Below are 144,179 nucleotides of genomic sequence, written 5' to 3' on the forward strand. Positions count from 1 at the left end.
TTTTTTGTGTTTTGTTTTTTAAGTAGTGGAATGGAGAAATTGAATAAGCTTGTACCAGTTGGTCTCAACCTTCATTAAAGTAAGTTGCTAGGCCATCTTCAAAAAATAAAAAGTGTCTTTTTGTGACTTTCTATTTTAAGTAAGAAGTTGTATGAGGTATCTGAAGTGGTAGAGTAGAGTGCTAATTGACAGGGGTTGGGGGGAGTGGGAAATGGGGAGTTGTTGCTGTTCAATCGGGTATAAAGTTACAGTATTATGAGATGATTACATTCTAGAGATCGGCTGTACAACATCGTGCCTACAGGTGCAGTACTGAATTATACACTTAAAATTTTGTTAAGAGGGTAGATCTCGTGTTGAGTTCTTACCACAATTACAAAAAACAAGTGGTACAGCTCCAGCTTAGAGGTAAAGCTTATGAACGCAAAGAGGAGTGATAGGAAGGATAGAAAAAAAGTAAGTAAAAGTAATGATGGTGTTGAGTAGATTTACTAGGAAGGAATACATGGGAGGTTAAAAATAGGAACACTGTATTCAGTGAAGTGTTTGGTGGACTGCTGGAGACACAATAGGAATACATGTTCTGTGCTTCGGAAGAAACAAGCCTAGCACTCTGGGTTTCAAGGATTTGGTAAAGAAAGAAAAGTAGTTCAAATTCTCTGAAGTATGGTCGGGAGAGGAACTAATATCAGGCAACTGATAGTAACAGAAGTAATCGCCTAATTTTTTTCTGTCTCTATAGTGTCCCTGGCTCACATAATAAACCATATTAAGAGCTAAGGCGTTACTTTAACTTTGTAACAATGCTTCATCTTGGAATTATCTGAGTGGTTTTCATTATAAACTTTTGATGCAAATTTTAATAGGTTGAATATGTAAAGCCTTAGGAAAGTTAATTTGTTTCTCAGGAGTTCTTTAATAGCTGTAACAAAAACTTAAAAATAAAAAAAAAAGACCTTGAAAAAAGAATTAAAATTGATTTATCTATGTTTCAGAAAATGCAAGCTAACTAAAAACATAAAATGCCTCAATGCATGGAAATTGTTGTCATAAAAATAAATTATCTCAGTGGATATGCATTCAGAAAGTAGTAAATAATGCTCCTCACTCATAAGAACACATTTTAAACGGGAAAAAAATTACAGATATCTCCTTCAAGAAAGATCGCCTCTTATGTTCTTGTAATATAGATACACTAAATGGTATAAAACCACAATGCAGTCGGCATGTCTGACAACTCATGAGGTCATGTCTTCATAATGGCAGCAGTAGATTCCAGGTTCAAAAATTACACTGTGCCCATGTTGCCACTTCTCATTCTATTACAAAATAATGTAACGAAACCAGATAAACCAATTTCATCTATGGTTTCCTGGAATCAGAAAAATTTGGTACATAATCACACTCACAAGGAGATGAGTGCAGCAGGATCACATATTCAGTTCCCCTGCAGTTCAGGGGAACAAAGAGTACACAGATCCTTTATTCTCTATCTGATCTGTTCTTGCTCAGAAGCCTCCATCCGCCTGGGCCGCTGAAAGAAACAAAACTAAATTTACCTCTTCCAGTAATCTTAGTTTGGATCAATAACGTTAAACCAGTCTAAGTAATTCATCTCTTTGGAATAAAATGTTTTTCTTTCAGATTTCTGTCTCTTCCGTTTTGAGAGAGGGCGGGACTTATGGTATTGCATGTTAGCAGAGGAGACTCAAGCTATGGACAGACATGGTGCCCTCCAGAATGTTGGCTATAGAGGGTTTTGGTCTGTCAGCTCTCTGATTTAGTGAAGTATGACTGACCATCTATCACTCCATGTGTGTCATGTATTGGCAGCTGGTTCTGGAGACTATGGCTACGGATATTCGTCCTAGGTTTCAAAGTTCCAATCCTCAGTAGCTCTGTCTTGAAACCGCAAATTTGACCGGCCACCTAGTGTCCCTCTTATCACATGTGCATCCCCTCACTGGGGATGCAGGAACTCTCAGAGCCTAAGTATAAGTAAGGGACTATAGGAACAAGAGTACTTCTTGAAGACTATCTATCTGCCTCTGGCCATCACCTCTGAGTCAATATGTTTATACCATCTTGGCAAAATGGATCCAGAGCATTTTCCCAGGGGCTTGCAGCCTCCCTCACGCAGTTCCCATGGAATCACGCCACTGGACACAATGTTTTTAAACTCTAACCTAGGAGTCCGGATGTTTCTCAAAACACGCACCTTAAAATTTGGAGACTTAGTGGGAAGAGAAGAAAAGAGCTGCAGACCTGAAACAATCTTTTCTACCTTAGACGAGCAATACTTGTGACTTAATTGCCATACACAAACAGAGAAAAGCTTAGATATTTAGATAATCTAGTTTTGCTTTGTTTTTTTTTACCAAAATACTGTTTTGAATATTATAAACTGTATAGAGCATTAACTTTTTCATTTTTCTTGTATTCCTGCTGCATCAATTCTTACTCCCTATGTATAAGCCCCAAGGGATGACTTGCTTCTAGCTGACGAGTGAGACAATCATGAAAACAGCACATAAAAAGAAAACAAAGTATATTAATATACCTCAAAATATTGGACTTAAGAAACTAAAATTAGGGTGGAATTGATTTGAACTTGAAATCTATTATCGACCAATGTCTCCTGGACTTTTCACTAACTTCTTTTAAATTAGGAGTACCAAGAAAGGGGGGCCAACATTTTATCATTTTCCTATTATTTACGCATTTCTCAGGCCAAATCTGGAATTGATTTCCTATGTAGCATCCGTTATCCTTAAGAACATGTAACTCTGGGATGATCTGCTAACTATATGATGAAAAAACAAAATCTTAATACTCAACTTTTTGAGTGTGGTCGAATTCTATTAATGTCTCTTCTCCAATAGTCTAATTTTCTTTGTTACTGTTCTCACAGAAATCTAGTCTCCTGTAGTCTCTCATGTGTCTTAATTTTCTCTTTGTCCATTACCCCCTCCCTAAATTTGGCCCTTATAACCTGTATTGGTCATACTTTTTTTTTTTTTTTTTTGTATCTTCAGCATCATTTTTGTATTACTTATCAATAACTGCATAACAAATTACCCCAGAATTAAATACTTAAAACAAACAAACAAACAAAAAAACATTAAGTATGTACTTTAATACTTAAAACACACCATTTCTGTGTATCAAGAATTGCGGGGGTGCATCTCATTAAATGGTTCTGGCTTAGAGTTTTTCATAAGATTACAATAAAATTTCAGCCCAGGCTGCAGTCAACCAAAGGCTTTGGTGGAGCTGAAGGATCTGCTTCCAAGCTCACTCACATGGCTACTGACAAGAGGCCTCAATTCCTCACCATAGGGACCTCTCCATATGGGCCATAGGAAAGATTTAATGTCCTTCTGACGTGGCGGGAGTGTGGGTGTGGGAGGGCAAGGAGAAGGCCTTTTATGACCTAGTCTCAGAACTGTGACTCTCTATCACTGTTTGGCAGAAGCAAGTTATTAAGTCTCACTCTTTAATCCTGGAGATATATCCACTCTTATCTGTCATAATCACCTTATGCTCTGTGCTCTCCCAAACCCATGTGTTTGTTTACCAGATTTTCTCTGCCTGAAATACATTTCTAAATAATTTCCCCCCTTACTATATCTTCTTTAATTTTTTCTGATACATATCTGAGTTCTACCTCAAATGCTACCTCATGTTTAAGTTTTCTGTATTAAGGATATCTACTCCCCACCCCCTCCCCCCTCCTCTTGTCCCCTTACATTCTCCCAGCCTACCCTTTTACTTCAGCCATTGCCAACCAGCTTCACACAGATACAGCCTAACAGATGTACCAATGATCTTTTACTTTCTATACCAAGCCTCTCTGACACAGGACACCTGTCAGAACCAATATGACTACTTACTTATGTGCAACCTGGAAATATGAGGGAGTTAATGTCCCAATGGGCAACTATTGATTGGTAGAGAGAGACTCTCAGCTATTAAGTTCTGATCTCTTTTGTCCCTCAGACAGGCAATTCTGGAATTTAACCTTCATGGCTCCACAGAAGGTTCAGGCAGAATCAAGCTAAGTTGACCTCAGTGGTGACCAATTCAAGAATGCACCCGGAGTTGGCTTTCCCTTCTTAACTGTTTCACTCTGCCTGGTCTGTTGCTCCTCTTCCTTGGCATTATTTCTGAAAATAAACTACTTGCCTACTAGCAACAGTCTCAGCTTCTGTTTCTAGGTGGATGCCTTCAGTATGACATTCTCCCTGATGAAAAGCAATCGCTTCTTTCTTCTCTATTACAGTAGGTCTTTTATGTGGCTCGTATAATGTCTTCTTGTACTTGGCTGTAAAATTATTTAAAGTAGAAACTCTGCTTTTTATCTTCATAGACATGAGGCCTACCCTAGTGTTTTCCACATCATAGGTTTCCAATCATTTCTTGAATGAAGACATAACTTTTAAATTCTGTAAATTAGATAATATAGCGAATACATATGCATGTTGTCTCCAAAACCAGATAAGTATCTGCCTTGTGAAATGTGCACCATAAACATTTGGTGTTACAAATCAAATTCAGATTGTGTAAAACTAAATTCTCAAAACAGATGCAAATTCTGCCAATCTGAATTTTGGGAAGCATCTCTTCTGGAAAATTATAGCCATAGATTTATAGGGAACTTTCAGGAATTTTATGGTTTTATGAAGCCCAGGCATCTTAGGAGGATCATATGAGGCTATGTCTATATCACATCAGGGAAAAGAAAATAAACAATAACCAGATTAATATATGAGGTCTGGCAATTAAGTTTGCAAACTCATCCTAGAAAAAGTGCTACATACCTCATTGCTGAATGTCACTAAGGTCACCTTCAAAGTACTTCCCTTGGGAAGCTATGCACTTTTGGAACTCTTTTTCTGGAATGGCCATCAGAGTTGTCATTGTATTATCTTTGATGTCCTGAATGTCATCAAAATGTCTTCCTTTCAATATTTTCTTTATCTTCAGGTAAAGAAAGAAATCATTGGGGGCCAGATCAGGCGAGTAGGGAGGGTGTTCCAATACAGTTATTTGTTTACTGGCTAAAAACTCCCTCACAGACAGTGCCGTGTGACCTGGTGCTTTGTTGTGATGCAAGAGCCATGAATTGTTGGTGAAAAGTTCTTGTCCTATAACTTTGTCACGCAGCCTTTTTAGCACTTCCAAATAGTAAACTTGGTTAACTGTTTGTCCAGTTGGTACAAGTTCATAATGAATAATCCCTTTGACATCAAAAAAAGGTTAGCAACATCAGTGCAACAAGTTTGTGAACTTAATTGTCAGGCATAAAAATGAAACGGGTTACATTAAGGAAGACACCAACCCCATCATTTTTCTTTGCCTTTATTTCATTAGGTTCTGCAGTAAAGAGGAAGACTTCCTAGCAAAAAATCCTGCTTATTTATTGGTTTGTCAGCTTTCCAAATCTCAACAGTTTTCATTTTAAGGAATTATGAGATATAACTGTCCTCCCTTTTCCCATTTGACTTTCTTGAAGTTAATTTTCCACACACAGCAGCCATGATATTTTTTTTTAATGAATATGTGATCATGTCATTACTATGCTTAAAACGGGATGTTGGAACAAATCCACCTCCTTACCCTGAACTACACAGCCCTTTATGATCTGACTGACTTGCCTAGCCCACCTCTCACACCCATTTTTGATTACTGTGCTAGGCACACAGTCCTGTGTTCTCTAACATTCCAACCCTCACTAACTTCAGGGTCCTCACCCCATTTCCATCTCTCTGGGGTGCTCTTCTACCTTTTTGCATGTCTGAGTCCATATTATCCTTCAGTATCTGCTCCATGTTACCTCCTTAAGATAATTCTTCCCCGACAGCCATATCTAATGAAACCATGCTTGACCATTTCTTTCATAGCACCTTTAATATTCTGACGTTAAATGATACGTTTACTTGTTGATTATCAGCTTTCCTTGTCTCTCTCTGCCCCATCAGGTCCATGAAAGCAGCGACCTTTTCTTTTGCATGCTTTGATATCTCCCTAATGATCTGCCCGTAGCAGGTGGTATTCAAAAAAACCTCCATTGAATAAATGAATGAGAAACAGTGCAGCATGGTAGGAAGAGCGTGGGCTTTTACAGTCAGAATGACTGCTTTTGAATATAACCCCACTGCCCACTAGCTGTATACTATGGGCCATTTACTTGACCTCACTGTGCCTCAGTAAAATGGAAGTGTTAAATGGCCAATCTCATAACTTTGTTGTGAAGATTAAATGACTAGAACAGAGCCCAGCATAATGAGCAGTCAGTGAGCATTAGTTATTATCAGGCAAGATGGTTAAAAAGAAAAAAAATGAAGAAAGGGCAACATAGTCTTTCTTAAAGAGCTGGGAGCTGCCTGTATCTTTACCAGTCTTTTTTAAAATTAGGGACGCTAGTATTGGGTGGCAGGACGGGGAGTGGTGATTAATAGTCTTTACTCCCTTCATGTCAAAATAGAAAATGTAAAATGACTCCTTCAGTATGGCTTCTGAAAAAACTGGCCATGATCATGTGGTGACTTAGAAATGGCTTAAAAAACATCCAGGAGACAGTGACTGACCTTCATGGAATAAAACACCATAATGGCATGCAAGATTCTCAGAAAGAAAGGGCAAGGTAGATAAATGCCAGAATTCCTAAGATTGCCTCATGAAAAGATTGGGTAGTCTCCCAAAAGAGGCTTTATATAGATGAAAAGCAATTTTAAACCAGAAGGAATGGATAAACTAAATTCAATTTTAAGGCTTTTTTTTTTAATTTGTTTCTTTTCCTGTCTTTCTAAATCGGGATTGGATAGCAAGATAAAATGAATAGAACAAAAACAACAACAAAAAGATTACAGAATGAATCTGAGTCATAGTGTATAAATTTTTAAATTACACGCACACACACACACACACACTCACATACTTATTTAAAATTGTTCTAAATAGGAATTTTAAAAGATACTATGAAGAAAATTCACCAATTATGCCATCTCTACCACCAAAAGAGAGGTCCTCAAACTTGAGTGGGTGAAAGAATAGCATCGTGATATTATACAATTAGAAATATGTCGTCTTTAACTCCACAGAGGCCGATTCAGTAGGATTGTGTAGGCCTGGGAATCTGCATTTTAAAAACTTGTTAGATGACCAGTCATATGGCAGGCTGTATGACTACTAAACTTAAGTAAAACTCTGTGTCTTAAAGATTTCTCAACCTGGTAGCTATGATAAATTAAGAAGGAGCTTTCACAGGACCATTCCACTGGAGCTTAAGATGCCTATAGATTTTACCTGTCTGGAAAGAGGGGAGTAAACCACTGAAAATATAAATGCTATCGGCTTATGATCTCAAAACCTAATAAGCAATACTTGTTGTGTTAACTGGTAACCAGAATAAGTTGAACTACTTTAGAAAAGGCAAAGTCTGTGCAATTAAAAAGTTTAGGGATAATGAATCTTACAAAGAAAATAAGACAAAATTTTATATATTCTTCCACTCTCCCTAATTAATTCATTTCCAAATAGCTTAAATTATATCTGAAGTCAAATACAAGACTGTGCCAACTGTTGACAAGAACCTTAATTTTATGCCTATGAATGCACATAATCAAGGGAAAATAAATATGTTCCCATAGGAACCTCAAGCAACTTGAGCCAATTTGTCATTTGAAAAAGGATCTTCTTCCCACTCTGTGAGTCCATCTTTATATTAAGTTCAGTGATAAGCAAAACTTGCTTATGTTAGAGGTCAGGATTGTGTTTGCCCTTGGGGGAGGGTTAGCAGTGCCTGAAGATGGGGTTCTAGGGAGGATGAGGGGACTTTGTCGATGTGGTAATGTCCTAATTCTTGATCTGGGAGCTGGATGTACAAAGGTTTAAATACATTGAGCTATACTTAGGACATGTACTTTGTTTAAAAAGAAATATTTTAGGATAGTTTTAGATTTACAGAAAGATTGTGAAGCTAGTAAAGAGGATTCTTATAAACCTCACACCCAGTTTCCCCATTACTAACATTTTACATTTGCCACAATTAATTTATTCAGATAGTCTTAGTTTTTACTGGTTACCCCTTTTCAGTTCCAGGATTCCACCCAGGATTCCATATTGCATTTAGGCATCATGTCTCCTTAGCTGTGACAATACCTCAGTGTTTCTTAATTTTGATGACTTTGACAGTTTTTAACAACACTGGTCAGGTATTTTGCAAAATGTCCCTCAATTAGCATTTGTCTCAGATTTTTCTCATGATTAGACTGGGGTTTTGGGTTTGGGGGAAGAAGTGCCCTTCCCATCACATCAAGAGTATATACTGTCAACATGACTCATCACTGTTATTGTTAACCTTCATCACCTGCCTAAGATGGTGATTATCAGGTTTCTCCACTATAAAGTGACTCTTTCTTTTCTCTCCCTTTCCATACTGTGATCGATGGAAGGAAGTCATTGTGTGCAGCTCAGATTTAGTGAGTAGAAAATTTTGCTCTACTTAACTTGAGGTTGCAATACCTACATAAATTATTTGGAATTCTGCCACAGAATTGTTTATTTTATTGTTTGTTTATTCTATCATTTAGCTATATCAATATGAACTTATAAATATTTATACTATACTTTAGATTGAATCCAATATTTATATTCTATCTTGCTCAAATTGTTCCAGCTTCCACCACTGGGAACTATTTAGTTGTTTTCTGTGCCCTTTTGACATACTCTCACACTGTGTCTTTGTTGTTTTTGTTTTATATGTTTGTTGTTTTGGTAAGCATTTCCTTCCTTTCTGAAATACAGAATATTCTAGGCTCATCTTATGTATTTCCTGCCCCAGGCCTAGCCATTGTTTCAAGAAGCAACTAGTTTTGTTGTTGTTGTTTTGTTTTGTTTTTTTTATTATTTTGTTTTATTTATTTATTTTTTTTGGAGAATGGTAGCCTTTTCAGACTGGTTTCTTTCCTTTATTAATATGCATTTAAGATCCATTCATGTGCTTGTGTGGTTTGATACTTTATTTCATTTCATTCCTCTATAGTAACCCATTGTATAAATGTAATATATATATTAAAGGACATCTTGGTTGTTTCCAGTTTTTGGTGACTATAAATGAAGCTGCTATAAAAATGTATGTGTGGATTTTTGTGTGGATTTATGTTTTTAAATCATTCTGGTAAATATCTAAGAGCTTGATTACTAAAATAAATGTTAAGATTATGTTCAGCTTTGTTAAGAAACTGCCAAACTGTGGTTTGTAAATATTTTCCCCCAGCCTGTGGCTTTTCTTTCATTTTTTTAATAGAATGTTTTACAGAAAAGTTTTCACTTTTATTAAAGACCAACTTATTGATTCTTTCCTTTTGTAGATTATGTGTTTAATGTTGCATCAAAAACTAATCACCAAACTCAAAGTAACATGGGTTTGATGCTAAAGAAAAGACAAAGTAACTTGACTTTATTATAAAAACTAAAATTACATTGTTCGTGTGCAAATCTCACTTCAGCAACTGATATCAGGAGGCCAGATTTACAGATAGCTCCTTGCAAAACCACAGCACAGTTATGGTTGACATTTTAAAAACTATATTTATTATACACCTAATTCAAAGGTTGAAGTACTCTCCTTGGGGTTGGAATTCAGTTTTTGTTAATGAAAAACCCATTTATCTAAATCGTATTAGGTTTTCCACAAATCTGAAATGTGAACACTTACAAGTGATATTGACATTCTAAAACCCAAGCTGCATAGAAATTGGCAAGTTATTTTTTATTGTCAGAAATGCCCTTGATCCAGATCTCTCTGTGAGGAAAATAAGTATTTAATGGAGAGAAAAAAAACAAAACAAAAAAATGAAGCCCCACATTGTCCTCTGAGAAGATGGATACTTTTTAGAGGCAAGGGGATGTCACTATATTGGTAAATCCTTATCCTGACTTATTTTGTAGTGGTTATTCAGAAGTTATAGAAGAGTATGGTAAAATGAAAGCTCTGATGCCAGACTACATGCACGTGGATCCCAGCTCCAAAAATGACTGGATAGTTGATCTTGCACAAGTTACTTAAGCTCAGTTTCCTGACATATATGTAATAGTAGCGGGTCTATGTTGTATGTGCTCAGAGGGGACTATCCTGCTGGTTTAATTTCGTGCTGATTTGGTCAGGGGTGAGGTTCTTCAGCTTTATTTTTATCAGGATGTCAAAATTTCATGCTGTCTCTTCAATGGGGAGCTTACATGCATCCGAACTGGGGAACATCAGGTGTTCACTACTGACAGCTTGATGGGGAAGCGGGGGAGGGAATTCATGACCCACCACCGTTTCATCTTGGTGGTGGATCCTAACAATCAGTCTCTCCTTTAGGTTTTAGACGTCACATCAGGTTTTCCCTCTCATTTCTGCCATCCTGTTTTATCTAAGGAAAGACTGTCTCTGAATAGAAAAATGTGTTTTCCAACCTTAGGTTGGCAGAGTTTTTTTGTTTTTTGTTTTCCCAATCTTTTTTTTCCCCTTTACTGTAAGATGAAAGGAGGGAAAATGTCCCTTGGGTTACAAGTGTGAGAGAAGAGGGGTGGGGAATTAGAGAATATAATTAGATTAATTAATCCTTCAGGATATAATTCCACAGTTCACTTCATACCCAAAGCCCAGTGCCTGACACTAGAAAGAGCCTAGTTACAGACTCACATTATTATAGAATCATAACCACCAGTATGATGAAGACTGTCTTGTTCGGGATGCTGTAACAAAATAGCACAGGTGAGGTGGCTTAGCAATAACAGAACTGTATTTGCAGAGTTCTGGAGGCGGGAAGTTTGAGAACAGAGTGCCATGTTCAGATGAGGGCTCTCTTCTAGGTCACAGATTTGTTGTGTACTCCCTCACGTGATACAAGGGACAAGGGAGCTCTCTGAGGACTCTTTCATAAGATCACTGTCCCATTCGTGAGGGCCCCACCCACATGACCTAAGGACCCCCCAAGGGCCCCATTTCCTAATATCATCATATTTGAGTATATGAATTTAGGTTGTGGGGGATGGAACACAAAACAATCAAACCATAGAAACTGCCAAGAACGTTTCCCTAATTTGGAGTTTGGAAAAGATTGTAAATAAGAATTCCTGGGTGGAGAGACAAGCAAACAAGCAAACAAAAACAAAGTGGGGGACTGTCCTGACCAGTTGAAATAGCAACCAACAATATAGGCTGAAAGGGAGAGTAAACGAATGGCTGAAAGGAAAACAATCTGAATTTTCCTGAATGCTTTCTTTGACTAGCTTGTATTTCATTCTAAAAAGCAACATCTTGATCTCAGACCCAGAAAAGAAAAAAATCAGTCCTACTCTGGCACCCACGTATATTTTATCAAGGGCCAATGAAAAGTTATTCAATGCACAGCAAGATAAGTAAGATACATCTATCTCACATCAATCTTAACTTTGGGTGTTGGTTTCAATGCTCCCGATGGTGCCAGGACAAGGGCTTACTACAGGAACCAGATCAGGTGACCTCTAACATGTTTCTTTTTCTTTTTAGCACAAATGATTTCCAAGTCACATGCAGTAAAGCAGATTTAATAAATAGATGGGAAATTCTCTCACACAATTAGCTGATATTCATTACATGGAAGAATAACATATTTAAAAGATTGATACCAACTTAAGGATTTAATCAATTTGAGAAGTCATTTTCTATTTCTTAAGCAATACTTGAGTCAATTTTGTATGTTGTATCCAGATGATAGAGTTATTCGTTTTACTAAAACACATCATTAATCCCATTCCTTTTTCTTCTATTCTGTGAACCTCTAGGATATTCTCTGAAGGTACTCTGAGGCTATGGGGGATGAATTAATCATAATTTTTTTGTTTTCACTAAACGTGCAGATTTTTAGCTCTGAAACTCAGCTTGATTTTCCATATAATAGTCTATTTGCATATGCTTTACATGTTAATTATTATACTGCCATTCTCTTTGCTACAATTAAAGTTAGCACTTTTTTGTAAAATCCTATTTCTAAGTTTTATAGCAAGACAGTAAATATTCCCTGAAGCTAATATTAACCTACACAGTTATTTGCATTTCTTTTTTATAAATTGAGATGTACGTCTGTGTGTATGTGTGTGTGTATTCCCCAAGTGTGAGGATGGTAAAAAGTTTAGAAAGTTTTGTATTTTTGCTTCCATTTCTTAGCCTCAAGTTGAATTTTATTCCAGTATTATGATTGAATATTTTCATTAACAGTTATTTTATCACTGCTACAAGTAGTTTGGGTTAGATGTATCTGAATCAACATTCTGTATCTGAAAATCTTTTCTGTTACATCACCCGTCCTATCTTATGATTTGCGTGGGTTCTGAATAATCCAACTATTTCTGAGTGGTCTTCTTGCGATGAAAATAGACCCGACCAGAACTTTGCTAAAGACTTACACCAGTATTGACTCATCCAGTCTTACTAAGTTTAGGAGCTCAAGGAGAACACCAAAACACAGATATCATTCACTTTGCATTTACTTTCTAAAACATAGACCATGTCTACTCTCTCTTCTAAATCCATCTTTGCTAACTGAAGAAAATATTCCAAAAAGCATTTGTAACAATATGGATTGTTTGTCAAAAAACCCAAGTTCTACCTGGCAGTCTGACCATATATAAGTCTCTTAACTTCTCTCATATTTGGTTTATAATTTGAAGATGTTGATGAGGTCATATCTAGGGCCTAGTGTTGCTTTAAAATTCTGAGCTGAAATTTCAATATCAAAAGACCTATATCCAAATCCCAAATCTACTCTGACAAAGTATTGATTTTCTAATCAACCTCCCTGAAGTTAGGTTTCTCATCTTTGAAAAGAGAGAGTACCGTGTTTCCCTGAAAATAAGACCTAGCCGGGCAATCAGCTCTAATGCGTTTTTTGGAGCAAAAATTAATATAAGAGCCAGTATTCTATTCTGTTCTATTCTATTCTATTCTATTCTATTCTATTCTATTCTATTCTATTCTATTCTATTCTATTCTATTCTATTCTATTCTATTCTATTCTATTCAAGACCTAGTCTTATAGTAAAATAACACTGGGTCTTATATTAATTTTTGCTCCAAAAGGCGCATTAGAGCTGATTGCCCAGCTAGGTCCTATTTTTGGGAAAACACGGTATGTGATCTCCATAGGCTTTCACAGGTATAACATTAAAGATTACAGATTATTACATGCATATATAGTAGCAACAAAATAGAGAATAAAACCACAAATGATGGCAGGTTCAATATATGCATTATGTTCTGCTCCTTCCTCTAAAATCCCATTAAATGACACCAAAAGAATGTTGATAAGGTAGAAAATGACAAGAACAATGAGAAAGAGAGAAGACACAATAGCAACAAAATTTAGAAGCTGGAAGGCAGACATGTGGAACTACTGACTTGGTACACCCAGGAAAACTGAGCCCTAAGCCAACAATGTGGAACGCAGAGAAAAACCTATTATATTTACAGTGTATGCCTTCAATAGGCTCCAGAATTCACTTTCATACTTACCTCTGGAAATCAGTCAGAAAGTAGGGCTAAAAGAGCTGACTGAAAAATCTCTTTAAGGTGTTGGACCTCCACATATCCTTGATACTCTTGCAACTGAGCAATGGTTCTTCCTTCATCTGGAGAGTGATTGAAGTGTCTGGATTGGGGCAGGCTGAGGACTGAACTGGGGAACAGCAGACCAAGTTGAAAGTTGGGGTCCATACATAAAAGAAGTAGTAAATAAAAGTGCATGTACTGATTGTTGAGTCCCCAAACTTTCTTCTTCATTTGCCCCCAGAATGCTAGCAGCCAGGCAGGAGACTGAAAGAATCTTCTCCATGTCATCTGGGTCAATCAAGAGAAAAGCCCTAATGATGCTGACAGGAAGTTGCTCGATAAATGCTTCAGATGAACACCCCCATTTAAACTATAGTCACTAAGTCCTTTCCCAACATTGCTACCAGCTCTTTATTGTCCACTCGGAAATATAAGTGGACAGCCAAGGGTAATCTGACATTTGAGGAATGTATTTACTATGACAGTCAAGGCCAAAAAAGGAAAACAAAAGCAGAACAAAAAAATAAACTGGAAGAAAGACTAGTCAATGACAAAAAAAATAAAATAAATAAATAAATAAATAATAATAATAATAATAAAATAACTTCAAAATGACTATTTTTAACTTCAACTTTTATAAACATTAAAAAAAAAAATAAAACCAAATTAAAGGGAAAAAAAAAAGCAAGATGACAGAGAATTACCAAAAAGATTTGGAAAGATGAGGGTTAAATGTAGGGATTGAGGAATGTAAAGACGGAGGGAGGAGAAGGAAGAGCCACTCTCTGGGTAACTGATATAAACTGAGCCAAATTTCAATCAAACAATGTTCCCAAAGAAAACTTTGTTAAGTTATTGACCAGTTCACTTCTTTTTAATATGAAGAAATCCAGAAACAAAATAACCAGGCAGGTAAATTTCAGACTTTAGGAATATTCAAAGCAACTCCTAAACTAAGAACTTACAATGAGCTTTTACTTAAAAGCCACTTTTGGTCATGGTTATTAGGATGCGTGGCCTCAATTTCACTAGCAGAATTCTGGCTGCAGTGACAGGAACATGCTGAATTCTTTCTTCTTTGCCTGTTTTGGAACTGACCCCCAAGGACAGCTCTAAATAATGCCTCATATCTCTAGAGGTCCTTTGGAGGAAGTGCAGGGGCAATTCTGGGTGCTAGAGCCATGCCCACATTGGGGGAACCACTGATTCCCTCCTTGTCCTCCCAGGATACTGTGGTGAGGACGTGTTGGAGGTGTGAGCTAGCAAGGATGGGGCCCGATTTGTCTGAGACAACGGTACAGTCACCAGATGGTGAGGAGAGGCTCACTCCATGGTTTGGGGCCCCAGTGGGGAGCACCTGACTCTGCTCATGAAAGGAACTCCCTGTGTACGTGGATCCATGTGTTGGATCTTCAGCCCTGTGGCGTCGTGCAGGGGGAAGCAGGAGCCCAAGCACAGCTCGTCTCTTACAGGGGCCTGCTTAGTGGGTGCTGTCCCCAGGCCCCGTTGCCCACTTTCTACTTGGTCAATGCCCAGTTTCCATATTTTAACCCATTCCTTTTCCAAGCCCAGGAGCCCTCAGTGGGGGTAGGAGGCTACGCTGTGTGAAGTAACCCCTCGGTTTTGTGAAGTAGACTTGAGAGCAGTGGAAGAGGCTGGAGGACAGAGCTGTTCTAATATATTTCATGGAAAAGAAAATCAATATACTTCCTGTGCTTGTTTCTCTGTCACTGCTTTTTCATTAGTATGCAGGAAGGTAACCATTCTTTCGTAAAACACCAATTTTTTAATTGATGGGTTTTTAACTCGTATTTTTAGGTGTGGAAATACTACTTAGCTATATAGTTTGTCCATGATTATCTCTCTTCTTGTTCTGATACTCCCTACTTACTTCACAGAGGTGGAAGAGATTGTCACACTTCAATAAATGATTCTTCCTAAACTGCAAGTGCTAGTTTGAGAAAGCTGACATTTAAGAAACCATGCTGTGTTTCCATGGAAACTACTTGCAGTTTTAAGAAAAACTCTTAGAACCAGATTTTAATCTCAAATGCAAGAAGCACAGTACTACACATTCTAAATGGAGAAGAGGAATGGAGTAATGGGAAAAAACATGCTAATTTGAAGGCAGAGAGTGATTGTTTTCTACATATTTAAAACCTCATCCTAAATTTATATTTGTTGTATGTATATAGTTTACCAAAAGTGCATTCAAGTATATTTTGTCAAAGGTCCAAGCACACTGAAAATGAAGCATTTTCTGTAAGAGACTCTCCATCTTCATTTTTAGTGGAAATTTGAGAAAGCCATTTAAAAGGAAAAGCACTTTGAAGAGACAATTTTCTGATTATGCACAATTGGTTTATAAAAGCTTGGCATAGACTCATCTCTGTGGAAACGTAATACCATTGTTAGGCATTAAATGACAAATGTGTTAAAAATGTAGACGATGGGCAGGTGTGGGAGAAGTATGTTAAACAAATAAAGATTCACAATAAGTGAGTAGGATTCTTTTGTAAAATTTGTAATGAAAAAGAGAAAAAGCAGAAGCTTTGTGACAGTCTCAAAAATAGACATACGTTGACACATTTAAAAAGTAAGTTGTAAGGAGGTAGGAGGTATTGCTAATTAGAACAAAGAAAACGTCTTTAAAAAGTTTTGAAAGAACTTTTTAATGTTTTTACCATCTGGGAAAGATCAAAGCTAACTAGAGGGTTACTGATTAGGTAATGAATCTGACAAAATGTCCTAACTAATTATTTTTCTTCAATGAAAGTCTTGGAGCAGGAAAGGATCTGTTGATGAAAATTTCTTAAAAGCCCAGATAATTACCACTATGATAGTTTACTGGGTTAAAAATAGGGTTATTTTATATAAATGAGGGTGGTCAGGGACAAGAATAATGGTGACAACATCCCCTATTTCCCAGATGAAAAAAGAATGAGCCTATCAGAAATGTGATAAGGTCATCAAAAGTACTTAAACACCTACAAATTAATTCTAGTACATGGGTGCTGGATCTATAGCATAACAGCACATTCTTCATCAAGATATATATATAAAAAAATAACAGAAAGCTGTCTTTTTTTGTACCTCAAGTTGTGATATTCTGCTGTTTCCATTTTCATGATTTTCTGTTCTGCTCATGATTCACCGACCCCTATGGACTTGTCTGCATTGTGATGCAGCAGTGAGTAAACAAAGGACCCACCAGGACACGGAGCTTGCTTTCCAGAAGGGATGGCAGGCCTTAAAAACAGCTCTATAATATTGTCTTCCAGTAAAAGAGTCTTGAAGAAAAGTGATGTAGTGCAAGGGAATAGAGAGGGATGTATCTGCTATTTTAAATAGTAAGGAGGGAATTTTGAGACTTTTAGGCGGAGACATAAATAAATGAGGGTAGCAGTGAGCCTTGTAAATATCTTGGAGAAGATCATTCCAGGAAGGGAAAAAGGAAGGAGGAACCTGATAAACACACCTGCAGAGAGTGCTGTGTAGACAGCAGAGAGGTCTGTGTGGCTGGGGGGAGGTGAGGGAGAGGGGACGCGTGAGCAAGGAAAGAATGGAGGAAACAAGGACAGAGCAGAAGCAAGGGCTTGATTAGGAGGCTTAGCTGCCTACTGAAATACTTTGGGTTTTATTCTTAGTGTTGAGGGGTCATTGGATGTTTTTAAGAAATGAAATATCATGATGTCACTTAACACATTAAAAAGGATCATTCAGCTACTAAAAGGAGGGTATGTGTCCAAAAAAATAGAAACAAGTTGAGAAGCTATAGCCAGGGTGGTGAGAATCAAAGTGGTCCTAGTGAATGGAGTGAGAAAGGTTCATATTGAGAACACATTTTGAAGTTATGACTGGTAGATTCTCAACAAAAGAATGGATGTTGGATATGAAATAGAGACCGGAATCAAGATTGACTCCAAAGATTTTGGCATGAGGAACAAAAAGTCTGTGGATGCCATGTTTGTGGGAAAGCAAATGTTTGTGGGATGCAGGAAATTAAGATTTCAATTTTGAAAAAGGGAAATTTGAGTTATTAATTAGAAATCCAAGTGCAGGTTAGATATACAAGCCTAGAGTTCAGATGACAAATCCGGGCTATAAATACAGTTTGGAAGTTATACACATATCTATGAGATTGAACACCGTGGAACTAAACAAGATTGCCTAGGAAAGGAATGTGGATAGGGAAGAGAAAAAGGTACAAGGATAGAGCCCAGATCACTGTAATCTGCACTGGTTAAGAAAGGCAGGAAGATGCAGCAAAGCAGACTGAAAAGGAGCAGTCCGTGTTAGAAGGAAAACTGGAAGTGGGCAACGTCACCAAAACTAAGGGAAGCTAGTGTTTCAGGAAGGAGGAAGTGATCAACTGTGTCACTGCTGAGAGTCTGAATAAGATGGAGCCTGAGAATTACCTTTTAAATTTAGCAATTCGTAGGTCATTAGGGACTCTAATAAGAGCCCTTTTAGTGCAGTGGTAGGAGAAACAGACTAATTGGATCCAAAAGAGAACAGCAGGAGAAATAGTAGGTATGAGAGTACAAACAACTCTCCTGACATATTCGCTATGTAAAGGAACTGAGGGATGTATCTGGTGGGAGGTAAAGTCAAAGGAAGGTTTTGTTGTTTTATAATGGGCATATTATACATGCTTTATGCAAATGAGAACTATCCAATAGATAGGGAATATTTGATGATGTTGAGGGAAGAAATAATTCTAGGAGCAACGTCTTTGGGATGGAGAGAGGAAATCGGATCAAATGCACAATTCAGAGGATGGCCTTAGGAGCATGGGAAGTTCATACACTAACAGGAGAGAGTTGAATAACTAAGACAGGAATACTTGCTGATGAATGTAGGGCCTCTCTTCTGATAGCCTCTATTTCATCAGTGAATTCCGGAGGGCACAGAGAGAGTTTGGGGAATTCAGGGGTATATGAGTTGCATGTTGCTGGGTAACAATAATAGCACAAATTTAGCAGCTTAAAACAATACAACGTTTTCATCTCCCAATTTCTTGGGGTCAGGAGTCTAAGCACAGTGAGTCTGGTCCTCTGAAAGCCTATTATCAAGGTGCCGGCCAAAGCTATGTTTCAAGACGTGACAAGGGAAGGATTCTCTTCCAAACTTGGGGTTGTTGGCAGGATTCAGGTACTTGCAGACTAGTGGACTGAGGATCCTAGTTTCTGGCTGGCTATTGGATGGCCGCACTCAGTTTTCTGTCATGTAGACCTTTCAAATAAGGCTGCTTGCTTCATCAAAACCATCAAGGAAGAGTCTTCCAACAAAACAGACATTACAATCTTATATGTCATAATCAGAGATGTGACATCTAGCCACCTATACTGTTGGTTAGAAGCAAATCACCCAGACTCAAAGGGAAGAGATTACACAAGAACTTGAGCACCAGGGTGTTGGGATAATGGGTTATTTTAGAGTCTGCAGGAAAGAATGGGAGCTTGAGTCAGATTAAGCAATATTCAGTGCCATATGGAACTAACTTAACATCAGTTGCATACTTTAGACTTCAGATTTCAGCAGTTGTTCTCTTAATGCCCTTTTACTATTCCAGGATACAGTCCCAGATACCATTTGCATTTAGTTATTATGACTCCTTTGTCTCTTCTTGTCTATGACAGTTTCTCAGTGTTCCCTTGTTTTATGACCTTGACAGTTTTGTGGAGTACTGGTTAGGTATTTTGCAGAATGCCTCTCAATTTGAGTTTGTCTGGTGATTTTTTCTCATGTCTAGACTGGGGTTATTTCTTTTTTTGAAAGAATACCAGAGAGAGAGCATGTTTTTTTGAAGTTAGAAGAAAACATCCTGTTTGCTGATGGGAATGATTCACTAGAAAAGGGGAGATTTGATGATGTGGGAGTGAGAACTATTGTCAGAGTTATGCCTTTGAGCAGACAAGAGGAAATTGGATTTAGAACCCAGGGGGAGAGACTGGCCTTAGATGAAAATAAGGACAGTTTATTCATAGTTAAAAGAAGGGCTGAGAGCTTAGGAACACAGGTGATACATTCAAAAGAGTACGTATGGTGGCAGAAGCTTACGTACATTTTCTTTTGATTGTGTGTTACTTTTCTATTGCTGTGTAATAAATTATCACAAAGTTAGCAGCTTAAAATAACATATATTTTATTATCTCAGTTTCCATGAGTCAGGATACCTGTCATGGCTTAACTCAACTCTCTGCTCAGGGTCTCACAGGGTTGTAATTAAGGTGTCAAGGGTCATTTCCCAGCTCACACAATTGTTGGGGGAATTCATTTTCTCGAAGCTGTAAACTCCTATGGTGGTTTCCTCCTTCAGGCCCGTATGAGAGGATCTCTAGTGTCTTGTCTCTAATCTCTGAACCTCTTTTAAGGGGCTCACCTTATTAGGTCAGTCCACTGAGGATTACCTACCTTTTGATTTAGTCAACTGATTAGGGATCTCAATTTTTACCTCAAAACCCCTTCATCTTTGCTATATACAAATCTCAGGAACGATAACCCATTAATTTGCCATACTCTATTAGAAGTAAATTATAATCCTGCCCACGCAGGGTGGAGATTACATGAGGGCTCAATGGGCATCATCTTCATTTGCTTCTACTTTCTTAATTAAGTAGGAAGCAAGATTATGTATTGTTTAAACAGAGGAGAAGTGGAGGTTTGAGAAAAATGGGAAAAAAAATGAACTATATCCAAGAATGAGTGTACCTTTTGACTCTAAACAATCTCTTCAAGATTTGTAGGGCTTCTCCAGCATGTGGTTTCCTAAGATAACTGGTTATCCAACCTAGTCCTCATATTTTAATCAATTACTAAATATTCTGAATGGTAATTGTGAGGTTTTTGTCATAAATAGTAAGAAATAATCGATTCTACTATCTTTTTAAAGATTTATTGATCTGTGAGGAATTATGAATAATGGAGAAATGAGGTTAATATTCAACACATTTTCTAAATCTTAATATTGCTTGAAAAGCATGTCAATATTTACATTTTAAAAATTTCTGATGCATGTTTTGTTTTAATAGCAGTACTAAATTTAGCAAAACATTTAATGGAAAGAGCACGGAGATTATGCAAATAGTTCAGGAGTTATGACTATCTCAAACATTGTACTTATTAGAGTAAATGACGGATTAAAAGTCTGTTTAACTGGGACACTTATAGAATTTCTGCCACTAATATGTTAAATCAACACCAATATACTTACTTTTAGGTAGTAATAAAGTTTTAGGTAATAAAGTTTTTTGTTTGTTTGCTTTATAGAACTTGCCTGAAATTGACTTTGTGTAAAGGGCTCATTAAAAAACAAAATGGGGTGGCCCATTAGCTCAGTTGGTTAGAGCGCAATGCTCTTAACACAGTTTGATCCCTACATGGGCCAGTGTGAACTGCGCCCTTCACAACTAGATTGAAACAACTACTTGGTTTGGTTGGAGCTGATGGATACTGGAAAAACACAATTAAAATAAATAAAAGTTAAAAAAAAAAACACCTTATGAAATAGAACTACAGTTTTATTTTTAATGTTTTAGTTAATGAAGGTAAAAGGAAATTACACACACACACACACACACACACACACATATATATATATATAATGTATTTATGTATATATGCCAATGTTATTTAGCTACAACCATCAAATCATTGAACAGATTTCAATCTTCTTTCAAGTAGCCGGAGAGGAATAGAATAACATCTAGAAATGTTCATGAACTTCTGTGTAACACTGTGTAACACAGTGTTTTGTATATGCAACTCTTCACATGAATGTATCATCAGTTCAATAAGCATTTAATTTGCACCTACCGTGTGCCAGGCACTGGCAATGTAAAGGTAGAAAAGACACACTCACTAATTGGGGCTAGACTTCAAAGCTACAGAAAATGCTATATTTCATTAAATTTAGTATTGAGTCCATGGCATTTTTTGAAAAAACTTATGTATATCTATTAGGTTCTTTTCTATGTATATTTTATATTCTTTAAAAAAGTGTAAACAAAGATATTCCTTACACTCAAGGTGCTTATAGTACAGAGAAAAGATACTCATGTATAAAAACTTATCCCAACACAAAGTATTAAGTTGGTGCAAAAGTAGTTGCGGTGTTTGCAATTATTTTTAACCTTTTAAACCACAATTACTTTTGCACCAACCTAATAGTAAGTGCTAGAATAGAAATGTATTCTGAGTGCCTAACTTTTGTGAGTGTAGGGACAGTGCGGGGGTGTAAGGAAATATGTCTAGATAAATGGACCCTGCAGTTAAATGGCAGTTTGTTCAGGTACATCTCTACTCAACTGTGGGACATTGGCAACTTCCATACTATAGTTTCCTTAACTGTATAACAAACAAAAGCTACTTCAGAATGTTGGATGCATATTACATAAAATAACATGTACAACATTTAATACAGTGTTTGATACACATTAGATACTTGTTAGAAATATTTCCCTTCCTCTATTTTTCTGTCCAACTCTTATCTTTGCAGTAAAAGGAAACAAAGTGAGGAACAATGGAAAATACATTACCAAAAAATAAAAATAAATAAAAAAGATCTCCACAGGGTTATGAAATAACAAGTTATTTGGTGATCCTTCTGAAGTAAAATATTATTGTAGCAGAAACTTTAAGAAACAAATAAAGAACTAGGCAATGAGGCTATCACCGTAGGCCTAGAACAGTAATGGGATATGTTGTGAAGAAGTTTGTGCTTTATTCTTTAGGCAATTAGGAGTCACTTAAAGGATTTGAAGCAAGAGAATGACCTTGACTCTGAATCTAGATAATGATTTGAAATAGTCAATATTGTAGGTATACAAACTAGTTGAGAAGATATAATAGGCCAAATAAAAAATAATTATGTCCTGGGTATAGTCAGGTAGTACAGATAGAGAATAGCATGAATCTTTAGGAGATATCTAGGGGAAAAAGAACCAGTACTTAATGTTTGATGGGATGTAGGGCATGAGTGAGACAAGGCAAAGAATGACCCCAGGTTTCTGGCTGTGTGGCATGAATGACAATGTCATGAATTGAGATAGGGAAGAGAGAATAAGGAGGGAAGAGGAGAGAAATTCTACTAGTGGAGGTGGAATTGTTCATATAGTAAAGATGTGCTTAACTTTCCAAGAAATTGCCAAACCGTTTTTGAAAAGTAAAATATTTTACACAGGAAATGTTTAAGATCTTTGGCATTGTTAGTCTTTTTGATTTTAGCCATTTGTATGAGTGTGTGGTAGTACCACACTGTAGGTTTTAAAAAATACTACTATACAGAAAATTCATATTTTTTTTTGTGTTGGGGGGTATACAGCTGTGAATTGGGCAATATAGTCCAGTAGTCAGTACTTCAATTAGGATACAAAGTAGTTTCCTCCTCTCCCCACAAATTATCTTGTGCTGCTCCTTTGTAACCAACCCCGCCCCAACTCCTAAAGCTTGGACCACTACTCTATTATAGTCTGTAGAGTTCTGCCTTTTCCAGAGTCATATAAATAGAATCATAAAGTAGATAATCCTTGGAGGCTTCTTTCGCTTAACAAAATGCATTTGAGATTCATCCACGTGGTTGCGTGTATTAGTGTTTCATTACTTTTTACTGCTGAGCAATATTCTATTGTATGAATGTACCAGAGTTCATTTATTCTTTCACCCACTCAAGGACATTTGGATTGCTCCCAATTTGAGTATAAAAACGACAGTAATGGCCAACATTTATTGAACATTACCATGTCTCAGGACTGTTTTAGGCACTTTATTTGTATTAACATATTTAATACCTACAATGTTATTTGAAAGGCAAAGATTAGAGTAATAAAATTCAGAGTGGATGACAAATGTTAATTTTAAGATTTGTATTTTATAAAATTACTACTTTTTCCCTGACCATTCTTGTGTCTTTATTATAGAAATGCAGAGTTTTTAATTTTTCTTGGTTTTGATGCTATTGATACCAGTGACATAATAGTTTTAGTGCTAAATAGCACTTTTAGCCAACCTACAGCCCAATCCTCTCTTTTTAAAGACATGGAAACTGAGCAGATTAGTTATTAGTAAACATTTTGTGTTTTTTTTTTTTTGTTAATGGTGAGCTATGGTTAACAGACTACCAATTCAGCAACTGTAAGCCCCTTCCTACATACCGTATGCCTGAAAATAAGACCTAACCAGACAATCAGCTTTTATGTATCTTTAGTAATATAAGGCCCGGTATTATATTATTATATTATATAAGACCCAGTCTTACAGTATAGTAAAAGAAGACGGGGTCTTACGTTAATTTTTGCTCCAAAAAGATGCATTAGAGCAGATTGTCTGGCTCGGTCTTATTTTCGGGGAAACATGGTGAAATTCTGAGTTAAGTACCTAATCTTATTCTCCCTTCTGGAACTAATATATATTTAATTAACTCAATTGCTTTTCATTTTTTCAATTATTTATGAGAAAGGTTCTGTCATGGTAGCCAATTAGACATAAGGAATAAAAAAATGTAAACGGCATCACGTAAAACATAATGCTTTATTAGTTAAAAAATAAAAACTAAGTATCTTGAGAGCAGAAGCTAGTGTCATAGTCATGTGTATATACCCTTTCCCACTACATGCTCTGGCAGAAATTCAAGATATAATTAACGAATACCCTCAAAAACTGTGGGAGAGCTGCTTGAAGGATAAATACATGGACCCTCCACTCTTTGGGATGGATATGAAATTTGGTCTTGATGCATTACAGGGAAGGTGCTGATATTGTTCATTGGGTTATAGTGTCCTCTTTATGAGAATCCCCAGAAGGAATTCATCTCTTAATACCATGGCCTATACTTTTCTTGAGAAATGTATTTGTATTTTACACTATGGACACTACACAGTATGTAGATTAGATGTCCTTTTTCATATTGGCTACTCAAAAGCTCGTTAAATTTGTGACCACTGGGATAGCAGTGTGTTTACAATATTAGTTTGCATTTTATGCTGGGCTCAATAAATAGGAATCAAGTGTATTCCTATTCTTGCTCTATTTTTATCTGAGACTATATTGTCACGTTATGTATTCTAACAAATCACTAGTATGCTTTTTTGAAATAAATCAGGTAAGAAAGATAGGTAAATTGAGAGTAAGACAGAAAGGCTGAATGGCAGACAGGCAGCAAAAGGGGAAAAAGTAGGTTGCAGAAGTGGGGGCTAGAATTAAACCCAGTTACTTATTATTACTTTTTCTGCCTACCTGGCAGGCTTCAAACATGGATCCAAATTTAATAAGCAACAGAATAAAAGCATTCCAGATCCCTCTTAGTAAATATAAAGAAATTCAAATCAGCTATTCAAAAGCTAAATTAGGAGGAATAACAGAGAAGATTGGCTAAGAGATATGCACCTAACTCATTTTTTTAGTTGCTTTAATTTCTGATCTTGCATCAGATAAGACCTGAGGAAGGCTATCACATCAGAGCCCTCATGGATTCACTTTCATTGACTTGTTTTTTATTGTTACATGCTTGGGATTTATCCAATAATCATCATGATGACTAGTCATATGAATTCCCCTTGAGTGTTACACAAAAGGTTGAGGACATTTTTCACAATAGTTTTACATTCTTTTCCTATCAGAGGCCACAAATCAGCGACCCGTGAAATAGATCCAATCAGCAAATCTTTTTAAAAACTTTGCAATATTTGCCATGTTATAATTAGAAAAATTACCACACACACACACACACACACACCCTCATTTTAATGACCCATAACTACAAAAGGCAACACGAACAGGAGCTGATTAGCAACTACTTTTAGGTGAGAGTTGTTCAGGCCCTAGGATCTCTAGGGTCTTCAACCTGATGCAGGTTTGTTTACAATACCTGATAGTTTCCTGTAGGTTTTGCATTTTGACCCTAGATATAATGCCTTTTTGATAAATTTATTTTAAAATGTATCAACAAAGTAAAGTTTGCCTCATACAGGAAGGAAAGGAGGTGCTGCTTTTCTGGCAATAACAACATAGTATCTTGCATTAGCTACTCAGAGCTCCGTACTAAATGTGTCGTCAACCATACGTGCTGTGCTACTGCTGTATGCACATTCTTTTTAAAATTCCATACTTCATTATATATTAATTTTGTAATTATTTTTTGTAGAAAAATACTTCAAATCCTTTTTGCAAAGTCACAATACACATTATAATAAGAGGAAACATTACCTAAACTCTATTTAAGGACAGACTCGAAAAAATGAAATGAGGAAATAATGTGCATTATCAGAATATTTTATTTGAGGATTAAATTTTTAGCTACAAACATTTAATACTCTTATGAGGAAAAATAAAACAGAATATGAGCTTGGCTACTGTTCATATCATTGTCACTAAATATTTTTCTTAAAAAATTATCTAAAAAGAGCATAATTTTCAAGAATGCACTATAATTAAATATAGCAACATAGCAAATTTTCAAGAATATAGCAACCAGATTTGCAGTTGACATTTTACATGTAGTCAGAGATTAGATTGCTCTATTTTAATATTAATGGTCTATTAATGGTCTTTAATATTAATAGTCTGCCATGTAACTAATATAAGTCTGAGTAATTAAAAAATGATATACAGAACAGCAGTATTCAATTAATATACATTTAATATATACAAACAATAACAAGTTGTGCCATGCTACTCTTAGGTGACTGTTCACAGATTTCTAGTTACTCCATGTATTACAATTGAATTTCTTCTAAATATTTTTCTCTTTTGCATTTGATATTTTCAAGATCAGGGTAAAGTCCACATTACATTAGACACAATTATCGAATTAACATGGTGATATAGTGGTTTGATAATGTCGTTTGTAAAAGTGACTCATAAATACTTTTATGCATAGCCGTAATTATTTTAAACGTGATTGAGTAGCTAATGTTTCGTCACTTTGAGTTGTTTATAATGATCTTTGTTCAGATTTTTAACAATTGTTTCAAAAAGTCAAAACCAAAAAAGGATGATACAATCACATACCACAAGTTGAACTCTATGTAGAATTGTATCACCATGGTACACAGTTTTGTCATGAAATAGTTATTTAAATGGGGTAGATTCCAAAAGGCTTTTTATCTTTATGTTTAAATTTATATTTTTTATATAAATTGAGAAACTTGAAATTCAGTATCTAAGATACTTTGAAATGAATTCTAGAACATCCAATAGAAAAAGTGCCACTATGACTTGACATTAGTAAATTTTATATATATGACTATTTGCTTAATAGGTCTCAACTTATCATAAATTAAACAGTAACTATATAACAACAACAAAGCTAATCACATTGAAAAATGCTTCTCCTTTTATTAATAACTGGAAAATAACAGCACTATGACTAGATTTTTTTTGGATTTGACTAAGAATGAACCTCTGTAATTAAGCCAAAGTAGTATCTGAATTCTCAAAAATATAACCTTACATTAAGCATGCAATAACATTTAACCATTATGGGGATTATAATAATGCTAGTATAAAATTTAATTTGGAATAGTTTTTAGAAAAGGACTATCTGAGCCAAAAGATGCTTTTGCTTGTGGTTAGGTCAATTTTTTTATTTTGAAATTGTATAAATTTGTAAAAATAACTGAAATTTTGCTGGTCATAAATAAAGTATACGGCTTCTGTACTATGGGACAGGAGAGTCCTGACTAAATTCAGATTTTATATATAGAATTTCAAGGACTATTTCTGTAGGCACTATAGAGTTTAAGAGCAGTCATCTTGTTTAAAATGAGTAACACATCAGTTTGAAAAAGCATAAGGTTCTGAACTTAGTAGGTTTTCAAGTTGCTTGTTACCTTTGCTGTTTAAGGGGAAGATCAACTTCCTAAATGATGTCAGAGCGAATATCTGATTAGGCCCAAAGAATAAAAGAATAACAAAACATCTCTCAAATTAAAAAAGAAAAACAACTGTATTCGTGTGTGTGTGTATAACAAATTCAGATTTTAAAACTATGTACAGTTAAAGATACTTCCTTTGTTAATGCTGCATATCTCAAACAGAAAATATACAGAGTGTGACTGAATACTACTTTTCATCTATTGATCAGAAATTAAATAAAACATTTCATAAATAGAATGTAGATTTTTATATCTAAGACACAATATATTTCATGAATGCTTTTATTAAAGTTAGCTACTCCGTATAACAAAATAGTCATCTTTTAGTTACATACCCTTAAAATGGAAATAAGTTAATATACAACTGATATAAACATTAATAACAGCAGTTTTTGACAATATTAGTCCTTAGGAGCAGTGAAGGAAAGATTTGGTTTCTTCAGGCAAAACAGATGGACTGATTGAACTGTAAAAGAATTCATTATGATTCACGCATTGCATATATATTACACTTTCTCTTTTAACAGTTATTTTAGCTTACTGAATTCAAACCTATAGTTTTTAAAATTAGAAAATCAATTCTTTGCTTTTATTGTGGTCATAATGATCAATTCTTTGCTCTTATTGTGGTCACTATGACTTGTGTTACAAGTCATAAGGCAGCTGTAATGAATATCTGAGGAAGATTTTGAAAGCATTCCTCTCTACGAATAACAAAACTATTAGAGATAATTCCTTCTAATAAATGTTTTTTAAAACAGGAGAAAAGAAACATGATAGTCATATAATTATAAATTAGTAAACAGTTATGTGATCAGATTCAGAACATTCTTCCCTTGATAACTTTCTGCAATGAAGACAGAATCTTGTATTTTACTTTGAAATCTGACTGATTGCTACTGGCTAGTTTGGGTAATATGTTGGGAACCACAACAAAGGTCAGCGGTAAACTGTGCTGTAGTAGATTATGTATGTCTACAATAGGAGCAAGATAGAAAGCGGCGGTATCCAGGTTCAGGATTTGCTCGCCGTGTCTTTGTACACTTTCCCTTCATCTTAGAGCTATTTCATAAAATTAATTTTCTGTCACGGTGGGTTCAAATATACAACATAAGCAATGACAAAAATTCCTCTGTAGTAGGTAGGTCTCTAACTAAACTTTAATAAGACATAGTACATACAAAATATTATAAGGTATGATATGGAGTTTATCCTTAAGATAGTGGCTAAATGGATATAAGACAAAATCCACAGGTTATATCTGTGTGAGTGTTCCTATGAAGATGTTTAGTTATATCAGTATAGTGATTTTATTCTAGTAATTTCCTGCAGAAAGTAGATTATTACTATTGTAGTGATTTCCCGTGGCCTGATCATTCTCTGAGAAATGGTAAATTCTTCACTTATAAATAAGTTTAACATTAATCATGCCCCTTTTCAAAAATAGTATTTTACTTCAAAACTACTGCTTAGAAATAAATTTCATCGTCTGATGAGCTATTTTATGATAAATCCCACTGCTAGTTTCTGTAAGAATGTCTTTATATTCTGAAGATTTATATGCATTATTGTTTAATATTACCCTATTGCTTTCTTTAATAAATATCTAAGAAGTAATATTCATGTAAGAGCATATATTTTTTACTATAATTCTAGCTAACTATAATAATAAAGTCTATCCTTTCTCTAGTTTTAAAGTAGAGATTCATTTTTAGCATACAGGTGATTAATTTGTCACAATATGACAAACAATTGATCACAAATATTTAACCTGATAGGAAACATAAAGTATGTTTTTATTAGAATACCATTATATACAATTTAAAATTACTGTCTTTTAAATGAAATATTATTTGTATCATTAAGTATTAAACTTAAGCAAATGTCAAACTTTAGGAATAAACAACATATAAAGGAATTTTCATTTCCATGTCCCTAAAATCTAAAAAAAGTGAAGCAAATGTTCTCTATTACTTTTCGTTAAAAAATAGCTTAAAATATTAAGACAATCCAAAAATAGTATCAACTTTTTTCTTATCTAACAGGTGGTCTCTGATTAACAGTAAATTGAAAAACATGAATAATAGAATAAGAAGTTAAACACTGACTCTAAAAATGGTTAACAGTGTGGATATTATACCTTCATAATTGTGAAACAACTAAGGTTTCTTAATAATTGAGAAGCAATCGTTAACTTTTATAAAATAACTTTCTATAGCTTCTAAAATCTGGAATTCGACATTGTAAAGCAGAAACATTAGACATGCAAAACACCTAGCATGCTATAGGTAATCAAAAATCTACAAATGATAGGTATCGAGCTGCAGAAAGCAGGACTTCCTACACACAATAGGGTTCACAGTAAGATTTAAGGTCTATGATTTTAAATTTTAAGAATTATTACTAGCGAGTTATCCAGAATCTAAACACTGATACAAACAATAACATTGATTGAATCATTGAAACTATCTTTTAGGTCTTTTTTCTTCAACAGATATACCAAATATACATACAATCCTTTTTCTTTGGGCCCAGAATACAAGTAGAACTCAACTGTGTTCTAACTACTTTATGTAACAAGCATTTATCTATTGTGAAATAAAAAATTAAATTGCCATGAAAGCAGGATTTCAATTTCAGTCAGAAATTTAGCAAATGACACAGGGAATGTTTTTTGCACAATTTTCTCTCAAGTATTTTCTCAGTGCAGCATTGTGAAGGGTGGCAATGAGAACATTACTACCTTTAAAAAAAGTACAAATTATTTTTACTAAAGATAATAGTAACAATGCATACTGATTTTGACAGTTTTCTTTCCATAACTAAAAACAAAAGGCATTGGTTGAAATTAGGTGATTTCTGTAATTATTAAACTTTAATCAATGCATTAAGAAACAGGCAGCTGGTGATCTAATGCGTAAGTTGCTCTTTCCTTACTGTATTTTTCAGACCACTTGCGAGTTAGCTCTAGATAAAGACTTGGTTTATGAGGCCGGTAATCCAGGTACACTGTATTACTGGTCCTTTTGGGAACAGCTTTTTCAATTTGAGTTCCTTCATGCCACTCATTAAAGGAGGTGATAGAAATTACACTGGGGTGGGCTTGGAGTGCAGCACTCAGAGCGGTTTCGTAGTACTTCCCATTGACACGGTTCCGAGTGTTCTGAGTGTTCCATGGGCGGATGCTGGTGTCTATGTATCCTGGGCCCACACTTGGGATAAATATTAGTTTGAAGTGATCACAAAATAATTTTAGCTTAGCCCAGTTCTCATATGATGAGCCATAAGTAAAGCCATTTGTGGCAAAATATGTGTAAATTCCATCAAAGCCACTTTGAAGGATATCATATTTATGTTTGTCTTCTACTAGAAGTGCAATAAACAATCCATCGTAAGGAGAATTGCGAATGCTCCGAGACCCTGAGATAGTTAACAGATTGGCCCATTGTTCAGGCTTTGTAATATAGGAATCATAGACATAAAACATAGGAAGAGCATTGCCGGTCTGAGTCTTGTACCTGTAAAAGGCTGGATGATTTCCATATCTAGAATACAAACATAGGTAAAAGTGCAATGAATATTCACAACTCATTTGCCATAGACAGTAATTGCTTATGTACTGAAAATGAAGCTAATCAGTACGGTTTAAGCACATTGTTCACCTTTGGGGAGTCAGTTATATAAGTGTAATTATTAAAAGTGCATTTTTAATTTTATACATTGGGAAATGAAATACTGGATACATTAAGGTATTACTGAACACGAAATTAATTACCATATATTGAGGTTTACAAATGTTGACTAACATCATGAATAGCCCATTTTCTACATGAATATATAAATTACTTTTTTGTATCAGTGATAAATGGCCCACTGTTGCTGACAACTTTCTTCGTAAGAGGATGGTATCTAACACAGACTATTATCAGTAAGATCCTTGAACAAAATAAATCTATATTAATAAGTTCCCAGTAATCAGATTAATATAAATGAAAATATTAGATGTAGGTCCATTGCTATAAAAGCAGTTCACATTTCATAATCTGAACCTTCTTTTAAAAAGCCAAAACTCTATACTCATAAGATTTAAAGAATATGCATTGAAAATGTCACTATGACAGAAATCATAACTAGCCTAATAAACATATAAAGAGTAATTTTTAACTATTCATACAGAAAGTGAACTGTAAGGAACTTCAGAAACGTTCTTCAAAATGATTGTAATATTCATTAAAAGTTAGTTTAAATTAATTTTAATGTCAGACTACAAATCCTTTAAATCTCTCAAATATAATTCAAATGTACTTTTCTTATAACAATAATTATCATTGGATCACAAACCAGTAATTGTAAACACAGAAGAAACTCACTTGTCTATAATATATTTCACATTTTTGTACATGTTTTGATCATCTCGATTTTTATATGGTTCGATGTGAAAAGTGACCTAAAACAAAAATACTGATTAGAGAAAAAATTATCTGTGATATAAAGATAAAAGTATATCCCATATTTTAAATTAATCCTATGATTTACTAATGTTAATTTAAAACGAATACTTATTGAACATAGAAGTTACTGAAGAATTCTAATAGTAATAACAGTTATTAAGAAGCTTTCTAAATATTTTATACATTTTACCTCAGTTAAATTCTCACAATTCTATAAGGTAGCTATTATTACTATCTTAATTTTCTAAATGAGGCAAAGTTAACATAGTTGCAGTAACTTGTCACACCGAGCCAGCTGGAGGCAATATGGGCAATCTGAATTCAGAGCTCAAATATTCAACCAGTGTGCAATACTTCTTCCTGTATGTTTACTCCTTATAAAGAATAGGGACATATTCTATATTCAGACATATCTTTTTAAATCAAGGCCAAAAACAAAAAGTGGTCTAGAAAAATCCGATTCTCAGGTGTGATCATTAAGTTTACACTTAAATGGAGCCAACAGCAAATGACAAATTCTTCTATATAATTAAAATAGCATTTTACCAAATGTATGGTTAATTTGTACTATTAATATCCACTAGTACTATAATAGACATTAATTTTCAGAACGTTTGCTATTATTGATACTGTAATACTACAAAGCAATAACCAAAAACACTTTTAAAAAAAATATTGTGAACAAAAAACTCCATTTTTTAAAATTGAGGTAACGTTGCTTAATAACATTATCAAAAGTTCAGGTGTACAACATAATTCAACATTTGCTGCGTGCTCACCACCAAAAGTCTAGTTTCCAATCATCACCATACATTTGACCCCTTTAACTGATTTTGCCCTGCTCTCACCCCCCTTCCCCACCAGTAACTACGAATATTTGTCTATGAGTTTGTTTTGTTTGTTCATTTGTTACGTTTTTGTTTATAGTCCACATGAGTGAAATCCTGTGTTCTTTGTCCTTTTCCATCTGACTTATTTCACTTATCGTCATACCCTCAAGATCCATCCATGCTGTCATAAATGGCAATATTTCATCTTTTTTATGGCTCAGTAGCATTCCATTGTACATATATACCACATTCTTATCCATTCATCTGTCGATAGACACTTACGTTATTTCCATGCCCTGGTTACCGTAAATAATGCTGCAATGAACATAAGGGTGGGTACAATATTTTTTTGAATGTTTTCAAAATCTTTGGAGGAAGAATTACTGGATCATATGGTAGTGCTACTCATTTTTTAAGAACCTCACACTATTTGCCACAATGGCTGTCCCAATTTATATTTCACCAACCGTGTACGAGGGTTCCTTTCCTCTACATCAGCTCTAACATTTGTTTCTTGTATTTCTGATAGTATTAGCCATTCTAACACATTAGGAGACATCTCATTGTAGTTCACTAATAATTTGTGAAGTTGAAGATCTTTTCATGTGCCTGTTGGCCATCTATAGATCTTTCTTGGAAAAATGTCTAATCAGATCTTCTGCCCATTTTTTAATTGTTTCTTTTTGTTGTTGTGGTTGAGGTGTATGAGTTCTTTATATACTTTGGATATTAACCCCTTATTGGACATATCATTTGCAAATATCTTCTCCTATTCAGATGGGTGACTTTGTTTTGTTGACTGTTTCCTTTACAGTGAAAAAGCTTTCAGTTTGATGTAGTCCTTTTCATGTTTTTGTTTCCCTTGCCTTTGGAGTCAAATTCACAAAAACGCCACTAAGACTAATGTCCATTAAGTTTAGTGCCTATTTTTCTTCATTTTGTTCTGTTTGTTTGTTTCAGGCCTTACATTCAAGTCTTTAATCCATTTTAAGATAATTTCTGTGTATGGTGGTCTAGTTTCATTCCTTTGCATATGGTTGTCCAGGTTTCCCAGCAACTTATTGAACAGGCTTTTCTTTTTTTTGGCTCCTTGTTATATATTCTTGGCTCCTTTGTTGTAAATTAGTTGGCCTTACATGTGTGGGTTTATTTCTTGACTCCGAACTCTTTTCCATTGATTTTTGTATCTGCTTTTCTGCCAATACCATACTGTTTTGAATATTATACCTTTGTAGTATACTTAGAAATCAGCGAGTATGATATCTCTGGCTTTGTTCTTTTTTCTAAGGATTGCTTTGGCTATTGGGGGTCGTTTGTGTTTCAATTAAAAACTCAGGGTATTCTGTTCTATTTCTGTGAAAAATGCCACTGGGATTTTGATAGGGATTGCACTGAATCTGTAAATTGCTTTAGGTAATATGGGCAATGTTAATTCTTCCAATCCATGAATATACAAAAAATATCTTTCCATTTCTTTGTGAATTCACTTTCTTTCAACAATGACTTGTAGTTTTCAGTGTATATAGGTCTTTTACCTCCTTTGTTAAGTTTAGTGCTAGGCATTTCATACTTTTTGTTGCAACTGTAAATGGGACTATTTTCTTCGTTTCTCTTTCTGATAACTTCATTGTTAATATATAAAAATGCAACAGATTTTTGTATATTGATTTTGTAGCTTGCAACTTTACTGTATTCATTTACTATTTCTAATATGTGTTTCTGTAACGTTCTTAAGGTTTTCTATATATAAAATCATGTCATCCACAAATATAGTGACAGTTTTACTTCTTCCTTTGCAGTCTGGATGCCTTTTATCCTTTTATTTCTTTTCCTTGCCTAATTGTTCTGGCTAGGAATTATAGTACTATGTTGAATAAAAGTGGCAAGAGGGGAAATCCTTGTCTTGTTCCTGATTTTAGAGGAAAAGCTTTCAGTTTTCACCACTGAGTATGATGTTAGCTGTAGGTTTGTCATATATAGCCTTTATTATGCTGAAGTACTTTCCTTACATATCCACCGTAGTCCTTTTTTTTTTTTTTATCATAAATGGTTATTATCTTGTCAAATGCTTTTTCTGCATCTACTGAGAGGATCATATGATTTTTATTCTTTATTATGTTATTATGGTGTATCAGGTTGATTAATTTGCAGACATTGAACCATCCTTGCATCTCTGGAATGAATCCCACTTGGCATGGTCTAAGAGCCTTTTAATGTATTGTTGTATTTGTAGTATTTTGTTGAGGATTTCTACATCTATGTTCATCAGAGATATGGGCCTGCAATTTACTTTTATTGTGTTGTCCTTGCCTGGTTATAGAATCAGGGTAATGCTGGCTTCCTGAAAGAGTTAGGAAGCTTCCCCTCCGCTTCAATTTTTTGAAAGCGTCTGAGAAGGGTAAGCATTAAATCTCTTTTGAATGTTTGGTAGAATTCACCAATGAAGCCATCTGATCCCAGACTTCTGTTTTTAGCGAATTTTTTTATTACTGTTTTAATTTCCTTGCTAGTGATCGGTCTATTCAGATTTTCTGTTTCTTCATGATTCAGTCTAGGAAGGTTGTATGATTCTAAGAATTTATCCATTTCTCCCAGGTTGTCCAGTTTGGTGGTGTATAGCCTTTCATAGTGTTCTTTTATGACCGTCTGTATTTCTGTGGTATCCGTTATAACTCCTCCCCCTTCATTTCTGATTTTATTTGACTCTTCTCTTTTTTCCTTAGTGAGTATAGCTAAAGGGTTGTCAATTCTGTTTACCTTTTCAAAGAACGTGCTCTTCCTTTCATTAATAGTTTTGGCTGTCTTTTTATTATCTATTTCCAAAGCTTTTAAAGAAATTTTTCATCTCATTGCGTTCTTCAGTTCCAGTATTTCTGATTGTCCCTCTATTTTTCATACCTCATTGAGTTCTTCATGGTGGCTGTTTTGAATGCTCTATCATTTACATCACAAACTTGCATGCCTTTGAGATTAGTTACTGAAGAATTAACATTTTTTGTTACCTTGGTTGTTCCTCTGCTGGGGCATTTGAAGTAGTGAACACCTTTCTTATTTGGCTACCATTTTGATTTTAGCAATTCAGCAGGCTCATAATTAGAGGTCTTTCGTTTTCTAGTACCGTGTTTCCCTGAAAATAAGACCTAGCTGGACAGTCAGCTCTAATGTATCTTTTGGAGCAAAAATTAATATAAGACCTGGTATTGTGTTGTTATGTTATATTAATTATACTATATTAAAGACCCGGTCTTATAGTAAAATAAGACCGGGTCTTATTAATTTTTGCACCAAAAGATGCATTAGAGCTGACTGTCCAGCTAGGTCTTATTTTCGGGGAAACACGGCAGATGGTGCTATGGCACAAGATGTTGTCTTCTCTTACCTGTGCTAACTGAGCCTCTGGGGTTGCTGATGCTGTTACTATCAGAGTCTCTGCAGTGGGAGTGGTGCCACCGTGGTCATGGGAGTCACAGCCAGAGTGGTGGGCACCCCAGCTGTGTGTGGGACAGCTGGGTCTAGAAGCACCGCCACCATGGTAGAGGGATGTAGCCAGCTGGGGTGGAGAAGGGTTCACGCCCACAGCAACGTGGTTCTCTATGCACCCTGGCATCACTATGCTATTGCCAGGAGGCCCTGGAAATGTCTTCACTGCCACTAGGCTTTCCAAGGTGCAAACACAGATGCAACTAGGGATGGAGCTGGATTGTCCAGTGCCAATGCTGCAGGTGCCCCTCTTACTTTCAACTGGGCTGTGGTGTGGGGGTTGCTCTTCCACTGCTTCTGTGTTCACTGTGGCTGTGGGCTCAGCCACAGTTGCCTGGCACCTGGGGGCACTGTACCTCCCTTCCCCCCATTTTGCCTCCCCTACAAGTTCCTATACACCCGACTTCAGGTGTACTAATATGTGCATCTCTTAGGTGTCCTAGTGTATCAAGCATAGTTACCTTTGTTGGATTACAGATGACTGAGTACTTGCAGACTGAGGGGGAGATCAAAAAAGGTTGTCTCACTCTGCCATGATATTCAAAGATTCCATTTCTTTAAACTAAAAAAGTTAGTTATATATAAATCAACAAAAACTAATTATGGCTAGTAAAACCATCTTATATGCCCCTTCTAACTAGTAGTATGGATTGTCATTTAAGGACAGTATCTGTATTTGTTAAAGATATGTTAAACAAATAATGTACGAATTTTCCTTTTATTACTCATTTTACTGATTTACCAGTAGCCATTAAAAATCTTTATGGCAATATAATAAACTTACTGATATTAAATTTAGTGTTTGATCTCTAGGAAGCAGGTATGGACTTCTATGCTAATACAATATAAAATACCTTTGTTTCAATTAACCATTAAAGTAAAACATATTTTACACTAATCAGTATTATTAATTTTAAAGTCACAACTTAGTGAAAATATCATTCTCTACTTTTAGTAAAACTAGATTTCAGAAATATTATATAAAGGATGTTTTTAATAGTAAAAAAGGAATGTTAAATTCATTTCTACAGTATACTGTAAGTATTGGTAGGGCAGTGAGATTTTTCAGTAGCTCTGATACTTTCTTTTTAACTCCAATTGAAAGAAGAATACAAGGGTATACAGGTACTTTTACAGTGCTGGGAGACGATCCTGGGCCTGCAGGCACCCACAATGCACTCAGTGCTAACCCCACAGCTCCCTCTGCTCCATGTCAGAGCTTCTTGCATGGGCCAAGCGCTATTGCAAGAGCAAGCTCCATTAGACATAAAGTATGTTCAGGAACCACATAGTTGGGGTATTGTGCTACTTTACTGAAAATTAAAAAAAATAAAGAGAGGTTTCCAAAATAGCCAGCCTGGTAAATTTTAAGAACCGGAGAAAATATAAAAGCTAAACATTTTCCCAAAAGAGGGAGCAGGTATGCCTTCACTGAGAAAAACTCAGGTAGTAACAACACAAGAGAACATAACACCTCATCTGCTGAAGGAAATGAGAAAAAGACTTAAGAAGGTTATCTACTACTTCAAATGTAAAAGCAACAACACATAGCTACAAGGAATATGAAATATCAAGGAACTATGGCATCACAAAAAGAAAAGTATATTCTTCATCAATCGAGCTCCAAGGTACAGAATACTGCAGTCTAACGAGTAGAGAATTCAAAATAGCTCTTCTGAAGAAACTCAACAAATTATAAGGAAACTCAGAAAGACAATTTAGTGGGAATCAGGAATAAAAATTATGAGCAAAATTAGTTCTTTATCAAAAAGAATGAAATTATAAAAAAGAAACATAATTGTGAAAAAGAACCAACCAAATTCTGGAGCTGAAAATTTAACGAATGAGATTAAGAATGCAACAGACATAAAAAAGAATGAAATCATCCATTTTCAACAAAATAGATGGAGGGTATTATGCTAAGTGAAATAAGTCAGACTGAGAAAGACAAATACCATGTCATCTCACTTATATGTGCAATCTAAAAACAGAATAAAATAAAACTGAAATGGACTGATAGACACAGAGAACAAACTGATGGTTGCTAGATGGGAGGGGGGATGGAGGGATGGTGAGAAAAGTGAAGGGACTAGGAAGTACAAATTGTAGTTACAAAATAGTCACAGGGATGTGAAATACAATATGGGAATTATAGTCAATAATACTATAAAAACTACGTGTAGTGCTAAGTGGGTACTAGACTTATCAGGGGGATTACTTCATAAATTATATAAATGCCTAACCACTATGGTGTATACCTGAAACTAATAAAATATTGAATGTCAACTATAATTAAAAAAATAAACAGTAACGGATGTAAGTACAGAATAGGGAATACTGTCAATGGTATTGTAGTAGCTATGTATGGTGTGACATGCGTAGTAGACGTTTGGGGTTATCTTTTGAGTTGTGTAAATGTCTAATCACTATGTTGTATTGTACACCTGAAACTAATAATAATTTAAAAAAGAAAAAATGCAATAGAGGGCAGACCACATGGAACAAGTAATAACTTGGAGAATAAGAATTTGGAAATAACACAGAAGAGGGAACACAGATTTAAAAACAGCAAAGAAAGCTATGTCAGCTATGGTTATTCATAAAAACGACATTATCAGAATGACCAAGATTCCTGAAGAAAAGACGGTGAAGGGGACAGAGAGACTGTCTAAAGAAATAATGGCTAAGAACTTCCTAAACCTGAGGAATGACATGGACATACAAGTCTACAAAGCTAATAGATCATCTCAATAAAAAAAGACCTTCTCCAAGATATAACTGTCACAAATCAGTGATAAAGAATCTTAGAGCCAGCACGGTTTAAAAAAGAAAAAAAAAAAAATTAACCTACACAGGCTATCAGCAATTTTTCAGCAGAAACTCTACAGGCCAGGGAGGAGAGTGGAATGACACATTCAAAGTGTTGGAAAATCAAAAATGACCATCCAAGAATATTTTATCCAATATACTTATCCTTTAGTCAAGGCAGAGAAGTAAAGGCTTTTTCAGACAAAATTTAAAGGAGATCACCACCACTAGACTGGTCTTGCAAGAAACGCTGAAAAGAGTTATTTGAGCTGAAATGAAAATAGGCTAATCAGGCACATGAAAACATAGAAAAGTACACAAAACACAGGTAAAGGTGAAAAATAGAAAACTGTATTAAGATGGTGCGTTAACTACTCAACTATGATATAAAGTTTAAAGGAAAAAGAGTAGAAAAAATATCTATAGCTACTATAAATTAATGATACACAACAAAAAAGCATACTGTGATATCAATAATATACAAGGGAAGGACACAAGGGTACAGCATTTACAGGAGATCAAAGATAAGTTGCTATTAGCTTAAAATGGATTGTTTATCTAAAAGATGTTTTATATCTTTTAACCACAATGCAAAAATCTAGAGCAGGGGGGAAACAAAGCACAAGGAAAAATAACAAATTACAAAGTAGGTAGAAACAGAAAAAGATAGCATAGTAAATCCTTACACATTAATAATTACTCTAAATGGGTTCAGCAATCAAAAGACAGAGTGGCTGGAAGCATAAAAAACAAGACCCTATTACCGTGTTTCCCTGAAAATAAGACCAACCCAGACAATCACCTCCAAGTGTCTTTTGGAGCAAAAATTAGTATAAGACCTGGTCTATAGTCATAAAAATGGTGGCGTGATGTGAGCCTCTGGAAATCTATCCTTGAATTTACAACAAATTGAACAACTATAACTCCACAAAGGACTCCCTGCACAGCAGACAGGCAAGACTCAGAGGCTCACAACTGAAATCACCTAAAGGTGGGCAAACTGCACGAGCAGGGGAGAAGAGAAGGGAGAAGTAGAGAGACAGGGCCACACGGGCACAGTACGCAGACCTAGCTCAGTGCTCTGAGCTCGCTGCATCCTGGAACTACCACAGCTGTGGGAGAGGGAAGAACTCAGACTGTTAGGACTCTGTTTATGGCCAATAGGGCTGAGGGGACAGCATATCACACGGCTGAACTGAATGCTCATGGCAAAGACCTCGGAGCAAAGACTGAGGGAAGAAGGCTGAAAACGGTGGTTTAAGCCAACACTGCTGAGCAGAGAACAGAAGCCTTAGGCAATGAGACTAGCCACCCCCTCTATACCCTCCCAGAGCTCGCCCCACCTCCATCTACCCAGTGCTAGAACGACAACAGTAACAGTGTCAGATCAAAATAACACAATATTTCCAGTTCTGAGAACTGTGGTCCCCAGACACAGATTCGCAGTACAACTAGTTCTGGCAAAGAAGAGGGAGCTGTGGAAGCAGGTGGTCACCGCCATTGCTCTGGGCCACCTCTCACAACCTACCCCGCCCCTGTCCTCACCTACCTGGGGAGGATCCCTGCAGGAGTAAACAGAACTGCTGAAACACGTGGGCTCTGAATCTGGTGCAGGAAGAGCTTAGGAAATTCAGAAGCTCTCTGCATCCACACACAGAGGTGGCGCCCTAAGACCCATGTGAACTGTTCAAAGAGGAGAAGCCCACCTTCCAGGGAATTCCCCCATTGTGTGAGAAGCCGGAATAATGCAGAGAAAAAAATAACACTACAGTGTAAGAAAGAATAAAAGGCTGCAGTCACTGAGAAAATAAAACATTCTACCAACACCTATTGGAAAACGAAAAAACTCATCCTATCAAACTGTTGCAGAACCCACATCTGTAGATGTCTAGGAAGAGAAATAATAAATCCTTAATTGCCATGAATAACCAAGGCAACAAGCCAGCTCAGAAAGAAAATGAAAAGTCTCCAGAAAAGTAACTGAAAGATATGAAACAATGTGACTTAAATGACAGAGAATCCAAGATTGCAGTTCCTAAAAAACTCAATGAGATGCAAGAAAACACAGACAAGTAGTTTAATGAACTCAGAAACACAATCAAATAACAACATGAACATTTTACCAAAGAGATTGAAATTTTTAAAAAAAGAACCAAATAGAATTTCTGGAGATTAAGAACTCAATAAAAGAAATTAAGAATGAAATAGCCAGCTTAGGTAGTAGAGCTGACCACATGGAGGAAAGAATCAATGACATCGAAGATAGAAATCTGGAAATGACATGGATGGAAGAAGAAAGACTTGAGACTTAAAAGAAATGAAAGAACTCTACAAGACTTTCTGACTCCATCAGAAAGAGCGACAATAGAATAATGGGCATACCAGAAGGAGAAGAAAGGGAGAAGGGAACAGAGAGTATATTCAAACAAAGTCAACGAGAACTTCCCAAACTTGTCGAAAGAACTAGATCCTTGAATTCAAGAAGCAAACAGAACACCTAACTACCTGAACCCCATCAGGTCTTCTCCAAGGCACATTGTATTGAAGCTGTCAAAAATTAACGACCAAGTAGGAATCCTCAAGGCAGCCAGGGGAAAGAATACAGTAACCTACAACGGAAAGCCCATGAGAATATCATCAGATTTTTCAGCAGAGACTGTGCAAGCCTGGAGGGAGTGGAAACAAATATTCAAACTATTGAAAGAGAGACACTATGAGCCAACAATAATATATCCAGTAAAGATATCCTTTACATATGAGGGAGAAATAAAGACCTTTCCAGACATACAGAAGCTGAGGGAATTTTCTAATACATGACCTGTACTACAAGAAATACTAAAGGAGGCCATTCCACCACCATCAACAGGGATAATTTGTGGCAACCAAAACATAAAAAGGGGGAGAGTAAAGGCCTGAACTGGAACATGGGAATGGAGAAAGTAAGCATGCTGAAGAAAATGGAATATTCTAAATATCAAACTTTCTTTTACATAAACTTAATGGTAAACATTCAAAAAAAAAAATAAAAAATTTAGAACTGAAATATATACTGTAATAAAAGAACAGAGGGAAAAATCACATAATACCACCACAGAAATAACATACAAAAACAAAAAGGCAAAGAAACAATGGAGACACAATCTTCCCAGAAAACTAAAGGTAGAATGACAGGAAATCCTCACATATCAATAATAACCCTAAGTGTAAATGGACTGAACTCACCAATAAAAAGGCACACAGTAGCACATTGGATCAAAAAACTAAACCCAACCATACGCTGCCTCCAAGAGACACATCTCAGTTACAAGGACAAACATAGACTCAAAATGAAAGGGTGGAAATTGACACTCCAAGGGAATAGTATCCAGAGAAAATCAGGTGTAGCCATACTGATATCAGACGAAACAGACTTCAGGATAAAAAAGGTAACAAGAGACAAAAATGGACATTTCTCAGTGACAGGGGACTATACAACAGGAAGACGTAACAGTCATCAATATTTATGCCCCCAATCAGGGAGCACTGAAATATATCAAGCAACTACTAACAGAACTAAAGGGAGAAACTGACCAAAATGCAATTATTCTAAGAGACCTAAATACATCATTGACAGCTATGGATAGATCATTCGAACAGAAAATAAATAAATAGCAGCCCTAAATGACACATTAGGTGAAATGGACATAATTGACATTTATAGAGCACTTCATCCTAAAGCATCAGACTATACACTTTATTCTAGTGTACACGGAACATTCTCAAGGACAGGCCATGTATTGTGACATAAAAGTAGCCTCAGCAAATTTAAGACGATTGAAATCATACCAAGCATACTCTCTGATCACAAGGCTTTGAAATTGGATATCAACTGCAAAAACAAAGGAGGAAAACCACAAATACGTAGAGATTAAACAACATACTCTTAAAGAAAGACCTGGTCAAAGAAGAAGTAAGAGGAAAGATCAAAAGATATGCAGAAACAAATGAGAATGAAAATACATCCTACCAAAATTTTTGGGATGCAGCAAAAGCAGTTTTAAGAGGGAAATTCATATCATTATAGGCCTATCTCAAGACACAAGAAAAATCCCAAATAAATAACTCCACGTTACACCTTAAACAACTTAAAAAAGAAGAACAAATGAAACCCACGGTCAGCAGAAGGAAATAATAAAAATCAGAGAACTAAATGAAATAGAGAACAAAAAGACAATAGAAAGAATAATGTGACAAAGAGCTGGTTCTTTGAAAAGATTAATAAAATTGACAAACCCTTGGCTAGACTCACTAAGATAAAAAGAGAAAAGACACTAATAAACACAATCAGAAAGGAAAGAGGGGAAGTCATCACAGATGCCACAGGAACACAAAGGAACGTCCAAGAATACTGTGAAGGACTATATGCCACCAAATTCAATAAACAAGAAGAAATGGACAAGTTCTTAGAAACATTTTGTCTTCCTAGGCTGAACCATGAAGAACTGGAAAATCTAAATAGATCGATTACCAGTAACGAAATTGAATCAGTCATCCAACACCTTCTCAAAAGCAAAAGTCCAGGACCAGATGGCTTCACTAGTGAATTCTACCAAACCTTCAATGAGGATCTAATACCAATCCTACTCAAACTCTTCCAAAAAATTGAAGAAGAGACAGTACTCCCTAACTCATTTTGAGGCCACCATTGATACCAAAACCTGGTAAGGATAACACACAAAAAAGAAAACTACAGACCAATATCTCTGATGAATACAAACGCAAAAATCGTAAACAAAATTGTAGTAAATTGAATGCACCAATATATTAAAAACATCATTCATCATAATCAAGTGGGGTTCATCCGAGGGGCAGAAGGACGGTTCAACATACACAAATCCATCAATGTGATACATCACATAAACAAAATAAAGGACAAAAATTTAAGATTATATCAATTGATGCAGAAAAAGTGTTTCACAAGATACAATATCCATTTATGATTAAAACACTTAATAAAATAGGTATAGAAGGAAAATATCTTAACATAATAAAGGCCATATATGACAAGCCCTCAGCTAATCTCATAATAGTGAAAAACTGAAGCCCTTTGCTCTACGTTCAGGAACACGACAGGGCTGTCCCCTATCACCTCTGCTTTTCAACATAGTGTTGGAAGTCCTTGCCAGAGCAATCGGGCAAGAGAAAGAAATAAAAGGCATCCAAATTGGGAACGAAGAAGTTAAATTATCACTCTTTGCAGATGACATGATGCTATATATAGAAAACCCTAAAGACTCCACCAAAAAGCTATTAGAAACAATCAACGAATACAGCAAAGTTGCCGGCTACAAATTAACATACAAAAGTCCATTGCATTCCTATATACTAACAATGGAATCTCAGAAAAAGAAATAAAACAACAACAACAAAAAACAATTCCTTTTGCAATTGCAGCAGAAAGAATAAAATACCTAGGAATAAACTTAACCAAAGATGTGAAAGACCTATATGCTGAAAACTACAAAACATTTTTAAAAGAAATTGAAGACATAAAGAGACGGAAATATAGTCCATGCTCATGGATTGGAAGAATCAACATCGTTACAATGGCCATATTACCCAAAGCAATATACAGGTTTAATGCAATCCCCATCAAAATCCCAATGGCATTTTTAAAAGTAACACAATAAAAAAACATCAGATTTGGATGAAACCTCAAAAGACCCAAATAGCCAAAGCAATCCTAAGAAAAAAGAACAATGCTGGAGGTATCATACTCCCTGACTTAACTTGTACAACAGGGCAACAATAATCAAAACAGCATGGTATTGGCAGAAAAAAGAGACACACAGACCAATGGAAAAGAATTGAGAACCCAGAAATAAACCCACATAAATATGGATAGATAATTTTTGACAAAGAAGCAAAAAACATACAATGGAGAAAAGACAGCCTCTTCAATAAATGGTGCTGGGAGAATTGGAAAGCCACGTGCAAAAGAATGAAACTGGACTGCTATCTGTCACCATGTAACAAAATTAATTAAAATGGATCAAAGACTTAACCATAAGACCTGAGACAATAAACTGCAAAAAAGAAAACATAGGTACTAAACTTATGGACCTTGGATTCAAAGAGCATTTTATGAATTTGACTCCAAAGGAAAATGAAGTAAAAATTAAAATAAATGAATGGGACTACATCAAACTTAAAAGCTTCTGCACAGCAAAAGAAACCATCGACAAAATAAAGAAGCAATCAACTGAATGGGAGAAGAGTTTTGCAAACAATGCCTCTGATAAGGGGCTAATATCCAAAATATACAAGACACTCATACAACTCAACAACAAAAAAACAAACAACCCAATTGAAAAATGGGCAGAGGAGTTCAAGAGACATTTCTCCAAAGAGGACATAAAAATGGCCAATAGACATATGAAAAAATGCTCAACATCACTAATCAGAAGAGAAATGCAAATAAAAACCACAATGAGATATCACCTCACCCCAGTTAGAATGGCTATCATCAACGAGACAAATAGTAACAAATGTTGGAGAGGCTGTGGAGAAAATGGAACCCTCATACACTGTTGGTGGGAATGCAGACTGGTGCAGCCGTTATGGAAGGCAGTGTGGACATTCCTCAAAAAATTACGAATAGAATCCCCATATGACCCAGCAAACCCTTCTACCCAAAAAAATCTGAAAACGTTTATCCATAAAGACAAGTGTGCTCCAATGTTCATTGCAGCTTTATTTACGGTGGCCAAGACATGCAAACAACTAAAATGTCCTTCGACAGATGAATGCATAAAGAAGTTGTGGTATATATACTATTACCGTGTTAAGAAAGATGAAATAGGACCATTTGTGACAACATGCATGTATCTTGAGATTATAATGCTAAGCAAAATAAGTCAGACAGAAAAAGTAGAGAACCATATGATTTCACTGATATGTGGTATATAAACCCAAAACAACAAAAGACTAAGACAAACAAATGAGAAAGAAAAACTCATAGACACAGACAATAGTTTAGTGGATACCAGAGGGTAAGGGAGGTGGGAGGTGGGAGATGAGGGTAATGGGGATCAAATATATGGTGACGGAAGGAGAACTGACTCTGGGTGGTGAACACACAATATGATTTATAGATGCTGTAATACAGAATTGTATACCTGAAATCTACGTAACTTTACTAACAATTGTCACCCCAATAAACTTTAACTTAAAAAAAAAAAAAATAGAAAAAACAAAAGACCTGGTCTTATTTTACTACGATATAAGACCGGGTCTTATACTATAATATAATATATGATATATGATATGATATGATATGATATGATATAAAACATAATATAACATAACATAACAACATAATATCAAGTTTTATATTAATTTTTGCTCCAGAGGATGCATTAGAGCTCCTTGTCCGGGTAGGTCTTATTTTCGGGGAAACATGGTATATGTTGCTAAGAAAAGACCCACTTCAGGTTTAAGGATACATAGACATTGAAAGTGAAGGGATAGAAAAGATATTACATGCAAGTAGAAACTGCAGTAGAACATCAAATAACAGAATATAAATAAAAAAGGGCAAAGAAATGAAACGCCCGAGTAGAAACTGTTAATTTTTTAAGGAAATGTTCTCATGTCCTGTGGCAATGACAGTACATTTGAAATTTTTTGTGTTTTGTTAGTTATTTTCTCCCATTAAAATGTCAACAGATCTTTATAACTGACTGTACTAATGCTGATTACTGTCAACTTTTGTTTATGATATTGTGTCTCAGGGAATGTAAAATGCTTTTCTTTATATTTTTACTTTTTAATTTTGTTGAAATAACTAAATCTCTTTTAGGAAAAATGAGGGTTCTATTTCAAGACATAGGAAGATACTAAACTTGCCTCTTCTCACAAACACTGAATCTATATCTACATATGGAACAAATTTCCTCTTAAGAAAACCCTAAAAACTAGCGAAGCAACCCCTTCCTGTCGGGCAAAGAAGAGGGAACGTACATTGAGTATGTAGGAAAGGCTGAGACATAATCTCACTTTAAACTGCCCCCCTGGCACTGGGTCCCACACTTGGGAAGGAACTCAAAAAAAACCTGTACTGTAGCTTCTCTACCTTTAACGACGAATGGGGCTCATGCTCACAGTTCCCATGGAACTGTGGACAACTGAGAAGCTCTTAAAGGGCTATGTGCAGACTCTGCTGCCCAGCTGCCCAGTGCAAAAAGAGGTCCTTGGAAAAGCACCCAGTCTTTATGTGAAAGAGACTCGTTTGCTAATTTTAGGACGTTGCTCTGAGGAACAGGGCGGTGCTATCTTATTTTTTTTCTTTCTTTTCTGTTTTTCAGGTGGGTGCTACTTTGTACTCAGTCCATCCAGTAGGCACCATTTCTGTGCTCTCCCACAGTAGTATTCCAAAGTGACAGTGTCTCCCAGGGAGGATCTTCTACACACGTCTGGTGCACCAGTTTGTATGTTTGGTGACCTGTTTTTTTTTGGCTGCCACTCAGGGAACAGCCCTTGATCGCCTGGCTCTGGAGGTCAGAGAGATTGCGTTTATTGGGTCCTACGGGGCCGCACCTGTCAGAGTGTCTGGCTTATAATAAGCCTGAATCTAGGTGCTGACTGAGACCCTCCACTATGGGAAACTAACTTGTTTTGGCACATCCTGAACTACTGGGAGATATTAAAAATAAAATAGGCTGCTTGGAAAATCAAAAAAGGTACGAGAGACAACCAAGAGCTAGGGCACGGTTGAGCAATAAGTTTCATCACCTACACAAGGTAAAACCTTCAAGACTGGGAGAAAGTGTTTCATTTAATTCATAAAAACCAACACTAAGAGTCAAGCAGAATGAAGAAGTAGAGGAATATGCTCCAAACGAAAGAGCAAGATAAAAACCTCAGGAAAAAAATCTTAGTAAAACAGAGATAGGTAACTTACCTGACATAAAGTTCAAATTATGGTCATAGTTAGTTGCTCACAGGCTTGGGAAAAGAATAGATGAACACAATGAGAACTTCAACAAAGCAACTAAAAATAAAAGAAAGTATCAAACAGAAGTCAGAGAGCTGAAGATGGCAGTAAGCTCAGAAATGCACCAGACGGTTCAACAGGAGGCAGATGAAGCAGAAGAACTGCATTATCCTGATCCCCAAACCAGACAGACACATTACAAAAGAAGAAAGCAGTAGGGCAATATCCCTTATGAACACACTGTGTTTCCCCCAAAATAAGACCTAGATGGACAATCATCTCTAATGCGTCTTTCGGAGCAAAAATTAATATAAGACCCGGTCTTATTTTATTATCATATAAGACTGGGTATGATATGACATGACATGACATGATATAACATAATATAATACTGGGTCTTATATTAATTAATTTTTGCTTCAAAAGACACATTAGAGCTGACTGTCCGGCTAGGTCTTATTTTCGGGGAAACACATAATGAATGAATTTAGCAATGTGGCAGGATACAAAATTAATATTCAAAAATCAGTTGCATTTTTATACATCAATGACAAACTATCAGAAAGAGAAATTAAGAAAACAATCCCATTTACAATTGTATTAGAATAATTAAGAAACCTAGGAATAAATTTATCCAAATAGGTAAAAGACTAGTACTTTGAAAATTATAATACACTGAAAAAAGAAACTAAAGAAGATACAAATCAATGGAAGTGTGTATCATGCTCGTGGATAAGAACTAACATTGTTCAAATGTCTATACTACCCAAAACGATCTATACATTCAACACAATCAAAATACCAATGGCATTTTTCAGGAAAGTAGAAAAAAATAATCCTAAAATTTATATGGAACCACAAATGATGCCGAATAGCCACAGCAATCTTGAGAAAGAAGAACAAAGTTGGAGGTATCACACTACATGATATCAAATTATACTACAAGGCTATAGTAATCAAAATAGCATGGCACTAGTTTAAAAACAGACACAGAAATCAATGTAACAGAAAAGAGAGCACAAAAATAAATCCACGCATGTATGGTCAATTAATCTACGATAAAGAAGGCAAGAATATACAATGGGGTAAAGACAGTCTCTTTAATAACTGGGGCTGGGAAACTAGATAGATACAAAAAAGTAAAACTAGACCACTTTCTTACACCATATACAAGAATAAACTAAAAATGGATTAAAGATTTAAATGCAAGACCTGAAACCATAAAACACATAGAAGAAAATACAGGCAATGAACTCTCTGATATTCCTCTTATTCACTTTTTTTTCATAGGTCTCCTTGGGCAAGAAAGACTAGAGATGGGACTAGATCAAACTAAAATATTTGTACTGCAAAGGAAACCATTAACAAAAAGACAACCAACCAAATGGGAGAAGATATTCATCAATGATACATCCAGTAAGGAGTTAATATATAAAATTTACAAATAACTCATACAACTTACCACCAAAAAAAAATCTGATTTAAAAATGGGGGGAGTGACGTCATAGGAATGGCGGCAGCGAGGTGGTCTTCTTATGTTCTCCTCTGGAACTTACCACAAATTGAACATCTATAACCCATCAAAGGACTCTTTGCTCATCACATACAACAGGTAAGAGACTTGTACGAGGATTACTTGAAGGGCCCAGCTCAAGAGGCACAAGATTCAACACACCCAGAGGACAATTCCAGACCAACTCAGAGTATTACTGGGTTTGACCTACAAGTGACACAACCAGAGGGAATTCTCCACAGACACAAGAGCCCATAGGGGCCAAGCCTCATTTGAGCAGTCAACCCTCACAGCAGAACATCCACTGTGGGCAGAGCCAAGTCTCACAACTATTCAGCCTAGAAGTCAATCCTACCTACTGACAAGACAAAAGCAATTAAAGATCAACTTTAATAGGACAATATACACAACACAAGAGTGACCTTTGGGTCACACACACAGGAGAATAAGGAAGTGGTGCAAGTGAAATATAAAGGTCACATACTACATAAGATAACCCAGCAAAAACCAACAACCCCAGGGGATCTACCTAATACATTGAAGCAAACACAGAGAGACAGCCAGAACAGGGAAACAGATAAAAGAACAGAAGAAACCTCCAGAAGTGGAACCAAATGAAATAGAGGTAACTAACCAATAAAAGACAGAGTTCAGAACACTGATGATAAGAATGTTTAAGGAGCTTAGTCACAACATAAAGAAGGATAGAGAAATCATAATGAACAACCAGTTAGAACTAAAGAATACAATAACTGAAATAAAGAACACACTTGAAGGAATTACCAGCAGGTTAGATGAAGAAGAGGATCGAATCAGCGACTTAGAAGACAGGTTAGCAGACATCACCCAAACGAACAACAAAAAGAAAAAATAAAAAACAATGAAAATGGTTTAAGAGACCTCAGGGATAACATCAAGCGCAACAACATGTGCATCATAGGAATACCAGAAGGTGAAGAGAGGGAGCAAGGGATCGAGAACATATTTGAAGTAATAATGACCGAAAACTTTCCTAACCTGGTGAAGGAAACCGACATACAAGCCCAGGAAGTGCAGAGAATTCCAATCAGAATAAACCCAAACAGGTCCACACCAAGACACATTATACTTAAAATGGCAAAGGTTAAAGACAAAGAGAGAATCCTAAAAGCAGCAAGAGAAAGACAGAGGGTTACATACAAGGGAACTCCTACAAGCCTAACAATTGACTTTTCTACAGAAACATTGCAGGCCAGGAGGGAGTGGCAGGAAATACTCAAAGTGATGGAAAACAAAGGCCTACAACCTAGATTGCTTTGTCCAGGCTATCATTTAAAATTGAAGGAAAGAATAAAGAGCTTCCCAGAAAAGAATAACCTAAAGGAATTTATTACCACCAAGCCAACATTGCAGGAAATATTAAAAGGGATTCTGTAAACAGAAGACAGATAAAAACAATCTAACTACAAAAAAAAAAAAAAAAAAAAAAAAAAAAAAGGCAATAACTATGTACCTATCAATAATCACTTTAAATGTAAATGGATTAAATGATCCAATCAAAAAACATAGGGTGGCTGAGTGGATAAGAAAGCAAGACCCTTGTATATGCTGTATACAAGAGACTCAACTCAGATCAAAAGACACACGCAGGCTGAAAGTGAAGGGTGGGAGTAAGATATTTCATGCAAATGGAAATGAGAAAAAATCTGGAGTTGCAATACTTGTATCTGAGAGAATAGACTTTAAAATGAAGACTATATTAAAAGACAAAGATAGGCACTATATAATAATAAAGGGATCGATCCGACAAGAGGACATAACCCTAGTAAACATCTATGCACCCAATACAGGAGCACCTAAATATATAAAACAGACACTAACTGACAAAGACAGAGATCAACGATAACACTATCATAGTAGGGGACTTCAACACCTCTAACAACAAGGGACAGGTCTTCCAGACAGAAAATCAATATGGAAACAACGGCCTTAAATGACACATTGGAACAGTTGGATTTAATCGATATTTTCAGAGCATTTCACCCCAAAGCTATAGAATACATGTTCTTCTCAAGCGCACATGGAATATTTTCCAAGATAGACCACATGTTGGGCCACAAATAAAGTCTTGATAAATTTAAGAAAACTGAAATCATACCAATTGTCTTTTTTGATCACAGCGCTATGAAATTAGAAATCAACTACAGGAAAAAAACTGGAAGACACACAAATTCATGGAGGCTGAATAACACGTTACTAAATAATGAACGGGTCATGAGATCAAGGAAGAAATCAAAAGATATCTCGGGACAAACAAAAATGAAAACACTACGACCCAAAATCTATGGGATGCCACGAAAGCAGCCCTAAGAGGGAAATTCATAGCATTGCAGGCCTACCTAAAGAAACAAGAAAAATCACTAATCAACAGTTTATCTTCACACTTTAGGGATCTGGAAAAAGAACAGCAAAATGAGCCCAAGGGAGTACAAGGAAGCAGATAATGAAGATCAGACCGGAAATAAATGAAATAGAAACCAGAAAAGCAATAGAAAAGATCAATGAATCCAAGAATTGGTTTTTAGAGAAGATAAACAAAATTGACAAACCTTTAGCCAGACTCATTAAAAAAAAGAGAGGACCCAAATTAACAAAATCAGAAATGAAAGAGAAGTGACAAAAGACACCACAGAAATACAAAATATTTTAAGAAATTACTATGAGTAACTATATGCCAACAAATTAGACAATCTGGAAAAAATGGACAATTTTCTAGAAGCATACAACCTTCCAAGGCTAACTCAAGAAAAAAACACAGAAAACCTGAATAGACTGATTACCACCAGGGAAATTGAATCAGTAATGAACAAGCTCCCAAAAAACAAAAGCCCTGGACCAGATGGCTTTACAGGTGAATTTTACAGAATATTCAAAAAAGAATTATCACCTATTCTTTTCAAGCTATTCCAAAAATCCAGAAGGAGGTAAGGCTCCCAAACACGTTTTACGAGGCCACTATCACCCTGATCCCAAAATCAGACAAACACGCTACAAAGAAAGAAAACTACAGGCCGATATCTCTAATGAACATAAATGCAAAAATCTTCAACAAAATATCAGCAAACAGAATTCAACAATACATTAAAAAGATCATACACCATGATCAAGTGGGATTCATTCCTGGTATGCAAGGGTAGTTCAACATCTGCAAATCAATTAATGTGATACACCACATTAACAAAATGAAAAATAAAAATCATATGATCATATCAATAGATGCAGAAAAATCATGCGACAAAATCCAGCAGCCATTTATGATAAAAACTCTTAAGAAAGTGGGAATAGAGGGATCATATCTCAACATAATAAAGGCTATATATGATCAACCCACAGCTAACATCATACTCAATGGGGAAAAGCTAAAACCATTCCCCTTAAGATCAGGAACAAGGCAAGGTTCCCCACTTTCTCCACTTCTATTCAACATAGTGCTGGAAGTTCTAGCTACAGCAATCAGACAAGAAAAAGAAATAAAAGGCATCCAAATCAGTAAGGAGAAAGTAAAATTGTCATTATATTCAGATGACATGATATTATATAGAGAGAACCCTAAAGACTCCACCAAAAAAACTATTAGAACTCATAAATGAATTAGTAAAGTAGCAGGATACAAAATTAATATTCAGAAATCAGTCATATTTGTATATACCAATAATAAAAGATCAGAAGGAGAAATTAAGAAAACAATCCCATTTACAATTGCTTCAAAGACTACAAAATAGCTGGGAATAAATTTAACCAAAGTAGTAAAAGATCTGTACTCAGAAAATTATAAGACACTGAAGAAATTAAAGAGAATACAAATAGGTGGAAACACATATCATGGTCATGGATAGGAAGAATTAATGTTGTTAAAATGTCCATACTGCATAAGGCAACATACATATTCAACAAAATTCCCATCAAACTACCAAGGACATTTTTCACAGAAATAGAACATATAATCCTAAAATTTATATGGAACCATAAAAGACCCTGGATAGCCTTGGCAATCTTGGAAAATAAGAACAAAGTGGGAGGTATAACGATACCTGACATCAAATTATACTACAAGGCTACAGTAATCAAAACAGCATGGTACTGGCATAAACACAGACACATAGATCAATGGAACAGAATAGAGAGCCCAGAAATAAATCCATGCCTATATGGTCATTGAATCTATGACAATGGAAGCAAGAATCTATGGTGGGGTAAAGAGAGTCTATTCAATAAATGGTGCTAGGAAACCCGGACAGACACATGCAAGAAAAATGAAGCTGGGCCACCTCCTTACACCATATACAACAATAAATTCAAAATGGATTAAAGACTTAAATGTAAGATCTGAAACCATAAAATTCCTAGAAGAAAATATAGGGAGAAAATTTACAGACATTACCCGGAGTAAGATTTTTACTGGGCAAAGGAAGTAAGAGAAAAAATAAACATGTGGGATTACATCAAACTAAAAAGTTTTTTCACAGCAAAGGAAACCATCAATAAAACAAAAAGGGATCCTACTGAATGGGAGAAAATATTTGCCAATGATATATCTGATAAGGGGTTAATATCCTAAATTTATAAAAAACTCACCCAACTCAACTCCAAAAAAACCAAACAACCCAATTAAAAAATGGGCAGAGGACACAAAGAGACATGTTTTATAAAAAGGACATACAGATGGCAGACATATGAAAAAATGCTCAACCTCACTAATCATTAGAGAAATGCAAATAAAAACCACAATAAGATACCACCTCACCCCAGTGAAAATGGCTATCATCAATAAATCAACAAACAACAAGTGCTGGCGAGGACGTGGAGAAAAAGGAACTCTTGTGTACTGTTGGTGGGATTGCAGATAGGTGTAGCCACTATGGAAAACAGTATGGAGGTATCTCAGAAATCGGAAAATGGAACTACCTCATGACCCAGCAATTCCACTCCTAGGTATCTATCTGGAGAAATCTAAAACTCTAATTCAAAAAAATTTATGCACCCCTATGTTTACTGCAGCACTATACGTCATAGCCAAGACATGGAAACAACCAAAATGCCCTTCGGTAGACAACTGGATTAAGAAACTGTGGTACATTTATACAATGGAGTATTACGTAGCCATAAAGAAGAATGAAATCTTATCATTTGCAACAATATAGAGGGACCTAGAGAACACTATGTTAAGTGAAATACATCAGACCGAGAAAGACAAATACCATATGATCTCACTTATATGTGGAATCTAAAGAAAGAATAAATGAATGAACTAATCAGAAGTAGTCTCAGAGACATGGAGAAAAAACTGAGCGTTGCTAGATGGGAAGGGGGTGGGGATAAGGGGAAAGTTGAGGGTATTAGAAAGCACAGCCAATTACCACAAGATTGCCATGGGGATACGAAAGTCAATTTGGAGAATATAATCAATAATGTTGTAAAGATTTTGTAGACTATCCAATGGACATTTGTCTCATTAGGGAGACCACCTCAGGGATGATGTAGATGCCTGATCACTGCACTGTACACCTGAAACTAAACAATAATGAATGTCAACTACAACTATATATACACATATATATACACATATATATATATACACATATATATATATACATATATATATACACATATATATATACATATATATATATACACACATATATATGTATATATATATATATGGTTACAAAAAGCGGAGTACAGCATTAGGAATAGAGATAGCGGAAATGTAACGGCTGTGTGTGATGTCAGAGGGGTAGTGGATGGGGGAAGGGGGTTGTCACTGAGTGAGGGATATAAAAACAAACAAAAAAAACTAAAACAAATGAAGGATAAAATTATATATTAAATAACAACAAAAACAACAAAAAAAGGGCAGAGGACCTGAACAGACATTTCTCCAAAGATTACATACAGACAGCCAACAGACATATGAAAACTTGCTCAACATCACTAATAATCAGAGAAATGCAAATTAAAACCACAATATCACCTCACATCTGTCAGAATGGCTATCATCAACAAATCAACAAACAAGTGTTAAGGAAGATGTGGAGAAAAGTGAATCCTTGTGAACTACTGGTGGGATTGCAAACTGGTACAGCCACCATGGAAAATAGTATGGCGGTTACTCAAAATTTTTTAAAATAGAACTACCATGTGACCCAACAATCTCACTTCTGGGTATTTACCTGGAGAAATCCAAATCACTAATTTGAAAAGATATATGAACCCCTACGTTCACTGCAGCATTATTTACAATAGCCAAGACATGGAGGCAACCTGGGCGTCCATCAAAGGATAAATGGATAATGAAGTGATACATATATACAATGTAATTATTACTCGGCCATAACAAAGAATGAAATCTTGCCATTTGAGAAAACAAAAAAGGACCTAGAGGGTATTATACTAAGTGAACTAAGTCAGATTGAGAAAGACAAATATGATTTCACTTATATGTGAAATCTAAAAAAACAAATGAACAAAGAAATCAGAAACGAACTCATTGATACAGAGAACAAATTGATAGTTGCCAGATTGGAGTGGAGTTAGGGGGCAGAGTGAAAAAGTTGAAGGGATTAAGAAGTACAAATTGGCAGTTACAAAATAGTCATGGGGGTGTAAAGTACAGCTTAGGAAATGTAGTCAATAATACTGTAATAACTATGTATGGTGTCAGACATAGACTTATCGGGGGTGATCACTTTGTAAGTTATACAAATGTGTAACCACTATGTTATACACCTGTAACTAATAAACATTTTACATCAACTGTAAGGATACAAAGAAAGAAAAAATATATATATTTGTAATTTATGGGAAGAGGTCAAAATATCAACAAGGTAACAAGCCTCATGGTAACCAAAAAGTAAAAACTTATAGTAGATACACATAAAACAAAGAGAAAGGAATATAAGCCTACTACTACAGAAAAGTCATTAAATCACAAAGGAAGTGAGCAAGAGGAGGAGCAAAGAATTACAAAATTGCTATAAAACAATTAAAAGAGCAAAACGCCACACCTACCAATTACTACTTTAAGTACCAAAAAAAAAAGACACTGGCAGAATGGATTAAAAAAAAAAAAAGACCCATTTATATGCTAATGACAAGAGACTCACTTCAGATGTAAGGATGTACACAATCTGAAAGTGAAGGGATGATAAAAAAAGATATTCCAGGCAAATGGAAAGCATAAAAAGCTGGGGTAGGTATACTTATATCAGACAAAATAGAACTTAAGAGTAAGTCTGTAATTAGGGACAAAAAAAGATCAGTATATAATGACAAAAGGGTCAATCCAACAAGAGGCTGTAACATTTCTAAATATTTATCCAGCAAATATAGGAGCACCTAAATATAAAAAGCAAATATTAACAAACCTAAAAGGTGAAATAGGCAAAACTAAAATAATAGTAGACTTTAATATCCCACTTTCATCAACGACAGATCATCCAGACAGAAAATCAATAAGGAAACATTGACCTTAAATGAAGTTATACCAGATACAATTAACAGACATAAACAGAACATTCCATCCAAAAGAACCAAAATACACATTCTTCTCAAGTGCACATGGACATTCTCCAGGCTACATCATACTGTGTTTCCCCGAAAATAAGACAGGGTCTTATATTCATTTCTGCTCCAAAAGACACATTAGGGCTTATGTTTAGAGGATGTTATCCTGAAAAATCATGCTAGGGCTTATTTTCCAGTTAGGTCTTATTTTTCAGGGAAATGTGTTAGGGATGTTAGGCCACAAAACAAGTCTTCATAAATTTAAGAAGACTGAAATTGCATCAAGCATCTTTTTGGACAATAGTATAAAACTAGAAATCAATTACAAGAAGAAAAGTAGAAAACTCACAAATATGGGTACATGAAACAACATGCTACTGAATAACTAGTCAAAAAAAATAACCAAAAGAGAAATAAAAAATTACCTTCAGAAAAATGAAATAAAATGGGACTACATCAAACTAACAAGTACAGCAAAGGAAACCATCAACAAAATAAAGAAAACCTACCAAATGGAAGAAAATATTTGCGAACCATGTATCTGATAAGAGGTTAATATCCAAAATATATAAAGAAGTTATACAACTCATTAACAAAAAAGCAAAATAAGCAAACAAGAAAAATATTTTATTTAAAAATGGGCAGAGGTTCTAAGCAGACATTTTTTTCCTAAGGAAGACATCCAGATAGCCAACAAGCAAATGAAAAAGTGCTCAACATCACTATCATCAGAAAAATGCAAATAACAAACCACAAAAAGATATCACTCCACACCTGTTAGAATGGCTACTATTAAAAAGGCAAAAAATAACAAGTGTTTGCAAGGATGTAGAAAAAAGGTAACCCTTGTGAACTGTTAGTGGGGATATAAATTAATGCAGCCATTATGCAAAACAGTATAGGTATTCTTCAGAAAACTGAAAATAGAACTACTGTATGATCTAGCAATTCCTTCTGGTATTTATCCGAAGAAAACAGAAACACTAACCAGAAAAGATATTTGATGCTCAGTGCATCATTATTTACAATAGCCAAGCAGCAACAGAAATAATCTGAGTCTATTAATGAATGAATGGATAAAGAAAATGTGGTTTACATATACAATGAAATATTATTCAGCTATTAAAAAAATGGAAGGAAATCTTGTGACATTACAACATGGATGGACCTTGATAGTATTACGCTAAGTGAAATAAATCAGTCAGAGAAAGACACTGTTATGATATCACTTTAAAGTGGAATCCTAAAACACACACACACACATACACACACACACATACACACACACACACACACACACACACACACACACACGGTCAACAATTCATAGCTGCAGAGAACAGGTTTGTGGTTACCTGAGGCGGGGGTGGAGGGAAAATGTGTGAAGATGGTAAAATGTACAAACTTCCATTCATAAAATTAGTAAGTCCTAGGGATGTAAAAAGTACGTGGTGACTATAGTTAATAATATTGCATTTATATTTGAAAGATGCTAAGAAAACAGATCTTATAAATTCTCATCACAAGGAAAAAAAATTGAAACTGTGTATGGTGATGGATGTTAATCAGACTAATTGTGATGATCTTTTCACAATATATACATATCTATCATTATGTTGAACACCTGAAATATGTGATATGTCAATTATATCGCAATAAAAAAATAAAATACCTTCAGATTATATTTATGAGCTTTGTCCAAAATAGCTGGAACCAAGTCATCAGTAGGTGCTCCATTCTCATCACTTGAATCAGGTGGGTACCAAGAAAGGGCTAGCACACCTAACAGAAAAGACCAAAAAGAAAAATGAACACTGGAACAGGAATGACTGTAGGTATTTTTTTAACAAAAAAGTGGGGAGCAGCAGATGAGAACTAAATTTTTAACAATAAAAAAGAAGCATATCTTCAATTAATGTTGTGTTGTCACATAGATACCAGTTTGGGTTGTTACTTCGTATAGTCAATTTTTATGAACTCTTTATCAAGCATCAGTAACTGTTAACTAATAGGTTTTTACTTTCTAGAATAAGTTTTAGGTTTATAGAAAAATCGCACAGAAAGTACATAGCTCCTATATACTCCTTTCCCAACCACTCCCTTTCTATCCCACATACAGTTTCAGTTATTATTAATATCTTTCATTAGTGTGGTACATTTGTTACAACAGATGAACCAATATTGATATATCATTATCAACTAAAGTTCAGAGATTACATTACATTTGTGTTGTACAGTTCTATGGCTTTTGACAAATGCATAGTAAAACCACTATTACAGTATCATATAGAAAGAATAGTTTTACTGACCTAAAAACCCCTTGTGCTCCACCTATTTATCCCTTGTCTCTTTCCCTCTCCATTCCCTGGGAAAAAAATCGATCTTTTTACTATCTCTATAGTTTTGTTTTTTCCAGAATGCCATATAGGTGGAATCAAAAAGTAACATTTTTGGACTGGCTTCTCACACTTAGCAATATGCATTTAAGGTCCATGCTCGTGTTTTTACGGCTTTCTGGCTCATTCTTTGTATTGAGGCATAATATTCCATTGTGTGGATGTACCACAGTTTTTTATTCACCTACAGGACATTTTGGTTGTTCCCAATTTGGGGCAAAAATGAATAAAGATGCTGTAAACATTCATGTGTGGATTTTTGTGAGGATCAGTATCTTTAAACAAAAGGATCACCAGCAGACTAGATGAAGCAGAGGATGAGTAAGTGATTTGGAAGATAAGGTAGAAAACACCCAGCAAAAGAAAAAAACACTGAAAACAAAAACCTCAAAAAAAAAAAAAGGATAGTTTGAGAGGCCTCTGGGACAACATCAAGCATAATAACATTCCAATCATAGGGTACCAGCAGAATAGGGAAGCAAGGAATTGAGAATCTATTTGAAGAAATAATGACAGAAAACCTCCCTAACCTGGCAAAGGAAATAGACATACAAGTCCAGGAAGTGCCGAGTCACAACCAAGATGAACCCAAACAGGCCTATACTAAGACACATCATAATTAAAATGCTAAAGGTTAAAGACAAAGAGAACATCCTAAAAATAGCAAGAAAAAGGCAACTAGCTACTTATAAGGAGTTCCCATAAGATTGTCAGCTGATTTCTCCACAAAAACTTTGCAGGCCAGAAGAAACTGGCATAAAATATTCAAAGTGATGAAAACCAAGAATACTCTACCCAGCGAGGGTATTAAAATCGAAAAAACAGATAAAGAGCTTCCCAAAGAAGAAAAAGCTAAAGGAGTTTATCACCACCAAACCAGCATTGAAAGGAATATTAGAGGGACTTCTTTAAGATGAAAAAAAAAAAATATATATATGAATAAAATGGTAACAACTACATATCTATCAACAATTACTTTCAATGTAAATGGATTAAATGCTCCAATCAAAAGACAGGATGGCTGAATGGATCAGAAAACAAGACCCTTACAAATGCTGCCTACAAGAGACTCAATCCAGATTGAAAGACACACACAAAGTCAAGGAATAGGAAAAAAGATATTTCATGAAAATGGAAACAAACAAACAAAATAAGCTGGGGTAGCAGTACTGATACCAGATAAAACAGAATTCAAAACAATCACTCTAACAAGAGACAAAGAAAGACCCAGTAATCCCACTTCTGGGAACCTGAAGAAACTTAAAACACTACTTTGAGGGGATGTATCCATCCGTTTGTTCATTGCAGCATTGTTTATAATGGCCAAGATGTGGAAGCAGCCTTCGTGTCTGTCAATGGAAGAACGGATAAAGAGGAGGTGGTACAAATATACAATGAAATATTGCTCGGCCATGGAAGGGAATGGGTTCTTGCCACCTGCAGCAGCATGGTTGGACCTGGAGATTATTGTGCTGAGTGGAGTATGTCAGACACAGAAAGACAGATGCAGTATGATTTTGCTTATATGCAGAATTCAAAGAACAAAATAAACAAGCAAACAAAACAGAAACAAACTCATAGATACAGAGAACATTTTGATGGTTGCCAGATGGGAGGGAGTTGGGGGTTGGGTAAAATGGGGGAAGGGATTTAAGAAGTACAAATTGGTTGCTACAAAGCAGTCATGGAGCTTGTGGGTATAGCATAAGGGATATAGTCAATGATACTATAATGACCAGGTATGGTGTCAGATGGGTACTGGATTTATTGGAGTAATAGATGGGAGGGGGTCGGGTGAAAAAAATGAAGGGATTAAAAAGTACATATTGGTAGATACAAAATAGTCATGGGGATGTAAAGTAAAGCATAGGAAACATGGTCAATAATATGGGAATAACTATGTATAGTGCTAGATAGGTACTAAACTAGTCAGGGCGAACACTTCTTAAAATATATAAATGTCTAACCACTATGCTGTACACCTGAAATTAATATAAAATGGTACTGAATGTCAACTAATTGAAAAATGTAAAAAGGGGAGAAAAAGTTAAAGGGAAGTAAGAGGTCCAACTCTCCAGGTATAAAACAAATAAGTCATGGGGATGTAATGTACAGAATAGGGAATATAGTCAATAATATTGTGATAGCGTGGTACTGTGTCGCATGGTCGTTGGACTTATGGTGATCACTTCTTTAGGTATATAAATGTTGAATAACTATGGTATACACCTGAAACTAATAATATTGTATGTTAGGTATATTTTTAAAAAGAATCTTAAATAATATAAACAACTCTTTGAATTCAGTAATCAAAAATATCCTGATAAAGAAGAGCCCTGGACCAATGACTTCAAAAGTAAATTCTACAAAATATTTAAAGAAGAATTAAACCAATTCTCCTCAAACTGTTCCAACAACTTGAAGAGGAGGGAACTCTTCCAAACTCATTCTATAAAGTCAGCAGTTCTTTAACACAACAGCCAGATAAGTATGCAATGAGAAAACTACAGACTATTATCCCTTATAAAAACTGATGCAAAAATTCTCAACCAAATACTAAATCAAATTCACCAGCATACCACGACTAAATGGGGTTTATTCTCACAATGTAAGCAAGCATGGTGCAACATACTGTCAATCAACGTAATACACCACATCAGTAGAATAGAAAAAAAAATGATACTCTGAATTGATGCAGAAAAAGCCTTTGATAAAATGTAACACTTTTATGACAAAAAATATACTAAAAAATTAGGAGTAGAAGGAAAATACAATACAATAAAAGCTATATATAAAAAACTCACAATGAACAGCATGCTCAACAGTAAAAGACTGAAAGCTTTTCCTCTAAGATCAGGAAATGCCCCTTCTCACCACTTCCATTTAATAAAGTACTGGAAGTTGTAGCCAGAGCAATTAGAAAAGAAAAAGGAACAAAACACAGGAAACAGTAAAATAATTTATTTGCAGATGACATGATCTTAGAAAACTCTAAAGATTCCATTAAAAAATGTTAAAACTGATAAGTAACTTCAGCAAAGTACAGGATATAAAAGCAAAACATAAAAACCAGCTGCATTTCTATACACTAACAATGCATAATATAAAAAGGAAATAACGAACAAAAAAAATCCAATATAGTAATATCAAAAAGAAGAAAACACTTAGGACTTTAATTAACCAAGGAAGTGAAAGACTTGTATAATGAGAACTAGAAAGCATTGCTAAAAACAATTAAAGATGACATAAATAAATGAAAACGCATCCCATTCACATGGAGTGGAAGAATTAATCTTGTTAATGTGTCAATACTACTGGACTACAGATTCAATACACTCCCTATCAAAAACCAAATGACATTTTGGCATAAATAAATCCACACAAAAAAAAAAAATCAATACTGAAATTCATATGAAATTTCAAGTGACTCTGAAGAGCCAAAGCAATCTTGAAAAAGAAGAATAAAACTGGATGATTCACACTTACCACAAAGCTACAGTAATCCATACAGTGTGGTACTGGCATAAAGATAGACATACAGACCAATGGAATAGAGAGACCAAAAATAAATTCTTACATATTTGTTCAAATTATTTTGACAAAGGTCCCATACAATGGGGCAAGCATAGTCCTTTCAACAAATGGTGCTGGGAAAACCGAACATTCATATGCAAAAGACTGAACGTGGACTCTTTTCTAATGTCATATACAAAATGTAACTCAAATAGATCATAGATGTAAATGTAAGACCTAAAACAAAATACTTAGTAACAAAAAGAATTGACAGCTATGGCTTGATCATACAAACAGAAAATAAATAAGGAAATATCAGCCCTAAATGATACATTAGACAAAATGGACTTAATTGCCATTTATAGAGCACTTCATCCTAGAACATCAGATTATACATTCTTTTCTAGTGTACATTCTCCAAGATAGACCATATATAGGGACATAAAATTAGCCTCACCAAAGAAGACTGAAATCATACCAAGCATATTCTCTGATCACAAGTCTTTGAAATTGGATAGCAACTGCAAAATGAAAGCAGGACAAACCACAAATACGTAGGGATTAAAAACATGCTTTTAAAGAATCAATAAATAAGAGGAGATATCAAAAGATCCATAGAAACAAGTTAGAATGAAAATACATCTATCAAAATTACTGGGATGCAGCAAAAGTACTAATAAGAATGAAATTAATATCATTAAAGGCCTATCTCAAGAAACAAGCAAAATTCCAGATAAACAACCTCATGTTACACCATAAAGAGCTAGAAAAAGAACAAATGAAACACAAGGTTAGCAGGAGGAAGAATAAAAATCAGAGCAGAAATAAATGACATAGAGAACAAACAGACAATAGAAAAAAACTAATGCAACAAAGAGCTGGTTCTTTGAAAAGATAAATAAAATTGACAAACCCTTGTCTAGACTAAGATAAAAGGAGAAAAGACAAATGAACAAAATCAGAAATGAAAAAGGAGAAGTTACCATGGATGCCACCGAAATACAAAGGATCATCCAAGAATACTATGAAGGATTATATACCACCGAATTCAATTACCTAGAAGAAATGGGTAAGTTCTTAGAAACTATTCCCTAACTCATTTTATGAGGCTAACTACCTTGATACCAAAACCTGGTAAGGATAACACAAAAAAAGAAAATTACTGACCCATATCTCTGATGAATACAGATGCAAAAATCCAAAAAAAATTCTAGCAAATTGAGTATAACAATGCATTAAAAAGATTGTACTTGATTATACTGCTATTAAAAAGATCAAGTGGGGTTCATCCCAGGGGCACAAGGATGGTTCAACATATGCAAATCGATCAATGTGATACACCTCATAAACACAATAAAGGACAAAAATCATGATTACATCAATAGATGCAGAAAAACCATTTGACAAGATACTACACCCATTTATGATTAAAACACTTAATAAAATGGGTATAGAAGAAAAATACCTTAACATAAGACAGGCCATATATGACAACAACTAACATCATAATTAACATTCTACGTATGTTCAGGAACAAGACAGGGCTGTCCCCTATCACCACTGCTTTCCAATATAGTATTGGAAGTCCTCTCCAGAGCAATCAGGCAAGAGAAAGAAATAAAAGGCATCTGAATTGGGAATGAAGAAGTTAAATTGTCACTTTTTACAGATGACATGATGCTACATGTAGAAAACCTTGAAGGCTCCACCAAAAAGCTATCAGAAACAATAAACAAATACAGTAAAGTTACTGGCTATGAAATCAACATACAAAAATCCATTGAATTCCTATATACTAACAATGAACTCCCAGGAAAAAAAAAAAGAAAAACAAATAAACAAAAATACCAAACAATTCCTTTTGCAATTGCAACAAAAATAATAAAATACCTTTGAATAAATTTAACCGAGAATAGGAAGGACCTATACACTGAAAACTATAAGAAATTTTTAAAAGAAATTGAAGAAGACACAAAGAAATGGAAAGACATTCCATGTTCACGGATTGGAAGAATCAACATAGTTAAAATGGCCATATTACCAAAAGCAATATACAGATTTAAAGTAAACCCCATCAAAATCCCAATGGTATTGAAAAAGAAAGAATAGAACAAAAAAATCATCAGATATTTTTGGAACCACAAAAGACCCGAATAGCCAAAGCAATCCTAAGAAAAAAGAACAATGCTGGAGGTATCACACTTCCTGACTTTAGCTAGTACTACAGGGCAACAATAATCAAAACAGCATGGTATTGGCAGAAAAACAGATGCATAGACCAATGGAATAGAATTCAGAACCCAAAAATAAAACCACATAAATATGGACAGATAATTTTCAACAAAGGAGCCAAAAACATACAATGGAAAAAAGACAGCCTCTTCAATAAATGGTGCTGGGAGAATTAGAAAGCCACATGCAAAGGAATGAAACTATAAGGCTATCTGTCATCTGCCACTTCCTGCGGGGAGCGAGGAGAGTGACGCAGGGTTAAGAAATACAGTAAACCACAATAGAGTGCAAGTGGGGCCAAGGGACTCCAGCCTCAAGGACTGAGCGCCCCAGTCGGGCCTATGCAAAGCTTTAGGCATAGCTTTTATTAGTTAGGTGAGGAAGTAAAGGAGATAAAGCTTGTCAATCTCAATATCTGTGAATCCCATACATTAAAATAGGAAACTGATTCAAGCCAATCACCCTTGCCTGCAGGCAGAACTGTAAGTCTCAGGATGTATGTCCTTCCCCTAGGGACAAAATCCTTATGCATTTGAATAGATGCAGAGCACATCATTGAATCTCTACCCCCGCAGGTTGTGGAAAGGAGTGCAGCCACAGAGGCAGAGGCTCTCCTTAGCTGGGGGAAGGTGGGCGGCTGTGCCCACCGCTATCAACCCTGTGGGTTCCCCTGTTCGTTCCCACGCTACTGTGTCTGGCTTGGGTTGCCCCGCACTCCCCACCCCCCGCCCCGTAGGGTGTCTTACCCATCATTGGCTGACCAGACATATTCTGGGGCCAAACAGGGAGACATAAGGTGTAAGCACAAAGGTGAAACAAAATCCCTGAGAGGATCCGTCACACAGACTCTCCTTTCTTTAGGGGCAGGTACGAGGAGACAGACACGTAGGATGCTGCGTGGCAACAGTCATCGTGTACCAATATTAACTCAAAATGGGTCAAAGACCCTAATATAAGACCTGACACAATAAACTATATAGAAGAAAACATAGGTATTAAACTTATGGACCTTGGGTTCAAAGAGCATTTTATGAATTTAACTTCAAAGGCAAGGGAAGTAAAAGCTAAAATAAATGAATGGGACTATATCAAACTTAAAAGCTTCTGCACAGCAAAAGAAACCACCGGCAAAATAAAGAGGTAACCAACTGAGTGGGAGAAGATTTTTGCAAACAGTGCCTCCGATAATGGGCTAATATCCAAAATATATACAGAACTCATAGAACGCAACAACAAAAAACAAACAATCCAGTTAAAAAATGGGCAGGAGACCTGAATAGACATTTCTCCAGAGAGGACATACAGATGGCCAACAGACATATGAAAAGATGTTCAACATCACTAATCATGAGGGAAATGCAAATAAAAACCACAGTGAGATGTCACCTCACACTGGTTAGAATATTATCACCAAGAGAAATAACAGCAAGTGTTAGAGAGACTGAAGAAAAAGGAAGCCTCATACACTGTTGGTGGGAATCTAGATGGGTGCAGCCGCCTTGGAAGGCAGTGTGGAGGTTCCTCAAAAAATTAAGAACAGACTTAAACCACATGACCCAGCAATCCCTCTCCTGGGTATACACCCAAAATTCGGAAAATATTTATCTGTAAAGATGTATGTGCTCCGATGTTCACTGCAGCTTTATTTATGGTGTCCAAGACATGGAAACAACCAGAGATGATTAGATAACGAAGTTGTGGTATATATACACAATGGATACTACTCTGCCATAGGAAAAGATGAAATAGTGATGTCTGGGACAACACGGATGGATCTTGATATTATTATGCTAAGTGCAATGAGTCAGAAAAAGTCGAGAACCATATGACTTCACTGATAATGCGGGATATAAAAGTGAAAGCAACAAAGGAATAAAAGAAACAAAAATTCATAAACACAGACAATAGTGTAGAGGATATATGGGGTTAAACATAGTGATAGAAGGAGAACTGATTCTGAGAGGTGAACACACAATGTGATATATAGATGATGTATTACAGAATTGTACACTTGAAACCTATGTAATTTTACTAACCATTGTCACCCTAATAAATTTTAATAAAATAATTTAAAAAAACAGCCAGCCAAAAATACTTTATCCAGCAAACTTATCCTTCAGATAAGCAGGAGACTTAAAGGCTTTCCCAGATGAATAGTCTGATGGAGTTCATCACCACTAACCAGCCTTGCAAGAAATGCTAAGGTTTCTCAAGTTGAAATGAAAACAGGCTAAGCAGGCACATGAAAATATATTGGGGGTGCCAAAAAAATGTATACACATGACTTGTATTTATCTTTTGTTATCGGTATATATTATTATAATTTTAATACAGTTTTTTCCTTTCTTAAAATGTGTATTCATTTTTTTGGCATCTTCTGTATCAGTATAAAACATACTGGTAAAGGTGAAAATATACAAGTTAGACTTAGAAAACTAATTCTATATTAGAATGTCATGTTAACTGCTCAGTGAGAGTATAGAAGGTTAACAGAAAAGAGTAGGAAAAATAACTATAGTTGCTGTAAATTGTTAACAAATACACAACAAAAAAAGAGGTAAATTGTAATATCAATGATATAAAAGCGAGGAGTAAAAAGGCAGAGACTTCATATGAGATCAAGGTAAGTTGTTACAAGCCAAAAATGGACTCTTTTATGTAAGCCTCAAAGTAGCCACAAAGCAAAACCTACAGCAGATCCACAAAAGACAAAGAAGGGGGAACAGGGCATACATACCATCATGGAAAATAACCAATTTACAAGACAGGTAGAAACAGAGGGAAAAAGAAATGAAAATATAAAACCAGAAAGCTATTAATCATATGGCATTACTAAGTCTTTATATATCATTATTACTCTAAACATAAATGGATTGAGTTAACTAGTCAAAAGGCACAGAGTGGCTGGATGGGTAAAAAAACAAGACCCAAATATATGCTGTCAACAATAGAACCACTTCAGCTTTAAGGATGCACATGCACTCAAAGTGAAGGGATAAAAAGATATTCCATGCAAGTGGAAACTAAAAGGGAGCAGAGTAGCTGTACTTAATCAAAATAGCAGAAAAATATACAAACATGTGGAAACTAAACAACAAACTCCTACACAATCAATGGAGCAATCAAGAAATCAAAACAAGAATCAAAGAATATATCAAAACAAAAATAGAAACACAATATTCCAAAACCTACAGGATGCACAAAAGCAATTCTGAGAGAGAAGTATATAGAGACAAATGCATGTATTAAAAAAATGAGAAAGATTGCAAGTAAACAACCTAATTTTACACCTAAAGGAAAAAAGAAAAACAAACGAAGCCCAAAGTTAGCAGAAGGAAGGAAATAATAAAGATCAGAACAGAAATAAATGAAATAGAGACCAGGAAAGCAACAGAAAATATCAACCAAACTGAGAGCTGATTTTTCTGAAAGAAAAACAAAACTGATTAGTCTTTAGCTAGACTACTAAGACTCAAAATAAATAAAACCAGAAATGAAAGAGAAGATATTACAACTGATACTACAGAAATACATACCATGTGTCTCCAAAAATAAGACCTAGGCAGACCATCAGCTCTAATACATTTTTTTGGAGCAAAAATTAATATAAGAACCAGTATATTATATTATATTATATTATATTAGACCTGGTATTACATTACATTATATTATATTATGTTACATTATACCTGGTATTATATTATATTATATTATATTATATTATATTATATTACATTATATCTAATACTATATTATATTATATTACATTATATCTAGTCTTGTATATTATAACTAGTCTTATATTAAAATAAGACTGGGTCTTATATTAATTTTTCCTCCAAAAGACGCATTAGAACTAATGGTCCGGCTAGGTCTTCTTTTTGGGGAAACATGGTAGGATCATAAGAGACTACTATAATCAATTGTATGCCAACAAACTAGATAACCTAGCAGAAATGGATAATTTCCTAGGATCATATACTCTTCTAAGACTGAACCAGAAAGAAATTAAAAGTTTGAACATGCCAATAACTTGTAAGGAGATTGAATCAATAATCAAATTTCAAAAATAGAAAACCCCAGGACCAGTTGGTTTCACAGCTTAATTCTACCAAACATTTAAAATACTTTTTAAATAAAACTTTCACTTATTTAAGTATGTTTTCCCAGGAACCATTAGCTCCACGTCAAGTAGTTGTTTCAATTTAGTTATGGAGGGCACAGCTCACAGTGGCCCATGTGGGGATCAAACCAGCAACCTTGTTAAGAGCACCGCGCTCTAACCAACTGAGCTAACCGTCCGCCCCATTTCTACCAAACATTCAAATAATTAATGCCAATCCTTCTCAAACTTTTCCAAAAAACTGGAAAGGAGGGAATGCTTTCAAACTAATTCTATAAAGCCAGCATTACTGACCAAAGCCAGATAAGAACATCAGAAAATTATACATCAACGTCCCTCATGAACACAGTTGCAAAAATTCTCAAGATTCAATGATGGATCAACACACACATTCAACTCAATCCCTATCAAAATCCAATGGCATTTTTCACTAATAAAATAATCTGTCCTCCAATTTATATGGAACCATATAAAGACCCTTAATATGTAAAGCAATTTTCAGAAAGAATAAACAAAACTGGAGGTATCATATTTCCTGAATTCAAACTACATTATGAAGCTGTAGTAATTAAAACACTATGGTACTGGCATAAACATAGGCACATAGAACAGTGGAACAAAATAGAGAGCCCAGAATTAAACCCCACATATACTGCCAACTAATATATACGACAAGAGTCAAGAATGTCCAATGGATAAAGGATAGTTTCTTCAACTGGAAAACCATATGTAGAAAAAGAAAATCTATCTTACACCACTCATAAAGATCACCTTGAAATAGATCAAAGATGAATGACGTCATAAAAACGGCAGCATGAGGAAGCCTCCGGAAATCTCCACTTGAATTTACAACAAATTGAACTATAACTCCACAAAGAACTCCCTGAGCAGCAGACAGGCAAGACTCAGAGGCTCACTACTGAAATCACCTAAAGGTGGGCAAATTGCACGAGCAGGGGAAGAGGGAAAGGAGAAGTGCGGAGACAGAGCCGTGCGGGAGTAGGACGCAGACCTAGCTCAGTGATCGAAGCTGGCTGCATCCCGGAACTACCGCAGCTGCGGGAGAGGAGAGAACTCGGACTGCTAGGGCTCTGCTTATGGCCCAAGAACTGAGGGGATACCATATAACACGGTTGAACCCAACGCTCACGGCAGAGACCTTGGAGCAAAGATTGAGGGAAGAAGGCTGAAAAAAGTGGTTTAAGCCCTCAGTGCCTAGCAGAGAACAGAAGCCTTTGGCACTAAGACTAGCCACCCCCTTCCTACCCTCCCAGAGCTCACACGCCCCCACCTGCCCAGTGTTAGAAGTGGAAGAGTAGCAGTGTCAGAGCAAAACAACAGAAAATTTGCAGTTCTGAGAACTGTGGTCCGCAGACACAGAGTCACAGTACAACTAGTTCTGGCAAAGAAGAGGGAACAGTGGAAGCAGGACTGGCTGTGATGGTGGTCGCCGCCATTGCTCTGGGCCACCTCTCACAACCTAACCCGTCCCTGTCCTCACCGATCTGGGAGGTTCCCTGCAGGAGTAAACAGAACTGCTGAAACACACAGGCTCTGAATCTGGTGCAGGAAGAGCTTAGGAAATTCAGGAGCTCTCCACATCCCCAAATAGAGGTGGCACCCTAAGACCCATGTGAACTGTTCAGAGGAGAAGGCCGCCTTCCAGGGAATCCCCCACATTATGTGAGAAGCCAGAATAGTGCAGAGAAAAAATAACACTACAGTGTAAGAAAAAATAAAAGGCTGAAGTCACTGAGAAAATAAAACATTCTACCAACACCTATTGGAAAATCAAAGACCTCTTCCTATCAACCTGTTGTAGAACCCACTCCTGTAGATGTCTAGGAAGAGGAATAATAAATCCTTAATTGCATGAATAACCAAGGCAACAAGACAGTTCAGAAAGAAAGTGAAAAGTCTCCAGAAAAGGAACTTAAAAATATGGAACAATGTGACTTAAATGACAGCAAATTCATGATTGCAGTTCTTTAAAAACTCAACAAAATGCAAGAAAACACAGAGGCAGTTTAATGAACTCAGAAACACAATCAAAGACCAAAATGAACATTTTACCAAAGAGACTAAAATTTTAAAAAAGAACCAAATAGAATTTCTGGAAATTAAGAACTCAATAAAAGAAATGAAGAATGAAATAGCCAGCGTAGGTAGTAGAGTTGACCAGATGGAGGAAATATCAGTGACATTGAAGACAGAAATCTGGAAATGACACGGATGGAAGAAAGAGACTTGAGACTTAAAAGAAATGAAAGAACTCTACAAGAACTTTCTGACTCCATCAGAAAGAGCAACATTAGAATAATGGGCATACCAGAAGGAGAAGAAAGGGAGAAGGGAACAGAGAGTATATTTAAACAAAGTCTACGAGAACTTCCCAAACTTGTCGAAAGAACTAGATCCTCGAATTCAAGAAGCAAATAGAACACCTAACTACCTGAACCCCATCAGGTCTTCTCCAAGGCACATTGTATTGAAGCTGTCAAAAGTTAACAGCCAAGAAAGAATCCTCAAGGCAGCCAGGGAAAAGAAGACAGTAACCTAACAATGGAAAGCCTATTAGAATATCATCAGATTTTTCAGCAGAAACTCTACAAGCCAGGAGGAAGTGGAAACAAATATTCAAACAATTGAAAGAGAGAAATTATGAGCCAAGAATAATATATCCAGCAAAGATATCCTTTAGATATGAAGGAGGAATAAAGACCTTTCCAGACATACAGAAGATGAGGAAATTTTCTAACACACGACCTTCACTACAAGAAATACTAAAGGAGGTCATTCCACCACCATCAACAGGGATAATTTGTGGCAACCAAAACACAAAAGGGGGCAGTAAAGGCCTGAACTGGAATATGGGATTGGACAAAGTAAGCATGCTGAAGAAAATGGAATACTCTAAATATCAAACTTTATTTTACATAAACTTAATGGTAAACACTCAAAAAAATTCAGAACTAAAATATATAACATAATAAAAGAAGAAACAGAGGGAAAAAGTCATAGAGTACCGCCACACAGAAATAACAGACAATAACAAAAGGGAAAGAAACAATGGAGACACAGTCTTACCAGAAAACTAAAGATAGGATAATAGGAAATCCTCACATATCAATAATCACCCTAAATGTAAAAGGATCAACAAAAAGGCACAGAGCAGCAGAATGGATCAAAAAACTAAACCCAACCATATGCTGCCTCCAAATAGACGTATCTCAGCTACAAGGACAAACACAGACTCGAAGTGAAAGGGTGGAAATTGACACTCCAAGCAAATGGTATCCAGAGAAAATCAGATGTAGTAATACTGATATCAGATGAAACAGACTTCATGATAAAAAAGGTAACAAGAGACAGATGAACATTTTATAAATAGTAAAGGGGACTATATAACAAGGAGACATAACAGTCATCGATATTTATACCCACAATCAGGGAGCACTGAAATATACCAAGTATCTACTAACAGAATTAAACAGAGAAATTGATCAAAACACAATTATACTAGGGGACCTAAATACATCATTGACAGCTATGGATAGATCATCCAAACAAAAAATAAATAGCTGCCCTAAATGACACATTAGGTGAAATGTACATAATTGACATTCATAGAGCACTTCATCCTAAACATCAGACTATACATTTTTTTCTAGAGTACATGGAATATTCTCAACGATAAACGACACATGGACATACAACTAGCCTCAGCAAATTTAAGACGATTGAAATACCAAGCATATACTCTGATCACAAGGCTTTGAAATTGGATATCAACTGCAAAAACAAAGCAGGAAAAACCACAAATACGTAGAGATTAAACAACATACTCTTAAAGAACGACCGGGTCAAAGAAGAAATAAGAGGAGAGATCAAAAGATATGCAGAAACATATGAGAATGAAAATACATCCTACCAAAATTTTTGGATGCAACAAAAGCAGTTTTAAGAGGGAAATTCATATCATTACAGGCCTAGCTCAAGACACAAGAGAAATCCCAAATAAATAACTCCACGTTACACCTTAAAGAACTAGAAAAAGAAGAACAAATGAAACCCAAGGTCAGCAGAAGAAAGGAAGTAATAAAAATCTGAGCAGAACTAAATGAAATAGAGAACAAAAAGACAACAGAAAAAATTAATGTAACAAAGAGGTGGTTCTTTGAAAAGATTAATAAAATTGACAAACCACTGGCAAGACTCACTAAGATAAAAAGACACTAATATACAAAATCAGAAATGAAAGAGGGGAAGTTATCACGGATGCCACAGAAATACAAAAAATCATCCAATAATACTATGAAGGACTATATGCCACCAAATTCAATAATCTAGAAGAAATGGACAAGTTCTTAGAAACATATAGCCTTCCTAGGCTGAACCATGAAGAACTAGAAAATCTAAATAGACTGATCACCAGTAACAAAATTGAATGAGTCACCCAAAACCTTCCCAAAAGCAAAAGTCCGGGACCAGAAGACTTCACTAGTGAATTCTACCAAATCTTCAAAGAGAATCTAATACCTGTCCTGCTCAAACTCTTCCAAAAAATTGAAGAAGAGACATTACTCTCTAACTCATTTTATGAGGTGAACATTACCCTGATACCAAAACCTGGAAGGATAACACAAAAAAAGAAAACTACAGACTAATATCTCTGATGAATACAGGTGCAAAAATCCTAAACAAAATTCTAGCAAATCAAATGCAGAAATATGTTTAAAAGATTATTCATCACGACCAAGTGTGGTTCATTCCATGGGCACAAAGATGATTCAACATACAAAAATCCATCCATGTGCTACATCACATAAACAAAATAAAGGACAAAAATCATAGGATTATATCAAGTCATGCAGAAAAAGCATTTGACAAGATACAACATCCATTTATGATTAAAACACTTAACAAAATAGGTATAGAAAGAAAACAAATTAACATAATAAGCACCGTATATGACAAACTCTCAGCTAATATCATAATTAATGTGGAAAAACTAAAGCCCTTGGCTCTAAGTTCAGGAACACAACAGGGCTGTCCCCTATCACCTCTGCTTTTCAATAGTGTTGGAAGTCCTCGCCAGAGCAATCAGGCAAGACAAAGCAATAAAAGGCATCCAAATTGGGAATGAAGAAGTTAAATTGTCACTCTTTGCAGATGACATGATGATATATATAGAAAACCCTAAAGACTGCACGAAAAAGCTATTAAAAACAATCAACGAATACAGTAAAGTTGCCGGCTACAAAATCAACGTACAAAAGTAGGTTGCATTCCTATATACTAACAATGAAATATCTCAGAAAAAGAAATAAAAAAATTCCCTTTGCAATTGCAACAAAAAGAATAAAATACCTTCGAATAAACTTAACCAAGGATGTGAAAGACCTATATGCTGAAAGCTGTAAAACATTTTTAAAAGAAATTGAAGAAGACACAAAGAAATGGAAAGACATTTTATGCTCATAGATTGGAAGAATCAACATAGTTAAAATGGCCATATTACCCAAAGCAATATACAGATTCAATACAATCCCCATCAAAATCCCAATGGCATTTTTTAAAGAAATAAAACAAAAAATCATCAGATTTGTTTGGAATCACAAAAGACCCCAAATAGCCAAAGCAATCCTAAGAAAAAAGAACAATGCTGGAGGTATGACACTCCCTGACTTTAGCTTGTACAACAGGGCAACAATAATCAAAATAGCATGATTGATACTGGCAGAAAAACAGACACGTAGACCAATGGAACAGAACTGAGAACTCAGAAATAAACCCACATAAATATGGACAGATAATTTTTGACAAAGAAGCCAAAAACATATAATGGGGAAAAGACAGCCTCTTCATTAAATGGTGCTGGGAGAATTGGAAAGCCACGTGCAAAAGAATGAAACTGGACTGCTATCTATCACCATGTACCAAAATTAATTCAAAATGGATCAAAAACTTAAGCATAAGATCTGAAACAATAAACTGCACAGAAGAAAATATAGGTACTAAACTTATGAACCTTGGGTTCAAAGAGGATTTTATGAATTTGACGCCAAAGGCAAGGGAAGTAAAAACTAAAATAAATGAATGGGACTATATCAAACTTAAAAGCTTCTGCACAGCAAAAGAAATCATCGACAAAATAAAGAGGCAACCAACTGAATGGGAGAAGATTTTTGCAAACAGTGCCTCTGATAAGGAGCTAATATCCAAAATATGCAAGGAACTCCTACAACTCAACAACAGAAAAAACAAACCACCCAGTTGAAAAATGGGTAGAGGAACTGAAGAGACATTTCTCCAAAGAGTACATACAAATGGCAAATAGACATAAGACAAAATATTCTACATCACTAATCATCAGAGAAATGCAAATAAAAACCACATTGAGATGTCACCCCAGTTAGAATGGCTATCATCAACAAGACAAATAGTAACAAATGTTGGAGAGGTTGTGGAGAAAAAGGAACCCTCATACACTGTTGGTGGGAATGCAGACTGGTGCAGCCATTATGGAAGGCAGTGTGGAGGTTCCTCAAAAAATTACGAATACAATTACCATATGATCCAGCAATCCCTCTCCTCGGTATCTACCCAAAAAATTGGAAAACACTTATCGATAAAGACAAGTGTGCTCCAATGTTCACTGTAGCTTTATTGACAGTGGCCAAGACATGGAAACAACCAAAATGTCCTTCGATAGATGAATGGATAAAGAAGTTGTGGTATATATACACAATGGAATACTATTCGGTGGTAAGAAAAGATGAAATAGGACCATTTGTGACAACATGCATGGATCTTGAGATTATAATGCTAAGCAAAATAAGTCAGAAAAAGTACAGAACCATATGATTTCACTGGTATGTGATATATAAACCCAAAACAACAAAGGAATAAGACAAACAACTGAAAGAAAATAAACTCATTGGTATAGACAATAGTTTAGGGGTTACCAGAGGGAAAGGGGAAAGGAGGGGAGCGAGGCTCTAGAAGAGGGTAAATGGGGTCTAATATATGGTGATGGAAAAATACTGACTCTGGGTGGTGAACAACATAATGTGAGATATAGAAAATGTATTACAGAATTGTACACCTGAAATCTATGTAACTTTACTAATAATTGTCACTCCAATATACTTTAATTTTTAAAAAAATTGAAAACATAAAAAAACGAAAAAAAGAAATAGATCAAAGACTTAAACATAAGACCTAAAACCATAATGACATCTGAAGGAAACATCAGGAGAAAAATCCTTGACATTGGTCTTAGCAATGATTTTTTGGATATGATGCTCATAGCACAAATATTAAAAGACAAATTCAACAAGTAGGACTGCATTAAAGTTAAAAGCTTCTACACTGCAAAAGCAAAAATTAACAAAATGAAAAGGCATCTACAGAATGAGAAATGTTATTTGCAAACCATGTAATAGACAAGGGTTTAATATCCAAATTTTGTAAGTCAATAGCTAAAGGAAATGAAAAACAATGTAAGTAAAAAATGGGCAGAGGAACTAAAGAGGCCTTTTTACAAACACATGCAAATGGCCAACAGGTACATGAAAAAATCCAAAAAGTCACTAATCACTATAGAAATGCAAATCAAAACTACAATGGAAACTGTTTCATACCCATAACAATAGCTATAAACAAGATCACAGAAGACAACAGTTGTTGGCAAGAATGTAGAGCAAAAGGAACCCTTGTGCAGTCTTGATGGGAATGTAAACTGGTTTAATCACTATGGAGAACAGTATAGAGCAGGGGTGTCCAAACTGTGGCCCGCAGCAAATTCCAAAAATATATTTAGTTTATTTAAATAAACCAGGTGAGGCAATACGTACTTCACCTCGAGTGAGTTGCCAGCTGTCTGTGTATTTTACTGCATATGGCCCTTGGTGAAAAACGTTGAAGAAAGTTTGGACACCCCTGCTATACAGATTCCTCAAAAAATTAAAAATAGAACTATCATATAATCCAGCAATTCTACTTCTGGGTATATACGAAGGAAATGAAAACAGGTTATCAAAGATATATAGCTCACATGCTTACGATAGCATTGTTCACAACAGCCAAGATATGGGGAAAAAAATCTAACTGTCTATCAATGAGTGAATAAAGATATTGGTACACACACACATACACACACACACAAATACTATTTAGCCATAAAAAAACCGTGCTATTTGCGCAACAGGAATGAATCCTGAGGACATCATGACAAGTGAGATAAGTCAGACACAGAAGGACAAATATTATGATATCTCTTATATGTGGACTCTGAAAAAACAAACAGACTTAAAGAAACAGAAAGTGGAATGGTGGTTACTACGTAGACACTTGGGAATGGGGAAATGGGAACTATGCTGTTTAAGGTACACACTTGCAACTAGTATATAAATTAGACAACTTAGAGATGTAATAGACAGTGATTATAAACAAGACCGTATTATAAACACTAAATTTGCTAAGGACTAGATCTTAACTGTTCCCCCTACTAGAATAAATGATAATTATGTGATGTGATAGAGACGTTAACTAATGCTACAATGGCAATCATATTGAAATATAAATGTATCAAATCAATATGCTATACACCTTAAACTTATATAATGTTAATTGTCAATTATATTCAATAAAAAAACAATAAGTAAAATAATTCAATATTTAACTAATAAGGAAATAATTTACAGATGGATTGTAACGTCACTTTTTTTCACAATCATGTATTTTTTTATCGTCCCCAGCAGAAAATCTACCAAACAAATAAAATATTTGCATCAATAGTGAAATTGTCAACATTTAAAATTAAAGTAATTGTTTGTTGACAATGTTTTGAAATAATTCATGCTCATATCTGTATTGTAGTAGTAAATAATTTATAGGGGAAAGGTCTTCATAAACATTAGATAGGCATAAAACTAAATATTAACTGAAACTTTTTTCCCTATTTGCAATTAAACTATAATATATGCAGTATGCCATTTACATATCACTCACATATATATATGTGTGTGTGTGTTTATATATATATATATATATATATATATATATATATATATATATATATATATATACACACACACATACAAAGTTATATATCTGATCTTAGGGGGAAAATCCTCATTGTATACAATTCAGTTTGCATTGAGAAAACTAAAACTCCCATGAATATCCATTCTTTTCTGTCAATCAAGCATAACTTTTATAGACACCAACAAGTCAACTTTGAAATAACAAAAAAGAATTGAATGTGATACAAATCCTTTTTTGAAAACCGGAAAAAGTCATCTGAAAGGTCTTTCTCCCAAAAGTAAATAGTAAATAGATACATCATTCACATGCAGCAGTTAATGCTGTCTAAATTTACCAATCCTATTTTATGTTATATAGAAACTAGAGCTGTAAGTACGGTGTTTCCCCGAAAACAAGACCTAACTGGAAAATAAGCCCTAACATGATTTTTCAGGATGACATCCCCTGAACATAAGCCCCAATGCGTCTGTTGGAGCAAAACTTAATATAAGACACAGTCTTATTTTTGGTGAAACACAGCATATACTAGAAATGTAAATTTGTTTTAAATAGCTGAAAACAAATACCTCACAGAAGAAAAACAAGCCATCTTGCACATAGTTGCTATAGATTCACAAAACTCTGTATTATTTTGTTCATGAAAGAGCCTTGCATGCCTCTCTATATAATACGTATCAGCTCGATTTTGAGTTTGTGCAAGAGCTAGAAAAATGTGTGAACACCCAATTCCTTCTTATGGCCCTAACGCTAGGAACATTAACAAGACTGAGAGAACCAAACCAGGGAGGTTTTTATAAAGGGTATGTTAATGAATTGAAGAATTATCAGGTATCAAATTATATTATTTTAGTACTATTTACTTGTGGGATAATATCACTCTATCTAAACATGTGTAACTGGAATGGGAAAGTTAGAGGGAGGAGAAAGTTGAAGGCAAGGTAGAACAAGAATAAGAATAACTGGTGATTTCTCATCCGTTAAGTTAAAGGTGCATATTGTAAACTTTTGAGGAATCATAAAATAAATAAAATGAAGGAATACATGTAATAAACCAGAAGAGAATATTAAATGGAATAAACATATTTAATATAAGAGAAGGCAGAAAATGGGGAAAAGGAACAGGATAGGATAAACAGAAAAAAGCAAAATGAAACATTTAAAATCAACCATATCCAAATATAAAGGAAATAAACACAGAAATTAAAAAAGAAGAGATTGTCAGACTAATTTTAAAAACAGAAAACCAAGACCAAATTATATGCTACATGCCTAAATTTTGAAACAGCCCAAAATGTCCACGAAGATGAATGCAGAAACAAATTGCTATAATCATACAATAGAATACCATTCAGCAATAATAATGACTAAACTATTGATATAGTTAAGTTGGGTAAATTTCAAAACATTGGGCTGAACAAAAGACCATCCCTCCACACACACTGGATAATTCTATTTTTATATAGTAACTGAACATTCTCAACTACTCTGCAGTGATAGAAATCAGATTCATAGTTTCCTGGGGTGGAAGAAGGGCAGAATAAGGGAAGCACGACAAAACTTTTTGGGCTATAAAGTATTACACTTCATGACTGGGGTAGTATTTCAACAGGTGTATACCTCTGAAAAACATTATTGAGCTGTATACTGAAAGTAGGAGAATTCACTGTCTGTGATGCAAATCATAATTTAATAAAATTCGGAAAGAGCAGTAGTAAATTAGAAATCAATCAAAATAATATATCCAGAAATCCTACAAAATTTAAAAATTAAACAACATACTATAGTGTTAAAACACCGTTGTCTGAATGTTTAAGAACATACATACAGTTTAATTTGGAATTTATAAGTTTACAGTTATAATTAATACTATGAAGACTGGTTAGTAATTTAATGTTCTACAAAAATTATATATATATATATATATATATATATATATATATATATATATATATGCACACACACATACACACTCACATACCTAAACACACATATCTAAACACACACACATATAAAATAAAATAATTACCAATTGAAGCTGAGTACATTTGTTTCATGTGAGTTTCAATGACAGAAGGATCCCGAGAGCTATAACTTCCCAACTCAGGGTAAAAACTGGAGCCAATGTCATCTGGGGGGTTGTGCTTCCCTTGTGGATAATCCTTGGTTATTCTAGGGTCCCAATGCTTCAGAATTGGATGGTTCCAATGTATATATTTACCATCAAATTGTGGATTCCCATACCAACTATAATAAAATGCATGTAAGTAATAATTCAAAGGTGGCAGTTCTTCCAGGTAAGGTTCAGAGGCTTTGGAAGGTTTCACAGAAATTTCAACACTTTTTAAATTCTTGATATTTGTTTCACTGTTGATTTTGTCACTCTTTGGGGAATCAACATTTTTCACCAAGTGAGGAGTTCGCTGACGAACTTCTGGAAGAAGGTCAAGTCCAAAAGGATCTCCAAAAGCAGCTTTATTTGGTCTCAGCATTTTTAAACCCATCATCAGAGAGAAAATAAACAGAATAAAAAGTGACAAAATGATGCAAGTCCTTCTTCGAAACTTTGCCATGATGACATACTTTAAATTCCCAAATGATAAATGTTTAGCTGTAATTTATTGAAAAACAGTAATTAGTAATTGGTATTAACAATATTTTCCAATGTATTCAAAACAAAAACTCAAATCCATCAAGTTCATTACACTGAAACAATTTTAAAGTGCATGAGGATGTTAATCACTATATTGGTATCTACAACAGGATCTATATATGGCTAGACTAAAGGGCGGTATTTATTTGACAATACCACAAATACATGTTGTCAGATATACATTTTAGAAATTTTACTTAACAAAACAAATATATTTTTCATTTGGGCAGATTTTGCATATACTGAATATAAAGAGAATATTCTAAGGAAATGGACGAAAATGTTCTAAATATAAATATGAAATTAAAGGTCATGATTTTAAAAAGGAAATCTTTAAAAGCGCGAGAAGCTTAGTCTTTAAATGGATTTTTCAACAAACTCATTTAACTAAAATAATTATTTCACAAGAAGGCAGTAATCACACATTTTAAATGACAGTTTTTAGACAAACTAGAATGAGATAAAATTTTTAAAAATGATAAGTTAGAGATATCTAATTTTTAAAAACATCATTACTCTATAACTTTCAAAATCTTATTGAACAGAGCTTATAAAAGTAATATATTGACAGCTTCTAAAATTGTTTCAGTGTGTTTTTATATTCTAATAAGTGTGTGTATATACATGTATGTATAGATAGGTGAGTACATATACATGAGGATAAATACATATACATACACATAGATAAAATATTTAAATTTTTATGTAGTTTTTTATTAAAAAGGTATTTGGTGAAAAGTTGACATTGATTATACTTACAAAATATAACTTTCTACTATATACCATGCTGTTGTTATTCTGGAGCATTAAGTTAAACTAACCCTAAGAGAAAAGATAGATGAGTAAAACTTAATCTAATTAGCAAGTAATTCTGTCACACACAGATAAACTTTCTACAAACTGATTCTTCTATTATGCATATATGTAAGAAACACCAATATGAGCAAGCATATATCTTTTAGGGCTGAAATTCAGAGATTCTCCTCAAAGTCAACATTATTTAATTGTGAAATATATCACACCTAAAGATTACTATAAAAGACGTATATATTAGTTTTTGAAACACATAAAAAAGAAAACTGCCAGCTTTTAAAAGCCCATCTCCACCTTTTGTGCACTCTGCCAGTCACCAGGCCTACCCCTTCTCTTTCCTTAAGGGCAGTCACTTTAATGTTTACCATTCCCTCCTTTATTTACAGTTTTTCCAAAACATTAACATACCTAACTAAAATTAATTTGGTTTTATGTTTTCAAAATTTTGTTTAAGAAGATGTGGTATATCCATATATACACCATACGTGTATACACACACACAAATATATAATATGTATATTAATCTCATATATAGATGTATGTAAGCTTTATATGTATTTACAAACAATATAAATATGTATAATTGTAGATATAATTAGATGTATATAAAATATACAAAATTCTTGGGAACAGTACCGATTACTAAGGCTACTCTGACACTTTACCTGCTGTCCTGCCTCTTCGCCATCCCTGCATTCCATCACATCAGTTCCTTCTTTCTCATAAAAACTCATGAAAATGGACATTTAGCAAAGGAATAGGCAGATGTTTCTGGGGATTTTGTTTTAGAATTATATTAAATTCTCTGGTTTTATGTCAAATATTCTCCTTCCTAAACTTGGAAAATAAGATTATTAAAATAACACTTTCTGTTGTTACTAGTACTCTAATTTAGGGATCCCCTCCCCATAAAGCCTTTATTATATTTTAATACTGCTATTATGTGAATATACTGTAACCACATCAACAAGCTGAACTCATTAAAGTATGTCACGTAGTCAATAAATAATACAAAAGCTAAAACAAGCATTATAAAAGTTGACATAAATGACTTTAAAATAAGAAACAATTGAATCCTTATCGTTCTCCAAGGAACAAACAAAATTTTATTTCTTTTAGTTAGAATATGGGGGAAAAAACTCTAGAAAACAAAAAGATAAAAAACTAAACTCAAAGAAAAGTGCCAAAGGAGAAGTGGAAGGCATATAAAGGAATGAAATGCCATATAAATCAAAGAGTTGGGGAAAAATTGTTAGGAAAAACAGTAAAATCTTGGAAGAATGAGTATAATATGCATAAGCTGGTGGAAAAGATAGGAAAAAGAAAATAGCCATAAGTGTCAGAAACAGTATGCCCAGAGATATACTGGACATGAAAAATAAGGCATCTTTTGGCTGTAGCACAGAATAGGTGGTGTGATAAAGCAAAGCTGTAGTGGCATGTTGAACCCATATTGTACCTAAATGAGAGGACAGTTCTTATTTGGGTCACCAGGGGACCACTGAAGACTTGTAAACAAAATATTGGCATAGTTTAGATCAGGATGAAGCACCAATAAAAATGACATTCAAGGCATCTAACTTTACCATGTTCTGAATCTAACCATCTCCCTCCCATTCACTGATGATTACAGAAGCTGACTTACTATCTTCCCTCCTACCCTACTTGTTACTAATCAGTAGTGACTTTACCAACTTGGATGATCCATTCAGTAGTTTAGAAGCACAATCCTTGACTGCCTCGCTTCTAATGATCTGTTCCACCCATTTCACTAACTCAAACGTCATACTCATACTCTTGATCTTGTCATTTACAATCATTTACTACTCCAAAATCTCTATTTCATGTTTTTCTTTCATTTTGTAAACATAACCTTTTTACTAGAAGCTCCTCTAACTAGTATTATTCTAGCAATACCTTGACCTCATTGGGATGTCCATTCCACTGACTCTATCACTTTTTCTGTATTTCTCCTTTTCTTTACATTTTGTCTCTAGTGACACCACAGTCCAGCAATGCAATTCCTCACTTGCAAATACCCTTAACTCTCTTTACTTCTCTCCTTTCATAGTAGTTACCTGGGAAAACCTCAAATAAATGATACCTATCTTGATCTTGAGCCAGAATCACAGAGTATTGGAGAAAAAACGCACAACCATGTTGACTTTTCATCACTTCAAATTCATGACCATAATATTCAAACCAACACTTCAGACTGCTTAACAATCCTATTACTACACCCCAGTAGGTTCACTTTTCTAACCTCAAAAGAATTATTTTGTTCCTTCTCATTTTTTAAATCAAACGTGCTACTCCATCACCAACTTCTATTCTCTTCAGACAGCCATGCCTTACAACTCAGAGAAAACACAATCATATAGGAACTCTCTTATTAAGAAGTTAGCTAACCCAGGGAACATAGTCAATAACGTAACTATGTACAGTGCCAGGTGGGTACTAGACTAATCGGGGGGATCAATTCATAAAATATATAAATGTCTAACCATTATGCTGTACACTTGAAACTAATATAATACTGAATGCCAATTGTAATTGAAAATAAAATAAATAAACCTTTGACAACTTCTTTGTCAGCAAATATTTTCAATTTTACTTTGTTGTTTCACTGCTTTGCTTTTCTTCTATAGCAAGTCCCATTACTTTTATTGAATTTTTGCTGTTTTTACAACCGCATTTTTTTATCACTTTCTTCATTTTAATATTTTAACTTTCTCTTCAATCTCTATTTCTCATAAGAGATTATCTCTTGTATTTGTTTCCTAGTATTCATTTATGAAATAATTTATGAAGTAATTTTTCTGTTGATTTTAATTATTTTCTGATAACCTCATTTCTCAGTTTGCATATTTGTAATTTACCTATTCATTTATCTCATATAATTATTTTTACTGTTTCGATATTAGATTACAGTTGTCATGTATTTTGTGCATGCTTTTGGTGTTAACTTTTTTGCTTGAAATTATTTTGTATGGGACTTGGCTGCAATCTTTTTCTGTTGGTAAAGACAGCAGGTCCTCACATGTTTTCATTTTATTCAATGTCGTTTCACTATAAAACTGATGAGATGTAGGAACTTAACTCATTTATATCAATTACCCTTAGGCAAAACTGGTTTTGTTCTAAGTTGTTTTGCTTAAAGTTGCAGAATTTATTGACATTAAGTGAGGACTTACTGTATTACATGAAATAATTTCCCCTTAATTTTTGGCAGTGATATTGAATCGTGGTAGTTCTTACAGCTTCACAGCTCTCAAGATCTTTCTTCTGCTGTTTTTGTGAAGTTTTAATATGATCTGGAAATTTTCCTGAAATCAGTTGGGTTTTTTTCTCTATTCCCATGCTTATGTGGAATTTTTTATTTCCTTAGATTCTATTTTATTCCCCCCTGCTTAAGTTGAAAGTTATTTCCAGACCTTATTCTTCAATATAGAGTTTTTTCTTGAAAAACAAGTTTTAGCTTAGTTTCACAGAGTTCTTAGAAAGCAAGATGCTCCAGCCTCTTGTTAGGATCAAAGACACTCCCCACCTCCAATTCAGCCACTATTCTCAAATTAGACTGTCACTCTTTCCAGCTAATATCTGTATTTAGAGATTTTCCTGTGTTAAGATCAAGCAGATGCACTATTGCTTCCCTCTGATTTCTTCTGCACAGAGAACGACCGCAATACAAATCTTGTACCTGGTTAGTGAGCTGTCTCCATCCATTCAGACTTTGTGATCTGTAGGAATAACTTGTCAGTTCAGTTTTGTTGCAGATGTTCCTTTTGGTTTTACTATTTTCCTGCTCTGTTATTATTCCAGGAAGATTCAAACACTGTATCTCTGCTGCTGCCATCATCCCTGAACTCTCCTTTGTACTTTCCTAAAAATGGAGTTAATACGATAACTTTACCTCTAAGCACATTTTTAGCAGTATCCCATGAGTTTTGTACTCTTGTATTTTCATGGCTACTTAGCTGAAAATGTATTATAATTTTCATTATGACTTATTCTTTGATGACTTATTGATAAATGTATAATATTAAGGGGATTTTCTAGTCATCTTTTTGTTACTCATTTTCAGTGTGAATCTACTGGAAACAATGCCAGTATGATTAGAATCCTTTGAAATATGTGGAGACTTGCTTTAAGGCTCAACCTACGACCAATTTCAATAAGTGTCCCATATGCACCTGAAAAGAATACTCTGCAGCTAGTGGTTACTGAGTTTTGTGTGTCTATCAGATCAAATACAATAAGAATGTTGTTTATGTTTCATATCCTCACTACTTTCTTCTACTAGTGTTAAAAACCCCCAATATCACTGTGGCATGTCTATAACTTTATATTATATAACTTTAATTGATGTTATTAGGTGGAGACATTTAGTACTGTTCTATTTTCTTGAAGTATTAAATTTTGGTTTATAATGAAATGTTCCTTTCTTTCTCTACTGATGGGTTTTGACTTAAATTCTACTCTAATATTAATATAGCTATAACATTTCATTTGGTTCATGTTGGCAGTGAGTGTCATTTTCATCATTTTATTGTTACCTTGAATAATTAGGTTTTTTTGAAATGAGTTTTATTGTTATTGTTTATAATCTTTGTCCAATAATTGTAGTATTCAGTACATTTAAAATTTTGCATATAGGGATATTAAAGCCTTAAATCTATCCTACTTTCCTATGGGCCTTTCTTACATAGTCTATTTTCTCTTACCTTCTAATTGTTTCAATTTTCTTTATTTGCTTGTTAATTATATATTCTTTTTGCTACTATTTTAGTGATTACAGAATGTATTCTTACTTGTCAAAATATAGTATGAATTAGAACTTCACTATTTCTCAAACAATGAAAGCACACTTAGAAGACTTTAACTCCCAACTTTTGTGCTCTCATTTTGGTATTTTATTTTTTACATATATTGTAAACCACACCAGATATCATATTGTTTTGTAGAGTCAATGTTCTTTATTTTTATCCCTTCCTTTGCTCGTCATGTCTTCCTGCAACTCCATACTTCCGTTCAAAATAATTTCCTTAGAGTGAAGAAATAATTTCTTTTAATAGGGCTTTTAGTGTAGGTCTGCTGCTGATAAACTGTCTCATTAATCTGCTTGAAAATACCTTTATTTTTCCTGCCCTCTGACAAATATGTATAGCCTTCTAAATTGGCAATGATTTTCTTTTAGCACCACCCATCATCTTCTATCTTTAGTTCTGTTGAAAACTCACCTGTGTGGGTCCCCCCCCCCCCCCCCGATTCTGTAAAGACAACACATTTTCTTTTTCTCTGGCTACTTTTAATATTTTTTCATCTTTTGTTTTCAGCTGTTTTCCCATGAAACGTGTATATAGTACGGTTTTCTTAATATTTAAGCTGCTTTAGGTTCAAATGGTGAAATTTCTGGGCTGATATCTTTCCATAGCTTTGTAAAATTCTTGTCAATTATCTCTTCAAATATTGCTTTTGCTCCATTATTTATTGCTGTCTTGCTCTCATATCTCATTTTGGACTATATTACATATATGTTAGAATTTTATGTCCCATTTAGTTCTTAAAAACTAAATTATTTCCTTCCTTTTCTTTCTATACTTCAGTCTGAATAGTTAATTCTGAATATTCTTTCAGTTTCTTAATTCTCTTCAGCTGTAACTTCTTAATTTCAGGTATAATTTTAGTCTTAAAATTTCCATTTGACTCTGTCCAAGAACATCAGTACTCCGCTATAATTTTCCATCTTAGTCCTTAATTCTTTGAACATTTTAATCCCATTTATTTAAAGTCCACCTCAAATAACCCGAGTTTGATGTTGTTTTGTTTCTATTGCCTGTTTGTTTGTTGTTTTTCTCTTAATATCTGGACAGTCGCTATCTTTTATTTGTGTGGGTGTTAAGCTAGGTTTATTTTCACTGAATGTCGGACACTGTATATGAAATTTTTTAGAGACAATGAGAGGGTCTATATATTATTTTCATTCAGAGAAAGCTTATTTTTGCTTCTCAAAGCCTGCTAGAGTAGAGGAAGATTATCTAATCACAAATTAACATCTTCAAAACTGGGTTTAAGTCCCTCTGAATATTTGGTCTATTCCTCATTCATCCTTACTCCCTGACAACCACGGGTTCTGAAATCAAAGCCACAGGTATTTCTCAAGATCCCGTCTCATTTATGGCCACAGGAAGGGCCCTGAATTCCAATTCTGATCCACACAAAGCCATGCAACTGCCAAAAACTGTTCATTTTCTCAGCTGCCACAATCCACTGACAGTCTAGGCTTCTTTGCCACTTTTGAATCAAGGGTTTTAAACAACCTCTCTACTTCCTACCCCAATCTCCCAAAGAATAATAATACACATTGTAGGGCTCAGAATTATTCAAATGCTTAAATAATCCCACCTCAATTCCCTTGTCACCTGAGGGTAGTAACTTTATAACTATCACTAAAAATTCAGAAGCAACAAAGGAAAAGAGATTAATTTAAATACATAAAATGTTAAACATATGTATCAAAAAACACTATGTATGAACAAAGGGGAAGGACAATTGACAAACTGAGTGAAAATGTATTTGCAAGATCTACCTCATTCAAAATTAGAAAAATGCAAATGAAAACTACACAAAGACATCCTTTCTTATCTATGATGTTGGCAAAAAATAAAAAGTATGAAATACATCCTGTCGGCAAGAGAAAACACTCACATGCACTGTGAGTGAATGCAAATTGGTACAACTCTTGGGAATTTGGCAATATATTATGTAACAAAATTACACACTCATTTACCTTTTGAGTCAGCAATCCTACTTCATAGAATTCACCTTGAAAATACACAACCAATAGTACATAAATTCATATATAGCATTGTTTGTAATTGTAAAATATTGGAGTATTTAGGTGAAAAAATGAGGATGAGCTCTTTGAATTCACATAATGTATTGGATATACTGCGCCTAAGTGAAAAAAGCAAAATGCAGTTAGAAAATATATAAGTGAGCCAAAGAAACACAGAAGGAATAAACAAGAATCTAATAGGTTGATTATTTACAAGGGTTAGAGAAACAGGATAGAAAACATGGGGGGATGAGAATGTAGAGTAATAAGAGGGTTGGGGAATGGAAAGGACTCTTCTCTGAGTATACCTTTTGGCCTAATTTTGTCTTTTTGAGCCACGTTAGATTTCACACTCAAAACAAACAAATATTGCATGTTGAACTCTAGTTAGTAAATTCTCTGTTTTTTTTTGCAAGGGTACAGGTTAGCAATTCTTAAAATATTTAATATATATCCTAAAAGTAAGCAAATAAGCTATATGCTGGAAAATGGGGCCCAGGGTTTTCAATGACAAAAAACGTGGGTTGTAACTATAGAAAGTGGGAAGCCAGAATGAAACGTGTTGTCAGATTGTAATTGGCAGTATCAGTATGGATGTGTGGCTTTTATCAGATCAATAAACAGGTGTAGGGGTGTATGTGTGTGTGTGTACCCATAAATATATTCACATTATTTCCTTGCTCTGTCCACAGCGGGAGTCTAGAACCAAAGAAACTCCAGCAGCAATGAACACATCTTACATCAAGATTTTGGTTTTCAAATACTACCCATATCCACTGAAAAGAATCAGGTTCCTTGGAGAAATGTTGATTCTAAGACTGTGGATGGGAAAGTATAAGATGAGCCTAGAACATCTTGCAAGTAAGGAAATACTAAAAAATGTAGGGGGCACATCCATAGGACACAGGAACCAGCTTGGAGGGGCAAACACTGGCTAAATCTGGGACAATTTCAGTATCAAAATAACAAAGAGGAATAATAAATTATAGGCATTAAAATAAAGAATTCATAAATCCATACTGATATATTTTAAAATGCAAAAACAAAGAAATGGAATAAAGAATGCCAACTAATACATTTAAATAGAATAATGAAATTAGAATATCACCATTTGGCAACTACCACAATAACTGTATCAGGCAAAAATCATCAATGTATATTAAATGCGGGAGAAAAAATTTGATAACAGGATATCTACATATTGGCAAAGTATCTCCCAAAAGATACCTAATTAACTACAAAGGGAAAAATAGTAACTTAACAGTGTAGAACCTAGCAGACACCACTTTAAACTAGTGATCAAAATTAACTCCATCACTTAATTTTGGAAGTAGATATGAGCCTCCTGAGAGAATGCCCTAAGGACACAGAATCACTGCCATAGTATTTGTCAAAAATGTAAATCTGATTTAATCATGAGAAAATATTAGATAACATTAGACACACACTGATCTATACACATACATATACATTACACATAATGTATACGTAATTGTATACAATGTACTATATAAGTGTGTATGTGTGTGTATAATGATAAAGCAAATGTAAAATATTACCATTTGATCAATCTGTAGGAAAACATACAAGGATTATTGAGTTCTTTGCACTATTTCTGAAACTTTTCTGTAAGTCTACACTTATTCAAAAATTAATAAGGGAAAAATTTATAAAGAATCCCACCTGCACAATGGAGGACTTGAGCTGCTAGATAACCTAATACCTGCTAATCTGGGAAGGGTCAATTCATAGTCCTTCAAGCTCTGCACTGCACGACTCCAGAGAATGAAATTCCTACCTGTGCAATGTGACAGTCCTATAGATAGGAATAAAGGAATGACATGACCATGATAGCCTGCCTCTGACTTGTTGTCCTGAAATTCCCATAAAGAAGAAAAAGAAAGTTACGAACATATGATCTCAACTATATTAAAGATACACACAGAGGAAGGAAATAATGTAAACATAATGATTACCTCTAGGTGTGAAAATAGTGATATATTCTTAGCACTGCCTTTTAAAATTACAACATAATCCTTCATAAAGAAGAAAATTTTGTTTGGGGTAGATATTTTATAAGAAAATAATCTATGGTAACAAACACTGGTGAGTCACAACAAACGGGAGAGATAACTACTGGATTTAGAAATCAGTAAGACGTTGATTTTTGAGATGCGATCAGCTGAGTGGTGAAATGCATGAGTCAGGATATATAATGGAAATAATATTGATCTTGGAATAGAAGATCTAAGTTCAAATCAGCCATGATGTGTGTGACCCCAAGAAAGTCACTTCATCTCTTCTTAAAAAAAACATATTACGTGTTTTGTTTTCTAACAAAGTTGTTCTGTGAATGATGCATGATAATGTATGTGAAAGAAAATGTAAAAGGGCAATGCTTCAATCAAATGGTAAATACTAACTAGATTTAAAAATAAATAAAAAGTAAAGAAATGTAAGGCAACAACTAGTTCTGAAACTTCTTTCACATTTGGTATATTCATTTCTCAGATCTACACAAGAACATAAAACATAAAATATCGATTCATTAAAGTCGCTGCCTTTTTTTCCCTTTTCTGTCAATGTAGCTTCTTAAATTGGTCACTCTTTTCTTTTTACATTACTTAATTCATTCACTTAAGAATTTTTTTTTTTTATCATATCATGTTAGATGATCCACTGGTTCTACAGCAATCTCCGGACTGCAAGTTATCACAACCAAAATTAAGGCAGATCATTGTGATTAAAAGTATGGGCTCTGCAGGTCCAATACCTGAATTCAAATTCCAGCTTTGCCATTTTTTAAATCATTTTCACCTATTCAAGTGACCTTATCTTTCCCTGTTTTTTTCCCTATCTGTACGAGTTATTAACTCATTCATAGAATTTTTCTTGAGGATGAAATAATATTATAAAATGCTTAGAATCATTTCTGGCTTATTGTGATACTGAATAATTATGAACAGGATTTATGATGATGATTACTATGAAAGATGGGTGTCTGGCAAACAATCAATAACCAAAACATTTATTCTCTCGAAATGCCTATTTGTTATATGGCTAACTTTTGAAATACTACTCATTCTTCAAGACACAACTCAAATGTTGTCTCTTCTTGATATGTCTTTCTCCTATGTTCTATTGTCACAGCATTACATGCTTTTTAAATTGGCATTTCTTTATGTCTTGCACCATGCTATTTGTTTATATGTATTATATCCCCTACTACTTTGCTCCTTAAGGTCCAGAAATGGAGTCCTTATCGTCACACTCTAGTAGGCCCAATATATCCTATACATAGTCAGTGACCATTAAGTGTTCAGCTTAAACAATTTAATTTCTGGCTCTCCTATTTTGGACATTGGTGTAAACTTGGGGCAATGGGTATATAAACAGATTCTACTGACAATACATATGCTCGACATGTTTATAGTCTATACGGAACTTATACACGAGCAATAATAAATAGATCCAATTTTTAAAAAATCAATTTTAATAAAAACTATCATGTCCAACATAGCAAACCATAATAACCCTTGAGATGCCTAAAATGTCTAATGATCTCACAGGAAAGGAGTAGGGGAACTATTTATTTGGCTTCAACAAAAGAAAGACGTTTCAGAAGTCACCTGAGAGAAAAAAAACTTTGCAAGTTAATTGCAGATGTATAGGTTTTCAAAACAAGAACCTACTCAAGGTACTACTACCTATTAAAAATCTGTTATCTTCAAAGGGCAGTTTACCTTACATAATAGGTTCTTTTGCAACTTTATGGCTTCTATTTTTGTGTTTTGTGCATTTAACCTTTGAAATGCTAGTTTTTGACTTGGAGGTCTAGGGAGGTCTAAGTGATCCAGAAGCAGTATGATGTCAAACATCATCTCAAAAAGTATTTGCTATTATCCTGTCACTCAAAAGCCAAAAGAATTTCACCTTTAACTATTATTATACAGACTTCTGGTGCTTTTTTTTTGGTATTGTTTCCTTTAATTTTATTTTCTAAGACGCCACTGGAAATAAACAACTAGTACTAGAAGACACATCTGGAACTTTCAAAATCAGTTTCTGTAGCAAGAATCCCACCCAAGTCGTTTTAATGGAAACACCTGCACCCTTGGGTTAACAAAAATTAAGTATAATCTCATCCTTTCATTTTAATTTTCAACACAACTTATGAAGTAGAACTTTTTAACACCATTTTACAGGTGATGGAAATAAGGTACAGAGCAATTGGCTACTTGATCCAAATACCTGAGCTAGCCAACAGTAAGCAACCTGTCTGAGGTTAAGCAAGTAGCAAGGAGCAGGGCAAGTCTGGCTCTAGAACTCCTATTCCACTTTCCTGTAACACATTAGACAAACCAAGTTTAGAGAATATAACACCGTGATTTTTGTGACACAGATAAAAACTGCTGACATGTGGTCATGTTTTCATTTAAACAGCATGGACTCAACAAACAATGATTATCTTTTACCTACTCATAAATTGTAGCCCCAATTTAATCTCAAGACAGCTTATTTTCTGATCATACTCTTACTATTCATAATGTAACTGTTTTATGCGTGGAGCCTGAAAATCCTAAGATTCACTGGACTGTTTTTTTTCCAGAGTTTACATATAGCTTAATATGAACGGGTTAACAGATTATGAAAACGATTTGCAAACCATGTTACTTAATATTACCAATACTTTTTATTTTGTATTTTTTCAAACTATTGTTTAAATACGTTAACATAACCCATTCCAGTACTATTTGTCTGTTTTAAAATTCACATATTATCCTCCATTTAAAAAACAACACTACTCCATTTTCCTTTAACACTTATCTGTAAGGTCTTGCCATAAAACCAAAACAAACTATCGTAACTCCCTGAATTTCAACGTGCTCCTCTAGACAATGGAAAAAGACTAGTCCAGCACGGCTGCACCCCGAGACTTAGCCAAAGATAAGCCTACGATGATAGTGCTGAACAAGTTAACAGGTGAACGGAAAAACCATCTCTGCGGGGCCTCCCATCCTCGCTCTAAGCTCCGGACGCCCCATGGCACCGGGAGACCCGCGACCTCGACCTTCGCGTTGCAACCCGAGCCGGGTAGGCCTCGACCCTTCCCCCTTGGCAGAGGCTCCAGGCCCAGCAGCAGTCTGGGTTTAAAAAGCCAAGTGTTGAAAGGCTTCCGCCACTCCCGAAATCCCAATGCGGTGGGGAGAGAAGAAAGAAACCGAGGCGACCAGAGGTTCCGTTCCAAAGTGGCGGAGACAAGGCCGGCGGGGCTGGGATAAGGCAGGGTACAAGGCAACAGGACTAAGCTAGACAAAAACAAGGGTAGGAGTGACGGAGAGGGCGGCCCGGGATCCCCAGGCTCGCAGCTCGCCGCCTCCCGCCGCTGGCCCGAGGGGCGCCGGGTCAAAGGCCGTGGGCAGGGGAGCGGCGAGCAGATTGGCTGGCGCAGGAGCGCACAGGCGCTGGGAGTGGGCCCCGTGCCCGCCGCAAACGCGTCTGCGGGGCCCTGAGGCCCTCAGTTTACTCACCCGGGTCTGGGAGTCCGGTCACCAGCAGGGACTCCGCCGCCAAAGCTGTTGAGGATGGAAGTACAGCGAGACAGCACCCAGGGCCTCCCGGCTGCAAGCTCAAGCAACCGCGCCTCCCAAAAGACAAGCGCGGCGAGTTCCGGGAGCCCCGGGGGGCGGGGCTTACTGGGTGGGCGGGGCTCTGGGTCCCCGGGCACAGGCCCCTCTTATCTTTGAGAGGTGGGAGGGGCGTGGATGAAAGAGGGAAGGGCTTTTCAGGCTGTCCTGTACTAGTGGAGAAAAAGAGCAGAGTCGGGTTGAAGTCCCATCCTCTTTCTCCAAGGGCCCGCCCCTCTTTTAGAAACTGTTGGTCGTCTAAGGTTCCGTTTATTAGGGACGCTCTCCCTAATAAAGGACAGCTGTTTTTGATAGCAAGCATTCAGAAGTTGCATCGAACTCGATCGAGTACACCGGTTGTTTTCAAACTTTTTAAATTGAGGAACTATTTTGCCTTTGGAAAAAAATGGAACTTTACTTGGAAGACTGAAAGTAGACATATAAAAGATGGCATTTTTAATTTGAAGATGTATTATATAAAATCACCTTTGTACTGGAATACTTATAGAAATAATTGATAACGATGAGGCAGGTGTGAAAAACAAGAACTTTTGAAACAGCGGTTACAGCTGAAGGTTTCCATCTTGCATCATCCTCAGAAGCCGAGAGAATTCTCTATTTTGTTTGGTTACATAGTAACAAGAAAATCCTGACGTAGTCTAGAACTTGCGTATGTATACATTTTAGGGCTCTCTTTAAGATCTCACTGAATTTTTTAAACAAATTTTAATTGTGTAATGTACATATATAAATGTATCTCATATTTGCACATTTTAAAGAAGAATAATAAAAATAATATCCAGGTACCACTACGAAGCTGAAGATACAGAAAAAGCAGTGGTTTTGAAGCCTTCTAGGAAGATACTCTCCTAAAGTATCTCTTTCCCTCCCACCCAGAAATGACCATCATGATGAATGTTGGATTACTCATTTCCTTGCTTTTTTTGAAAATAGTTATATATGTATGCTTATATAAAAATAAGTTGTCCTGGTGTTGTATTTTATTTAATGAATCATGCTGCATTTGTTTCAGTACAAATTCAGGTTTTGAGATTCATCTGTGCATAAATCTATTTCACATGGACTGGGCTGGCACATCATTACCGGTAACACCTGCTACTGTTAGATTTACAAAGTTTGCCTGGAAATATTAACAGCATCTTTTAATTTGCATTTCCCCCTTGCTAATAGGGTTGCGCATCTTTATATATGCTTAGTGGCTATTTGTGTTTCTGTGAAATGCCTGTTCTCAATCTTTGGCTCATTTTTAATTGGCTTGTTTGTTTTTGAAAATTAATTTGTACATGATCCTAATGTATTTTTAAAGTGTAAATGCTCTCTTGTTTATCAAATTCTTGTTGAGAACTTCCTAACACGTTAAACTAATAGTAGCCTTTAGTTGCTCCTAATTACCATTTATTATTACAATAGTCTCCACCCCACAAGATCCTTGGGGTTGATCTTGCCAGAAAAGCAGCACCCGTTTCACTTTTGGAAGTAGCGATAAAGATTCTTCTCCTTATTTCCCAGGCCTATGCAAACATTTATGCCTACAGCCCTCCTTTTCCCTGCCTCCATTTCAACGAGCCACAGACATATACAAAATCGTATGCCATTTAGGATCAGATTTAGCTGTATAAAACAGAAAGCTCAAATAACATTTCTGTAAACAAGACAAAGCTTTGCTCCTCTCTTCTGTAAAAGGACTCCTGGGCTCATATGTGACTCAACAACTGTTGAGCCAGTTGTTGGAGCCAGATTCCTTATTTCATTTTTTCATTTTATTTATTTGTTTTTGCTCCACCATCCTTATTGCTGGCTTCCATCCTCACTCAATATTCTGGCTTTTATCCTCATATTTTATAGTCTTATAATTAAAGATGGCTGTTGTGCTCTAGACATCTTGTCTGAATCCCAGTCAGGAAGTAGAAAGAAGGTGGTGGCAGGGAATTTTGGAAAGGACAAGGGTTGCTCCTCCAGCTACTTGTTAAAGGAATTTTCTGGGAAGTAGCATTCAACAATTTATGCTCTTATGTGATTGAATGTAATTGAGTCACTTAACCATACCCAGCTGCAAGGGAGTCTTAGAAACGTGGCCTTTTACCAGGGTTCACTACCCTACCCCGGAAATAAAAACAGATCTCCGTTACTAAGAAAAAAGGACAGAATGGATATTGGATAGGCAATGAACAAGACTTAACCCCAGCAGAGAATAGTTTAGAGGAAGAGAAGGAGATAGACCTTACCAAGATATTGGGTCCAATCCAAGATCCTGGAGTACATACTGCTCATCACCTTCTAGGTTGGTTCCCCTATGGGGTGTTCCTGTGTTTAGAAAGGTGATGAAAGACTATAAAGGCTTTGCCATGGAATTGATAGCATCTTCCCACACATCAGTCTTCCAGTTCCCGATATAAACGGCAGGGGGTGGTAGAATATAGGTCTTTAGGTGTTCAGAAGAGTAAAATGGAAATACCCCGTGGATGTCTTCTCCCAATGCCAGTGATAAGTATTCATGTTCCATTTTGGGGAAGGCACATCAAAGTATACTCCTGATACTAGCACTAGGGGTGGTGGATAGCCTTTCGGTTAAACTATATTTGATGCTGATAGGTACCAGGACCAATGGAATTTCACTAAAAAAGCATAGCATTAAAGGTACTCCTATAATAACCCACTGATATGCTCCATGTGCCTGTTCGTCTTTAAGAGTGATAGGTAAGTAGAAGGGGAAATAAAGGGCCTTAAATTGTTTCCTCAAAACCTAATGTATAACTGACACCCTTAGTCTGAGACCAGGTACCATGGTATTTCTGTCCCTCCACTATGTTTGGAATCTGGAATTTAGACAGATTAACTCCTTTCTTGGAAGTTTGAGTTGTTCTCTGACTGCAGAGGTGGTACTCCATGTGCTGGCATTGGCAAACCTGGCCATAGTACATATATTGATTCTCTGCCCAGGAACACCCCTGCTCTGTAGCTGTCATCGGGGAGCCCATGCCCCAGTTAGCTCTCCCTGGTAGAGGTCCACTATGTAGATACGGATGGTTGTGCCGCCAGACTCTCTCAGAGGTCTTAGTGAGAGAGCCTAGTGAGTGTTGGTTCAACATAGTGCCTCCAATACTTGTTTTCATTTTGTCAAACAGAAAAAAATATTTTCATAAAAGATTGAGGCAAACAGCCTGCTTGCCTCATGATGGGTCTTATAGCTCTGACTATTCCAGACCTTACGTGGTAAATCCTAGGGTTAAGGAGAACAATATCTTTGGCATACGTGTGACACATTAGTGGCGCCCTAGAAGAGAAGCTCTTCCTAGCTAATTAATTTCACTTCACCACAACACACTGCCATGTGAAGAGTGTTCAGGAAATTGAGGCTCCAGCAATTATGGTGGTGGGATGATGGATGTATGCCATTGTGGCTCGTAGATGCCTTGGGAAGCTATCCATCTGTGACATCCATCCATCTGTGAGTGAGGAATAGGTTTGGACAATCTCCTTATTAGTGCTGTGTAAGTAAGCCCCTGTGAGTCTTATGTGGACTAGGGTTATTACTGAGCACTGCATCTTGTAATTTTATCTTATAGCCTAGTGCGTATCTTTCTCGTTCTTTTCTTCTCTTATATTAATGGGGGATTTGGAAAAAGGTGAGACATCAGTGTCCTTTTGGATATGAGAGATACATTTCGTTATGTTTCTTTTCTGATTAACAAGTGAGTTTACACCACTTCATGCTTTAAACTCCCTATTCGATGTGATAACCGTCTCAAAAGGACTATCAAAATTGTAGCAATAGAATTTTAATGCAAGTCTGTGTATTCTAGGAAGAAGGGTCTTGTGAGAGTCCAAGTTGATAAGTGTGTAGGGACAATTGGGTCAAGAGGTAACCAGCAGGGCAGACTGGTGGCATCAGCCTTTCCAACCCTCATATGTCCATTTTCACTTCCCTCTTTTCTGTACTAGATTATTTCACAGTAAACTCATAAATCTATAATTAACCATAGCTAACAAATAGGTGTGTCATTTTAAAATGGAAAATACTGCCCTCAGGATGCACACTTACTTTCATTTTAGGATTATGTGATATTGGAAATATTACTTAATTTCTGTTTCTACCAATTTTTAAATAATTGGTTTTTTTTCAATCAGAGTTGGCATTTTCAATTTTTTTAAATTGATAAATTGGTGGCAATAATTAGCTCTACAGAGGGATTGAGAGAGCGAGAGAGAGAGACAGAGAGAGAGCGCGAGAGAGAGCAAGAGAGAGAGACAGAGAGAGAGAGAGAGAGAGAGAGAGAGTTATCTAAATGGTCAAATTGAAAGATGAAGGAATTTGTGCTCTGAAATCCCCTACTGCACTGTAAAAGACTAGCATCTCCTTGACAGTATGGATTTTGCCCATTTTATATGTCCAGAGACAACAAAAGTTGTGGACATATAACAAAAATTCAACAATTAATTTATTTGGGAGATAAAAGAATAAAAGACTAGGAGGTTACTTAGTCATTATTTAACCCTACTTCCTGATACTACCATGTTTCCCTGAAAATAAGACCTGGTCTTATATTAAGGTTTGCTCCAAAAGACGCATTAGGGCTTATACATTCAAAGGATGTCGTCCTGAAAAAATCATGCTAGGGCTTATTTTCTGGTTAGGTCTTATTTTCAGGGAAACATGGTCTGTACTGTTCGCTCAGCCTTAGAACTGCCCTCACTGTGTGTCTCCTGAATGTTTCATGTCTTTTTCCCTCTCCATTCCTAGAAGTTTCATTCGCTTCTCCTAGACATATCATGTCATTTATAATTGTTATCAGTCCACTCACTTGAGATGTCTTCTTGGTTCCTATCCATATCCTCTCCTTGCAGTAGTCAGAGGTCTTCTTTTTTTTTTTTTTTTTTGCAAGCAACAGAAACTGCATCTGTCACCTAAAACACAAATAGACTTCTTGTGAAAGGTTATAGAGTACAGCGTGAAGGTGAAGGCTAGTATATTAGGCAATAGCAATGGGTAGGGACCCAGGAGGGTGGGGCAATTGGGAGCTCAGCTTCATGCAACAGTACAGATTAGGACACTGCTACTTTCAGGGTTGCATTAAAGTCTCAATGTGTTTGATCCCACCATGATTTTTTTTTTTTTTCAATGTTGCCTGCATTATTGGCCTCTTCAAGATTTAAATTTTTTGTTTAAAATAAACCCCTTAGCTAAGCCTAGGTTATATGTCTGTATCCCCTTTCTTCCTTTTTAAAAAAGGTTTTTATTAAAATATAGCTAACATACAATATTATGTTAGTTTCAGGTGTACATCATAGTTATTCAACATTTATATACCTAAAGAAGTGATTACCATGGTAAATCCAGTAACCATCTGACACCCTACAATGCTATCACAATATTATTGACTATATTCCCTGTGCTGTACATTACATCCCCATGACTTATTTGTGTTATTACCTGGAAATTTGAACTTATTCCACTTCACCTTTATTCCTCCCTTTAAAAAAATTTTCAATTACCGTTGATATTCAATATTATTTTATATTAGTTTGAGATGTACAGCATAGTAGTTAGAGATTTATATAATTTACAAAGTGATCCCCTTGAATAGTCACCTGGCACTATACATAGTTATTATCATATTATTGTCCTTATCCCATTGTATATTCTTGTCTCTTTTGTCCAAGATTAATTCACCATATAGGGGTGGGTTTATATCTGGACACTCTAGTCTGTTCCATTGATTAAAATCTAATTCTCAGTAAACACTTTGAGAACCTGTTTCGTGCAGAGCACAAATGATTTTTAAAGATGATGGGCCTGCTTCCCATAAGTTTAGGGAGAGCTACCTCCCTCATAATGACACCAATTGAGGGACTGAATTCAGTTGTCTGTACTTTTTCCAGAGAGGCCCCCAGTGTGGCCTCCCGTGTGTGCATTTCACCACAGTGACCTAGCCAGATGTCTTGTGCCTCCTATCTCTTATGCCCTCACTTCATTATTGAAAACCCTCTTCAAATTTCAGCTTTCCCTTAGAGGTAAGTGTAAAGAGTCTCACTTTCCTCAAAAACAGCTGCCCAAAGAACAAGTGATTAAATTGGAGTCTATTTATATTTTCACTGTAAAAAACATTTTTTCTCATTATAAAAGCAGTACATGCTTACATCAATTAGGAATCTATAATTGCACACAACGTAACATAAATGTACCTAACTTAAGCAAAACAACAAAAACGAAAAAGAATTTGTCAATATATCAGAGTTCTTCACAGAATTCAAGGAAAAACTGAAGACCAGGGTATCTGAAAACACAGCAGCAAGGACAGAAACAGGAACCAGAACTAATGACCAATGCTTTCAGGGGCTGCCTTTCAACAAATAGTCACTGAGCTCCAACGACACGTCTGGCTCCTCCCTGGACCCAGACGTGATCCTCGTCCTTCAGGGGAGGAAAAAGGAGAGTCAAGCAAGCCTTTCCCAAAGAAGAAATATTTGAAACAGGCCTTAAATTAAAGTTTGCTGGGTTGGCAAGGGAGAAAACAGTATGAATAAATATACAAAAGTGTCAAAAAGGATAACTTCTCCATGGCTTTCTTGAAGTAGAAGTGAATCCTTTCAGCTTCCTTAATGGAAAGTGGGGCACAAGAAACACACTATGGTATTCCTCCAAAAGAAGAAGGTTTTTTGGATTCTAAATAGTCATAAAACAAACCAAATAAGTCCCCAAACAAAAATGCCATTATCCCATACACTATGCTTCCATATCCATATCAAGTCTACTTTCCCCATGGCTATAGCAATATATATTGGTTGTTCCATTCTTTTAACCCCTATTGCATTCATAGGCAGCAATATGTGAAATGCAGCAATGATTTCTTCATTGATTAAACTGTCATTCCATTTTTTATATCATATATTACTTTATGAAGATATACCTAAGATACCTCTACACAGTTTGGGATGCAAAGACTCTTAACTTTAAGAAGTCCCCTGATGAGAGCACCAAAGCTTCCACCAGCTGATTGCAGCAAACAATTCAGAGATCCAAACTCTTACCATCCCCCTAATACGCTAATCCTTTCACCATATATACCCAGAGATCCTGCTACCAGCATCTTGACAACAAGGAATCCATTCTAACTTCATTCTACATATATCCACGAATTGGGACTCAGTTGAAAGAAGAAGCTGGCTATGGCAGATAATGCCTCAAATTCAGAAATGTGTAAATCCCCTGGTCTTTTAGTGAACTCAGGGGCTAGGATACCTTCTTTCCCATTGGTAGAGGCTCTTCTAGGATTGGCTCATACCCCAGGATTAAATTTAGTATCGGTAATTCTGAACTGTTAAAGTCCAATGTTTCTGTCCCTCCAAAATCCGTATGTTAAAATCAAACCCCTAAGGTGATGCTATTTGGAGGTAAGGACTTTGGGAAGTGATTACATCATGAGAGTGGAGCTCTCATGAATGGGATTAGTGCCCTTATAAAAGAAGCCCCAGAGAGATTCCTCACCCTTTCCTTCCATGTGAGAACAAAATGAGAAATCTAAGACCCAAAAAGGGCCCTCATTTCATCATACGGACTTCCAGCCTTCAGCACTGTGAGAAATAAATGTTTGATGTTTACAGGTCATCTGGTCTTCAGTATTTTGTTATAGCAGCCATGAACAGACTAAGACACCAACTAAACAGACCAGCTCCCTTTGACAAAAGCTCTTCTGATTCTCTGATTCAAGCAGTTGCTCAGGTTATAGCACTCCTGAGTGATGGAGATGGGAGAAAGTTCAGAGGTGGCAGAATATTCACTTCTGGTTGATTGGTGCTGCTCGATACGAATGCACCAATGACTGGGCATGGGCCACCTCTTCTGAGGGAAACCCTATTTCAGTCACAAGCATGGTGCCAGTTGAGACAGATATATGCTTGCAGTTGGAAGCTGGGCCAGCAGGGAGATGTAGCACTTCCTGAGTAGGGAAACTACTCCACAGATTGATACTGAGGCCCTGGGTGTTTTGCAGGAAGGAAAGCTCATGTGTTGAGATCGAGCATTGGTTTCACACCCTAATCAGCCAAGCCCCAAAAGTTACACCACTTAAAGTCCAGGTTTTACAGGCCATTTCCTCAGGAATTAGGGTTTGAGTTTCTTCCTTTCCAGGATACCTTGGATCCCTTAACCAAATTGACCTAACTTTTCTCTGCCATAACAGCACACTTTCCTGCCAAAAAAAAAAAAAAAAAAAGAGAGAGAGAGAGAGAGAAAGGAAAGAAAAAGAAAAAAGAGCAGTTTGTAGTTACTAAAAGAAAAAAAAAAGGCTTCTTTCCTCAGATAAGTGAACCCACTTACCCTCTATTTATATAAGAGAGACCACAAGTAATTCTCAATAGTATCTGTTGCAAGGTGGTTTTCAGTGACTGCTTATTCTACGAAGTAATTTGCAATTTTTCTCGGTAAAAGAAAAAAAGGTAAAGCATGCGTTCCTTCTCTGCTAAAACATTGCTCTGTTACAGAATCCAATTAAAACACAAATCTGTGTCTTGTACATCTTTTCTTCCCCCATGATGGCACGCTCCATGAGCACAGATACAGAAATGTCTGATTCACTGCTGGGTCTCCTACATCTAGCACACAGTAGGGTGTAGTGCTGCTTGTAGTAGGATGAATGATAGCCCCCAAAGATATCTAGGCCCTAATGCCCTGAACCTGTGGATGTTACTTTATGTGGCGAAGAGGACTTTGCAGATATTATTAAGGATCTTGACATGAGCATTATCAGGGTGGGCCCTGACTATTGCCACACGTGTCCTTATTTGTGACAAGCAGACAGAGAAGAAGGCAATGTGACTGCAGAAGCAAAAGACTATGCTGCTGGCTGTCAAAATTGGGGAAAGGGCCATCAGGAAAGGAATGCAAGGAATGCAGCTTTAGAAACTTGGAAAAGGCAAGAAAACATTTTGTCCCCGAAGCCCCTTACTGGTTGAGTGACCATAGCAACACCTTGATCTCAGCCCAATGAAACTGATTTCAGACTTCTGATCTCCAGAACTGCAACAAAATAAGCTGTGTTTTTTAAGCTATCAAATTTGTAGAAATTTGTTCCAGTAGCCATGGGAATTTAATATAGTGTTCGATAAATGTGTTGAATAAATGAAGCCATGAGCAGTAGGGATTCAGTAAATATTACATGAATTACAAAATGTCCAGGTTGGTTTAAAAACAGTATGTGAGGAGAAAGACAGTGGGTGTACTGTATATTTTTCTTTGGTTATAGACCTTAAAAGATTCTTTGGATATGAGAAAAACATCATCCTTCAAATATATCTTCAGAGTTAAAACTAATTACTTTCATCTAAACTAGGGTTTTTATTTACCACATCTTATTCTGATTCTTTTGGTTGGTTTGGATTTGTGATATTGCTCAATATGTTAATTTTATGATAATTTATTTGGTTATACATTTATTCACAACATTAAGGGGGAGTTTACTATTAGAACAACATCAATTCGTAAGAAATCTACCTTCTAGATGTTTGCCATCTACTGAGAGATACAGAGATATACACTGTGTGGTTTATATTAATTATCCACTTACAACTATTTGGGTTAATTCAATAATATTTGTATGGTATATATTTTCAAAAGAATGAGTTCCTGTAAGGCAGGGTTTTCTTCATTCACCTGTGTATTTTTATAGCATCTAACTCATGCGCTTCATGTAGCAAATCTTCAAATATATGTGATTCATTGAATGTGTTTAGTGGCCAGAAATTCATGCTTTATTGACTGAATAAGGAGCAAAGCACTGTGTTTACTTATGTGTGTGATAACTTGGTGGTAACAATTTTCTGTTCTTGTTTCTTTCAAAATAAATTATTTGAGTATGATGTTTAATCATCATTTACAATGAAAAATGCAACAGTAAAAACAGAACTTCTCAAATTGTCATTTATGATTTCACAGCAGAGAAAATAAGTAAATATATATGTGTATATATATATATATATATATATATATATATATACATATATATATTCTGCTAACTACTATCTCTCAATACTATTTTATGATTCATTAAAAATATATACTATGCTCCCAAAAATATTTATTAAAAATACAGTTTTATATATACATTTTAACTGCTTTTGTAGGTTTAGAATTTATTACAAGATATGAAATACCTTTACTCTGCAACACTGATTTTCTTTTTTTTAAGGAGGGCGCAGCTCACAGTGGCCCATGCAGGGATTGAACTGTGCAACGTTAATTTTTATATTTTGTACAACTTGTTCAAGAAAAATATAGAAAGAAATATCAAAAGGAGAGAATACTGACTTCCAAAATTATTTTTAAAGTGAGTAACAATGTTATTTTTTCCATTATAAAAAAAAAAAGATGAGGAACTTTTAGATTGGATTCATTAAGGAACAAAATATTTGGCTTCTCCAAAATTTTTCTCCAAAATTTCTCTTTTGATTTTGATTCCCTCCTAAATATGTTGAAGCTCCCCAGACAATTCTTGTCTTCCTAGCTCTTGCTGTGGCATTTTTGCCTACAGACCTGAGATTTCTTTTTCCTCAAGCTCCTACTGTGGGCAGTTTAGTGATATGCCTTACCTATACTAACCTGCAGGTCTGCAAACCTTTACTGACTGGAGGTACTGGGCTTAGTCTCCTTAACTGCACCCCCCTCCCCCATTACATCAGGCTTACATCTGCTGGAGCTTTGTTGGAGTTATGGCAACTCATAGTATTTTACAGTGTAAAAGGATATTAAGTTCAGCTGGACAGCATTTCTCTTAGTAGATCTTTTCTACAATAATCCAAACAGGTGGTTGCTCTGTTTTGCTCTGAAATGGCCAAGAATAGGCAACTGATTCCCACAAAGTCAGGATAAATTGTGACAAAGTTTTCCTCAAACTAAGCTAAAATGAATATGCCTATCCCTTCATACATTGATCCTAGCTCTCTTTGTGGAGTTACAGAAAATACTACAAGAAATACTCTTCTACAAGAAATCCCTACAAATAAATATGTACCTACTTTTCTTTTCAGATTTTTGGAGGAGTATTTTAACCTCTCCATGTAACTTTGCAGCCAAAATAAAGGACTGAGTTGCCAGTGCAGAATACACTCTGTTTTGGCAAGTATCCTTCTGATAGTGCAGGTGGAGATGCCAGTATTAGGAGGAAAGTAAAAGCGCTAAGTCTTCACATCAACTTTAAATTTCAAAAGAAAACTTCTGGTGAACACAAAATTGGGTGAATTAAACAATGTGGATAGCCCCCACTTCCCACACATATAGAGATGCTAGATAAAATGTAATTGCAAACTGTCTGGTTCTAATATGTAGCAGAGCTGTGTGTGTGTGTGTGTGTGTGTGTGTGTGTGTGTGAGAGAGAGAGAGAGAGAGAGAGAGAGAGAGAGAGAGAGAGAGAGAGAGAGGGAGAGAGAGAGAGTATATTTTAAATGTCAAAAATATAGAGAGAATTTAAACCCAAACAACAAAGGCAACAATACAAATCAAAATAGCAACAACCCATTAGGCACAGTTTTAGAAGAAGTACTCAGAAAGATTCAAGAAAACTAGAAAAAAGTCTCAGGCAAATATGACTACATTTGAAATGGATAGTAGGTACATGCACTTATTTTTAAAAGTATATTCGAAACATCTCATGATTAAAAAAACTAAGGAGAATCTAGGAGGAATTTGAGAACACTTGGTAAGCAAGTACAATTTTAAATAAATTTCCCATGAAAGCTTTCTCTGAGTCAGACATGACTGGAGACATAGCTTAACTCACTGCATATTATTATGTGTTCATAAAACATCCCGAGGTACCCCTTACGTTTTTCTTAAAGTTACTTAGGAACTAATACTCTTGGAACTTGGGGTAGGAAAGGGTTGTGATGGTAGTGTGAATGAAAAAGAAGCTATGCAATAAACCTGACAAGCTGGGGGGAAAGAGGGGGACATGTCAGTCCTGAGAAGCTCAATGACCAAAAGTAACTACACAGACAGGATGGTCTGATCACCAGTACCTACCTGGGCAGGTCATAGCGGGTAGTGAAGTCCCAGACCTATAAGCTTCCTTAGTAAATGTCAATCTGTACCTTAAGTGTGCTTTGTTCATTGTTCTTATGTATCTAGGATAACGCACCTTTGAAATGTCAGAGTAATTTTCTTTTCCTACCCCTCAAAGGCACAACCTTCTGCATCAGAGCACAAGACTACAGAACCCCTCACTGTCATCTTGTTCCCCCCCACCCCCGCCATCCCATCACTATGTGCTGCAAATGTTAACTATCCTGTACCCACCAATGTAAAAGAAGTATGTCTCTCTCTGTTTTGCTTTTTATCCAATCCTATAGATTTCCCCTGCTTTGCTTTCTCCCACCTCCCTAATCTATCATCAATAGATTTCATGTAACGCCCCTACTTATTGGTCCTCCTTTGATTCTAACGTATAAAATAAGCTGCAAAACTGCCATTATCCATAACATTTTCTCAACCCACTGAGATTTTGCTTGCCAGCAATTGTTATTTTGGCCCGAATAAACTCATAAAAATTCTCTACAGGTTTGGACATTTCTTATTGTTGACGGTAGGAAGACACTGGAGACTGGCCTTGATGTCAGAGTAAGTGTAAGTAACATCATCAACTGTGGCACATGAAGTATAACTGAACCTGGACAGTTAGCTGCCCTGTCCGCTGAGTCCAAGCACACAGCTTTGGGACTCAGGAGTGTACACCTTTTATTCAAAATTGTCTTTACATATTTTATGAGTTAATTAATTTTATACTGCCAATTCATCATAGACACTAAGAAAAATCTACTAGGTCAAGGGGATATTCTTATAAAATCATGTGTGGGCCACTAATGGGTCACATTATCATACGTGTGAGAGTTGGACAAGAATAAATAATGGCACTCAATAGTTGTAAAAGCAATTTTGATTCCTGGAAATAGCAAAGGCTAGGGCATTAAAATGACTGATAGTATCCAGTTTTGGCAAGGATGTGGAATATAGACACTCTCATATATTATTGGTGGAAATATTAATAGATATAGCCTTTTTAAAGGGTGATTGTCTACAACTGATAAAATATATCTACTCTTCGTGTGAGATATTCTATTTTTACCAATTTCTACAAAATTATACCTATAATGTGGAAAGCTGTGCACATAAGTGAGTTCTCTTTGTCCATGACATGAAAAGATATTCATGTATTTTTTAAACTATATTTATTGGGATAGCATTGTTTAATATATAAATTTCAGGAGTACACATGTATATATTTTGAAAGGAAGTTGTAAAATGATGTACATAACTATAGAAATATATTTATATTGGTATTAGTTTTCTATCACTGTCCTATCAAATAAGCACAACTTTAGTGGCTAAAACAACACAAGTTTCTTACCTCCCAGTTTTGTAGGTTAGAAGTCAGACTTTGGTCTCCGTAGGCTAAAGTCAAGATGTCAGAAGGGCTGCCTTCCTTACTGGAAGAGCTAGAGGAGATTGTTTCCTTGCTTATTCAGTTTGCTGGCAGAATTCAGTGCCTCATAGTTGCATGACTGAGATCTGCATTTTCTTCTGGCTGTAAACTGAGGTCCATTTCCAGTTTCCAGAGGTCATGGCATTATTTGGCTTACGGCCCCCTTCTGTCATTTTCAAAGCCAGTGGACAGCAGGTCGCATCCTTTTTCATATCACATTCATCTGGTTCACTCCTTTGCTTTCCTCTTCCACTTTTAAGGACTCATGAGATTGCATTGGGACCAGTGAATGACTCAGTATAATTTCCCCATCTCAGGATCCTTAACCTAAACCGCATGTGCAAACTTCCTTGTGGCATGGAAAGTAACATACTCACAAGTTCAGGGGAATAGGGTGTGGACATCTTGGGGCCCCAGGGGCCCATTATTCTGCCTATCACAGTATCTATATGTACACTTAATATGTATATGCATTCTTTTGTGTGTATATACATGCATGTACACATGCAGGCACACACAAACACAAGGGTGAGGAAAGAGACAGAGAGAAAGAGAAAACTATATCAGCAACAACAAAAAACAAATATGTGTGTGTGTAGAACAAATTTTTAGAAATAAACATACCAAACACTTTAAAAGTGGCTACTTCTGGGAATTGGGGTTTCAGTTTTTATATAGAGAGAAGAGTTTGCATTTGTACAATAAGTCTACTGTAATTTTACACTTAAAAAAGTAAAAGAACAATACATTTGTCAATTAGGCTCAAGACACATGATCTAATTTACTTGCTACATCTCTTAGTATAAACACCTAGGGAAAGAACTGGTCTCTGAGAAAAATATATGTTCCCTGGATTATTCATCAAAATAAATTGGCAGACCTTGCACCACAGGTGTTATATGTTCTGAATGGAAGAAATTAACTGTTAAATTAGTGAGAGGCTGAATTGCTGTAAATTTAAATAGTGGCAATTCTTAGTACAGAATGATCATATGTGTAACATTACTAATAACACTACTCCTGCAAATGTAATAACAATATAAATAATACATTGTTTTACATTTTGGCCGTTTATTTCTACAATTTTCAAAGCATTTTCAAATGCATTTTTTTTTTTTTTAATTCTGAAGATCATAATGTAGCAGTAAGTAGGCAGAGCAGATAATATTATCATCACTTTTTGGAAGGGGTGATATTCAGAAGACCTAGGTAAGTCTTGCCCACAAAGATATCCTTCTATTGGATATTGCACAAGCCAGAAGTCTTTATCTCATTTGCCCCCTTAAATTCCCAAAGAAATCACCATGCCTTTCAAAATATATTTTAAGATTCTTGGCTTTTCTCCATCGCTAAGGTCACTACTTCAAATATTTTATCACCTATCATTTGAATCTAATTGATCTTTCCCTTGCCTTTGGCTTTTCAATGCAACCTCCACACTGCAGTCAAAATGAGCTTTCTAAAATTTAAATTTGATCATGTAACTCTCTTCTTAATAAACTTCCAATAGCTTCTCTGTCCTCAGGATAAAGTCCAAACTCTTCAACACAATTTAAACAGCCCTTAAGGATTTGGCTGTTGATTCCTTTTCAGTCTCAAAACTCACTACTTCCTACCTTTTACACTCGAGCCACAATGAACTATTTCCTATTCGTAGGCTTGCTTATGTGCCATGATCTTTCTCACTTCCGTACTTACTGTTCTCTCTATTTAGAATATCCTCTTCTCCTCCCTTTTACATGGCTAAATTACTCCTCAAGCTTTAGCACTCAGCTCAGATGGTACTTCCTTTAAGAAGCTTTTCTTCACACCCATATCAGGATTAGTTCCCCCTCCATGCCCTTTTTCTTTCATTCTGTCCCAAACTGATCATATCTCGGTACTTATCGTGCCATTTCACATTTGCCTGCTTAGTTGTGTACACACGTGTCCCTAAATTCTGTGCAAACTTCCTCAGATGTCTACCATTTTCACTAATACTCACCTAGCAACAAAAAGAAAGTATTCAATAAATACAACAACGAATGAATGTATACATGAACAAGTAGAAAAGTAGACTCAAGAAGGTAGAAGATGATGGGTGAATTTTTGGACATGTTGCTTTGACGTCAATGTATCATCATTACAATATCCAAGGCAGGAGTACACTCACCCGAAGGATTGAACCAGAGCCTATTGGAACTATAAATATAGGTAGTAAGATCTGGGAGTTACCCACAAAGTAGAGATAACTGGAGCCACAGGACTGGATGAAATTGATATAGAAAATATAGAGAAAAAGAGAGCACTAAAGATAAAACATTAGGGAATGTGTACATCTATTTTCAGGTGAAAGCAGAGTGACCCTGAAATCAGGTGAGTAAAACTTCCATTAAGAACTCCAGATCAAGAAAAATTAATAAGGGTTTATATTTGTGAGTAAGACATTATTGTGATGACTTCCAGATAAGTAAATGACTTGAGTGTTGGTATACCTAGTCCCTTTGCCAACCTAACATTCTCAATTACCTGGTGATTAATGAGTAAAATATCCAAAGGAACATTAAAGTGGTAAAAGATTGCACAGTGTTAAGAACTATGATGAATCAGTGTACTTCGAACTGAATTAATGTACCTGGAAACAAATCAAAGAAAGACTCATTGCTTCTTCTTTCTGAGAGTGTAGTGTGACATGAGAGAAAATAAATGCAGAAGATTCTAGAACATCACAATTTTCAGCAGAGAGGGATAAAGGCAATGACACAGACGAGAATACGCAGGAGGCACCTCTCTCGGGTCCCTTTACTTGCTCTAATGAACAGCATTCCAAATTATCTGTACTGGGAGAGGTTTAAGAATGGAGCCTTCTCAAGGAGGTGGTGGTTTTCTCCCTGATCCACTGTTATTCTTCCCAATGGCTTGGTAGTAACACAGGAGAGGCAACAGATACATGGTATCTGTAGACTGAAGAGTAGGCCACATGGAAAATGGGACACACAGAACTAGTCCCTGGAAGAGCAGCCTCATCAATTATAAAGCGGAAATCATGCACTAGGCCTGCCCATGCCTTAGCTTCCTTCCAAGTCTTTTTAGAATGTCAAATTACTAAATTTATGCTAACTGCATGTAAACAAAAGTCCAGAGATACCTTTTAAAACAGGATTCCCAAATTTAAAGAGAGTTTGTTCACATAATGATTTGCAAACTGGGAAACCTAGCTCTCAGTATGAACCAAGAATACATTCCAAAATGGAGAGGATAGGGCAGCATATATAAACGCAAAAATTGTAAGGCGCTATTGATCAAAGAGATAGGTTGCTAGGGGAAACAAGACCATAGACTTACATTTTTTGTTTCGGATTGGCTGGGGCAACTGGACTTTCAATGGTTGACTGACTCAATGATCAAGAAAGTGAGGTTGTGAAATGGGAACAATGGGTAATATATTAAGCATTTATGAAGCCTTAGTTTCAGCTCAGGCCTACCGAACAAAAAGGCTGTCTTTGATCACACAATTGTAGTACAGGGGGTATTATTTAACAACGGTGCCTGAAGTACAATTTATCAAACAGTACAATCAGCACGGGGGTCTGCTGGCTCTGTAGGCCCGTCTGGAGCCCAAGAAGCAAAGTTATGCTCTGCAAGCAGCCCCAGAGCTCATACTGTAAAAATCCAAATATTGGGCCACAAATTATGAAATCAAAGTTCTTATACGTCCTCATATCTTTCTAGTTTAAAACATTAGAAAAATATTCTGAAAAGTATATTGATGTGTACAGTGAAGACATGAAAAACGTATCTTGCCATGTGCTGCCTGGCAAACATCAGGCCATAAATGACCTCACCACATTCAAGAATAAGAAAACAGGATGAAGAAAAGAAAAAAGGCAGTTTGTTCTAGTAAAAAAAATAGAACACAATTCTCTAAAAGTTGTTCTTAAAAAGAAAACAACAACAAAAAATACCTAAAAAGTTTTAAAAGTGTCTGCTTTATACTGTCAAAAAAATTCACATGGACTCTTAAAGCAAAAAAAAAATATGTATGATGAAATCATCAAAATGCTAAGTGCAAATCTTATAGCACTCTCTTTAATGTCTTAGTGTCAAGGGATTTGGGCTAAAGATGTGTGCTGTAATTGAGACCTCGTTCCCTGCTGCATGTCAAGTTAAAAGATTACTGACTTCAGAGTTAAGAGAAGCCAGACAGGAAAGTACCCAGAGGGCCACTCTTTTTCATGCTTCTCTGATCTGGCAGTTGGCTAATAACACAGTTTCATTATATGAAGAGATATGTAAAGGCTAGCTACAAGGGTACACCCAAATTGCTTAGACCAGATTCCATAAATGGAGGCTATGGGGGCTAAAGAAAAATGAATAATTTCCCTCCCACCTTCTAAGTTCTTCTGGCTGGGCTAATAATCAAATTCACAGTGACAGATTAACAGGAGAAAATCAGATTTTAATACATGTGCATGGGGAATTCACATAACATGAAAATTACAATTTCTGTGAGGCAACACTGAGTATGTATGACACCCTGGACAGAGGAGAAAACAGGTGAGGAGATAGGGTGTTAGATTTCAGAAGTGAGAACGGGCAAGAGAATGGGCAATTTACAGGTAGTTGAGGAAGAGGGAACTTCATGGCAGAAAATTTCTTGCTGGGCAACTCAGAAACGTGGGACACAGGGATATCTAGCTAACAGGCTCCTGCCTGAAGCCCTCCTATTTACCATACTTAATACAAATTAGGCTAAAGCAGCGTCCTGAAATGACCTTCCTGGAGTAGGCCTTTCCATCTGACTCTCGTAGGCAGGAAGGGGAAGGGTCAAAGTTACTTTCTGAGTCTTCTGTTTCTTAATAAGTAGCTTAAAATCAATATTTCAAAATGGTAGTTTGAGGGTGGCAAAACTTTGGTTCCATTCAAGGTCTGGAAGTGAAAAGGTACAAGTACAGAGAAAATATGCAAAGAGAGAGAGAGAGAGAGAGAGAGAGAGAGGAAGAGAGAGAGAGAGAATCTCTTCGAAATTCTTACCAACATGGCAATCTCACAACAAAATGGAAGAACAATCCAAATTATACTTTCTTGCAATAGGTGGTGAATACAGTACCTGATGAAATAATTTTAAAATAAAAATCCTTTGGCTTTGGTGGTCTGGGAATGTAACTTTCACTCTCCTCTTTACAGGCAGCTAAACAATTGAATAGGCAATAAAACCTTACACCTGCCAATCCCTTAATTTTTAAAGATCTAAATGAATGATCAAATGGGGCCCAGTAAATAGAAGAATATGTAGAGAAAACTCAACCAAGTTCCTGTAGCACATAAATTACTTATCTGTAACTTGTAAATGACATTCTCTCTGGGCTGACAAAATAGCAGAACATATCCTTTCCTTATGATCTCACCTGGAAGCCAGAATTCAGGAAACTTGATTGATTCTGTCCATGGTTGAGTTTCCTCTGTGGCACAGCACAGAGTGGGGAAAGATGAAAAATGGATCTCGAGAAGCAATAGCATGGTGAGTTTTTCATTTTTCTTCGAAAAGATCAAATGTAAAACAGAATGAACTTAAGAATTTGCAGGACCTATCTGAATAAAACCATATTCTTCTGAGGCATATGAATAAATAATTAGATAAATGGAGATAAATAGCTTGTTTTTGTGTGTGAAAAGTTACGTTTAAAGACATTGATTTCTTCAGCTAAATCAACATATTCGTTGTTCTTGCAATCAAAGTCCCAAAGGTTCCATTTCACAACTTGAAACAATTCAAAAATACAGGTTAGAAAATTAACCTACAAGAAAATAACCAGAAAAATTCTGAAGGAAGAAGCATGAATACAATTATAGAGCTACAGTAATTAAAATAGTGTAGTTTTGGGGAAAGACCAGTCAGTTATACCAATGAAACTGAATAGAGATGCTAGGAATTGATTCTACATTCCTGTTGGCACATGAAAAATGGGGCATTTCTAATCACTGGGGAAAACATGCATGATAAGATGAATGATATTAGGTCAACTGAATAGCCAGTTTGTTAAAAAGAAAATGCAGTTAAGATCTGACTACAATTTAAAAAACAGTATACAAAGTATAAATATTTAAATGTAATTTAAATGTAAATGAAAAACCCTCAAATATATAAGAAGTTAAATAATGCTTCAGTAATTTAGGTGTGGGGATATAAAAAAGTGCTTACAAATTAATAAAAGGATATACCAGAATTTTAAAAACAGTGAAAACCAGTCATTAACACTAGTTAGAAATCAAATTAAAAGGGCTAATATGCCTTTAAAAATGAACGCTAGAGCCAGCTTCATGCATGTGAAACTTTTAGAGTCATACAGAGTCCCAAGCTTATAAAGGCCCCAATGCTTCGTTCATATTCTGGTATCATAGTCTAATTCTTAATAATTCTTGAAGAAAAAGACCCTGGATTTTCACTTTGCATTGTTTTCTGCAAATTATGTAGCTAGTCCTGATTAATTTTCACATATAGTCAACAAAGTACAAATTAAAACTTGAATTTTAAAAACTTTTCAGATTTAAAAAGATTAAACAGTTGATGGTATAATATTATGAAAAATTGTAGATAAAGCAACACTCTCATACACTTTTAGTTCAACCATCTGCAAACACTGTAGAATTATATATCAAAATTTAAACTGAATACCTTTGATCCAGCAATTTTTCCTCTAGGATTAGATGTATAGGAACTAATTGGACCAATATATAAAAATAAAGGTATTTATAACAGTAGTGTTTCTAATAGCAAAAAGTCAACCATCTAAACATCCATAAAATTATTGATTATAAATGGAAAGCTACACTTATATAGTTGCATATTATACTTTAAGATGAAATGTTACATAAATTGTATATACATGTAAACCTATCTCTATGATATGCAAACATATATAGTGATATGGAAAGACATTCATTATTCATTGCTAAGTGAAAAGCAAACTATGCAACAACAAAAAGAATGAAATGCTATAGGTACCTGTAGAAACTTTACATATATGTATAAAAAAATGTCTGAAAACACAAAGATATTTTTCTCTGGAACTACAGGAAATTTTTATTTTATTGTTACATTTTTTTGATAATCTTTTTAATGATGAGCTTTTATTTGTATTAAAATCAAGAAATAACATTTTATTTTGAATAAATAAGAATTAGGCCATTTAATTGTGTCTGTGATCATTAAAATATTTAGACATATAATTGTACTAATAATTGTAATTTGGTATAAAACAAGACAAATGACATAAAAAGGTTTGAAAGAATAGATAAACAATGTTTAAAAGTTACAATAAGTTGTTTCAAACATGCAAATTATACAGCTAAAAGTTGGAAGGTGAAACCAAAAGTATACTGATTTCCTCATATTAAAAGGAAGCAAATGAATACCCACTGCTTCATTTCTGACATAGAGAAATATAGTTTTAATATTATTCTTGCAAAACATAAAAGTAGTAGAATTTATAATGACTTTTACAAGCATGAAAAATTATACCAGACAGTAGATGATTATGAGATAGAACATAAGGCAGTGTATCTTGAATTGGAGTGAAGAATAGTACTTAATGTGAAAAATAATAATTGATTTGGATTCAAATTTAATTAAAAAGAGAGGAAACCATACCACACTTAATGAACTGCAGAAAATTTCAGTCTTTCATCTAAAAAGAGAGCACACAGAATGTAGCTGAATCCAGATGATGTATTAGAGTCATTGAGTTAATTCTCTATATTGAGTAAAATAAATATATAATCATCAATAAATTGCTTCCTGATATTCATTCAAGTTGTTTTACTTGAAAGAGATTTCAAATGGAACAAAATAGCAGACAGCTGAAATAAATCCAGGGCCACCTGCAGTTTGACTGTTAGAAGTCTGATGAGCAGAGGTATTTTTGTCAAGTGTCTGATGTAAAACATCATATTTCTATCATCATGTTTGATTGGAAATGGAGTTCTTGGAGGTAATCCATCAAAATGGCAGTCATACTGAAAAGTAATATAATGCCAATTTTATCTGTATAATTGAATAGTTAAAACTTAAAGAATTAAATTAATGGATGTTTACTTTTCTTTCCAAATTCTATATATAATATATATAACTATATATAATATAATGTATTTATAGTATAATATATATATATGTATATATATATATATTACTCTTTGGAAGCATTTTAATATATACTATCAAAGTGGTAGAATGAGAAAAATTACATAAAAATTCAAACAGTATTGAATCCATATTGTCTATATTCATTATGCTGATTGCTGGATAAAATGAAAGAATGAAAGAATTTAAGTCTTTTTAAACATTAATTGGGAATTGCATATATTATTATGAGTTGTCAAAAAGTAATACTAAGTTAATGAATACTAGTTTGTGGAAAACCCATTGCTTTTAAATAAGGCTGAACCTATACAGAGGTAACTACTTTAGTGACAAAATTTGGTGATCTTAAGCAAAAATATGCTTCTGCCAACTTTAGGCAATAGGTGACCAGATGCGAAACAACAAAATAACAGCTGATTATTTCTCAATGTGTTTTCTGTAGACCATCAGCCCAAGGAGTGAGTACCTGCTGTGCATTTCAAGAATTCAGCTGTTTAGGCCCTGGTTCAGAATAACCAACTCCAAATTTCTGAGGTGAAACCCAGGAATCTACATTTTTGCCAAAACCTTACCAAAACCTTAGAAGTCTTCCACATTAACTTCTCGGAACCACTGCTCACAGGGTGAGAGGCAAGAATCTACAGTAAGAGAAAAGGAAACGCACAGGGAGCTGAACAAGGTCACTAGTTGGTTCTCTGAGAGCAGCTGACTGCACAGGTGTCATGCTCTGTTATGCATAACTTCATATATTCTTTGGACACTGCATTGGGAAGACAAATGTCAAGAGAGTCAGGTACACAGAATGGGGTGAAGGTGGAGGATGCAGGAACCAACTTTATCAGTAATTTTGCAGATAAAATTTAGGACAGAATGTTAAGAAATGTACTTTTCCTACCTGCTATATGGAGTTTGAAATAAAATATTTTTAAAATCGATTTTACTATCAGTTATGAAGGAATAAAAAAAGGTGGTTGCATTCTTCTAACCCTAAATAAATATTTATATTAACAATTAAGAAATGTTTCAAAGAGCTTTGGCATGTCTACAGAAGTGCTATCCTCTTAACCAGGCCCACTAGTCATTAAATCGTTTCCTTTCACTGAACTATATCCCATCCTCTTCCCTCCCCACTATATTCTGCATATGAAGAAAATATTGATAGGCTTCCTTGTAGACTAACATTTTAATACAATGCCTAACATTGTCATTAAACATATAATTTATTAATAAGAATTATTTAATGTTATTGGTAAATTTCTAGCATTTCACTTACATTTCACATTCACCTATTTTTTTTTTTTATTCATTGATCAAATATACTTGAATCTACTTGTACAAGACATTGCTAGGCTCTAGGCTGGAACTTATGAACCAAACAGACACCATCGTGAAGTTTACAAGATAATGGAGAAAACGAAGATCAGGCATGCATTCACACAAATACATTTTTAAAGAAAGTTAGCAATGCTTCCGACAAAAAGTCTACTGTGCTTTTTGAGGGTGTCTTTTTTGAGTAGGTGCCTGAGGCCTAAAGGATAAATTCACTAGCATTTGTCCACAAGAGAGAAGTCGAAAGGGTTCCAGACAAAGAGAATATAACCAGTACTTTCAAAATCCAGAAAGCAGTCCAGTGTGGCTGGAAAACAGTGAAAAAGAGAGAGTAGCTAGAAAAGAAGCTGAAGACGAAGGCACGGGTCAAAGCAAAGACTTAAAAGCATATACAAAAGCAATGGGAAGTCCTGAAGGGTTTAAAGCAAGGAAGTGACTGGGTCCTCTTGGCTGCCCCATGGAGAAGAGATGGGGACAGAGGTAAGAGTAAACATGGGGAGAACATTAGATGCTATTCTAGGTTAAAGATAATGGTGACTTGATTTAGTGTCTTCTAGTGAAATTAGTGAGAAATAGTTAGCTTTAAAATACATTTTGGATTTGCAACCACCTAAATTGGTGATGGATCAGATATGGAGTTGGCTGGAATGAGAGAGAAGAAAATGTCCCATGTAACCCAGAGATCAGAATGTCCTGCTTATGTGTCATTTTCTCATTTTTGAATATGACAGAGTATAGCACAGAAAATAGGGCTTGGATAATCCTGGAGGAACCTGACCTAGAGCTGGGTCTAACCATAATGACGAAATGGAACTTGCTGCCAGGAGTTAGGAAAAGTGCATTTGGGAATTAGAGTACAATATTGAAAATAAATCATAACAGATGTTAGCTTTGGAAGCTGTGGTTTCAGAGGAAGCCTATGGAGAGGGGCAGGTTTAGAAATTACAGCAGGGCGGCAGAGGCGGAGAGGTAGCCAGGCAACAGGTGAATGTTCTCCTCAGACCTGGCAGTGGGCTTTGAATTTCAGGACAAGATTACAATCCCTCCCTTTGTCACAGGAGGTAAGTAAACCCAGAAGATCTAGAGAACTGGGTATGTAACCAAGAGAGGGATTTGAACCCACAAAGGAAAAGGCAGAGCCCAGTCTTCAGAACTCATATGTGAGAATGAAATCTAGGCAAACAATTTCAAAATTATAGCAACAGCAGAGGCACAGGTGACAACGCTTCATGGGCTAGAAGTCAGGCTGGTCCTAGAACCTGCAGTGCTGTAAGTGTGGGTTAAAAAAACACCTGCTGTGGGAGAACATGCAACTGGCTGTCAGGCACCTACAGGAGAAAAATATGTTCCATTTAAATCTCTGAATGATGATAGTACAATGTGTATTATGAAATAAATGTTACTACAGAAACCTAAAGTGTGCTAAGGATATGTGTTGCATGTTTACTGTGATGAGCACAAGCATCAGAATCCTGTCTACCAGCAGTGCTGGGTCAAATCTTTCCCAACTTCCAACTGCAGTATCTGTAAAAATATTAAAACATAAACATTCATAACCCCCCAAATCGAGGCAACCAATGCTATCTACATAAATTACAAGTTTCTTTGAACTGAAAGAAGAACTTTAATTAATGGGTGATGCTGACATATACTTTGCCTTTTGAGGTATGTATTCTCCAGAGAGACAGATCCAGTAGATTAGATAGAAGGAGATAGATATAGATATAGGTATAGGTATAGATACAGATATAAATAGATAGAAATAGGTATATAGCTATAGCTATAGCTATAGATTTAAATTTAGTGTGGGGAGCTGGCTCACATGATTATGGAGACTGAAAAAAAAAAAATCTCACAACCTGCCATCTGGAAGGTGGAGACTCAGGAAAGTTGGTGGTATAATTCAGTCTAAGTTTGAAAGCCTGAGACCCAGAGGACCTGATGGTATAAATCCCAGTGCAAGAGTAGGAGAAGATGGGCCAGCCCGGTGGCTCATACGGTTGGAGCTCCATGCTCCTAACTCCGAAGGCTGCTGGTTCGATTCCCACGTGGGCCAGTAGGCTCTCAACCACAATGTTGCCAGTTCAATTCCTCTCAACCTCAAGGTTCGATGGTGGGCAGCGCCCCCTGCAACTAAGATTGAACAACGACAACTGGACATGGAGCTGAGCTGCGCCCTCCACAACTAAGACTGAAAGGACAACAACTTGACTTGGAAAAAAGTCCTGGAAGTACACACTGTTCCCCAATAAAATCCTGCAAAAAAAAAAAAAAGAGTAGGAGAAGATGAAACGAGATGTCCCCAGCTCAAGCACTGAGGGAAAAAAGAAGAGTCACTTTTCTCCTTCCCCTTTTTTGTTTTATTCATGCCTTCAATGAATCCATTCTGGGTATGATGATTGTATAAACTGCATCAAACCCAGAAACAACCTCACAAACACACCCACAATGTCTAACCAGATATCTGGGCACCCGTGATCCAGTCAGGTTGACACATAAAATTAACTTTCACAAGGGATAACAAACGTAAGAATCTAATGGGTATTAGTCTTCACTAATCTGCCACAGACAGCTTCTTGTCTTCAATCCCCAATATCCATATCAACCACAACACAACTCCTTTTTCTCTAAAGTGAAGGAAAGAGCGGCTTTCTAAAACATACAAGACCACTCAATCCTTCAGTTTCTCCCACTTACAGCTTTCTCTGGTCATTCTGGAAATTAAATGATCACTATGCTATTCCAGCCAGTGGCAGACATGGAAGGTGCTGGTGGGGAGGGATTGAGGTCAGGAATGTGGAGCACTGCAAGCTGCTGCGTGCTGGTTTATTTACTTTTATCCCTGCTGTGCCCAGCAAAGGAAGATCGAGAGGTCATCAAGGTATAAATGATTCTTTTCGAAAGACAACCAGATAGCCACAAAAGATAAATGTCTCGTGAACATAAGAAATTTTGATGGAGGTTCTGCACATCCATATATCTTCTGACTCAAAATCCATCTGAGGGGAAGTAACTATAGAGTCAGATGGCCCATGAATTCACGCACAATGTTCATGGACAAATGTCAGGTTTGGATACATTATTCCTTATTAGGATAAGCAGATATAAATGATATGTAAGTATTTTAACAAATGCTACAAAAAATATTTCAGTGTTTAAGCTGCAAAGACATATTTCTGGAAATGGTTTTCTATCAAAAATTTAAAGTATTTTTTATAAATCATCTGATTAATATCCTTAATACAATTTAAGAAAATATGGGGGTGGCCTTGGTGCTGATAACACCAAGGTTGCCAGTTCTAGCCTCACACGGGACACTGTGAGCTGCGCCCTCCTTAAAAAAAAAAGAAAAAGAAACAAAAATATGGATTCTGGTGCAGAAGATAAAAATGCGAAGTGAAAATTCAATAGATTGACAAGAGAAAGACATTAATTGCGAGGAAGATGGAAATTAAAACAAAAAATTACAATCAAAGAGTACCCAGTATTAGGTATTAAAAACAGTGATACAGAACAAGTTGAACTAAATGTTATAAATAGGTTATGAGACAAAGTACAAAAGTAATTCTTAAATATAATATATAACATATAAAAACAACAATAGTAATCTGGACCTCAAATTTCTGATTACAACAATCCCCTGTTATCTAACTGAGAAGTGAATGAGGGATGAAGGAAGCAAAGCACAGTAATACTTACATTTGGATGGTATCAAAACAACTATTTTATTGTGAAATTGATTATCAGAATTCCTTTGTTAACTTGTATATACCTGTTAAATTTTAAGATAAGCTGTATGTTTTACAAAACACTAACAAAGAAAAAGGTAATAAAATCATAATCCATGAAGAATCAGATAAGTGAGAGAATGAGAGAGTAACGAAGTATTAAAAAATCTAATTGAAATTGAAAGGGCAAGTTAACAAGATTTTTCAGGTAGGGCAGGTTTAAAAGTTATGAAGTTGGATGGGTTAAACTCTCCTATTAAAGGCAAAGTACAATTATATGTTATTCCCAAGGAAAAATAAAACAAAACAAAACAAACAGACAAGCAAAAAAAAAAGAAGAAAGAAAAGAAAAATGAACTGACAGATACATAATGTGTAAAGGAAAACAAAAGAAAAAGTATAATATTAAAATCAGCTACACAGTATTAGACTTTGAGGCAAATAAATCATAGAATTAGAAAATGAGTCAGTTTATATTGAAAAACGATACATTTGCAATGAAGATATCAAAGGCATAAACCTTTATATGACAACACAGCTACAAAGTATTTAAAGGAAAACTATAAACCTTTACAAGGGAAATTTGGATAACAGAAAACAATGTAGCTTTGAAGACACATCTCCCAGGTTTTAAAGAACCATGTAGGAAAAAAGCAAAAATATAAAGGCTATATAATACTTCAATTTATAAGTTATTTAAAAGACAGATTGAGTATGTTCTAAATACGCAGCATATGCACTTTTTTTCTAAAAGCCAATGAAGCATTTACAAAAACTGAACATTCGATAGGCAACAAAGAAAGTTAAATCACAGAAAAGCTGAAATTGTGTGTGCCATGATATTAGATCACAACACAATAATAGCTATTAATAACAAAAGTTGGAAATTAATTATTTGGAAATAAACAATGCACAGCTCATTAACATGGATCAAGGGGGATGGATTATTGATTGTTTACAAAGCAATACAAATTAGAATACTTTATTAAATATTTGATAGAAACTTTATGTTCATAGACTCTTTGGCTTAAAATCAGAGGATGTGTTAGCAACTAGGTAGACAGTGACTAACACTAGGGTAATTCACCTATAATGTTTACGGCCAAACTCTGTGTGTGAATATATTTTTATCATGGAAACAGCAGATTTTTAAAAAGTCAAATGTGCATGGGTGTAAAAATGTAGTACTCAGTCTGTAGCCAAAACCAAGTTATTTTTTAAGTGCTTGCAATTGAAGAAAGGGAAGGAGGAAGAGGAGAAGAAGGGAGGGGCGTGGGGAGGGGGAGGACGAGGAAGAGAGAAAGAAAATAGGAAAAAAGCTGAATAAAAATAAATCAATCATTTAAATCGCCTGCCTGTTTTAAAATATAGGTTTTTATTATTCAGTTATGATGAGGCCAACAGAAAAGAAGAAGATTGCCATGGAAAGGAGAATTGGTGACTCACAGGTCCCAAGAGCAGGGGGTGTGCCATGCCATGCAGGGCCACATAGAGAAGCACCAGGGTTGGTCGGGAAACCCAGGTGGCAGGAGGAAAACGTGGGCAAGAACCTTTACTGTGCTTTTCCTGGGAAGGAAGAGGCATGGCAGGGTAAGCATGTTTAGGATTGGCTAGTTTGAAGCATTCCAGCAGGCTCTTGGGTGAAGGGGCTGTCCCAAGCTCTCTAGTACCTAACTCTGGGGTGATCAGGGTAGGGGGATGGTGGTCCTGAGAGTGAGAGAGAAGGTGGTGGTGTGTAAGGGCTCTGGATTGGTTGCTTTGTACATAAAACGTTTGTTCCCAGGCTAATCATTTACTATCTGTAAGAACTGGCTAGCACTTACTTGAAAGGGGCAATCTCTCTAGGGTCAGCAAGTCTATGAGATGTCAAAGCATTGGAATTACAGAAAATAAAAAGGCATGATTAATACACTGCTGATCCCAGCAAGTGGTCAAAAACAGGTTTCTTTATCTCTCTTCCACAGGCATGGCAGATGTGCTGATGCACTGCTGCATACCTAGTTAAAAATAAATGACTCATCCGAGCTGTTGGAAGTGCTGTCAGCAGATGCCTCTGCTAAAGAGTTTCCTCAGCAGCGTTACTCTCTTTTTCTGGGTGCTCCCATATTGAGTGACTGATCTGTGTAGGACAGGGTTTCTCAATCTTGGTGTTCTTGACATTTGGACAGGATAGTTCTATGTTGTAGGGGGCTGTTCTGTACATTGCAAGATGTTTAGCAGCATCCCTGGCTTCTACCTACTAGATACCAGTAGTACCCAGGCATAGTCATGGTGATTTAGAAATGTCTCTATACATTGCCAAATGTCTGTGGTGGGGAAAGATCACCTCTGGCTGAGAACCACTAATATAAGGCCACCTCCTCATCCTAATTCTGGACAACAGTAATGTGTCATTCTTTCTTTCTCATATCCCAGAGTTCCATATGAAGCCCACAACTCTGATCACACTACTCACTCCTCTGGGGTTAATTCATCCATTTCCATGTATTAATTGGCATGTATACGGTGTTTCCCCGAAAATAAGACCTAGCTGGACCATCAGCTCCAATGCATCTTTTGGAGCAAAAATTAATATAAGACCTGGTATTATATTATATTATATTGACCCAGTATTATATTACATTACATTACATTATATTATATTATATTAGACCCGATCTTATATTAAAATGAGACTGAGTCTTATGTTAATTTTTGCTCCAAAAGATGCATTAGAGCTGATGGTCTGGCTAGATCTTATTTTCGGGGAAACACGGTATAATGACCACTTTCAGATCCATATTTCCAGTACAGATCTCTTGTCTAAGCATTAAATCCGTATAATAAACTGCCTATTGGCCATGTCCTTTTATCAAGAGACATTATATTTTTGTGCTGAAGAAAATGAGCTGTTGAATCAGCTACTTTTGTAAGTACCTTGATTTACCTACTAGCTTTGTAATGTTGGGACACCACTCAGCCTCTCTTTGCTTCAGTTGCCTCATCTATAAAATGAACACAACAATAGTATCTACCTCATGGGTGTGTGTGGGAATCAAATGAGTTAATGCATGTAGAGAATTTAGAATAGTTCCTGGCAAATTCTAAGTTCACAATAAAGGATAGCTATTATTATTAGTCACCAGGTTGTCTTGCCAGTACCAAAGGGAGTAGGTTTAATTCCAAACTAAATTCTCCATTTCCCAACTTGGGTCTTCTGTATTTCTTATTTTAGTAGATGTCAACACCAATGACCCGTTTAAGCTGGGTGCTTAATCAATGATGTTGTCATTGATTTTTCCATCTCCCACAGTGACTACTTCAAATTAATCACTAAATTGTAGTGAATCTGTCTGTGTTCTTAGAATTCATTGAATTTGTTCATTTTCTTCATCTCAATTACCACTATCTTAGTTTAATCCCATATCTCTTATTGCAATAGCCTAGTGAAGAATCATGGACTCTGGAGTCACAGAGAGCTCAGTTGAAGCTCAATTCTACCAACTCAATGATAATTGGGTAAATTACATTTCCTTTCTATCTATCATTTTCTTTGGCTGCAGAACAAAAATGATCATGCTTACCTTATAAGACTGCAGAGAATATCACAAGAGAATATCACCTTCAATTTGAAATAACACAAACGATCATTAATTAGAGACAGGATCAAATAAATTATAATATTTTCATTTAATAGAACACTACATAGTAATGAAAATAGGAAAACTACCACTGTACACTACAGCATAGTTGAATCTTAGAAAGATAATATTGAGCACCCCCGTCAAAAAGAAAGGCAAGACACAAAAGAATACAAACAAACAGTATTTATATATTTAAAATAGAAAAATCTTAACAGTACTGTTTAGTGATATATATTTAATGTTAAAACTGCAAAGAAATACAGGGTTGTATTTACTGTAAAAGTCAAACACATAAATGAGGCCAGGAAATACCAATGAGGGTTGATTTGGAACGTGCTAAGTTGGAGGCTTTTGAAATGCAGATAATATTCTTTTTCTCCATCTGGGAGGTGATTGCATGGGTATTTATATATAAATACTATTTATTATATTTTGGATTGATATTTTGTGTGATATATATCACAAAATAAAAAAAAAGTTACCTAAAAATTAAAACTAAATATAAGCACAGAAAGAGAAAAATGTGACTACATTGAATATATATCTATATCTATATCTATATGTATAGTCATAGATATGTGCGTGTGTGTGTGTGTGTATATATATATATATATATATATATATATATATTGCTTTTGTGAATAAAAGATTACTATCAGTCCTAAATATCAGCCTTGTTTCAAAAAAGAGCTCTTATTCTCATAGCACTGTTTCCTTGGAAACAGTAGAGTTAAGATACATGAGGAATATTTTATCTGCCTCATTTGTTGTGTGGAACACATCTGCCTCTGGTTAGGGGGACTGTGAGTTGGCATTGGGCCTATGTGATAACTATAGCATAAAAGCTTGGTGGGAAACAGAGACTGTGTTTTCCATGTGTTAAGGTGACCCCCATGTACCTTGTCTCTCATTTATGGGAGCCATACGTGTCCATGCACATGAAGCTGCAAATGAAGCCTCCTCTTTTGCGTATAAGTAGCTGCTGAGAAGAGATGAAGATGCTGAACCTACTCATGTACTGCTTTATTTCCTTCTCTAATGCCAAGCGGTGCTGCATGGGCAGGCAGGCAAATGTTTCCTTGATGAATAGACATATAAGAAAAGCCTAGTGTGAAAGGGTGAAACTGTGGATGTCCTCACAGAAATTCTAAGAGACAATTACATTTGTAGATGCCACAAAGAGAACCCATTTGTGGCTCAGAGAAGCACTGGAAAGCCAAGGTAAATACCCTGGTCTGCCCCTAAGGAAAAAGAGTTGGGAACATGAGATGATATTCGCGCTCAAGCAATGCTATGGTAGATGAAACAATGTCATGTACCAGTGTCAGTCAGAAAAGCCCCTAGTATGGTGACAGTCTGTCCTACATGCTATCGAGAGGAAAACAAAACAAAACAAAACAAAAACACCTGTCCAAAAACTGTCATTGGGCATAGTATCAAGGACCAGAAAGCCCATCACTGACAGATGGATTTCATAGAAGTATTGCAGTAGATCTTTGCAGGAAATACAAGTATTCAGCGTTCCTTTCAAACGTCTCATAGGGAATGCATTTCACCATAGTCAGTTTACCAAAATGGGACAAAAAGTGCATAATGGACATATGTGTATATTCTCACCAGTCACATTGGAGTGACTTAATTAAAAATTGGAATGGACAATTAAAACATTTGTTTTTGAATGACCCAGGGTGCTAAAGGTAAAGATGAGAAAGTCTGGCTAGCAAGCCCAGTAAGGTGTGTGCATCATCTGAATATGAGAGGTAGTGAGGAAAGAACAGGAAAGGGTTTCTGTGTACTGGGAAATGATCCGTGCACTAACCTTTGTCTCTAGCACTTCATCAGGCTTTTCTTTTGGGTTATCAGATCTAGTGATTTAGATTAGGATTGCATTTGCCCTGCTTCCAGCTGAAGGAAGCATTACTACTTAAGATACTATATTCCTTTGAACTTGGTTCTGCTTATATTCCTTAGAAATTCCTGGATTAGATGGTCATTTTGCCTAGTGACCACACTAGGACTAACCTAAATGTTTCCTTATTGATTGGTTGTTAGAGATTGACCTGTTAGCTTTTATCTCTGCAAACCTCCCATGTATTTTTAGGAATGAGAAAAGAAGGACCTGGTGAGACTCTATTGTTACCTGAAGGAAAGAAAAAAGTCATTTGGGGCATTCTGCCCGGCAACAATTCTGAGAAGGGGCTGTGTCTTTACCTAGGAAGGAGTCTCTATTGTGATTGATTGCTACTGTGTTGAAAGGGCAATGCCTAGGTGTTTTAGAAGCCCAAGGCCAGACACACCTGCTGAAATGCTAAGGACCACCTGAATTATAGAAGAATGTCACTGAAAAATGTGGTCGTCCTCATCATCCCCTTAGTGCATTTGTGCCATGAAATTAAAGAAAGTGCCATTTCTTGCTATACACTTAGTGGGTACTGAGCATAGAAAAAAAATCACTGTGTCCTCTCTGTAGGGTAAGTCGGTTGTACTCTACATTAATCTGTAGAAACTGTATCAATAAAAACTTATTCTTTCATAGCTGGGTATGACCCCCAGGCCAGAAAGTATCCTGAGTATACTGAACACTCTAGTGACCATCCCTGTCACTAAAACTATATGGTATGTGAGTAACGGATGATTCTGTTGGGAAGGATGGGAAAATTAGATGGTAATAAAAACAAATGTTTAGTGTGCTAAGTATTACTGTAATATATTATCTACTGCTATTTGTGTAATATTAACAAGTGGTTTGTGTGCTAAGCATTACTTTAATGTTTCATCTACTGCTATGCGGTATAATAAAGTATTTTATGGGCTTACATATGGAAATTAACGAGAATTAAATGTGCACTGATGATGACCCCGTCATGGAAAAATATTTTTGGAAACTGGTTTAAAACCCCCAATTGATATCAACTCCATGGAAACTAATCAGATAAAGTGGTAAATTTGGCCTTTGAGAAACTAAACACACATATATGTATTTCTCTAATAACTTTTAAAAGATACAAATGAGAGTGAATGAGAAGGAGACTTGTGCCATTGATAAGAAAGTATCAAAAAACTCATGAAGCATGTTGGTCAAGATTACCATGTTTTAGAAAAAGGATGCCTACCCTTCATTGGGTAGTACAAATCTTGATGGTTGCAGGTGTGCTAGCTTGCTTTTTCCTATGTATAAAATATTAGAGTTGTGCCTGTCAGGAAAACAAAACAAAACAAAACATTACAGAATATTGAAGGAATACGTTTTGTGAAAATATTGACTCGAGGTCATGAGGGTGAAACTGTGAGAAAGACTAATACCAGCCTGGTTTGATGCAGCCTCTCAGAGAATGACCTTAATTGCCTACAGCAATCTTTCCTTGGAAGGAGTGGAGCTAAGAAAAATGAAAAATGGTGTTTCTGTTTGTTGTGGGAAGTCAGAACTGGGTTGGGAGAGCTACAAGTCGGCGAGCAAATTTGAGTCCTATTGACTTGAATGGTGTAAAGGATTGGGAGAAAATATAGCTTGCAGTTTCAGTGTGTCAAGGTGACACACATACCTTGACTCCCATTCATGGATCTCAACCATTCATGTGGTGAGACAGAGAAGAGGACCTATATACTTGGGAGTTTCTGAGAGAGGAAGACAAGGTGAACGCTATAGCTGCAGTATTTTCTGGTTTGTATTCCATCATAAAGCTAAATAAATGGAAAACCTACTGATGCTTTCAGGAAAATATCCAGACTCTTTAGTGCAACATCTATTCATTATAAAAACAAGCTTTCTCTTCTCTTATAGTTCGCATTCATAATCTCTGTATAGCTACATATTCATCCATAGATAGATCACTGTTTTAAAATGCTTATATAGCCAAGAAACAATTTTCTCTTATCCCTGACCAAATGCCACATATTCCCCTTTGTTTACAATCACCTACTCTAAACCTTACCTCAGCCCTGCTCACCTGTCTTAAAGGATGTTCTTTATTATAAGGCAGTGATGATCATTCATGTTTATCATGGCATGAATAAATTACATCCCAAGACTCTCTACTTCTCTTTGATCTAATGTCATGTTCATTTTGCAATGTTTTTAATATCTTTGATTTATTTTTCAAATCTTTCTCTTAAGGACCCTGATGTAATAAAGGAATAACCTAGATGGTGGACACTAGAATTCTGGTGATTACAATGGTATATCAGAGCGCATGTACTAACATTCCAAGTTAAATGTTAGGGTTTCACGACTTTGTTAACGTCAATCAGTACCTGAGGACCTCATAAATATAAAGGAAATGAGAAATCTGTTTCTTTCTTCCAAATGCTAAAGACTACACCATTGATACCAAAGCATTGTATGTAGCTAGTGGGGCTGCATTTTGAAGGCAATCTGCCTCTGATCACAATAGTCAAGCTAATGCTTCTATTAACATATCTCTCCATAATCACAATCATATTTTCCTTAAAATGAAATTAATAATATTTTTTTATCCAATTAACTTAGGTCAAAAAGAGCTTTGCAAATAGGTATACATAATCTGATGTTTAAAATAAATAATTACTAAAGAAAATGAGAAGTCACAAACAGGGAGAAAATATTTGCAAAATACCTAACTGATAAAATATACAAAATACACAAAGAACTCATAAAACATGACAATAAGAAAACAAACACCCCATTAAAAAAAAAAATGAGCTGAAAGACCTTAACAGACATCTCACCAAGGAAGGTATAGAGATGGCAAATAAAAATATAAAAACATGCTTCATTTCATACCTCAGCAGGGAAATGCAAATTCAAAACAACAATAAGATACCACTATGCATCTATTAGAATGGTCAAAATCCAAAACACTGACAACATCAAATATTGGTGAGTATACAGAGTAATAAGAACTCTCATTGCCGGTGGGAACACAAAATGGTACAGCTGCTTTGAAAGATAATTTAGCAGTTTTTGTTTTTGTTTCATTTTGTTTTACAAAACTAGACATACTCTAACCATATAATACAGCAATTGCACTCCTTGGTATTTTTCCAAAGGGGTTGAAAATTTATGTCCACAGAAAAGCCTGCACACAGATGTTACAACAGCTTTATTCATAATTGCCAAAACTTGGAAGCAACCAAGATGTCCTTCAGTAGGTGAATGGATAAATAAACTGTGATATATCCATACAATAGAATATTATTCAGCATTAAAAAGAAATGAGTTAAGAAGCCATAAAAAGACATGGAAGAAACTTAAATGCATTTTAAGTTTAAAAAAAAGCCAAACTGAAAAGGTTATATACTGTATGATTCCAACTATCTCACATTCTCGGAAAGGCAAAGCTATAAAAATAATAAAAAGATCAGTGCTTGCCAGGACTTAGGGGGGGAGATTGATGAAGAGAGCAGCACAGAAGATTTTTAGGGCTGAGAAACCAAGAATAGTCCTAATTGTTGGATAATCACCACTACCTTTTTCTAAACCTATAGACTGTCTAACATCAATGGTGAACTCTAAGGTAAACTATGAACTTTGAGTAATTATGATGCGTTCATTAATTGTAACAAATATACCACTCTAGGGTGTGTGTGTAAATAATGGGGAGGTCTATGCATAGGTGGGGGAAAGGGGTGCATGGGAAATCTCTGTACCTTCTCCTCAATTTTCTCATGAACCTAAAACTACTATAAAAGCTATTCTTTAAAAAAAGTTATACAGATATACACAAAATTTACTTATTGCTATCATATGGAAAAGATATAGGATGGTTGTTAAGACTATATAGACTCTGGAGTCATCACATCTGAATTTATATCTTAGATCCTCCTTAATGCCCATGTGACTCAGCACATGTGAATCTGTTCTCAGTTTACTCATGTGTAAAGTGAGGATAATAACAATGGCACCTTTATCATAGAGTGTGTGTAGGAATTAAGTAAAATAATGCATGTCAAAAGTTGAGAAGAGTGCCTAGATCATAGAAAGCACCCAATAAAACCATAATATATATTGAGCTCTCTCTTTTAATACAGGATTTGGGTTACTAAGGGCATACAGTGATCTTGCAAATAAGGTTCTTAGTAGGAATTGAAGCCTCAGTGTGTAGGCAACCAAGAGTTGTGCTCAGAAGTGAAGACATTGTATGAGTGATATATGCTAAGGAAATATTTCTTCTGATACTGACTTTCATTAGGCTGATTGGGCAAGGTCATTTGTTCTTAATTAGTCAAATATTAACTTTCTTTGTAAAGTAAGTTTACGATGTAGTGTAATGTCAACAAAGTAATTAAATACACTGTTTTTACTGGGACATGCAAGAATGTCTTTCTGTATAAGACTATAAAATGACAGTGCTCAAACAGCTATTCAAAGAATGAAATATAAAACCTAAAAGAAAAACATAAAAAGAAATGTGACTAAATGAACAGCTAAGTAATAGTTAATATCATTTAAGAATTTCAAGAGTGTTGCCAAAGACGTCTAGCATTTCAAAGGAACAAGGAAGTTAAGAACCACTTGCCTAAGTAATAGCACTTATCCCTTTAGTTATGAATTCCAGCATTCAGTAGACAGCTGACTGTCTCTTACTTCTCTAATTACGGCATCTAAATAGTCTCTGTGCCTCCAAAATGGCAACTCTTTAACATAGGCTCCCCACTGCTGTCAGAATGATCTTCCCAAAACACAAGTTTGTCCGTTTTGCTCCCCTCTTTAAAATTCATCTGTTTTTCTCTGTTTCTTGTAAAATAAAATTTAAAAAGTATTATGGCTATTGCCCACACTCTCTTGGCTCCTGGAACCCTTCCTGCCTCAGTGATTTTCTTCAAAGCATCTCCCTCAGGCAAATAAACATCCAACAGTTTAGTTTATTAAATAGTTCGCTTCCAACAACTTAATCGTGGTAATCTGCGTGGCATCCCACAGATATTGCTTGCTGTGCCTCCTCCTGAAGTTTAAAGTGCCCCATGGCACTTCTATGAATTTTCTGTGGCACCCTGCGGGGCATTGTTGTTTATTTCCAGTAGTGGGACATGATGGTTTATTTATTTTTTTCCCCTTCACCATTTACTTCTATTTGCTTAACTTAAAAACTGTCTCCCATTCCTTTGAGTCTGTGTCCCATTCATGGACTCTTTCTACAGGCATTTCTCAGATAGGCTGGAGAATTTTACATATCTGCAGTTTTGTTCTTTCTGACTCCTTTGCAGGGGCTACTTTTTCACATCCCTGGCTACTTGAAGAACATCTGCCTCATCAGCAAAGTTCATCTCTAATACTACTTCCTTTATTACTAGTCACTGTCCCCTTTCTCCGCCAGGTAGAGCTGCCTTCTCCCTCTCTATGCTTGCACTGTACCTTGTAGAGACGTCTATCAGAGCAGCTGTAGTGTTTTACTGTAACAATTTCTTTATAGTTTGTACTCTCATCTAAACTGTAGGTCCCTGGATTAAGAGGCAAAACCACATCTAACCTGTCTTTGTATGTCTGCTATTTTACAGAGAACTTGACCACTCACAAATATCTGATGAAAGAATGAAGGACTTTATGTGATTCAGTGCCAAAACAGGGTCTGGTAGAAGAATTGAGAGAGAGATGGTTTATGGCTATACTTTTAATTTCAGGATTTCTATTAACAAAGATTCTCTCCTTGACCAAACTCTATGCAAGCTCCCCTGAGCCTTTTCTCAAGCTTCACCCACAAAAACTTGAACAAACACTTAACATAGTTTCTAAAACTCAAAGCGGCAACCCTAAGATGACCCTAGTCTCCCTTAAAGTGTCTGCCTGAGAAAACTCAAAGCTGCCAAAAGAATTGAACTGTTTATTCCAGCCAACATTTGCAGATAGGGCCCCTGTCTTCCAATTTCTGTGGCAGGGTAGGAACCTCACTTCAATAAACGTCAGTTAGCAAACCCAGATGGGTTTTACATGGGCCAACTCTTCCCTGCCCATTTTTTCAAATTTTTTGCTTACCTAACTCTACTGAGTTTCTCTATTCCTTTATTCTCCTATTAGAACACCCAGTCACCTCATACAAATAGAACTTGAGTTTAGTTCACATTGGAATCATTTCCCCATTGAAACAGCTATTACCCATTAGTCTGTCCTTAAAATTTTTAACTAGTATTCAACATCTGTTTATTTTTGATACCACGAAGATTTTTTTTTTTTTTTTAAGATTTTATTGGGGAAGGGGAACAGGACTTTATTGGGGAACAGTATGTACTTCCAGGCCTTTTTTCCAAGTCAAGTTGTTGTCCTTTCAATCTTAGTTGTGGAGGGCGCAGCTCAGCTCCAGGTCCAGTTGCTGTTGATAGTTGCAGGGGCGCAGCCCACCATCCCTTGTGGGAGTCGAACTGGCTACCTTGTGGTTGAGAGGACGCGCTTCAACCAACTGAGCCATCTGGGAGCTCAGTGGCAGCTCAGATCAAGGTGCTGTGTTCAATCTTAGCTGCAGGGGGCGCTGCCCACCATCCCTTATGGGACTTGAGGAATTGAACTGGCAACCTTGTGGTTGAGAGCCCACTGGCCCATGTGGGAATCGAACCTGCAGCCTTCGGAGTTAGGAGCATGGAGCTCTAACTGCCTGAGCCAACGGGCCAGCCCATGAAGAATTTTTAAAAATCATTTATAATTAATGCATCTAGTATTTTAACTATAGTCTGCCATAAAGATTATCAACTTCATTCTTTCCAGTAACTATTGATCTTACTTAAAACATTAACTTTTTTTTTATCAAAACGTTTTCATCTTAGACAAGAAGTTCACCTCTTCTCAAGCTGAAATTTTACAACTTGAAAAGGAAAACTTGTAAACTGTGGGAAGCTTCTATTCAATATTCATCTAAGCAGTTGTATATTTTAAAACATTTATCGATTGCGTTTGTTATCAATATATAAAATATGCATATGCCAAATTAATTGGTATGTGTTAACGTCTTAATGCGGATAAAGGGCCCGACTTTCCAAACACTAAATTAAATGCTTTTTAAAATACATATATATATATACTCTGACAGGATATTGCTTTATAAAAGGAAATGTCTTGGCTATGTCCCAGTGAAGCACTTGCCTCTTATAGATATTGTCAAGAAATGAGATCATAACTAACTTCTCTGCCAATGTTATAGGTGTTCTACTGAGCTATATATAGTATAAGAGCTTCTTCTTTTTCCATAGGGAGACTGACTTTTCTCGATGATTTTTCCAATTTAACAGGTAATTCCATTGCTAATATACAGTTTCTTCTGGCCAAGACTCTCAAGAGAGTCTTTGCTTTCTAAAGATACTGGCTCTTACTATATCACAGGCTATGAATTATCAACAATTCATCATATATTTAATAACAACAGTACTTTCATTGTGTGTGCTTTAAAAAGATTCTTTTCCCCCCCCCAGTAATGCTAAAAGCACTCTTGCGAAGGAGAGATACTTTCCATTATTATATCTATTTGACACATGGTAGAGCTCTGGCCCAGAAGTTCAATTAAGGTCACAGAAGTCACTGGTGCACTAAGGCATGGAATTCCCAACCTGCCGACTTCAAGGCTCTTGCTCTAAATAGTCAGTCGTAAGAGATATAATTAGGTGTGTTTAAAGGGAGAGGAAACAGCTACATTTTTCCCTACCAGAAAAAAAATTGTTATATTTTCTAATTCAACCTTTATTTACAATAGTTTTATGGTTGCTAAGAAGAGGGGATTGGTATTTGATGACAGTCTTTGATGTGCTAGTCACCATGTTAGGCGATTTACATGCTATCTTGTTAGGTCTGGCTAAAGACTGTGGGAGGTGGCTATTCTTCTTATCTCCATTTTACAAGAAAAAAATGATGTCATTCACGTAAGGTCACATAGCTATGAAATGTCAAATTTGGGTCACAAACAGGCCGAGCTTTGAAGCCCACGCATCCCTTATCTGAAGATACTTCTTTCTTAATATTTCTCTATAAGAACTGAGAAGTGCATAGAATTATCAGATATGTTTAAATTTAAGAAAATTATATACCAAAAGCTGAAATTATACAGTTATAGTATATTATATGTAGAATGATTGTAAGTTTAATTAAGGTGATCATCTGACCGTGGCATAGTAGGCCAAAATGGCTTTAATATTCCCCTCTGCCTGACTAACCTGTAAACAGGTTTCTCACTGATTGTAGGCCCCTGATCACTCTTTTCTTAGAGCACTGACTTTAGAAAACTTGCCACTGTAGACTTTCCCTGCCTGTTTGAAATGCATATGTCTGCTAGCCTCTTGCCTGTTTTATAACCCAGGAACATCCTCAAGGACCCAGGAGCCATCCCTTTGAAATGTAATCATCAAGGAAAAGAAAACCCTGTCTCTCAGTCTCTTTGAGAGGGAAGAAACGTACCTTCCATGAGCACCAACGAGCAGACACAGATGGCCTCATTCCAAGGAAAAACATTTGCCAACTCAAAAGTATTTCAATGTGCTCAACACATCCTATTTATCAACCTCCCATCTAATACCCTCTGTCCTCCAGCACTTTCCTACTAGCTCACCCTAATGTTTGAAAACCCTCCAGCCCTTTGTCTCTGGATGAAGCTGGCTACCCAAACTTGGTCTATACTCGCTCTTCTATTGCTATCAAGGTACTGCCATAAAATCAACTTTGTCTGCACATTGTGTCCCATGTGATTTTATTTTCTTTAATAGAGTATTTCCAATTTCATCCAATTTTTGAGAAATTGGCCTATTGATTAAAGTTTATATTACATAACATCAAATTATATTTTGAATTGCTTTATGCCTGTTAAACATGTTTGTAAACAAACTATCTATTTCCATGAAAATGGTATTCAAAAGTTTTACATAAAATATTATTTAAGAAAGGTTGTTCACATATTCTGGTAGTAATTTAAAATGCTTGATATCTGCTTAGTAGAAGATAACTACCCAGTTTACCATCGTTTAAAATTAAATGGATTAGCCTTAAAATTATACCTACGAAATACGCGTGAAGCTAATGCTTTCAACGGCTTTGCCTCTTTCTTTGTTCCCTCCTTCCCTCCCTCTTTTCCTCCCTCCTTCCCTCTCTCCCACCCTCTCTCTCTTCCTTCTTTCCTTCCCTCCTCATTTTAACTTAATTACCTTTAAAAAACTTTATTGCCCCAAACAGTCATATCTTGAGATACTAGGGGTTAGGGACTTCAAACTATGAATTTGGGGGAACACATTAATCTTATGACACCCTTCAGTCCCTAAACTCTCTCTGCCTGGATCACTATACTCTAGCTGGACTGCATTGCTTATTCTTGCAACATGCTACCTGAAGGCTTTTTCTGTTTTTCATTTGGCCTGAAATACTATTCTCCCACACTTGACTAACTTAACACTTTTACTTCGGTCAGAGATTCCTCTCTGGACATCCTAGCTGAAATAACCCTCCTCACCTAAACAAAAACTCTCATTACACTGACTTTCTCAAGGTTTCTTCACAATACTTATCACTACCTGGTACACTATTGTATACGTGCTGGTTTGTTAGTCGTCTGTCCACCTTTCTCTACCACCTTAGAATGCAAGATGCATGATGCACTATTGGTCCTGTGTACTGCTAACAAGCCTTGTACCTATTAGGTGCTATATTAGTCAGGGTTCTCCAGAGAAACAGAACATATAGGATGTATATATAGATATAGAGATTATTTTGAGGAATTGGCTCACACAATTATGGAAGGCTGAGATTACATGGGCTGAGTACTTGTCCTACAACCTACCATTTATAAACTGGAAGAGCAGGGAAATTGGTGGCATAGTTCCAGTCCAAATCTGAAGGCCTGAGAACCAGGGAAGACAGTTGTGTACACTCCATTCTGATTCTGAAAGCCCAAGAACCAAGAATGCTGATGTCTGAGGACAGGAGAAGACAGGTGTCCCAGCTCAAGCAAAGAGAGCAAATTCACTCTTCTTACATCTTTTTGTTCTGTTCAATCCTTAAATGGATTGGATGATGCCAGTAACATTGATGAGGTTGACCTTTATTACTTAAGTCTACCAATTCAAATGCTAAGCTCTGTCAGAATCATCTTCACTGACATACCCAGAAATAGTGCTGCCTTGGCAGCTCTCAGCCCAGTCAAAACTGACACATAAAATTAACCATCACAGGTGCGTGATACATTTTTGCTGAAAGGGTAGATTTTTTTCTAGTAGTGCATAAAAATCTAGGTCTGGCTAAAATTCACCTAAGAATGTAGACACAGATAGAAAGGGTGAGTCCTGAAAAAACTGGATCTAGAACACATAAATCAAGTCTCATGGTGAACAAGCTTAATTTACACAATCATTTAAAAAAAAAAAAAACACCATGAAATACACCTATCCTGACTCCTTAGGATTTATGAGTCTCGAAGTTTTCTTTGGTGAAAACTGCCATTATCAACACAGCTGGACATTCTTCTGACTATAAAATCATTTACTATCAGCAAAGCACACATCTCTGTAATTTTAAAACTCTAGGTCAAACTATAAATAATTATATTTTCTTATTTTAGCTAACATTTAGAATATATCTCTAAGAAAAAAGAGTCACATCATCAATCTTTTGAAAATGTACATTCATACATTGGTTTTCTCCTACAATGGATCTGATTTCTAAAAGTTGTGAAGTGCAACTAAATTTGGGAGCCTAGTTATTGATAATTGAAGACTGATTTGTTTTTGACAATAAGTTAGAAATTGATTGATTTGATTACTATGAAAGCCACGATTTTATTATGTGCTTATTTCCTAAAATTTAGGGTTCAGATGGCATATTTAGACAAGTCAAAATGTCGCCTCACCAAAATATTTATCTTAGTTCTGCATATCTCCTGCCTACTGTTTCTACCATGTGGATTTGAAAATTTAGAGTCTCAAAGTACTATAAACTATGATTCATAGTTTTATATCATGAAACATATTTTCTTCATTATAAAATGTGGTTATCCCACAGATAAATGTTGTATTCCTCCTAATAGAGGAGTTTAATTACTGACTGATAAGATTCTCAAGACATGGGTTAAAAAAAAATCGCATATATATTCAGCACAACAGAGGAAGGATAACAACATAATAATAACTTCTTGGTCAGGGCAGGAATTTTCAAGTATGTTAAGGATTGGGTGGGCAGGTTGTACATGAAACATCTGAGAACATGAAACAGTTTGGAGTATCTTAGATACATGACACCAGAGAAAAAATTATGAGAGAAATATGATGTTATGGGCCAATGATAGCATTTTAAATACTCTCCATTAGAAACCACTTTCAAAGTCTATCACATCTTAGTATAATAAAGTTACTTTCATATGACCAGAAGACAAAAAGTTTTATGTAAATATTGCCTACATGTACCCACAGAAATTTTATTTGGTTTCAAATAAAAGAACAACAAATTTGCACAAAACTGTTCAGGATCAGAACAGATGTCTCATTAGTGAACTATTTTAGAATTAGCTTCTCTGTAAACAAGCTAGTGAGTAAAATGAGTGCTCTTAATGATCCGATGCCTTTGTTTCCAAGGTTGAAATTTTTCTGTTTACAAAACTCCGGGAATGTTTCTCAAGAGTCAGTCCTCTCATCATATTATTTTGCCAAAGGGTTCTTTTGAGATAAAATTCAGATATCATACAATTCATCGATTTACTGTGCGCAATTCAGTGGATTTTATGTATATGTATATGCTTATGTTTATGTATACATATGTATATGTATATCCCTCTTCACAGTGAATTATAGAATATTTTTTATCACCTCAAAAGAAACCCATTTGAATTTAATGTGTGTTTTAATGGTTAATTTAACATTTCATTAATGATCAATTAATAAATGATTAATATCTCACTAATTAATGATTTGTTAATGTAATAATTGATAAATAATTTTAATGTCATCGAATGATACCTCAGTCTTTCTCCTGCAACTATCCTAAAGGATGGATGGAGAAATCTTTATGGTGTGCTATGTCTCCTACACTAATACCTAATTTCCTCTCCCACCTGAGACAAAGCGTATTTATAATTGAAACAAAAACAGAAAGATAAAACTAACATCATTATTACAATATGAAAGCATGAATGCCAAATAATGAGTCTGGATTCATGAGCAATTTGAGAATCAGTCTATTCACATTCACTTTCAGAGCACATGATTCTTTGCATGTTTTAATGTAAAATGTCTTGCATCTCCTATACTGGAGAGGACTAAACTGTATTGAATTTTATATATCTTGATGTTAAAAAAATATCAAGTTATTTTTATTATAGCTCATTGAAGTCCTTAGTAAAATTCAAATATTTTCTACTTCAGAGAGGAATCAAAATAGTTGATATATCAGGGTTAGGAAAACATGTCTTCCTTTACCTAGCTCATGTATATATATGGATATATTTAACCTTCACTCTCTTGAACACACATGTACACACACAGTGCATACACACATACACAGAAATAGTGCAAGTTAACACTGTGGGATTTTTAAAAATTTTCTTTTGTATTAATAGTAATAAAGGCCCATTTTTAAATTTTTCATTTAGCACTTTCTTTTTAGATAAAGTTTTATAAACACTGTACAGAAAATTTGAAAAAATAAATTCCTTGCTGTCAAAACAACATGCCTGTTCTATTTTCAACATCTTCTCTTTTCAACCCCGCATCATTTGTTTTTCAATATAAAAGGAATTATAAGCAATTTCCACAGAATTAGTTATTCTTCATATACATTATCTTTAAAAGCCCTAGGGGTAAAGTTTTTGAGGAAATGTGCCTCTTGGGAACTTAGAGTGCCTATTAGCATTTAATGTTCTAGGAAGGTTTAGAGTGAAGATTCCTGTTTAAAAGAATCTATTAAATATTCTTGGTCATAGAATCCTTTAAATAACATTAATTAACATACTATGGAACATACATTGGGAACACATTAGTTAATTGTTCTCTGATTGATGATCTCTATATTGTTTGGGGGATGACTACACTTGTGAATGCAGTTTTTTTCATAGTTTTGGATATGTGCTTAAGATAGATTTCTTAAAATTAAATTAATGGGTCAAAATTATAGATATTTTTAGAGAATCTGTGTAGGAGTTGCTGAATTGCTTCCAAAAAGATTCTGCTGGTTACAGTTTGAGTATTTCTTTCCTTGCACATTTGCCTGACTTTGTATTATCATATTTTAAATCTTTGCTAACATAATAGAAGAAAAGGGGTATTTTCCTTTATTTTTATTTTTTCTATGAAATATATAACAGACATTTGTCCGAGATGTTTGAAAAAACTATATATTTCATATCTTTTATTAACATATTTATATTTTCATACATTCAGTTTAAAAATTACTGTATCATCTGTTTAAGTTTTAGCTACTGTGGCCTAACAAATGCTGATATTTAGTTGTGCTGCATTAAAAAATAAATTGTTACTTCCCTTCTTATTCATCTAACATATTTTAAAGGTCATTTTCAAGGTCAGAAACGATTCAATTGAGAATTCTATTTGTACTTGATCTTAGCAGTTTGTTTTGGTTGCAAGAAGCAAAAACTGACATGATCTCTTTTAAGGGAAACAGAAGGTTTTATAGAAAAACAAGATATTTATAATTTAACAATTTACTAGACTATCTCTCAGAATTCAAAGTTTTTGTACAATCAAGCCATGGAAAAACTGTTGATTAAGTCATCCTAACAATATTCAGACTTGCCATTCTGAAGCTAAGTCAAAGTTTTAATGAGACTGTGCTTCAACTACTCTGCACTTGTAAATGAATACAAATTTCAGAGAGATAATCTGATTAGTCCACTCTGGAAAGAGGTAGCAGATAATAGATGCAATACTAGTGACTTTTTTTCTGACTGTAATTTGTACATGTTGGATTCCCCATGAAAACTCTTGGCCCCAGGAAAGGCAAAGGATCAGGTCTCAGGTCATCAGGACACACAGAAAGAAGTAATGTGCGAACTACAGAGCACTACCTTGTAGTTAAGTCCCTTTCTCTTACTGTTTCATTTGCTATCCCTGCACACACTGAGTTCACCATCAGAAGTTGGAATCTACTCCACCAATCCCTGCTTCCCTTAAGGGGATACATATGAGTATATCCTCAATATGGTTATATCAGAGTTAGGGGCTCATTGTGAGGGAGTTTAACAGTTTCATTAGAGATCTGTAACTTTTGTAAATACTTATTGAATAGCTTAAAAAGAAGCAAATTCTCTATAGGATAAACACTCCGCATGTTTGTTATATGATAACTTAGTTCTTTATGTTCTCATTCATTCTTTCACTGTTGAATCTTCTGCAGACAATTAGTTGTATGTTAAATTGTCTACCACAATTTTGCTTCTAAATACAACAGACCCTAGATCAAACCCAACATGCAGATGTATTTTGTTAGGCACACATAGTTTTTTATAATTGCAAAACATACATAAAAATAAAGTTTTACTATTTTAATCACTTTAAATGTACTATTCAGTGGTATTAAGCACCTTCCCCTTGTTTTACAAACATCACCACTATCTATCTCCAAAATTTTCTCATCATCTCAAACTGAAAGTCTATCCATTAAACAATAATTCCTCATTACCCACCTCCTAGCCTCTGGAAAACTTCTATTTTACCTTCTGTCTCTATGAATTTGACTACTCTCGGTACCTCATCGAAGTGAAATCATACAATATTTGTCCTTTTGTGTTTGGATTATTTTATTTAGCATAATGTTTTCAAAGTTCAATTACATTGCAGCATGTGTCATAATTTCATTCCTTTTTAAGACTGGCTGATATTCCAATGTATGTATATACTGTGTTTCCCTGAAAATAAGACTAGGTCTTATATTAATTTTTGCTCCAAAAGATGTATTAGGGCTTATGTTCAGGGTATGTCATCCTGAAAAATCATGCTAGGGCTTATGTTCTGGTCAGGTCTTATTTTTAGGGAAACACGGTACCACATTTTGTTTATTTATTCACCTGCAAGACATTTGGATTGTTTCTATCTTTTGCCCATTATGAATAATGCTAATATGAACATTGGTGTACAAATATCTGTTTGAGTCCCTGCTTTCAATACTTATGGGTATGTGTCTAGAAGTGGAATTGCTTGGTCATATGCTAATTCTACATTAATTTTTTTGGGGGAAACCACCAAACTCTTTTCCATAGCAGCTGTACTATTTTCTATTACCACCAAAAATGCACAGGATACCAATTCCTCTACCTCCTTGCCAACACTTATTATTTTCTGATTATTTTTTCCCGTTATAGTAGCCATCTTAAGGAAGTTACATTTCATGTGGTTTTGATTTGCATTCCATGTAGTGTTTTGAAACATTGTGAAAAAGTAGCCAATATTGAAAAAAGCTAAAGGTTTTACATAGAAACCTGGAATTGCAGCTTCTTTTGAAAAACATAAGGTCTGATGATACATATAGAGTTTTACCTGGGAGACAGGAACTGAAGCAGAGCAATGGTGGCCCCTTTTACATAGTATACGTTCTCTCCTAGACCACGTATGTGCTTCCTACTTTTTCCCAGGCCACCCTACAAGGCCCACTCATTTGCATTATCTGCATAGCCCCCATAAATAGTAAGTTTGCAGTCCCCGGCATCATGTTATTTTAGACAACATATGCTTTCATCTGCAATTAGTCCATACATATTCTGATGTTCAACTGCATGGGGTTGAGATGACAGTAATTGGACTCAGGTCATAAAAAGGAAATTAGTGGGCTGACTGAAATGACCACATTTCAGTTGTTATGACCATCTTAGATCTATAAACATGGAGTTTGTGGGCAGGATTTTATTTAGAATGTGTCTTAAATTGAAATGATCTTTGTGAGTGTTGCTATTTTGAGTGTATTAAAAAAAATCTAATTAAATTGGAGAAAGATTTGCAAATTGCCTTAAGGCACTTATGCAGGCAGCATTGGTAAAAACAAGAAAAAGTAAATAGCCATTTTAATGGGAAAAACACCCAGCCATGAAGACTGTTTTTCTAATTTTTGACGGTAACAAAGCAGATTGGCTGGGGTCTGTTCAGCTTCAGCATGAGCATCCTCACCTCCTCACAGCGTCCGCATGAATCCATTCAAACCTTTTCATCTTAATAGGGAAAGGAGAGTGGTGAGACCGTAACATCAGGGATGACCTGCATTCTGTTTTCCTGTATGGCCTGCTTGTGAGCTCTGATTGAGGGAGGAATTAAAGGCAGAAACATGCACAACAATTTTGGGCAAAATCAGAACTGCCCTGGAAATGAGGAAACATGTATGGTAGAGAATTGAGGAAGAGAGTGATTTTTGCATCTCCACACAAAGTGCAGCAATGCAGCTGGAGGACTGAAAATCCTGGCAATGTTCAGAGATGACAATATTTGCCTGAATGTTACGGATTTTCTAATGGGCACCATCAATGTTGATGCTTCTCTCTGCAGCATAGAGGGAAGAGAAATTTGACAAGCAGAATGAGGAGCAGAGAAAGACCTCAGAGAGGCTGTGCAGTGACTGTATTTGAAGCACTGATGTATTAACTCATCATGTGAGAAACCTGCTTAGGAACAACCAGAGAAAAATAAGGGCACTTCGAGGGGTTTTAATTTTCAAAAACAAGGTTCCTGAGGACAGTTGCCATTAAGATTTGGGGAAAAAACAACAACAACAACAACAACAACAAAAGCAGAAACAACTCAGCATGTTTACTGTATAGATTTGGAATTACGTACTGGGTTATTGATGTGTATCAGTTAAAATTCCTTTTGCTGCTTGGAACAGATAAAAATCACTTTTTCAAAATGTCTTAACCAGTGAGAAGGATGGTCTTTTGCCTCACAGTAGTCCTGAGGTTGGTGCATAAGTAATTGTGTTTTAAAAGGTTAAAAACAATGGCAAAAACTGCAATTACTTTTGCACCAACTTAATAGTATCCAAGCATAGTGATTCACATTTCTGCAGTTCTCTTGGCTCTGCTCTTCTCCACATGGTGGTTATGCTCGGACTGGTTGCAGGGAATTTGCAGCCGTTGCAGATGCCATCTTCAGATATGTGTCCAGAGAGAAAAATAGGGGGAACTATTCTTCGAGGCCCTCAGAGAATTTCCTTTGCATACCATGGTCCAGAATTTGGTAAAATACCCAGTTGTAAGAATATAGTGGTTAAGGGAATGAGATTTATGGGATTAGCATTGACCTATCAGAATAGCTCCCTGAGGTTAGGAATGGAGATCACCTTCCCCTTAGTTTCATGACGCAGTGATTGAACTTAAACAGAAAAATAAATTCAAATGTGGTAGAAGAAGGATGTGATGGATGTTATATAGACAATCAATAGCATCTATCTTTGAAACATTCAAGTTGACAGTTGAGGCAGTGCAGACTACGGTCTCCCATAGGAAACAAGGGTTTGAGTTCAAGGGGAGTTCGTCTCATCTCCTCAACTATGAGACACACAAAGGAAAGCTGAAACCATGGGGACAATCTAAAGAAAATAATTCTCTGAGTGAACATGTAGACAGGGTTAGGTTCCACAAGCAGACTTACAAACAACCTCTTCTCCAGACCACTATTTGCTATAAACAATTATGGTGAGACTATCTATATGCCAAAGTACATGAAAGGAAAAAG

The 144,179-nt window shown here is 35.6% G+C and overlaps 1 protein-coding gene across 2 annotated transcripts; it reads right to left on the reverse strand.

Moving 5' to 3' along the window:
* Positions 1-25,833: 25,833 nt before the first annotated feature.
* MANEA (mannosidase endo-alpha) lies at positions 25,834-94,380 on the reverse strand. Of its 2 annotated transcripts, XM_074333311.2 has the most exons (6): positions 94,199-94,380; positions 85,530-85,712; positions 80,393-80,974; positions 58,724-58,833; positions 31,824-31,900; positions 25,834-30,998 (listed from the first exon to the last, which is right to left on the reverse strand). In XM_074333311.2, the coding sequence occupies exons 3-6, from the start codon at positions 80,934-80,936 to the stop codon at positions 30,341-30,343; spliced, it is 1,389 nt and encodes a 462-aa protein (XP_074189412.1). In that variant the 5' UTR covers positions 80,937-80,974; positions 85,530-85,712; positions 94,199-94,380; the 3' UTR covers positions 25,834-30,340. The 2 variants fall into 2 exon arrangements, with proteins under 2 accessions (XP_074189412.1, XP_074189411.1); XM_074333310.2 differs by lacking the exon at positions 85,530-85,712 and having other exon boundaries at positions 94,199-94,379.
* Positions 94,381-144,179: the final 49,799 nt, after the last annotated feature.

This window comes from Rhinolophus sinicus, chromosome 2 (genome assembly GCF_057876585.1).
Source record: "Rhinolophus sinicus isolate RSI-liver-muscle chromosome 2, RSI-T2T, whole genome shotgun sequence".
Classification (NCBI taxonomy): domain Eukaryota; kingdom Metazoa; phylum Chordata; class Mammalia; order Chiroptera; family Rhinolophidae; genus Rhinolophus; species Rhinolophus sinicus.

Bases quoted from the DNA above. Each gene is read 5' to 3' on its own strand.
- MANEA (XM_074333311.2), bottom strand. From the start codon at position 80,936: ATGGCAAAGTTTCGAAGAAGGACTTGCATCATTTTGTCACTTTTTATT. The intron at 31,901-58,723 runs GTATTTTATTTT...TTTTTGTTTTAG, and splicing joins CTCATAAATATAATCTGAAG to GTCACTTTTCACATCGAACC. The intron at 30,999-31,823 runs GTGAGTTTCTTC...TTTGTATTCTAG, and splicing joins GTGAAATATATTATAGACAA to ATATGGAAATCATCCAGCCT.